Here is a 144179-nt window from a genome sequence, read left to right as displayed (position 1 = left end):
CAGATGTGCGACTTGCATTTCAGAATCAACAGCGTAACAGTCGCTGAGTCTGCTGCGTTCACCGTTTTACAGAGACCTCTTTCTACTACTACTAGGCTAGGCTAGATACAACAAATCCATGGTCCTTTACTGCCACCTACAGACGAATATTGGTAACTGCAGCATGAACATAAAAGAAGTCACAAGCACATCTGCAGTGAAAATCATAACACACATTACGAACACAGAAACGGGCAACAAAAAGACATAATATGGAAAATGGAGGGGCAACAAAAAGACGAAAAAAATGGGGGGTATACTACAAATGCAATACTAATGTAATCATAATCATGCTATAATAGGCAATCACTAAATTATATATCCAAATATCATTTTAACTAAATTTGAGCTTTATTACAGAATAAAAAAAATGCCACCAGTAGCACCTATTTATGAGTGTCTCAATAAGGCAGTCAGTGAGTTGAGACCCCCCCCCCCCATGTCAAACAATATAGATATTGAATTAAAAAAAAACAAACAATATTTAATGCTAAAAATGCTTAAAGTTTTTAATTCTTATTTTCATGTATTTCTGTGGAAGAGACAGAACGACTGCTTAAACACAAATTAGGAATTGTGTGGTGTAATAGTAAATCATCAGATTCTAGCAATGTTGGGTTAGGTGCCTTGCTCAGGGGCACTTCCTACATGGATGGAGATGTAAGGGTGGGATTTGAACCTGCAACCCTGGGATCCAAAGACCAACTCCCTAACCATTAGGCCATGGCTACCCTCGTTAACTTATAAGATCTGCATGACATGAAATTATGATTGCTAATGGGGAAAAAAAACACTTTTTGGAAGCTCTGCCTTGGATCACTTTTGTGTCCCCACCAATGTCAAAATCAAAGTTATTCCCTTGGTTTAATAGGTTGAGGTGGTATCTGTTCACCTCACCTCATAGTTGACATCCTCGATTCGGTGTGTAACCTTTAAAGGGCCTTTGCAACTTGGTGATTTTTTTTTTTTTTTTTTTTTTTTAATTTTGAGCTTGAAGTGGCAAATAATACAAGCACTTTGTCTCCCGGTGTGAACTTGCTCTGGTGCACACCTCTGTTGTACAGCCAAGCTTGATGTTCTTGCACCTGCCGTAAATTCTCTTGGGTTAAGTGAACATTGTGTCGCACTTTGCACAAGTCAAGAATGTACAGAATTTTTTTTTTTTTACTGTTTTGAAGGTCCCTCCTCCCATTTTTCCGGCAGTATGTCAAAAATGCCATGAGGCTTGTATCCATACAAGAATTCCAACAGGGAGAATCCTGTGGAGGCTTGCGGGACCTCTCGTACTGCAAATAACAAGGGCTTGAGCCATTTATCCCAGTTATGTGCGTCTTTGCTTACAAACTTCTGAATTAAGTTTTTAAGTGTTTTGTTTGAATTGTTCTACCAAACCATCTGTTTGTAGGTGATGCACACTAGTGCAGATGGATTTAATCCCCAGTAACCCATAAAACTTGTGAAGTGTGCTTGACAATGTAGTGCCTTGGTCAGTCAGGATTTTCTTGGGAATCCTGACTCGGGGAGAAATAATTTTAAACAGTGCCTCTGCCACATTGTGTGTGGAAATGTTATGCAGCGGGACTGTTTCCAGATATTGTGTTACATAGTCTGCTAGGACTAAAAGCAGGCTTTTAGATAGAGGGGCGTCTGGGCGTCTTTTCGACGCCCTGTACTGAAAAAAACAAGAAATTGGACGCCCTAATTTTTAGTACGACGCCCTAAAGACGCCCTAATATTTCCGCCCGTGTTATGTCTGGTAACTTAGCTGAATATGTTAAAAAATCGCCGAGTCTGAGCTTTCCGAGGATCTACAAGCTTTGTTGACACCGCCATTTTGGAAATTTCAGAAGTCTCGCTTTGACAGCTGTCTTTCCCGAAGACGCCCAGGGTTACCATAGCAACAGCACGAGCCCAGAGTACAAAATATAGGCACCCGCCGCAGAGCTACAGAAACACGCGTTTCTATGGCTGCACTAATTTCAAAGTTGTGAGAGCCCTCGTTATAAATAAATGGGTTATTAAATAAATTTGGTGTACAAAGCACTTGTAATATGCGTTCCCAGAGCAGAGGGGGAAAAGATGTATGCCTAGGAGACACTGGCATAAATATCCAGACAATATAGCCGTAGACTATATTGCCGCAGCTAAATGTGGAATGTAGTCTATAGAAAACCAGCCTTACCTGACATGTTATTTATCCTGAATAAATCCTTTTAACAGTAAATAACACATTTTCATGCAGATTTTCCCAACATTACAGGCTACGTAGTGGAGAGTGTGGTAGTCGAGCCGGCGGGTAGTATTTCTAGTAGGCTAAACAATAATCAAATACGACACGTTCTAAAGGATGCTGGGATTCCAAAGAACGCACGTGAAAAGGACGAACACGTGGGATATTTGGTAAGGAAGATAGAAGATAGATTTTTCTGAGTTTTTTGGGCATGACAGGAAGAAAATGAAGAAAAGAGGAAGGCAAACAACGATTTCCAACTTCTTTCAGAAGAGAACTCATGTAAGTTTTTTTTTTTGTTTTTTTTTTTTTTCTTCTGTAACTGTTGATAGGCTTGGAATGTCAAAAAACTATCACAATCCCATAACTAGACAGCCAGGTTTCTTGCATGAATAAATAGGGATGACCGGGGTTGGTTGTCACAAGTTATGGTTGTCACATTCGTCATATCTCAGCCACCATAGGGCGCTGCTCAATTCCACCAAGATAGAAATGTTTAGAATTAGTACTGGGGTCATTCTACCTGAAAAGTTATTGTGTGTTGCATGCATTTCAAAGGTGAGAACAATTTGAAGGTTTTTCATACCTAAATGTAAATTTTTAGTACCTTGGTTTTTACCTTCTAGCTTTGTAATTAATGGGTTTCTATTGAAAAAATGAATACCATTATAATGTTTGAAGACTTAGCCATATTTCCTGTGTGTTTTTTTCTTTGTTATACTAAATCTTTGGACGCTAGCGGCTTTGAAAGCAAAACTGGTCAGCCGGGGTTGGTTGTCACACTGTGTTCGGGGTTGGTTGTCACATGTAATGCAATTGCAATAGGTGCACTACTGACTGAGACAAACACAGCTACAACAAGCTTTATTTATGTAGTATTCTGCGATCAGAAAGCTTTATAGCTAATTTGTCATGCTTAATATGCAATCGGCTCATCAGGCTCAGCTATGCCCGAATTCCCATGCCGGAATTCGACTTCGCTGCCGCCAGAAAGTTGTACCTCAAGGCCCCCAGGCGGTTGTAAACATATTGTTGCCAGTGGACTGTTGCAGTGAAACCATTTTGTTTACATTAAGACATTAAAGAAAGTTGTTTTACCTAAAATGAATCTGGCTTGAATTTTTCCATGCACACATGCCTCCCCCCAGTCCAGCCTTACTATTGATACAAGAATGTTGTAACAAAGGCAAAAACACTTGGCTGTATTGCTCAAAATTTGCTGTCAAAATGAAGGAAATAGCATTTGAGAGCATTAGAAATTTCAAAATTTTCCGGGGGAGTACCCCCGGAACCCCCTAAAACACTCGTGCCAGCGGCGCTCAACGCGCCGCTACACCTCGCCACATACAGTGACACCTGCAAAAAAGTTAGACTCCCTAAAAAAAAATCCTGCCTAAAAGCCTGACTAAAAGTGATGTCCTCGTGCCAATCAATCTAATGGCCCAATGATCCATCCATTATCTGTAGCTGCTTATCCTGTCATACAGGGTCGCAGGCAAGCTGGAGCCTATCCCAGCTGACTATGGGCAAGAGGCGGGGTACACCCTGGACAAGTCACCAGGTTATCGCAGGGCTAACAGACACAGACAACCATTCATGCTCACATTCACACCTACGGTCAATTTAGAGCCACCAGTTAGCTTAACCTGCATGCCTTTTGGACTGTGGGGGAAACTGGAGCACCTGGAGGAAACCCACGGGGAGAGCATGCAAATTCCACACAGACAGGCCCTCGCTGGGCTTGAACCCAGGACCTTCTTGCTGTGAGGAGACAGTGCTAGCCACTACATCACTGTATGGCCCAATGAGATCCATGCAAATTCTTTCAAAGGTGGTCTCAATTAGAGGGTGAGGGCGCAAGGGGGCTTTTGGAGTGGCTGCTGGAGTCACCAGCTGGCATTCGCGGCACGCCGCATAATCACCTATGGACATCCCCACGAATCCTTGGCCAATAGAAGTGGGCCATTATTCGGGCTAGTATCTTATCTTGATCCAAGTGTCCGGCCATAGGGTTAAAGTGAGCCGCATGGAATGAGTTCCCTACGGTTCTTTGGGATTAACAGTTGGGTTATTTGTTCATGGGTTTGCGTGTCCTTTAGTATAACCCATTTTTAAAAGAAAAGAGAACCCATTTTTAAAATGCAGTTATGAAGAGAGCTTATGATATAAACTTATTAATAATAAATAAAATTATTCATGTGAATAATTGAAAATAAGGAGCTCCCACAACGAAGATATCCATCTCTGAAAGTCCGTTTCTATGCAGAATGGACGATTTCACAGAGGCCGCCATTGGAAGTGTTTTAACCAATCAGAAAAATCCCCCTGATCATTTCCGGCAATGCTCTGACGTCATTTGGGCGCAAGACATGGAAGCTCCGCATAGCGAGTAAGACTTGAAGCTGCCCCTGCCTGGAGATTTTCATTAAAAGTTTTATATGAAGAGAATTTTAAATTCCATTTCTCTAACAAAAAAATGGAGGGGGGGGGGGAAGATAATACTGATGTTGCTGATAAACAGTGAGGGAATAGTGAACAGCTGACTGAATGGGGGAGGCAACCTTTCATGTTTATATCCCCAGTACAAGTAGTGCTGCCGTGACACCCTCATTCTGCAGACTGTAACCTTGCTGGACAACCTACAAACAGATCTGTATACAATCTGACTTGCCTAAATCTGTTGAGGCAAGTGCCTGAGTTTTTACACGTTCCTGGCAGCAGAAGCACTCGTTAGCACGCTTGGCATGCTCTCAACTCATTCATGAAAAACTTCAAGATGTCATCAGGCTAGCCTACCGTAATTACCGTAGTAGACAGTCCAAGCCCTGCGGCAATGCTGAAAGAGGGTAAACAAACCCTGCTTCATGCAGCTCGTGTGCTCAGAACATTTTTGAAAATTTTCACTCAAACAACTCTGATGCACCAGCATTAGGAATACCGTACAAGCCAGCGCTGAATCCAGATGCGGTTCCCACCATCTTTGGCCATAAAGCGGACAAGGCAAATGATACAACAGTCAGTAGTCCGCAAAAGAGAAGCTCAAAGGGTAAGAAAACCCCTTTTAATGGCTTCTCTAACCTTTTTTTTTTTTTTTTTTTTTACAATACACTGCTGTATTTGACAGTGATGTTCATTTGGGCATAAATGTAATAATTTCTGATGCAGCTAAGCAGCTTGATGTTTGTTGGGTGTCTTGCTTTCATTTAGTGTTGTCAAAAAAGCCTCGGTAATGACTAAAACAACTCCTCCTGTAAATATTGTTCACTTGTGTGTAACCAAATGCTTGTTTTTCATGATCATTGTTATTCATGTCATTGTCCGAAATACTCAAGGAAATCAGTGAAATGTCACTGGCGCTATGGTCCATTTTGTCAAATACAGACATGTATTGTAAGTGACGTCACACTTTACGGAAACCATTCGAAGTTCTTTTAGGTATACAGGCATTTGTTTGTGGAATAGCCTACCTTGATCAGTGCAATCTAGCCAAACATGTGATCATTTTAAGAAACCGGTGAAAGTTTTTATGGAATAAATTCCAAACCTGGTTTTATGTGTACACAATTTTAAATCACTTTGGTGCCATTTCTGTAATCTAGTTGTACTCTGATAGTATATATTTTTTGTTTATGACTCATCATTGTTTATACAATTGTCAATTTATTATTGTCTCTTTATATTTTGTTTTCTGCTGTCAAGAGGACCATATTGGAAATGAGTGTATTTTATACTTTGTGTTGGTCCTCTGTGCTATTTATACTGTATCTCTTGCATGTATGAGTTTTACCAAATAAATCCACACCATACCAGCAGCTTGGGTGTTTCTGGCAATATTTCCACCTTTTTCTGTGCAAGTGCATTCTGCTGTAATGCTTACATGAATCCTGTATAGTAAAGCAGTATTAGTTTACCCTGTTTCCACGTTGCCGTGGGGGTTGGACTCTCTACCACGGTAATTACGGTAGGCTAGCCTGGTAACATCTTGATGAGGAAGGTTTTTCATGAATGAGTCCAGAGCATGCTAACGAGTAGTATAATGCATAGTTTCAGCCTCGTTTTACAGGTAAAGAGTTCAAGTTTGTCCATAAGTCAGGGTTGCAACTCATTAATACACTATTTCAGATGTATAGTGAAAAAATCAAGTCACCTTAGTAGACCTTTGCCCCTTCAGTACTGAAGAGTGAGACAACCTCATGCCCAAGTGACGTCATGCATCGCCCTTCCAACAGGCAACATGGCAGCCTCCTGGTGGCATTAGAGTAGCGATACAGAAATGCTCAACTTTTTTTTTTTTTTTTTTCTTCCCTCTTATAAATGGTCAAACATGCCTGAAACTTTTCTTACAAGCTACCAACCCATGCATGTATTTACTTTTGCAATTATTTAAAGAATAGAAAATGTAAAGTATGGGAAGGAGAATTTTTCCATTTGGCTGGAGAGTCTGACCATCGACTGCCATGAAATGAAATGAAAATGAAAGTGTTTGATTTTCTTACAGATGAAGCAGCTTCCTTATTCAACACAGAAAACCCAGTGCAGTTTCGAACAACTTGGGCATGAAAAATTAAACAAGGAACGACATGTGCGACAAATCCTGAAAGAACAGATTAAGAGCTGGAGCTTTGTTTCTGTTATCAGAGGAACACAGTCCTGTGAAATATTAATTAAAATTTTTTTTTTTTTTGGGGGGGGGGGGGGGGTTATCATCCACCTCCACGGTGGCGTAGTGGTTAGCGCTGTCGCCACTCAGCAAGAAGGTCCGGGTTCGAGCCCCGTGGCCGGCGAGGGCCTTTCTGTGTGGAGTTTGCATGTTCTCCCCGTGTCCGCGTGGGTTTCCTCCGGGTGCTCCGGTTTCCCCCACAGTCCAAAGACATGCAGGTTAGGTTAACTGGTGACTCTAAAGTGAATGTGAGTGTGAATGGTTGTCTGTGTCTATGTGTCAGCCCTGTGATGACCTGGCGACTTGTCCAGGGTGTACCCCGCCTTTCACCCGTAGTCAGCTGGGATAGGCTCCAGCTTGCCTGTGACCCTGTAGAACAGGATAAAGTGGCTAGAGATAATGAGATGAGATCATCCACCTCTAGGTTTTATTTAAAAAAAAAAAAAAAACATGCTGCATCATGACAGGGTTCAGTTACAGGTTGCCAGGTCTATATAAAACACTCAACAATTTTACACTCCGAGACAGCAATTTTAAACTCCGACAAGTGGAAATTAACTTGCCCTGGGGGGTAAATGTTGAGCCCTGCAGGTGACCACCTCTTCACACCACCCTTCTTTTCACTGCTGTCATTACTACAAAACAGAGACGCACGTGCGCACACAGCAATTAACAGGTGAGATCACTTTGCCACTCGCCTTCCCTTGCCCCACCCTCCATTCACAAACCGATGCTTGACCATGCCCTGTCTGCCACAGTGATATTGTCTCCTAAAGCCACTATAGTTGCTACAGTCCATTTAAAAGAAAAAAATCCAATCTGAACAACTTGCATATTAATCTTTATAATTAACGTGATCTTCAGTGGCATCCAAGACTTGCTTTGTAATGACCTTTTGAGTCAACGGCTTTCATCACCATGTTGCTCTGCTTTCACTTGCGTTAAAGGTAGATGGCCTTTCGATTTCATAAAATCTGTAAAATTTAGTTCCTTTTGAAAATTGGTTATTGTGATTTCTGTCATCTGTCAATATCAGGCTGTTCTGTCGCTGGGAAGTTGTTTAATTTGAGGGAATTCCTTCGCAAATAATATGCATGAAATTGCTCGCTTCGCACAGTCAAGCAGACCGAGGAAGTCCAGTGTGCGCTTGCAGGTTTACCGTTGTCTTCTTTTGGGTTTTATGCTGGCATGTTAGCTGCATGGATTAAAGTTTTCCGTCGTGTGACGGATTTCCGTCAACTGAACTCTCCCAAGGCCAAATGAGGTTGGTGCTGATCCGAGGAGAATTAAAATGACGGGTGGTTGGGTAGAGATTGAGTTATAACACTGTGTTGCAACACCATCAATTATCAGCAGGGTTTATTTAACTTTTTTTTGTTTTTGAGCCATGCTTTGTGTCGTTCATTTCCTATGTTTGATCATGTTTAAACGTTCGCCGTCTACGGTGTGGCATTAAAAAAACATGCACTGTCAAAATTGGCAAAATACATTCCCATGTGCTTGGCGTGCTTGTGTCTGACCATTTCTGTTTTGTATTAAATTAAATCTTGCCAAAATGACTTGGTTCAAACGTGGACATATAGAAATGGAGCATGTAAAAAAAAAACGAAAAAATAAACCCCGGAAAGCCCGCTCCTCTGCTTCAGCCAGACTTGAAGACCCGATGGTGCAATGCTTGCAGACTGTCAGAAGTAATTAGACCTAAATTTATAGCTAACAAATCAGCAGATGCCCCAACAATTATTATTTTCGTTAGGCCAATGTGTAAGGTATGTTAGAACCGTGCCTTATAGCCTACGTTATATCACAATTTAAAGGACGTTTGAGGAGTTGGAGGCTGCGAGCGCAATGATGTTCCAACATGCGCTAAACTTTATTCCCTGAAAATCATACACCAGCGTTCAATGCCCCAAACAGTCAAAATGTCTAGAAGACTACGGTTAAATAATAATCATAGCCTACTAAGTTAAATTACGTCAAAACATCTGTTTCTGGCCTATGAAATGATGGAGGAAAATGAGAACGAACGCAAAGTAGATAGCAGCCAACTTCACGCGATCTTTTAGGTAACTTAACACTCGTGTTGGCCACAATATTTCTCTTAATAAAATCTTGAATTGTTTTTGAAGTCGTATTCAACACAAAATAAGGTCAAATTTTAATGTAAGCGAAGATCCAAACTTTTTTCTATATTGATGTCGAGCACAGAGGAGCATATCATTCTGCTTTCGGTTTCGGCAGCATGGATGCGCTTTACATGAAAGAAGGCACTGATGTGTCTGCCATCGATAAAGGTGTAAAAGCAAGTGGAGGTGGGCTTGGCTGTACGAAATAGGTGAAGACGGAAAGCCATTTAGTTCATGGTGCAAAAAACTAAACATTCCAGGCGCTTGCATTTGTGTGGTTTGCGACAAAAAAATTAATATACGGAAGCAATAGAAAGAAAGGTGCAATAAATTGAATATATTAATCCATTAATTAATAATAATCAGTTCTAAGTTAATCATTCTCAGAATTTCATCGGAATCCACCCATAACCCCCCCACCCCCATAAATTTTCAGTCAATTTTTATTTTGCTTTAATCCATGTAGCTGGCATCCAGTGTTGCTGTCATCTACAGGTTTACCTTGACTGTGCACAGACCGTTGCATCGTTCTGTCACTAAATGAACAGCTGATCATACTGAAGTGCTCGCTGACCACCAATGTTTATTAGTTTGGTCCTGCGTTTCCTTTTCTTCACAACATTAACTTTTTTTTTCTTTTTGCTTTGTTACTGTAGCCGGTCTTTTCATGTTTCATTCGCATACTTGCGTCCTCCATTTTTCTCTCCTGTTTAAAATTTTTATCCCACAGTTCCTTGCATGAATGGGGGAAAGTCCACCACGATGTAGTATCTTGAATTGGGCCATGTTGAAGCAGGAAAAAATAGTGGAGAATTTAGGGCCACATGGCCCTATTCTATAAAAAAAAAAAGCTAATAAAATTGGAAGTCTGTGATTTCAAATTTAGTAGCTTTCGGTCCACTAAACAAAAATAATTGGATGTCAGAGAATTTTTTTTTTTTTTATGACCTACACTTGAAAAATCTGAAAGGCAGTCTACCTTGAAGTTTCCTACATTAATCACAATGCTGATAGTGTTAATCACCTACCTGCTGATTAGTGAATGTCCATGTATGTAAACTTTTTTTTTTTGGACTGCACCTGGTTGTTTGGTTTTTATTAAACCTCTCCTATATTTTAAACACCATCATAATCCTGAGTTTGGTCTGTGCAGAATTTCATATTTGAACATGTTCATGTGGGTTTCCTCTAGATGTGAATGCGTGTTAACGTTACCCTGCAATGGCCATGTGTACCATCCAGGGTGAATTCTCCAGTGTTCGTGGGGTTACTGAAGATGAATGAAAGAATTGATTATTCTTGTTGAATAGTTGCAGATTTGGGACACGGCAGGGCAGGAGAGGTTTCGGACCATCACACAGAGCTACTACCGCAGCACAAATGGTGCCATAATCACATATGACATCACCAAGAAAGCATCCTTCATGGCTGTGCCCAAATGGATGGAGGACGTCAAGAAATATGGTGGCTCAAACATTGCTACCCTTTTAGTAGGTAAGTGAAGGGCGGGGTGGATTTTTTTTTTTTAATAAATGTTGTTGGTATATCTTGGGGATCCAAGATAGCAAAATTAGTCATGATGTCTGGTTGGAAGGGATTGTCATACTCTGGTATAATTCTGTCTTCAAATTTTGGAGAGTTGGATCTAGAAGGTGGTGATATTGTGCTAAGGGAAAATGACTTCTCCGTAATGTTGCATTATTCAGATACAAGGTTAAAGTATGTAAGTTACATTAAACTGCATCAGCAAGCCTGTGTGACTTTACTAAAGAACAGGATGTGATTTGAAGCAGTTATTTGCATGTTCTCGGTGAAATTTCCATGACTTTTTTTTTTTTTGTTAAGCAACATTAGTCTCCGTTTTAATGCTAATGATTTGCCTCAACCAGAACTTCTTTCTGTTCAAACAGGTAATAAATCAGACTTAACTGAAGAGCGTGAGGTTTCTTTTGAGGAAGCTAGGGCATTGGCTCTCCAGCTGGACTTCATTAGTGCTATCGAAACATCTGCCAAAGACTCCAGCAATGTGGACGAAGCGTTTAATAAAATGGCAGCCGAGCTGATGCTGAGACATGGCGGGCCCGTGTTCAGAGACAGCATAACCGACAGCTTCAAACTCAACAGCAAGGACGTGAGTGGTGATGCCTGGAGCTGTGGCAGCTGTTGATGTTGGTTCTTAGTCCTGTTGGCCTGTAATTCATCACAAGGCACCTTTTGTGTGTATCACAGTTTGTCACTGTTGACTGAATTATCTATCATTAATTGATTAACTGATATACATCTCTGATTTTCAGGGAGCAGTAGTTGGCCATATCAGGCCCAAAAGTAACGGTGTTTTAAGAAAGACAAAGTAAAGGAAGTAGTGGGAAATGCACAGAAATGATTAAGGTAGCTGCTACTTGGATCTTATAGGAACTTTGACAATCCTACTATGATTATAATAAGGGAATAATCTGGTTTCAGCCAAGTTCGAACCAATTTTGGTTTGATCTGGTTTGACCTGTCTGAAATTCTCAAACTAGCTTCATGTTACCTGTAACGGAATGTGTTACGATTTTAAAATCGGTCCGTTCTTCTTGTTGCTTCAATCTGAAGAAAATGGTATAAGGTGAGAATAGTCTCCATATACCACTGTTCTCTCCAGGTGACCTTTAACTCCTGTTCGTTAGTAGTGAATCTGCTGCTGAGGTACTTTTTATTTAAATTTGTATTATTGCATCCCAGTGAGCACCAGCTAATCAAAGATGGTGGTGAATTTCCTTTATGGGGTCAACCAAATATTTAGCCAAGACGTGTATACAGTGTGCTCCTTACATGCACTGCACATATGAATGTATTCCAATCTTTATGCTTCTTTAGTTCAGCATTACATATATATCTCGCACACCTCAAGATACCGTCCAGCTCCATAACACCATTTGTACCTAAACCGCTTCATAAATTTATATATATATATATATATATATATATATATATATATATATATATATATATATATATATAAAAATTTTTTTTAAAAATAAAATCTGCTTTGGATGAGCAGAGAGGGTCTGTTGGGCATTAAAAGGAGGAGTCAATTGAGAACAATGTTTTTAATCTGACTCGCTTCTAATATAAAAGCCTGGAGTTATATTTCCTTCCTGAATCTGTTGTAACACCAAACTGTGTTGAGGAAGAAAAGTGATGTAGCCATGAAGATGGCAGATGCTAATGTCCTTTTATATCCATTTTGATAGATAACAATGTATAGAGTGAGTGGGGTGGCTTTTTTTTTTTTTTTTAAAACCAATATGTTTATTCGGACTTTATTACATCAAGGCTACATGTAGAAGAAAAGAAATTGAATATTAGAAGAAAATCCAGCAACTCTCCCTCCCCAGTGTTTTGAGATTTCTGATCAAATTAATGTTGAGACGGGTGTAGTTTACATAATGCTGAACTGATAGTTGTGAGAGTTGCAGACTGTTACATTTGCATGATGCCACCAACAAAAAAAAATCAGACACCAAACACATCTTGGCAGATGAAATACATTTGGGGTAAGTGGGACATTGTATAAGCTGAATTTCTGGCTCAGTTCTTACTTTGCTCATAAAATCTGGTTATTTGTCTATGGCCTGCTTTGGGGACCAATATTTCCAATGTTAAGATTTTTGTGTTTGTGGTCAACGCTGACCTAAAACACTGAATTGATATTGAATCACATTTGACAGATTCTCCAGTCCAATCTACTGTGGTACAAATCAATTTTATTTGTATAGCACTTTGGACAGTAGACATCGTCACACAGCAGCTTTACGGAAATCTGGGCTTGGATCAAAACCCTTAATGAGTAAGCCAGAGGCAACATGGAAGAGTGCCATGTTTATTGATTCAGCACTTGTTTTAAGATAAGCTGGCCTTTTATTATCCCACAAGGGGAAATTTACATTGTTACCACAGCAAAAAAGTAGCAAAATATAGAAAGAAAAGATAAGGCAGTGAAGGAGTAGTGCAAAAAGTACTAAGTATACAAAAAAGAGGTGTGTGTGAGCGAGAGGTATAAAAACAAAAGAAATAAACTACAAATTTGAAGATGAAATTAACAAATTAGCATAAATTAACAGGTAGTTTATAGCACATTGGCCTAGTGGTTAGCGTGTCCGCCTCTCAATCGGGAGATCGTGAGTTCTACTCACAGTCGGGTCATGCCACAGACCATCATAAAAATGGTACCTACTGCTGTCTGGCAAGGCACGCTGCAATACAGATGCGAGCGGGGAGTCAAACTCTTGCGGTTACCAGAGGACTATTCCCCACTGTAACCCTAGCTATGTAATAGGCGAGAGGCCGAGGGCTGCTGAAACGGAGATCGGCGCTGCCCTGTGCGCCACATGGTGTGGGAAGGACTTTGACTTTTATAGCATCACCAGAATCCCTCAGTAGTGTCGTGTGTTTTGTTTTGTTTTTTTTAAATAAATTGGCAACTGAAGCTTGCAGTGTCAACTAATTTTCTGAGAGGATTCACATCAGATACACTTTACTTGAACTCTGATATCAGTGTTGTACAAAACTGTGGTATCACTGTTACTGTGACACTTTTATTTTTTATATAATAAAAATTTAGTTTATTGGTTCATTTTCAGTTTGACGACCTGTTTATGACAAGTCAGCTTTTCTACATCCCTTGAAACACTTTTTCACTCGGGCCAAAAGCTAAACATCTGCCAAAATGTGTGTTCCATCTCTGAACCATGTTTGTGCTCACTGGGATAATTATACAAAAAAGACAATCCTAGTATTTTTTTTTTTTTTTTTTTAAATAGTATTAAACTGGCAACGTGTTGAGTTTATAGGGTTTACACACTGGTTATATTGTTAGCATTAAACATTTCACTTATGTATGATAGTTTATAATAATAAAATGGCATAAAAAGGGAAAGCTGAAATAAAATGAGGAAAAACATTTGCTTTTCACATAACTCTTTAGCAAATCATAATGTAGCAGATTTTGATAAGAATATGAAGGTAAAGTATTGTTTGAACATATTAGAAAGTGAATTTGCAAAGCAGTTTTATATATATATATATATATATATATATATATATATATATATATATATATATATATAAAATTTATTCCATACTTATTTAATAGGCTGGTTAGATGAAAGGGGCCATATAATTAAGTAATAAACTTTTATAAATCTTTTATTGAGCTCATGCAATAACTGAATAGAAGATTAAAGGACTAACTGCATCTCAAGCCACATATTTATACTATTTATATCCAAATTTGTCATGAACAAAGGTTTAAAAATCACTTTAATACTTGTTTTAATCTTTCTAGTACACATTTTATAAAATACATAATTTATACACCGTATATAAAGGACCTTTTTTTTTTCAGAGTATTTTTACAGTTTTGAAAAGATTACGTTTTGCATTTTTGTGCTAAACACTTTGTACTTGGTTTTGGATTTAGAGCCAGTGACTTGAAAGTGAATGATACAGCAACGTTCCTGATTCAGTGTGTTAAGTGCCTTTTAATACAATTTGGATATTGTTACAATGATGTAGTGTTTGTGGCTTTTTTTTTTTTTCCCCTTTTCCCTAGGTATATAAAATATACCTATGCAGTTTTCATGTTTGATCAAACAATTACAGGTTTGTCTCATGATGGAGGGTGTTTTTTTTTTTTTTTTTTTTTTTTGGGTGTCTCTCTTTTTTGGTATGCACAATAATTTAATGTTCTAAATGATAGCTGTTCGTATTTAATTCTAAATGCATTATTTTATGAATAAAACTGTTGGAGCATAAATGCTGTATTTGGTTTTAGTTGGAAGTTTATTTGATGCTTTGAGAACAAATACAGTGCATGGAAAATTGTTTGGTCCAAAAATATTTGTAGTGATGCAAGAAGAAGAAGCCTTTGTCACATGCACACTCAAGCACAGTGAAATTTGTCCTCTGCATTTAACTCCTCTGAAGCAGTAAGCACGCGTGCGCGCGCACACACCCAGAGTAGTGGTCAGCTATGCTACAGTGCCCAGGGGGCAGTTGGGGGTTCGGTGCCTTGCTAAGGGCACTTCAGCCCAAGGCCACCCCCACGTTAACCACATGGCTTGGAACTGTGGGGGAAACCGGACCACCCAGAGGAAACCCACACAGGCATGGGGGAGAACATGCAAACTCCACACAGAAAGGCCCCCATTGGCCATTAGGCTCAAACCCAAACTTTCTTGCTGTGAGGCAACAGTGCTAACCACTACACCACCGTGCTGCCCAAATTTTCAGAATTTTGCCTCTATACACCACAATAATGGATTTGAAGTGTAGACTTTCAGCTTTAATTCAAGGGGTTTAACAAAAAGTTAACCTATTAACTATTTAGGGATTACAACCATTTTTATAGTGTCAAAAATGATTGGACAATTGACTGATGAGCAGTTTCACAGCCAGGTGTGGCCTGTTTACTCATTATTTCATGACAGATTACGGAGATGAAAGGTCTGGTGCTGAATTTGCATTTGGCGGCTGTTCATGGGAACTCTCAATGAGCGTGCCAAAGAGGTGTCGCTACAAGTGATGAAGGCCATCATTAGGCTGAAAAAGCAAAACCGAGATAGCAGACACATTTGAAGTGGCCAATTCAACAATTTGGTATATCCTTAAAAAGAAGGAATACACTGGTGAGCTCTGCAACACTTAAAAGGCTTGGAAGACAAAATGGATGATCACAGAATTCTTTCCTTGGTGAAGAAACCAACCCAAGAGCTTCTTAAAGGTAGACTGCCTTTCAAAGTTTTCAAGTGCAAGTCATAAACATTTTCCCTGACACCCAGTTATTTTTGTTTAGTGGACCGAAAGCTACTGAATTCAAATCAGACTTCCAATTCTATTAGGTTTTTTTTTTTTTAAATAGCAGTTAATGAATTTAGGACCGTGTGGCCCTAAATTCTCAATTTTTTTTCCTGCTTTAGCATGACCTAATTCAAGATACTGTCGTGGTGAGTTTTCCCTGTTCGCGCAAGGCATTGTAGGATAGAAATTTGAAACGGGAGAGAAAAATGGAGGATGTGAGTGTGCAAATGAATCATAAAAGACTGACTACAGTAATGGAAAGCGAGAAGAAAAGAGGTTATGTTGCAAAAGAAAGGAAACACAGGACCAAACTAATAAATATCGGCGGTTAGCGAGCACCTCAGTGTGAACAGCTGTTTGTTTAGCAATAGAATGATGTAACTGTCAGTGCATGGTCAAGGTAAACCTATAGATGACAGTAATGCAACACTGTGGATGCCAGCTGATGTAAAACCCAAAAGAAGAAGAAGGTAAACCTGCACATGTGCACACAGACTTCCTCTGTCTGCTTGATTGCGCAAAGTGAGCGATTTCATGCACATTATTTGCTAGGGAATCCCCTCAAATAACTTTCCAGCCACAGAATGGCCTGATATTTTGTGAGATATTACAGAAATAAACATGCATCACAATGACCAAATTTTAGAGTGTGCTAAATTTCACCAATTTTATGAAATCGAAAGGCCATCTAGCTTTAAGGCAAAGAAATGGAATCCGTCAAATCGGTCACCTGACCTCAAGCTAATTGAGCATGCTTTTCACTTACTGAAGGCAGAAAGACTAACAAACAAAGCAGCAACTGAAGGTGGCTGCAGTAAAGGCCTGGCAAAGCAACTTAAGAGAGGAAAGTCCATGGGTTCCAGAATTCAGGTGGTCATTGACTGCAAAGGATTTGCATCCAAGTATTAAAAATAATCTTTATATTTATAATTGTTAGTTTGTCCAATATCTTTTGAGCCTGTGAAAATGGAGGAACTGTAAAAACATGGATGTAATAATTCCTAAATGTTTAATGCAATGATTTTGTTAAACCACTTGGATTAAAGCTGACAGTCTACACTTAAATGACATTTTGATGGCTTCATTTCAAATCCATTGTGGTGGTATACAGACAAAATTATGAAAATTCTCATTGTCCAAATACTTATGGACCTGACTGTAAGTACACGGACATTTTGCCTCACTATTTTTGTGTTTGTACTTATAAATATGAATAAAAATGTTTTTATTCAAAACATACATAATGTATAAAAAGAACTACAATGCCAAATCAGAAAACTTGGTAGGGTATAGAAAATGTAAATTAACCCTTTCACCACTGCATAACTTTTTTCCAGAAGAGGTTTCCCAACTACAGGATCGCGGTCTGCAGTGGTGAAAGGGTTAAAAAAGAAAGCAGTGATTTCTAAATTTACCTTAACGTGTATTTAATTGAAGACAGTATGAACCCAAGATATTTCATGTTTTGTCTGGTCAACTTCATTTCATTTGCTAATATACATCCATTCCTGTGTTTCAGGCCAACAACACATTACAAAAAAAAAGTTGGGATTGGGGCAATTTAGGACTAGTAATGAGGAAAAACAATTAAATAATGTGATTTGAAACAGGTGATGTCAACAGCTGACTGTAATCATGATTGGGTACAAAATCAGTATCCAGGAAAGGCCTAGTCTTTGAGGACCAAAGGTGGGTTGATCTCCAGTTTGTCAACATATGCATGAGAAAATAAGTGAAATGTTTAAAAACAATGTTCCTCAAAGAAAGATATGAAGGGCTTTGGATATTTCACCCTTTTTGGTGCATAACATCATTAAACATTTCAAGGACTCTGGAGGAATTTTGGTGCATAGGCAAGGGCACAAGTCTAAACTGAACACCCGTGATCTCCAATTACTCAGATGGCACTGCATCAAGAACTGTCATTTATCTTTAGCTGATATAACCACATGGGCTTGGGATTACTTTAGCAAACCTTTGCCAAGCACTACAGTACAGAGTTACATCCACAAATGCCAGTTAAATCTTTACTGTGCAACAAGGAAGCCTTATACAGTATTAAGTTTTTATCCCCTACTGGCTGAAAGACCCGAAGGGGGATTTTGTCCTGGCAATGGCCGTCCGTCCGTCCGTCCGTCCTGAGAAGGGTGCTCACCTTCTGAAATCAACTCCTCTCACTATTTTTGGAGGAATTTCACAAAACTTGGCAGGATTAATTATGTCTGTAATACGCATATTGTAATTTTGTTAAATTCGGTCACATTTTACCAGAGTTACAGCCCTTGATTAACAAAATTATAATCTGACAATTTCATGAGTGTCTTTTCCTTCTGAAATCAACTCTCACAATTTATGGAGGAATTTCACCAAACTTGGCAAAAGGCATTGTTATATGTGAAGCACCATATGCTGCCTTCAAGACGACATCTTTTCCAGGAATATTTCAACAAGACTACACATATTGTGATTTCGTTCAATTCAGTTCACATTTTACTAGAGTTACAGCCCTTGATTAACAAAATTATACTTTGACAATTTCATGAGTGTGTTTTCCTTCTAAAATCAACTCCTCTCAATTTTTGGATGAATTTCTCAAAACTTGGCAAAAGGCAATGTTGTATGTCGGTAGTAGTACACATGTTATTTTGTTCAATTCGGTCACATTTTACCAGAGTTGTGGCCCTTGATTAACAACCTTGTACTTTCACAATTTCAGGAAGGTGTGCTTGCCTTCTGACTGCAATTTTGACTCCTCTCACAATTTTTGGATGAATTTCTCAAAGCTTGGCAAAAAACCTTGTTATATGACGATAATATGCATATTGCGATTTAACTTCGTTTGTGAAAATTTTACCAGAGTTTTGGCCCGTCATTAAATAACTTGTACTGTCATGTTCTGTGCTTTTTGTGGCCACAACTCTGCCCAAACTTGAAAAACTGCCTGATCAACCGTTGAAGGATGAAATGGACAACTCAATTCTTCTTATTCCTTGTTTTTTATTTTCTTGAAGAGGGTTTTGGTTTCAGTGGACATAATCAAATGATGAAATTGAATAGGTTGATAACCAGTTGCGTTTTGAGGTTGATCTGGAGTTGTGGTCATTCCATATTTCCAGGAGCAGGTGAAAGGCTAACTGGGCTTTGTCCAAACATTTCCTGCCATGCTTTCCCAGTGGGTGTGCAGGTAAATATGGTCCCTCTAAAACACTTGCTGAGGGTTTGGGTTCCACCTCTATCTTGTGTGTGGTCCCCCCCCTGTTGGTTTGGAGTGCCTTGTGAGTGCTCATGAGAAATGAATTGAAATCTGACACAACATCTCATCTCATTATCTGTAGCTGCTTTATCCTTCTACAGGGTCGCAGGCAAGCTGGAGCCCATCCCAGCTGACTACGGGCAAAAGGCGGGGTACACCCTGGACAAGTCACCAGGTCATCACAGGGCCGACACATAGACACAGACAACCATTCACACTCACATTCACACCTACGGTCAATTTAGAGTCACCAGTTAACCTAACCTGCATGTCTTTGGACTGTGGGGGAAACCAGAGCACCCGGAGGAAACCCACGCGGACACGGGGAAAACATGCAAACTCCACACAGAAAGGCCCTCGCCGGCCCCGGTGCTCGAACCCAGGACCTTGTTGCTGTGAGGCGACAGCGCTAACCACTACACCACCACTGACACAACATGCACTTTGACAATTTCATGAGGGTATACATTCTTCTGAAATCAACTCCTCTCACAATTTGTGGAGGAATTTCACCAAACTTGGCAGAAGGCTTTGTTATATGACAGTTATACACATATTGAAATTTCCTTTAATTTGGGCAAATTTTTACCAGAGTTATGCGCTTGATTATTAACAAACTTGTACTTTTGCAGTTTCATCAAGGTGTGTTTGCTTTCTATAATCATCTTCCCTCACAATTTTTATCCCCGGCTGGCCAAAAAAGCCCGAAGGGGAATTATGTTGTGGCAATGGCCGTCTGTCTGTCCCGGGAAGAGTACTCACCTTGTGAAATCAACTCCTCTCACAATTTTTGGAGGAATTTCACAAAACTTGACACAGGATTCTTTGTTATATGTCGGTAATACGCATATTGCAATTTCATTCAATTCAGTCGCATTTTACCAGAGTTATGGCATAGTTGCCAGTGGGCGATATTGTGCACTCTTGTTCTAGAAATGCTGTTGGGCTCAGAGGCATCTGAGATGGAGCATCAGAGTGAAAACATGTATCATGGTCAGACAAATCAGTATTCCAGGTCTTTTTTTGTAAGAAATGGATGCAATGTACTCTGGACCAAAGATGAAAAGGACCATCCAGACTGTTACCAGCAACAAGTCCAAAAGCCAGGGTCAGTCATGGTATGGGGTTGTGTCACTGCCCTTGACAAAGGTAACTTGCACTTCTGTGATGGCAGCATTAATGCAGAAAAGTACACTGAGATTTTGAAGCACCATATGCTGCCTTCAAGGCAACATCTTTTCCAGGAATATTTCAACAAGACAATGAAAAACCACATTCTGCACACATTACAAAGGCATGCCTGTGGAAGAAGAGGGTGCCTTTCCCCTCTGTCCCCAATAGAGAATGTCAAGGGTGGATCCAGGAAAATGGGAGGGGGGAGGCATCAACCCAGTAAGGCCGGGGGTTCGGAAGCCGCCAGAGGCCCCTGGAAGCTCTGTAGTTTTTTAAATGCCCGGAGATGCATTTTGAACTGTCAGAGACATGTTGTAAATGAAATCTCTTAAAGAAAATTACAATATCAAAAATATGTTTTGAAAGTAGGAACTTTCAAAACCATTTTATTTGCCATTGAAAATGATGTCAGAGTTGCAGGTATATGCAGAGAACATAATTACAACTGATCTATGGTAATATTGATGAAAGTTGCATTGTCATATAATGCATTACCACATGACACACTACAGTGTAGTACACTGACCACAAAACACCTTATATCAATAAATTATGACTATTTTAGCAACTGCAATCTGAGCTCCTGCTCAGGACATTCATATACATACAGTGCTCAGCATGAGTGCACCCCCTGTGAAAAGTAGCATTTTAAACAATATCTCAATGAACACAATTTCCAAAATGTTGACAAGACAAAGTTTAATAGAACATCTGTTTAACTTATAATGTGAAAGTAAGGTTAATAATATAACTTAGATTACACATTTTTCAGTTTTACTCAAATTAGGCTGGTGCAAAAATGAGTACACCCCACAACAAAAACTACTACATCTAGTACTTTGTATGGCCTCCATGATTTTTAATGACAGCACCAAGTCTTCTAGCCATGGAATGAACAAGTTGGCGACATTTTGCAATATCAATCTTTTTCCATTCTTCAACAATGACCTCTTTTAGTGACTGGATGTTGGATGGAGAGTGATGCTCAACTTGTCTCTTCAGAATTCCCTGTAGGTGTTCGATTGGGTTCAGATCAGGAGACATACTTGGCCACTGAATCACTTTCACCCTGTTCTTCTTCAGAAATCCAACAGTGGCCTTAGATGTGTGTTTAGGATCATTGTCATGTTGGAAAAGTGCACGACAACCAAGGGCACGGAGTGATGGTATCATCTTCTCTTTCAGTATAGAGCAATACATCTGTGAATTCATGATGCCATCAATGAAATGCAGCTCCCCGACACCAGCAGCACTCATGCAGCCCCACATAAGGACACTGCCACCACCATGTTTCACTGTAGGCACCAGGCATTTTTCTTTGTATTCCTCACCTTTGCGATGCCATACAGTTTTGAAGCAATCAGTTCCAAAAACATTTATCTTGGTCTCATCACTCCAGAGTATAGAGTCCCAGTAGTCTTCATCTTTGTCAGCATGAGCCCTGGCAAACTCTATGCAGGCTTTTTTGTGCCTGGGCTTTAGGAGAGGCTTCTTTCGTGGATGGCATCCATGCATGCCATTCCTTTGCAGTGTATGCCGTATTGTGTCACAGGAAATAGTCACCCCAGTTTGGCTTTCTACTTCTTTAGATAACTGCAGTGAACTTGCATGCCGATTTTCTTCAACCCTTCTCATCAGAAGACGCTCCTGTCGAGGTGTTAACTTCCGTGGATGACCTGGACGTCTCTGTGAGATGGTTGCAGTTCCATCTTTCTTAAATTTTTGTACTACTTTTGCTACAGTATTCTGACTGATAAGTAAAGCTTTGCTGATCTTCTTGTAGCCTTCACCTTTGTAGTGTAAAGAAATTATTTTCTTTGTCAGGTCTTGTCATGGGCGGCACGGTGGTGCAGTGGTTAGCACGGTCGCCTCACAGCAAGAAGGTTCTGGATTCGAACCCAGCAGCCGTCGAGGGCCTTTCTGTGTGGAGTTTGCATGTTCTCCCCGTGTCCGCGTGGGTTTCCTCCGGGTGCTCCGGTTTCCCCCACAGTCCAAAGACATGCAGGTTAGGTTAACTGGTGACTCTAAATTGACCGTAGGTGTGAATGTGAGTGTGAATGGTTGTCTGTGTCTATGTGTCAGCCCTGTGATGACCTGGCGACTTGTCCAGGGTGTACCCCGCCTTTCGCCCGTAGTCAGCTGGGATAGGCTCCAGCTTGCCTGCGACCCTGTAGAACAGGATAAAGTGGCTAGAGATAATGAGATGAGATGAGGTCTTGTCATTTCTCTTCCATGTGGTGCCATTGCTGACAGCATGAAATGGGAAGGGGTTTTCTTTAAGTAACACCCTTTTATAGTCAACTGTCTGCTGGACACCTGTGTAATGACTAATTAGACTCACCTGTGATTTGTATTCTTGTTAAATTAGACAGTTGTAGTCTACAATTTAGCTTTGCTCCAGAGACTTTCAGTGGGGTGTACTCATTTTTTGCACCACCCTAATTTGAGTAAAACTGAAAAATGTGTAATCTAAGTTATATTATTAACCTTACTTTCACGTTATAATTTAAACAGATGTTATATTAAACTTTTGTCAACATTTTGGAAGTTTGTGTTCATTGAGATATTGTTTAAAATGTTACTTTTCAAAGGGGGTGTACTCATTTACACTGAGCACTGTATAAGACAGTGAATATACCCAGGTGAACTGAGGTAAGTGACCACTTAAAACAGAGCTTAATACCAAGATAACTATAAACAAAGACTGCAAGAGTTGCATGTCCATAATACAAAGTCAGTAACTGCAATCTGCTTAGTCTAACAGACAGAGATAACTGTACAATGATTGTGTGAGTTGCATGTGAACAAGTCCTATAATAAGTCTTAGTTCCCAAGACTCAGGGGATTTCAAGCAGATTTTCTTCAGAGCCGTTGCAAAAATCAGCATCTCTCACTGACCTATCCAGGCGCTGTCATAAAAATCAAAGTGAGGCTCAACCAAAATGGCATGTCTACCATGTACACACATGGTATAGTAAGTACAGGGATACCCTATTACTGAATACGAGCAGTAGCCAGACAGCCGATGTGTGTGTGTAAGCCTGCTGCAGCATCTTATCATTTTGGCTTTTGAACATGCGTGTAAAGCCTCATTCACAACCCGCCGGATGGGCTGCTACGGGCAGCCTACGGTAAAAAATTTGGCAAAGCCGTGCTTGAGACTTGCGTGACACTTGCGTGTGTTCAGTGCCATAGAAGGTCGCAGACTGCCCGTGGAGACTTTTGGTCCTGCACATGCAAATTCTACGGGTCTTGCGACAAATCAAGAATGCTTGCACTACGTATAGAACCCGTACTCCTTTTGTACACCTGAACCAATTCAGCAGCACGGCTAGTAGGGGCTTTTTGCAATGACAGTAAGGGTAGTATCATACTGGGCTGCGACAGCCTGCGACTAGTTGGAGACACAACAATTGCGATAAAATATACGAATTAGCAACAATTTTCACTTGGAATCACATTGAATTGATATTTGCATATTTTACCGCAATTGTTGTGTCTCCAACTAGTCGCAGGCTGTTGCAGCCCAGTGAGATAAGCCAGTATCTCACTGGACTGCGACAGCTTGCGACAAATTGCAAACGTCATTCGCGAGAGTGTTTCAAAAGTGTCTTGAAACATTCGCGGGGCTTCTCAATTTCCTCGCATGAGTCGCAAAGTGTCGCTCCTTCGTCGCTGAAATTTTGAACATGTTCAAAAAATTAGTGTGACAAAATTTCTCTCAAAATAGCCACAAATGCGTCGCTGGTGTCGCAAAGCCGTCGCGAACCCTTCTCAAGTCAGTTTCTGTGAGGCTTCCTCTACTTCCCTGCCTGCCGAGGGAAAGCCGGGCTACGACAGCCTGCGACTAGTTGGAGACACAACAATTGCAGTAAAATATGCAAATATCAATTCAGTGTGATTCCAAGTGAAAATTGTCGCTAATTTGCATATTTTATCGCAATTGTTGTGTCTCCAACTAGTCGCAGGCTGTCGCAGCCCAGTGAGATGCTACCCTTACTGTCATTGCAAAAAGCCCCTACTAACCATGCTGCTGACTTGGTTCAGGTGTACAAAAGGAGTACGGGTTCTGTACATAGTGTAAGCATTCTTGATTTGTCGCAAGACCCGTAGAATTTGCATGTGCAGGACCAAAAGTCTCCATGGGCAGTCTGCAACCTTCTACAGCGCTGAACACATCCAAGTGTCACGCAAGTCTCAAGCACAGTTTTGCCAAATTTTTTACCGTAGGCCGCCCGTAGCAGCCCGTACGGCGGGTTGTGAGTGAGGCTTTACACGCATGTTCAGAAGCCAAAATGATAAGATGCTGCAGCAGGCTTACACACACGTAAAGATTGATGTTGCAAAATGTCGCCAACTTGTTCATTCCATGCCTCGAAGACTTGGTGCTGTCATTAAAATTCATGGAGGCCATACAAAGTACTAGATGTAGTAGTTTTTGTTGTGGGGTGTACTCATTTTTGCACCACCCTAATTTGAGTAAAACTGAAAAATGTGTAATCTAAGTTTATATTATTAACCTTACTTTCACATTATAAGTTAAATAGATGCTATATTAAACTTTGTCTTGTCAACATTTTGGAAATTGTTTGTGTTCATTGAGATATTGTTTAAAATGTTACTTTTCACAGGGGGTGTACTCATTTACACTGAGCACTGTAGTCTACAGTGCAGTCTGGGAATACAGTACGTTATTATGGCAATGCACAAAGTTCCCATGCCCTGTTAAAATCCAGCAGGACTTGCCCAGCTCACTTTTCACTAAGCTAGCCTATGCTAGGACCTGTTAAATATAAATTTATACCATAAACTCTTCAGCTCAAAACCACATAATGATTTATTTTGTTTATTTTTTAAATCTTATTAATTGAAAAATGGTGGGGATATCTAGGTATCTGCAATACAATCAAGTCACAATTCCAAGTAGCTGTGTAGCCTACTATAACTTTTTATTTATTCTTTTTTTTGGGGGACCAGGGAGTGCCCCCCCTTAAATCCGCGCCAGAATGTGTGGTGAATTTTGAAACAAAAAAAATGATGCAAAGCCCTTGTACTGTTGCACAACTTTTGCAGGGGAAAATGGGAAAAATAACACCTGAAACACTTTATTACTTGGTGTCTTCAGTCCCTAAATGTCATTTACAGTAAGTGTTGTGAGAAGGAATGGCAACATTAAAGTGGTAAATGCTTTACTGTCCCAACTTTTTTTGAAATGAGTTGCAAGATTCAAAATTAACATACTGTACAGAGGTGCTTAAAAGTTTGTGAACCCTTTAGAATGTTCTATATTTCTGCATAAATATGACCTAAAACATCATCAGATTTTCACACAAGTCCTAAAAGTAGATAAAGAGAACCCAGTTAAACAAATGAGACAAAAATATTATACTTGGTCATTTGTTTATTGAGGAAAATGATCCAATATTACATATCTGTGAGTGGCAAAAGTATGTGAACCTCTAGGATTAGCAGTTAATTTGAAGGTGAAATTAGAGTCAGGTGTTTTCAATCAATGGGATGACAGTCAGGTGTGAGTGGACACCCTGTTTTATTTAAAGAACAGGGATCTATCAAAGTCTGATCTTCACAACACATGTTTGTGGAAGTGTATCATGGCACGAAACAAAGGAGATTTCTGAGGACCTCAGAAAAAGCGTTGTTGATGCTCATCAGGCTGGAAAAGGTTACAAAACCATCTCTAAAGAGTTTGGACTCCACCAATCCACAGTCAGACAGATTGTGTACAAATGGAGGGAATTCAATGAATTCTGAATTATACCAGTGAATTCTAAAGGAAAATGTCAGGACATCTGTCCATGAACTGAATCTCAAGAGAAGGTGGGTCATGCAGCAAGACAACGACCCTAAGCACACAAGTCGTTCTACCAAAGAATGGTTAAAGAAGAATAAAGTTAACGTTTTGGAACGGCCAAGTCAAAGTCCTGACCTTAATCCAATCGAAATGTTGTGGAAGGACCTGAAGCGAGCAGTTCATGTGAGGAAACCCACCAACATCCCAGAGTTGAAGCTGTTCTGTACGGAGGAATGGGCTAAAATTCCTCCAAGCCGGTGTGCAGGACTGATCAACAGTCACCGGAAACGTTTAGTTGCAGTTATTGCTGCACAAGGGGGTCACACCAGATACTGAAAGCAAAGGTTCACATACTTTTGCCACTCACAGATATGTAATATTGGATCATTTTCCTCAATAAATAAATGACCAAGTATAACATTTTTGTCTCATTTGTTTAACTGGGTTCTCTTTATCTACTTTTAGGACTTGTGTGAAAATCTGATGTTGTTTTAGGTCATATTTATGCAGAAATATAGAAAATTCTAAAGGGTTCACAAACTTTCAAGCACCACTGTAAGTATTTATTTTGCAAAAAACAAACTTCATCAGGTAAGACAGCAAATGATGTGCTATTGTATTGTTTTGAGTGCAATACAGATTATTTACAAATCCTTGTTTTCAGTTTTAATTTCAGTATACTGTCTAAACTTTTTCTGATTTGAGGTTGTAAATTGATCAAGTATTCAGGCACCATATTCAAATATATACAGTGTTTAAAAGTTACATAAAATAAATCAAGTTTTAGACCTAAATGCTGCAAAAAAAAAGTCCATGTACAAATTGCACCTGATGTCATGACAAAAGACGTTGACATTTTTGGGAAGATAAAATACAATATGCAGTAATCAAGTTGAAAGAGAGCTTCCTAAAGTTCTCAGATACACTATTCTTTAAGCAAATGTCTATCACCATCCTCATAGCTGAGGGGTCACTATCCATCCATCCATTATCTGTAGCCACTTATCCTGTTCTACAGGGTTGCAGGCAAGCTGGAGCCTATCCCAGCTGACTATGGGCAAGAGGCCATATTCGCCAGGTTATCGCAGGGCTGACGCATAGAGACAAACAACCATTCACACTCACGGTCAATTTAGAGTCAACAGTTAGCCTAACCTGCATGTCTTTGGACTGTGGGGGAAACCGGGGCACCCAAAGGAAACCCACAGGGAGAACAAGCAAACTCTACACAGAAAGGCCCTCGCCAGCCGCTGGGCTCAAACCCAGGACCTTCTTGCTGTGAGGCAACAGTGCTAACCACTACACCACCGTGCTGCCGCTGAGGGGCCACTAGCGTCCATGATTATAGGGTGATTATAGCACACCAGAGGGACCCAAACCCTCATCTGGTGGCAGGTACACATACACACCTATGGGCAATTTAGAATAGTCAGTCAACCTAATCTGCATGTCTTTGAAGTGGGGAAGGAAACTGGAGCACCCAGAGGAAACCCACACATGCACAAGAAGAACATACAAACTCCACACAGAAATGACCTAGTTGACCACTGGACTTGAACCCGGAACCTTCTTGCTATGAGGCAACAGCGCTAACCACTGTACCACCTGCCAGTGTGCCACCCGAGAGAAATCAGCAGTCACTTGAAAGGAGTTGCAGGACGACCTGTGAGGAAAACGTCACCAAAAAGCTTCCTGCAATTCTTTTCAAGTGACTGCTGGTTTCTCTCTGGTGGTGCAGTGGTTAGTGCTGTTGCCTCACAGCAAGAAGGTTCTGGGTTCAAGCCCAGTGGTTGACTGGGTCATTTCTGTGTGGAGTTTGTATGTTCTTCTTGTGCCTGCATGAGTTTTTATATATTGAAAGAACGGTTCTCTTGGGTTTTTAGATATCCATATAATAAATGTATCAATAAATCTTTCAGTTTATTATTACACAACCGACTTCAATTTAGGGGTGGCACAGTGGTGTAGTGGTTAGCGCTGTCGCCTCACAGCAAGAAGGTCCAGGTTTGAGCCCCGTGGCCGGCAAGGGCCTTTCTGTGTGGAGTTTGCATGTTGCCCATGTGGGTTTGCTCCGGTTTCCCCCACAGTCCAAAGACATGCAGGTTAGGTTAACTGGTGACTCTAAATTGACCGTAGGTATGAATGGTTGTCTGTGTCTATGTGTCAGCCCTGTGATGACCTGGCGACTTGTCCAGGGTGTACCCTGCCTTTCGCCCGTAGTCAGCTGGGATAGGCTCCAGCTTGCCTGTAGAACAGGATAAAGCAGCTAGAGATAATGAGATGAGATTTCAATTTATATTTCATGAGTTACTGAGACATTTAATGAAGGACATATTGAAAGATAAACTGGAGATTAGATTAAAGGGTTGAAGGATTCTAATATGCAAATCAGGGCTGTTCTGATTGGTCAGTAAAAGCACAGTGGCGTGGCCAAATTGTGGACCTGCAATCACAGACAAAATGGATTAGAGCCGCTATATGCTACAGGAAGCAGTAGATGGACTTAAAAGGAGAGCACAAAATGGTTAATATGCAAATTAACAATCCTAATAAATCCCTGTCTCATCATGTTATACAGTGTTTTGGTAATTAGAGTAAGGTTAAGTTTATTCCTTTTTCTGGTAGTACAAGAATAACCATAACTTCAGCAGACTGGGGTAGTGATGTCGTTCGTGAACGATTCGCTCATCTTTTGTATGACTTGGGAATAAGTTATCTAAATGAATGATTCGTTCACGGTGGTGTAGTGGTTAGCACTGTCACCTCACAGCAAGAAGGTCCTGGGTTCGAGCCCAGTGGCCCATGGGGGCCTTTCTGTGTGGAGTTTGCATGTTCTCCCCGTGTCTGCGTGGGTTTCCTCTGGGTGCTCCGGTTTCCCCCACAGATTAGGCTAATTGGTGGCTCTAAATTGACCGTAGGTGTGAATGTGAATGGTTGTTTGTCTCCGTGTCAGCCCTGCGATGACCTGGTGACTTGTCACCCTGGGGTGTACCCTGCCTCTCGCCCATAGTCAACTGGGATAGGCTCCAGCTCATCTGCAACCCTGTAGAACAGGATAAGCAGCTACAGATGATAGATGGACAGATGGTGGTACAGTGGTTAGCACTGTCATCTCACAGCAAGAAGGTTCTGGGTTCGAGCCCAGTGGCTGATGGGGGGCCTTTCTGTGTGGAGTTTGCATGTTCTCCCCGTGTCTGTGTGGGTTTCCCCCACAGTCCAAAGATATGCAGGTCAGGCTCTAAATTGACCATAGGTGTGAGTGGGAATGGTTATTTGTCTCTATGTGTTAGTCCTGCGCCGACCTGGTGACTTGTCCAGGGTGTACCCTGCCTCTCACCCAGAGTCAGCTCCAGCTTGCTTGCGACTCTGTACAGGATAAGCAGCTACAGATAATCGATGTGTTTATTGTAAATTATATTTTTGGATGTATTGATTTATAGAGTGACATATACTATTAATTAAAAATGTCACAAAAATCTTCCCTAGACCTGAAATCAGCAGGAACAACAGTTACACAGAGAACAATAACCAATTACATTTCATCACAATCATCTCCATTCCTACACCTCACTCATGCAAAACTCCTCTGTTAAAAAAGAAGTACAGAGGTACATGTTTAAAAACATTTAGACAAATCAGCTCTCTGTTGGAACAATATACTCTGGTCAGACGAAACAAAAAATAGTCTGGAGGTCAGATCACCACAAAGTGTTGCTGCTTCTCTGCAAACAGTACTGGGGCATTACACATCATCGAAAGAAACAAAAATGGAGCAAAGTAGCAGGAAATATTTGAGTAAAATAAGGCAGAAAACTGAATGTGGGGAAAAGATGTTCATTTAAAAAACAAACAAACAAACAAACAAACAAACAAACAAACAAACAAACCCAAAGGCCCCAAATATACAGCACAAATAAGTCAAGAAGGCCTTGCATGGCCTAGCCAATCCCCTGAGTTGAATCATACTGGAAATTTATGGATTTTTAAATTGTGACGAATTCTAGTCCAATTGATTTCATTATTTTAAACATACAGTATATTTGTTTATTAATTATAATACAACATACAGACTTACGTTTTTGCACTTTTTGCACTTTCCAGGCTCTGTTATGACAAGCTGCATGTATTATTATTATTATTAAATTCAAGAATGAGAATTAAAAAAATATGTCTGGTGAGGGGGCGGCACGGTGGTGTAGTGGTTAGCGCTGTCGCCTAACAGCAAGAAGGTCCGGGTTTGAGCCCCGTGGCCGGCGAGGGCCTTTCTGTGCGGAGTTTGCATGTTCTCCCCGTGTCCGCATGGGTTTCCTCCGGGTGCTCCGGTTTCCCCCACAGTCCAAAGACATGCAGGTTAGGTTAACTGGTGACTCTAAATTGACCGTAGGTGTGAATGTGAGTGTGAATGGTTGTCTGTGTCTGTGTCAGCCCTGTGATGACCTGGCGACTTGTCCAGGGTGTACCCCGCCTTTCGCCCGTGGTCAGCTGGGATAGGCTCCAGCTTGCCTGCGACCCTGTAGAACAGGATAAAGCGGCTAGAGATGATGAGATGAGATGTCTGGTGAGTGAACAACTGTGTAGCTGCTGTGTGATAACAGGAGCTAACTTGTTTCATGGACATTCCACAATATACTGTATGTAATCATAAATGGATAAAAAATATGATGCTATTAAAAAACATTTTGGGATGTGCAGTTATTGGAAAATAAGCCATGGCCTAATAGTTAGCAAAGCAGCTTTGGGACCAAAAGGTCACTTGTTTGATTCCCTGGACCAGCAGGAATGGCTGAAGTGCCCTTGAGCAAGGCACCTAACCCCAACTGCTCCGAGGTATGTTGTATAGCACTCTGGATACGAGCGTCTGCTAAATGTCATTAATGCAATTAACTTTGCTATGTCATACCACCACAACACTGATTATATTTACAAGTCTAGGTTTTTCCATTTGAAGTTACCCCACTACTGAGTATTGCTATGTGCAGTTTGGAAGCTTCCTCTCTGCCATGTCATTGGTCCACTGCTTAATAGATATGATTTAGGTGATGCGTCATCCTCAGTACAGTACAGTAATGACAGTGGTGACACGGACACAGCAATGTGATTAAATCAGATACAAGGTCAGACACATTTTATATGGCTATACAAGTTAAAAAAAAATAAGACGTGAAAAAAGCTTGGCAAATGTTGAGCTTAACACAAGGTTGCAGCTTTACAATGAATTGTATGCCTGAAACTTTATGCTTTGAGTGAAATCATTTTATTACCGTTTATTACCATTTCATTTTTCTTAATACCGTGAATAGTTTTGACCAGAAAAGAAATTCACTGCACATGCAGTTCTGTTCCAGTGGTAGTGCTTTCGTTCTGTGTGCCTTTAATATTTATCTATGGGTCAACTGCCTTGAGGTTTGATGTGAATCTATATTTTTAGGATTAAAATCATGTACAAGAAATAAAATGAAATTAATTAATAGTTTTCAGTCCGTTACAATATGCAAGAGATCAGAACTAATGATATCACAATTCTCTCAGTTGTGTAAGGCACTGTAAAAGAAAGTGAGACCATAAAAATGCAGTGGTGTGCTTGGACAGTTGACAAACAAAGCACATCTGGAATTCCAACTGACTAAACATTAGTTCAGAAATGTAACAATAAGTTAATAAATGAAGTGTAAATAAAGTAAAGCCCAGGGAGCTTAACAGTACATCAATATAAATCCCAGCTTAAAATGATTTTTTAAAAATGTACGTGATAAATTGTAATGGTAAATTTAAAACAGACATTTCTTAAACAAATGCTGGTTTAGTAGTAGTAGTAGTAGTAGTAGTAATAATAATAAAAATAATAATAATAATAATAAAACAACAACTGGATTAAAAAAAATTGGTACATTTTAAAAGTAAAATAAAAGGTAACAGTCAAAATAAATGCAAGGCCTGGCTTTGAGTTTTGGCTCTTTTAGGCGTTATACACTGCAACCCTGCTATAACGAACTCTTACTATGAACTTAGTTCATATACAATGAACCAAGTTATTGTCCCCTGCGTTTAGTGACAGAGTCTTTCCAAAAAATATATACATTACCGAGTCATTTGCACCTCTTCCCACCAGAGTCAAACAATAAGCAATCAAGTCTGTAGTCAAGGTAACAATGTGTTAATGCCATAAAACAAAGGCTTAACAAGCTTGCCTGAAGTGTCAATCACTAATAATTATCGGAAACAGTAATCAAAGGATTGATGAAAGGATGAAATGACTGCTGACATAATCAGCGATTTATAATATATGAATGAACTGATTGGTGAAGATTTAGAAAACATAGCAAGTCAGTGAGTGGACATTGACAACGATACACCAGCAACCTCAGTCATTTCCATAACAGACGAAATTATCGCCTCAGTTCGTGATCCTTTAGCTCAGTCAGTAAACTACGATAGTGATTCGAAGGAGAAATTCAAGATAAGGAGAATGCGCCTAAAATTAAAGCAGTCCAAGATTACAAGTTTCTTGAACAAGTAAATCTGATGGGACAGGAGTATCGGACTGTAACAGCTCGTATACTGAGGCAATGAGGAACTGAGAGACAGATGTGACAGGTCAAGGTGTGGTTTTTTTTTTTTATGTATCTTTAGTTTCATTTCTCATTGACCTCAGATTTCTCTCTCGTGACTGGCCATCTGAAAGACACACAAACACATTAATAGACAGCCAGTAATAAACACGGGTAAAACTCATCACATTATCCGCTGGTTCAACCTGACTCCTCGCTGTTCACAGCTGATGCTTGACCACGCTCTCGCAACTACATGTCAAGTCAAGTTTATTTGTATAGCGCTTTTAACAATAAACACTGTCACAAAGCAGCTTTACAGAATTTGAACAACTTAAAATATGAGCTCATTTTATCCCTACTCTATCCCCAATGAGCACGGCTGTGGCGACGGTGGCGAGGAAAAACTCCCTCAGACGATATGAGGAAGAAACCTCGAGAGGAACCCATCCTCATTTGGGCAACAACAGACAACAGGACTATAACATTAACAGTCCTAACAAAGTCAGCTTTGTTGATGCTATAAACCCCCCACCGACGGAAACCCGAGCGCAAAACCGTTCACGACAACCGCAGTCCCAAAGTCAGCAAGTCAACTGCAATCCCCAGCCACAAAAGCACCACTGCAAGAGTCCAGAGCATCCTCCACATGTACTTTTACTAACTGAAAGTTTACAATATTTGCATTATTTTTATAACATAGAAAAGAGGGACTCATTTCCTTTACTTCGCAAACATGTAAGTGAATTAGGTGTAAATATAAAATAAAAACACAATTGGTCTTGTGTTATGCAAGAGTGAATGTGTGGTCTATGTCAGTATTATGAACTTTTCGGTATAACAAACTATTTGGATGCCCCCCAAGGAATTTGTTATAACGGAGTTGCAGTGTAACAGAAATGATAAAGTTGGCCTCTGTTTATTTTTTTCCTCTGTCACTGCAAATTTGGACAAATCTTTTTCCAGAGATTACAGTAACATACTGTAAAATGGGAAAATGACCAATTTACGTGGAAAACTGTGATGAAAAACACACAACCAAAGGAAAATCTAATTACATGATCCTGAAGTGATATTACAGTCTTGTAAACCTATTATCATCTCTATTTTTCTGGTATACAGTATGTCTAAAATACCACAGTGTGTTCAGCATTGTGCTTTATGGACTTATTCACTGTCAACTATGATATATTTACTGAAAGTTCCCAAAAATGGCAAAGTAGTAGAAGCTTAAGCTTCTTATATTCAGTGGCTAAACCTCGATCATAAATTTTTCCATTTCGAAAATGATTTCGACAGCAGCGTGAACGTCCTGAACGACGTTTCCTGGCTCGATCAGTGCAGGCTCAAAGCGGAAGTCACGGTGTCCATGGAAAGCAGTCTCTTTGATGCATTGGTTTGTGTCTTTGAGCAGCTCTGTGTGCGGGTTATATACGCCTGTACACACCAGGATGGACTTGCAGGATGTGGCAGAAGGAGAGGCCAACTCGCTCTCCCAGTCGTTGTCTGTTTCCTCGTCCTGAGAGACAGATGTTCCTGTGCCAGTCACAGCTTGCTGCACGGCTTTGCCGCGTTTCCTAGCCAGCCGTTCCTCGAGGTAGCGGTTGTAGAGATTGGCACCATAGATGTCCGTCATAAGGTTGTCACTAATGTATTCAGAGGACATAAGAATTGTTTTGGTCATGTGAACAATAAACATTTTATATTCTATACAGGGCGGCACGGTGGTGTAGTGGTTAGCGCTGTCGCCTCACAGCAAGAAGGTCCTGGGTTCGAGCCCCGGGGCCGGCGAGGGCCTTTCTGTGTGGAGTTTGCATGTTCTCCCCGTGTCCGCGTGGGTTTCCTCCGGGTGCTCCGGTTTCCCCCACAGTCCAAAGACATGCAGGTTAGGTTAACTGGTGACTCTAAATTGACCGTAGGTGTGAATGTGAGTGTGAATGGTTGTCTGTGTCTATGTGTCAGCCCTGTGATGACCTGGCGACTTGTCCAGGGTGTACCCCGCCTTTCGCCCGTAGTCAGCTGGGATAGGCTCCAGCTTGCCTGCGACCCTGTAGAAGGATAAAGCGGCTAGAGATAATGAGATGAGATGAGATATTCTATACAAATAGAATAAGCGTGAAAAACAATGCTTTTAAAATCAATCACTTACACCACAGGGCTGTTGAAGGCTCAAATCTGATTACTTAATTTTCTAGAACAGTAGTTCTGGCACTAACGCAAGCCACAAGGTTTGTATTAATTTGCTCATTATAATACATTATTGTTTCTATAGTAATACCACCAGGAGTTGTATGGCAGACACGCCACACTGGAAGGAGTCTCCAGCGTCAGTGCCTTTTAACAATAAGGGGTAAAGCAGTTGATTTAATTTTTTCCGTGACCCAGGAAAGTCTTCAGGATAGAAGGCATTTCAGTTTCTTGGTAACGTGAGAAACTGCATTCTTCAAGAGCGAGTAAACAAGGAGAGACTGGCGAGGGAACTTCTGTTTGTAGCCGTTATAGTGCAAGTGATGCCCGTTTCACAGACATTCCAAAACACTGAAAGGGACTATAAACAACTGAAAAAGTACACCGTGCTGTTCTTTAATTGGCAAAATGTCAGGATGTGTTATTATTGGGAAATAAACAACTTCAGGGTTGGGCCACATTCATACCACCCCATCATTTATTATCATCAGCATGTCCTGTCCTGTTTCATGCTGTATATACACTACCCTCTGAAAGTGTTGGGCAATTATATTGTTTTTGCTCTACAAGGAATGGGGTGGTACGAATGAGTTTGAGATCAAAATACAAGATGACGGATCAGAATTTCAGCTTTCGTTTCCTGATATCTTCATCTAGATGTGTTAAACAACTCAGAACATGGCTCCTTTGGTGATAGTTTTATGTGAGCAAAACTATAGTTACAGAGAGTCTTATAAAGTAGATAACAGTTATTTTTTTTTTGCGGTCCAAATCCTGCGCTCTGATTGGCTGGTGAGCAGGTCTGTATCCTATGGTATGGACCCTGGTTACGGACCTCTGGCGACTCGCTCGTTCACAAAAACAACAAACATGGTAGCATTTTTTGTCAACATTTATCTTTTTTTTAATAAGATTTATTTATAATATCAAAAACCTTATAAATTTTTGCCAGCATTTCTCAGGAGAATAGCATTAATTTTACAGCATGGATAACGACAATCTTCACAGTGAAAGCGAGTTTTACTACCCTGAGGAAGAAGAAATAAAATAAAACATTTCAGGAGAAAGCTAAAAACCTCTAACTTGCTAACGCCGAGCAAAAACATGGCTGAATCCTGAATGACTCAATTTTGTATAAATAGGGGACTACATAGGTGGCAAAATGTAGTTTTTTGCCTGCCATGGAAGTGCACTTGTATACCGAGGAGGAAGCAATTTGCATTACAGCCGTGAATGAGGATTCAAAATGGCGGCTTGGTTCGGTTTTCCCTTTCGGGCACCCTCGTTTTCTGTTAGAATTTGGTAAAGAAAAAAATAAATATATTATTTACCAGCTTAAGGTCAGTCCGTATGGTGAAATACCGTGGCCTCGGCCTTGAATACTGACCTCAGCCCAGAGGGCCTCGGTCAGTACTTTCAAGACCTCGGTCACGGTACTTCACAATACGGACCTCCCAACTGGTAAATAACATTTATTATATCCACATTCAGTGGATATGAGCAATCGCACGCTCTGATTGGCTTGCTTGGCTATCAGCTCATATACCATGACTAGAGAAAAACAAAATGGCGGAACGTTTTGCTGAACCAACTGAGAACGAAATAAAAACTCTACTCAAAAATAAAACCCCTAAAAATACACAAAAAAAAGGAATGAAAGTATTTGATGGTAAGAACTTTTTTTTCAAGAATTATTATAGCATTTTTCACAAATTACTACTGTCGTTTTGCCAGTTTGTTAAGCGGAAATTATTGTCAGACGTTTTGTATGAAGTTTTCGTTTATCGAATTTGCAAAAACTAAAAATGCTTCATTTCTCAAAATCCAGAGAATGTGGATAGAATAAAACAATTATTCCACTCTATCTCGTCATATACCCAACTCAGTGTGTATCAGCTCATGTACTACTCGATTTCATGGAATAGCTGTTAAATATTTGGTTGAATATCCCTTGCTTGCAATAATTTCATCAATCCAGCGATCCACTGACATCACCCTGTTTCATTCTCCTTTTGAGATGCTTTTCCAGAATTGTACCACAACTTTTGTTGTTGCTGTTTGTTTTGGGGGTTTCTCCCTTCAGTCTCCTCTTCAGGAAGTGAAATGCATGCTTTTGGGATAAGGTCTGGTGATTGACTTTGCCATTCTTAAACCTTCTTCCACTTCCCCCCGATGAAGTCCTTTGCTGTGTTGGCAGTATGCTTTTGGCTCATTGTTTGCTGCATGATGAAGTTCCTCCCAATTAGAGGGGATGTATTTTTCTGTAATTTGACAGACAGTTTCTGTAGACTTCTGAATTCATTCTGCTGCTACCATCATGAGTTGCATCATCAACAAATGATTAGTGACCCTCTTCCAGAAGCAGCCATGACCATGCCCAAGCTATGACTACTTCCACTGTGTTTGATCAATGAGCTTGTACAGTATATTTTGGCCTTTGTATCACTTTGGCAGAGATTAATCTGGGTTCCAAACCTTTTGTGACTCAGCTTGTATTTTTTTTTTTTGCAAATTCCAATCTGGTCTTCCACAATTCTTATTGCTAATGAATGGTTTCTGATCTCCAAGTATTCTTTGAAAAATGGATTGAAATTATTTCACCCCTGCCCTGTGGAGCTTGTTGGTGACTGGCTGTTGTTTCCCCATTTTCTCAGCTTCAAAATGGCTTGCTTTTCTCCCATAGTCAGCTCTCTGGTCTTCCTGTTGGTTTATCCTTTTTAATAACAAATGCAGTCTTCATAGGTGAATCCCAGGACTCAAACCAACAATGGATGTTCAGAGCTATTAATTGTTTAAACAATCTAACAAGTGTGTTAAAGTCAAATAAAAGTATTAAAAGTGCCGGCTGTTTGTAAATCTGAACAAAAAGGTGATATTAATGGCTATACCATTATTTATGTACTCTTATTAACACCTTAACTGTGCAAACACACCTGTATAGAGCATGGGACTCCATTTGCACTAATATTTGTACTAATAATCGCACAAATGAAGTTTAGATATATTGTGTGTTCTTCACATCAACCTCATACCCCATCAATTCACAAATCACACTTTACAGCTGACATGAGATGGTGAAGTTGTGAGATCCTCTTACCCAACAGCGTAGAGCGAGGTGATTGGCGATCTCCAGCCTCTCTCTGCAGCCTGTGTTCTGATCAGATACTCAGCATAATGATATGTCAGCTCACTGGGCTTCCCCATCAGTGCTTCATACTTCAGCTCCCGGCCTGTGATTTTCTTGTAGATGTTCTCCAGGCACACCATGAATGTGCCGTGACCAAATCTGTCAACAGGAAAAAGACACTCAAATATTTAATAAAACAGCAGGCATTTGGTCACTCCAAATATCTCATGGGTGTATGGCAGATGCTATGAACTTTTGAACAGATCCACCAAGGACATTTTAGGCAGGGGTTATGTTTGATATAATATATTTGCTTTTGGATACGAGTTTTCTGCAAAACAATAAAAAGGTATATCTACAGTGCCTTGCATAAGTATTCACCTCCCTTGAACTTTTCAACATTTTTTAGTGTTACAACCTGGAACTGAAATGGACTTGACTGGGATTATATGAAATGTATCTCAACAAAATATCCCATAATATCAAAGAGGAGGAAAAAGTCTCAACATAATTTGCAAAATTTTATTGAAAATTGAAAAAATAAAAGTTAAAGTTGAGATTGTATAAATGTTCATCCCTTTTTGTTGTGAAATGGACACAAATTAGTTTTGGTGCAGCCAGTTGCCATTAGTAGTCACATATATAGTGGCATGTAGTCAATGTGTGTGCGTTATTAAAGTATCACATTGTAGGTATCATGCCGCCATCTTGTGTCAGAACTACAATTCCCAGGCAACTTCCGTGTGACCTACGTCACGCGTGGGCGGGATCACCTACGTCAGTCTGCCATGCACGCATAAATCCAAGCGGAAGCTCCACCATCCTGGTCTCCCTCGTCTGGCTTCCGATGAATCTGGACGTATAAAGAAGCGCTCTCCACTCAAAAAGACGTCTTCTTTCTTGCAAGATCCATCACTCAGCGCGATTTTTCTTTCTTACCCTTGGCAAAGAGACTTTTCCTCACGAACGCTGAGGTTCGGACCAAGAATCCTCTGCTTTCCACGGGAACCACCCAAGTGCTCCGCTGGACCCGAAAGTTTTCTACGCCTCCATCACGAGTGGCTCATGTGCTCCCACGGCGAGGCCCGAAACTACACCGGCGAATATTTCTTCATATCTTGCTAAAGGCAGGATTAAGTAAGATTTTGGCATTTGGGCATAATTAGGATAGTCTTAGGAATTTGCTTTTATTTGAAATAGTGTGAATTTAAACCCAGGTTTATTCATTACACTATTAGACACGCAGCGTGTTGATTTATTTTGTTCTATGTTCTCTCAATTGTTTTTTTAATAGATAGGCTGTGCATGCTTTTCTTTACTACTAACATATAGTTCTCTTATTATACATCTTGATCTCAAGATTTCAGTGGATTCAGTATGGTTATGAGCTAGTGGGTTAGCTACAGCTTCCCTTTTGTCTGCTTAGCAACACAAAGCTAATCAAGGCCTACCATGTGCTCAGCAGGCCATCAGGCCTGATAAACCACACCTCAGCTAGAAATCCACAAGCTAGCTTTTAGTTAGCTACGGCTAATACCCTTGTCTTTAGCAACACGTGCTCAGTAGGCCTCACCAGGCCTAACAAACACACTTTAGCTAGGCCATAGGGCCTTTAGCAAACTCACACTAGCAACACAAGGCTAAACACAGAGCTAATCCTTTGTTCTGTTTAGATAACATTCTTTTGTTTAGCTACCAACAAGCTAGGCCTCCACCACGTGTAGTTAGCTACACGAGGCTAAACACATGGTCAAGTCCTACACACACACACACACACACCTCACTGCTTGTATATATTGATTTATTATTTTATCTTTTTATCTTTGTATAATAAATTCATTTATTAAACAAACTGTTTTATTTGTGTGAACAACAATATCTGAAGTCCCCAATCTTCTCAAAGAATTCAAGAAGGGTGCATATGTTATGTAATATGGTAAGTGATCATAATAATTTGGAAATGTACCATAATCTAGCTGTTTGGTAATTTATCCAGGATTAATGGTATGATTCACTAAATGATTCATTGAACGATTCACTAAATGATTCACTTCAAATGAGTGATTCTATGGTATGATTCACTTCAAGTGAGTCAAATTAAATGATTCAATGGGATTGATTCATTTTAATTATTGACCTTCAAAATTTAATGAGACTGATTTAACGAGATTGATCACTTAATTTCGATAATTAACTGATTGCACCCACAGTTAAATTGGTGCCCCGTGTGAGGAAGATTGGTTTGTTGACTTCTGGGATATTGTTCAACAACAAATAAACTATCAGTTGATTCAGCAACTGCTAAGGTATATCCCCAGGTGTGTTAAAACGGTTAACAGTAGTGTGATAACCATATCACCAATACTCATAACCTATTTAACTTAGGATAAGAGAGCATTTCCAAATAAACCTTATTAATTACATAGTTAATTAATAATGATTAAATTAATAATTAACTTGATTAATTATCTAGTATCCAGCCTAAGTAAAATAGCATCCCCTCATGTCTCAAAAATGGAAGACAACGCTCAAGATGTGTCTCTCCTTGAGGTCATTGCAGACTTCATTCACTGCTCTGCCTCCGAAAAGGCAAACATTAAGTACACGAGTGAGAGTGAATGCCAAAACAACTTGGATAACTTGAACAAACGTATGAGAGATCCAAAAAGAACAACTTTTAGTGTCCAAGCGGCACTAGGTAAGCTATTCCTATCATACTTCCAAGATGCTGATTCAGAAATCAGATGCCTTCGCGGAGAGGTTGAAAGGCTGACCACCAGCAACGCCAAGCTGACAGCCGATAATAATGATTTACATAGGGAGCTTGAGCTCTTGAAGACCTCCCTTGATGATTGCACCGAACGGCTAGAGAAAGCCGAAATGGTTGCTAAGAGGGCTGCCCAGGAGCAGACCCCCCAAGAGCAGCGCGAGGGGCGTGAAAGACCCCCAACAATGCGCCAAAGCTCAGAGCGGGAAGAGGCGTCCGAACCGGACACCGTAAATGATCTGGTTGAGAACCAGACACCCCGCCAAACTCCATCAACTCGCTACACGACCCTGTCGTTGTGTAGCCAAGATGGAGCCATCCTGCGCTCATCCGGAGCCCAGGCCCGTAGCACACCTAGGTCAGTGCGCTTCAGTCTCCCTGATCCATCTTCAGATGAATCAGACCACGAATCTAGTGCGAAACGGGAACACCACCAGAGTAGCTTAGATAGTGAGTGCTCAGAAGAGCCAAGAAGGTCGCACAAGGACGTGCACCAAACCCTTCGCTTACGGCAAATTGACCTACTTGCCAAAGATGTCGAACAATTTGATCCCGACAATCAAAGAACAAACGTAAATGATTATTTACGAGGAATTGACCGATGCCTGATGGACCTGCCGAACGCCACAACACGTGAAAAACTTAGACTAATCTGGAAGACCTCCAGTAGTAGCGTTCGTGCCTTTTTAGAGACACTACCCCCAAACATTCGCGATAGTTATTCGAAACTTCGCAATTACATGAGGGAAGAATATGCGCCATACACGGACGAAACCTCCGCGATATTGTGTGCATTACAAATCAAACAAAAACGGTCTGAGGCGCCTCGTGAATATTACAGACGGCTACGTACTGCCTATTTCCAAGGTAGTAGCGCACCAGGGTTGGAAGAAGATAGGTTTCATATCTCTCTTCTTACATAACCTCCACCCAAGCGTGCGGACCCATGTCACACTGACGTGTCGACAAGGTCGCTATTCGATGAGGGAAACTAGGCGACTAGCCCAAATGACCTGGGAGACCATTGTCAAAACCGCAAACGGAAATGATGAACCCAGAGTCCTTAGTCTCCAGGGCGAGGACAAGCCCCCGCTAACCTTAGAAGGAGGTGAAGCACCGAAAGGGGGACCCACCTGGAAAAATTCCGGTCCAGCCCGATCCTTGCCGAGCCATCACAAGGGTGAGTGGAAAAATCGACAAGGTAAGGCCAGGAGGGACCGAGGGCGAGTCCACAGTGACTATGGCAATCGCCCATCACATGAAAAGGGTCATAGGGAACAAAACGGTTGGCAGCAAAACTGTCATCCCCGCTCTGACCAGAAACGGCAGAAGCGTTCCGACCGTAGCTCTAAAAGCAAGGGTAGAGACGACCAACACAGTGACTCAAACCAACCTGGTGAGTTCCACTCAGAGCTGGACTCTTTAAAAGCCCAGTTGGCTGAGATTAAAGAACTGTTACAGGAGATGTCAGACCCCTCAACAGATAAAACAAAAGAGCCCAAGAAAAATGACAGACCATTCGCTGGCATGACTAGGCCAGGAACCACGGGTATATCTCGTGAAAGGGGGAGGAGATCCCTCTGAAACAGCAGGCGAGGGTCAGGATGTAGGGCCCCCCCTGGTGGCAAAGGCAAACACACAACACACCTCTCATGTGCGCTAAAGTCTTCACCACCATTTCTCAGACACACGGCTCTCACAAGGCGACCCAATCCCAACCAAGCCCTGCAACATAAACTTAGTCAGCTTCACACAAAACAAAACCCCACAGTCGTTGGATCCCACAAAATATGCACAAAACCGTTGTGACGAGATTAGTGCGAACACCGATCAACCGAGTGCCACGCAAGATCAAATTTCTGATGAACTTCAGTTCATGTCTTTGCGCACCGAGTCCGGTGTCGAAACACCCGACATCGCGATTCCTCCTAGTGGCCACAACTCTTTGAAAAACCTCCCTCTATCCATCGACTCAGAAACAGACACCCATTTCACCACTGGTGTAATGGCTGCGCTGTGGAACATGTTAGGTGTCGAGGCGAAATTCCATATCGCGTACCACCCTCAATTCTCTGGTCAGGCTGAACGAGCCATTCAAACCATTGTGAGCATGCTGCGAAAGTATATCACAAACCATGGTAAAATTTGGGACGTGAAACTTCCCTTGGTGCTAAGGGCCATTTGGTCCACCCCTCATTGCGCCACTGAAGTCACACTCTTTGGGATGATGACTGGGCGAGAGTCGGTTCTTCCCCCGCATCTCCTATACAAACCAGAGGCCATGAGCGTCGCGATTGCATACACCGCACATCATGTCGCCGACCTAAGATGCCACTTACAGTCGACCTTTACAGGTGCCCAAAGGAATCTCAATTCGAGAGTAGAAGGACACAAAGCCTACTACGCCCGAATCTCAGAGAAGTTCCTACCACCCTGGTCGAGACCTTTCGATCGTGGGAAAACCGTTCCCCGTCGCGTATCACATTAGGACATCTAGGCCTAATCAAACGTTTTCATATCGATTTCCATGATAATCGAATCAAACCTTTTGAACAGTCCTCACTCCAAAAGGGGGTGGACGACAGCTAGGCCCATCATGTCCACCTAGCTTGTACGCATCACTCAAGCATAAGTGTACACTAACATTCCCAGTCAGACTTCACCAACCCAATGAAGTAATAACCCTTCAGTATAACATGGTAGATAAATACTAAAATCCACTATTATTACTAGTGTGTATTCATCACAAATACACCTGGCATATAGTCTTGGCAGTGCTATCCTCATTTTTTTTGTGAATCCACAAAACTTAGAGATGTGCACCTTCACTAAAGACATCCACTGGGTCTGCCCAGGCAACCCATACATAATACATGCCAAGCTAGATAAGATGGTCTGTGTCCCTGACAGCTTTAGCCGCAGTAGTGCACGCTCTCTGACCAGACCACCCACTGCTATCACCTTCCCAGAAGATTAGGTTTGCCAACCCAAACACTAATACTTCTTTCCTTCCTTCATTTCTTCTCTTTTCTTGTTTTTTTTTATGCATAAGAAATTAAACACTACATGTTTCATGTTCAATGTTTAATGTTTTTTTTTTAATGTGATTTTGATCTAGTTAGATAGTGATTGTATGCCCAAAATGCCCATAGTGATTTTATGCCCAAAATGCCTCTGTCTCCAACTGTCTTACTGGAACTCACAAGTTTACACAGTCTTCACAGGACACCATGGACTTTGCAGAACAAGTCTACCTCAAGGACTATGGACACGGCGACGATACGATACGGTGCTCTCAGTGCTACGACTCCGTCATACCCCTGAGACCAAAAGGGGGACTGTAGGTATCATGCTGCCATCTTGTGTCAGAACTACAATTCCCAGGCAACTTCCGTGTGACCTACGTCACGCGTGGGCGGGATCACCTACGTCAGTCTGCCATGCACGCATAAATCCAAGCGGAAGCTCCACCATCCTGGTCTCCCTCGTCTGGCTTCCGATGAATCTGGACGTATAAAGAGGCGCTCTCCACTCAAAAAGACGTCTTCTTTCTTGCAAGATCCATCACTCAGCGCGATTTTTCTTTCTTACCCTTGGCAAAGAGACTTTTCCTCACGAACGCTGAGGTTCGGACCAAGAATCCTCTGCTTTCCACGGGAACCACCCAAGTGCTCCGCTGGACCCGAAAGTTTTCTACGCCTCCATCACGAGCGGCTCACGTGCTCCCACGGCGAGGCCCGAAACTACACCGGCGAATATTTCTTCATATCTTGCTAAAGGCAGGATTAAGTAAGATTTTGGCATTTGGGCATAATTAGGATAGTCTTAGGAATTTGCTTTTATTTGAAATAGTGTGAATTTAAACCCAGGTTTATTCATTACACTATTAGACACGCAGCGTGTTGATTTATTTTGTTCTATGTTCTCTCAATTGTTTTTTTAATAGATAGGCTGTGCATGCTTTTCTTTACTACTAACATATAGTTCTCTTATTATACATCTTGATCTCAAGATTTCAGTGGATTCAGTATGGTTATGAGCTAGTGGGTTAGCTACAGCTTCCCTTTTGTCTGCTTAGCAACACAAAGCTAATCAAGGCCTACCATGTGCTCAGCAGGCCATCAGGCCTGATAAACCACACCTCAGCTAGAAATCCACAAGCTAGCTTTTAGTTAGCTACGGCTAATACCCTTGTCTTTAGCAACACGTGCTCAGTAGGCCTCACCAGGCCTAACAAACACACTAGCTAGGCCATAGGGCCTTTAGCAAACTCACACTAGCAACACAAGGCTAAACACAGAGCTAATCCTTTGTTCTGTTTAGATAACATTCTTTTGTTTAGCTACCAACAAGCTAGGCCTCCACCACGTGTAGTTAGCTACACGAGGCTAAATACATGGTCAAGTCCTACACACACACACACACACACACACACACACACACACACACCTCACTGCTTGTATATATTGATTTATTATTTTATCTTTTCATCTTTGTATAATAAATTCATTTATTAAACAAACTGTTTTATTTGTGTGAACAACAATATCTGAAGTCCCCAATCTTCTCAAAGAATTCAAAAAGGGTGCATATGTTATGTAATATGGTAAGTGATCATAATAATTTGGAAATGTACCATAATCTAGCTGTTTGGTAATTTATCCAGGATTAATGGTATGATTCACTAAATGATTCATTGAACGATTCACTAAATGATTCACTAAATGATTCACTTCGAATGAGTGATTCTATGGTATGATTCACTTCAAGTGAGTCAAAGTAAATGATTCAATGGGATTGATTCATTTTAATTATTCATCTCATCTCATCTCATTATCTCTAGCCGCTTTATCCTTCTACAGGGTCGCAGGCAAGCTGGAGCCTATCCCAGCTGACTACGGGCGAAAGGCGGGGTACACCCTGGACAAGTCGCCAGGTCATCACAGGGCTGACACATAGACACAGACAACCATTCATACTCACATTCACACCTACGGTCAATTTAGAGTCACCAGTTAACCTAACCTGCATGTCTTTGGACTGTGGGGGAAACCGGAGCACCCGGAGGAAACCCACGCGGACACGGGGAGAACATGCAAACTCCGCACAGAAAGGCCCTCGCCGGCCCCGGGGCTCGAACCCAGGACCTTCTTGCTGTGAGGCGACAGCGCTAACCACTACACCACCGTGCCGCCGCATTTTAATTATTGACCTTCAAAATTTAATGAGACTGATTTAATGAGATTGATCACTTAATTTCGATAATTAACTGATTGCACCCACAACATAATCTCAGTACAATTAATTACACCTATTCCTGGAAGCTTCCCAGGAGTTTGTTAGAACATACCTAAACAAACAGTATCACAAAGAACAATTATATTATGATAGTGTCCGGATATAATCTAGTCAGGCTTTAAGGTTAATTATATACACTATATTTACATTATGATTTTAATTGGTATTCTGTTTTTTTTTGTTTAATTCCATGTTTCTACATACATTTTATTGGGAAGCACTTTTGAACATGTTCAATGTATGAAAAGAGCGCTATATTAAATGTGGTATATAAACAAACAAGGGACTAGCAAAATATGCCTGGGACAAACATCTGCAAAAGTATCAAATCATGTTTCAGTTACGCAAGCCACTGTCTAATGTTTTCAACTAGTTTCATGCCAGGAAGCCTTCAGGGCCTTTATCAACCATGGAAAAACATGTAAGAAAACTGCAAGTTAATCAGGAAACAGCAAAGATAATGATCTAGCAGTTCTCATTTCCATCCATTATTGTTAATATTTTTTCTTAGCAAACAGGAAGTGCCATTCCTAAAATTATTTTACACTATTATTATCCAAACTCTCTCTTTATACAAATATATGGTTTGTGTTGCTACTGCACACGTAAATTGATAAAAAGTATCAGTTACCTTGGAGCCTGGGCTTCTGCCATCCACATGAGGTCCATGTTACATGCTAAGAGAGGCAGGTGGGAGGAGTGGGATGTTTCATACACATTACTCAGATTCCCACCAGTCAGTAAAACATCGATAATTAGCTGCAGGTTGGTCTCCCATCTAACTGGCTCTCCAAAGAGGATCACAGCTACAAAAGAGCAGAAGAGAAACATTTTTTATACAGAAATCTCAGTCATCTTAAACTGTACATTATGGTTCTAATTAAATTCTTTCTGCTTATTTGCAGATTATATCCCCCCAGTGGTGAACATGACTACAGCCAGTTATAGGACAGTATTATATTCTGAGTTTATTCTGTTACCCTGTAACCTGTACATAGGTTTTTATACCACATCACAATTTAATCACTCAATTAATTAATTAGTTTTCTATAAACAGACTGCAAGGAAAATCCCAGGTTTATTTTAATGCGCTTGTTCTAATACAGTAGATCATTATTTCTATGGGAACAACTAATTTACAGACACTTTCATGGCAGATGCTCCACATAATCTGAGACTAACAGCAGATTTCTTTGTTAACGTGATGTTAAACCTACAATTAGTAACATGGTGAAGCTTTCTGTAAAGAGATTAATATTTATGGAAGGAGTCTCAGCTATCAGGGCTTTGTAACATTTTGAATGTGAACATTTATTTAAGAGCAGCTGGTGAAGGAACGACTGTTTATATCTGTTATAACGTAAGTGCTAACAGGAAATAAATCGAGCATAGTGTAGTTCTGGCAGGCCACAAAGTCAAGCTCAACCATCAATCCCAGCTATATCAGCTGACTGCAGCTGATCTGAAGCCAGCCCATATTAGCAGTCAGCTCAGCTGATTCCCTTCTACGCATTCTACTGGCAAATCTCTCATAGAACACCTTATTTAAGCTGCTTTAACCTGCCTACCTTTGCTGCTTCCTCTACAAGCCATTTTGCAAGAGAGCACCATTTCCATTTGCCGGAGCTCTCGTCTGGCAAGTGAAAATCTTCTGCTCCCAGGATTAACGAATGACCTGCACCCAGCTGCCTGGAAATCATGTTAATAAATAACATCGTGGCTCCAGTCAGAGCTTCCCTCAAGGAGCTGTTTGTATTGTTGCAGGGGGACATTCGCATTGAGCCCCAGCTGCAGATATTCTCAGCTCCTCTGCTCCTGGGGAAGCCGGCAAAAACGAAAACCATGCATGCACCTCCACGCAGTCCCAGCTCCGGCCGCTCTGCCACCCAAATAAAGCACAAGCCTAAGCCCAGCAGCTGCACCTGCAGACCCAAATAACTTCTTGTCAGCCTTGTCCACCCCATCACTTGCCACCATGAACTTCAGAATCCAAGGCTTGGAGTCTGGTTGGCTCCCTCTACAAGTTCACATTTCCCAGCAACAGCATGTTTGTTTACATCCTCCATGCTCCCAATTAGCTGCGGAGCCAGCTCATGTGTTGCAGAACGATGACCTCACCACCCAACTACTCACTTTAATAACTCGCATTAACCCTATAGGCATAGCTCCCCATAAATATTTTGGGGGGAGAGGGAAAAAAAAAAAAAAAGCCTAATAATCGATTTATCTGCTCTTCGTAATGACGAAGCTCAAAGCATCAATGAACAGTTTATCACTTCAACAAAACAGACCTCATGTTAAAACTAATGATTTTCCTGGTTACATAGTTAGTGACCATTATAGAAGCAAATTATTTTTTATAAATCATGCTATCACCCAAATGAGGATGGGTTCCCTTTTGAGTCTGGTTCAAGGTTTCGTCCTCATTGTCAGAACGCAGGCACTTACGAATGCAATTGCAGGGGAGAGCAGGTGCGGCGCAAACTGCAAACAGAGCCAAATTGTAGAGCAGGAATCGTAGTCAGGAAATGGGCGGAGGTCAATCAATCAGCATCACAGGATTTGGATGCTGTGGTAAATGCTAACTTGAGCTGGTTGAAGGCCTGATCAGCTGTAGGGTTCTAGTGGAGGCGACGGGGTCCATTCTTCAGAAGTGAGGTGAGCGACGCTGCGATGGTACTGAACCCACAATAGAAATTCGCAAACTCCTTGCATTGCAACTCCTTGACAGAAGTAGGAGTGGGCCATGGTGTCACAGCTTTAACTTTGGCCTGGTCCATGCTCACCCACTCCGAGGTGATAATGTAACTTAGGAATGAGATCTGGCTGACATGGAATTCACATTTTTCTACCTTTACATATAGGTGGTTCTGGAACAGGCGAGAGAGCACTGACCTGACGTGCTCGTGGTGGATGTTCTCATCTGGGGAGTAAATTAGGATGTCGTTGATATATTTCGATAACAAACCTCCAACATGTCCCTGAGCACGTTGTTTATGAGACACTGGAAGACACTTGGCATGCAAGAAAGGCCATATGGCATGACCAGGTACTTGGAGTGGCCCACAGTGGTGCTAAACTCAGCCTTCCATTCGTCATCCTCATGAATCCTGACCAGGTTGTAGGCACTACGAAGGTCTAGTTTCAAAAAGATCTTGGCTGATCTGAGCTGTTCTAGGGCTGAAGACACCAGCGGGAATGGAGAAGGATTTCGCTGTGATCTGATTCAGGCCCAGATAGTCTACGCATGGCCGGAGACCCTCTCTCCTTCTCGATAAAGAACCCCCCTGCTGAGGCTGGAGACGTCGAGGGTCTAATGTACCCCTGCTGTAAGGCTTCCTGTATGTATTCCTCCATAGCAGCTTGTTCAGTTAAAAGACAAGGGATAAATGTGGTTAGGAGTTGTTGTAGTACCTAGAAGGAGGTCAATAGCACAGTCATAAGGACGGTGAGGAGGCAGATCACAGGCTTTCCTTTTACTGAAAAATTTCTCTAGGTTGAGGTAACAGGAGGGAATGTTGTTGAGGGAATCAGGCTGAGGGCTCTCTACAGAAGTGAATGAGAGCATTAGTTGGGGAAGTTTCAAACAGTTCTGAAAACAGGAAGGAGACCACTGAAGAATGTCCTGTTGTTGCCATGATCTCAGAAGATCCTGGATTTGGAGCCAAGGATATCCTAATATTAGATCGTGGTGTGCAGTTTGAGTGATAAGTAAGGATGTGTTTGGTGCGAATGGCTCCTTCTTGAATCTCGAGTGGAGTTGTGCACATAGAGACCAAACCTTCTATGAGACCCCCGTCGATGGCCTTGAACGTGATTGGTCTCAGAAGTTCATGGGTGGTCAGGTGGTACTTCTGGACAATCACGCTGTTTTTGAGGTTTCCTTCTGTCCCAAGTCAATGAATGCAGAAAGCACAATCTGGCAGCTTTAATAACACAGCCACTTGAGAGTAGTGTCTGAACTCACCGGGATAGGTGGGCTGGTAGCTTTGCTGGGCTGGCCGTCCCATGGGGGTCAAATGGGGCATTTAGAGATCTGATGGCTGGCGTCACCACAGTAAAAGCAGAGGTCCTGACATCATTTTCTCTCCCTTTCTGATCGGTGTAGTTGTGTACGTGAGATCTCCATAGGCGTTACAGGGTTCATGTTGGGACAGAGTGCAGAAGATAACTGTAGTGAGGGTCACTTACAAATGAGTTGATGCAATTGGATGGCCAGGTCAATAAAAGAGTCCAGAGAGAGATGTCCATCACAGCAGGGCAGCTCACTGGGCACTTCTGGATGCAAACCCTGGCGAAACGTGGATTTCACTGTTGGCTCATTCCAGCTGCTGCCGGTGACTAGAGTGCAGAAATCCAGCGCATACTTTGTGACACTCCTCTCTCCCTGTTGGATCATTAATAAACTCTTTCCAACCTCTATTCCCTCGGGCTGGTGGTCAAAAACTCTCGTGAAGAGCTCCAAAAACAGTCATAAGATGTGGTGTGTTCATCCCCATGCATCCACACCGTGCTTGCCCACTGGAGAGCTTTACCTGTGAGAAGGCTGATGAACTGAGAAATCTTGTATTCATCAGTCACCCCTGTGAGTGACAAAAAGTACAGTGAACATTGAAAGAGGAATCCCCTTGCAGTTGAAAACCTCTCCAGAAAACGTCTCTGGCAGAAGAATGCTTCGAGATGCACCAGTAGGTGATGAGGGGTGTGTGACGACAGCCTGCGACACTACAGCAGTGAGCTGCAACATCATGGTGTTGAGATCGCTGATCATCTGCTGGTGCTCTCCTAACAAATGCCCCTGTGCGTTGATCACAGTCTGCTTTGCCTTCTCTGCTACATCCATAGATGGCAAAGCATCCTATCAGAATGCAGGCACTTACGGATGCAATTGCCGGGGAGAGCAGGTGCGGCGCAAACTGAGCCAAATCGCAGATCAGGAATTGTAGTCAGGAAACGAGCAGAGGTCGATCAATCAGTAAACAGTGTAGTACAGAGCAGACATGAAGATGAGGTCAGGAATAAACGTAAATAGTGGTCTTAAACAGAAAGTCAGTCAGAAAACAAATGGCTTGGTAAAGTCCGCTACGGGACACAGAACAATACTTTGCACCAAGTGATTGATTGAACGGGGTTTAAGTAGGCGAGGTAATCAGCAGTTGAATATAATTAGTATTCTGGTGATGAGGGGCGCGGTGACTCATGGGGAGTGTAGTCCGGAGTGTCCATGTTTGGAGGCTACTCTGAACGCCAGCTTTCAGCATTGTTACTGACACTCATGTCGTCTGAGGGAGTTTTTGCCTTGCCACTGTCACAACAGACTTGCTTGTTGCGGATAAATTAGGGATAAAATTAACTCATGTTTAAAGTCTTTCATTTTTGGCAAAGCTGCTTTGCGACAATGTCTGTTGTTAAAAATGTTATACAAATAAACTTGACTATAGAATTTCTAGGCATCACCTTAGACAGCAACCAGATGAAAGCTTCTTTGCCTCTTGGAAAAATCAAATAGTTTCAGAGAGGTCATGAGAAATGTAGGAGGAAATTTCAAAAGGGAATTGTTTCTATATTTGGGCATCTTAATTATGCAATGCATGTTATTCCTCAGGGACGCTCCTTTGTATCCAGGCTTTTGACCTCTAAATCTGTAGAGAACTCCATGATAGGGTGAGCCTGGATACAGGCTGCAGATCTGAACGCCAGTTCTGGTCTCCTTCTGTTGGGTAAATGGAACGGTATCTCGTTCTTCTATAATGAAAATTGCTAACGTAAATTCTAGGTTAAAGTTGTTCACAGACGCAGCCCCTTCCGTTGGTGGGTGGTGGTTTCAATAATCAGCAGTTTGCTGATGCATGGCCAAAAGAACTGTCACCCATGTCAGCTGACACTTCTTCCACTGCTCTAATGGAATCTCCCCAATCATGTAGCTTGTCTTTTGTGGGGTAAACACTGGTCAAGAAGCAAATCTTGTTTTGTGACAAGGCAGCAGCTATAAACATTATTAACAAGGTGCTCCTCAGTTCCATTATTAATAGATTCGTGACGTGCCTCACATGGTCCTCTGCATTGGATAATTTCATCGTTTGAACAGCCCATATTCCAGGCTTGGACAACAATGGCTGATTTCTTGTCCCAATCTGAATTTCACCAACTGTGCCCAGAGGCAGTGTCATCCAGCCTGACCTACCCTGTTCATTCAAACTGCACTGGATTAAACAATAAAGGTTATTGCATAGCTGCTCAGGCTCTCTGTATAAACTTACTAGCCATGTTACCCCAAGTGGCAATCTGTGAAGCTTCAACTCGCCTCTCCACATTTCATCTTGGTTTAACTTGCTTCCTACTTAATAGTTCAGCAAGCCCCTCCTGCTAGCTCTTCCATAAAAGCATGGAAGGTCAGGGAGGTCTGTCTGGCGTGTTTTTTTTTTTTTTTTTTTTGGGGGGGGGGGGGGGGGGGGGGGGGTGCGGTCACTCTTCCTGCTTTAGCCTTTCCATGTAAGCACATGGTAGGGCAGGGAGGTCCCAGAACAGAGCGACCTGCCAAATACAACTTGTTGCAAATATTGCAATGTAAATAATGTTCCTTGGCAAAAGTGGTTCTGACAAATCAAGCATAGCGTAATTCTGGCAGGCCACAAAGTCAAGCTCAGCCCTCAAACCAAGCTACATCAGCTGACTGCAGCTAATCTCAAGCCAGCCCATATCAGCTGTCAGCTCAGCTGATTCCCTTCTACGCATTCAATTGGCAAATCTCTCATAGGAGTACCTTATTTAAGCTGCTTTAACCTGCCTACCTTTGCTGCTTTCTCTGCAAGCCATTTTGCAACCCACTTCCACCCCAACTCCTTCCCTTTCATGCTGTCTGACTTTTAATCAAAGTCATTTCTGCATCATTGATACCTGATCACAACCCAGTCCAGGCCACCACCTTCTGTTGCTTCATGATCCGGTTCTGATGCTCACATGCCTATAGGCGTTTTCTTGGCGGACAGGAGTTGGCATGGGCACCCTGACCAGTCTGCAGCTGCTCAGCCTATACAAGCAAGCTGTGATGCGCTGTGCGTTCTAACACCTATCATAGCCAGCATTAACTTTTTCAGCAGGTGTGGAGGTGTTCTTCTGTGGTTCACAGATTATCTTCTATCAGAAAGTGGTCCAAGGAAGAACAAAAATCACTGCATACTGGGAACACCCCCATGACCTACAATTCTGGAGATGTGCTGACCCAGTCATCTAACTATTGCATTTGGCCCTTGTCAAAGAGGCTAAGAACCCTAATCCATGCCATTTTCATTGCTGCCGCCTTCCCCGCCTTAGCCGTTCAATGCAGGCACATGGAAGGACAGGGAGGTGCTCTCCCTGCCTCAAAGCTTCTCATATAGGCATGTAGAAGGGCAGGGAGGTCCCCTAATTCATGCCATTTGTGTTGCTGCCACCCTCCCTACTTTAGCCATTCCATGCAGGCACATGGAAAGGCAGGGAGGTGCTCTCCCTGCCTCAAGACTTTCCACATAGGCACGTGGAGGGGCAGGTAGGTCCCATATTCTGACCTTAAATCAATGTCATCTCTGAATGTCATCTCTGTTGTCATTGATGCCTGCTCTGTTCTGTACCCTTTGGGGGGGGGGGGGGGGGGGGGGCGCACTGCTTTAGCCTTTCCATGTAGGCACATGGTAGGGCAGGGAGGTGTGCTCTCCCTGCCCCATGACTTTCCATGTACTGTATGCATGTGGAAGGGCAGGGAGGTCCCAGAACAAAGCCACCTGCCAAATACAATTTGTTGCAAATATTGCAATGCAAATAATGTTGCTTGACAAAAGTGGTTCTGACAGAATTGTTTTGCAGACATTTCAAAACATTAATTGTAACTATAAATGGATTAGTATGGGGCACTTTAAGTTAATAAAGCAATTGTTGGAGAATTGCTGTGGTATATGAAAAACACTTTGGGGAATGCTATTATAGCAAAGTAACCAACTTTGGGGTGGTATTTAGGATTGATTATCCTAGAACAGCACATCCTGTCAGGTTTTATTCCTTACATAAAATCATGCTACTGTATTCTACATTGTTTAATTGGCTTCTTGTTAATGTGGGAATATGTTGCAAAGAATGGAGTGCGCATAAACAAAATTAAAAGGATTGCTTAAGTTAAGAATGGTAAACAAGCCTGTAAATCTACTAACCCCATTTCCAGAAAAGTTAGGATATTTTCCAAAACGCATATTTGCCAACCCTCTCGATTTCAGCGGGAGCCTCCCGATTTCAGCGGGAGGCTCCCGATTTTAGCCTCCGTCTCCCGATCGTATTTGTTAAAAACTGGATAATCTCCCGGTTTTGGGAAATCCCTACCGCCAAGTTAAAAATACCCCTGATTATGTCCAATCAGAATCGTATGAGAAATAATGCTGATGTCAATTGACTTTTAACCAATCAACGAACAGAACGACAGGTCACTTCCGTAATGTAGGATTCACCCAGGCTGTCCGACATTTTTTTTTTTACAAGCAGTCATTCATCATGGCCACTAAACCCAATACCAAACAGCAAAAATATGAATGCAAATACTAGGTTGCATGGGAGAATGAATTTCCATGGATAAGCAAATGTTTGACCAGCCAGTTACACATTTTAAGGTAAAGATATCTTAAATCAGAATATAATGGACATTTGAGTGTGAAAATAAACTAGTCTTCCGTACCATTTCAGAAACAAACTGTACAACTTCTGAAGTGTTTAGTGAAATTTTGCATGACAGAGAATTTGTTTGGTGAGTGTATTTGAATAGTGTGGTCGTGTCTTAGTGCTATTTTGAATTTATGTTTGAAACTTTTAAGTGAAAGTTTACAAGTGAATTATCTGGAAAGTAATTGATTTTGGTAGTACTAAAATTTTGCATTCGAGTGAATTTCTTTGTGGAGTATATTTTGATAGTATGGTAGTATTTATAGTGCCATTTTTAAATTTTGTTTGAAAACTTGTCAAAGTTTGCAAATGAGCAAATTCCTTTGTTGCATTCCGATAGGATTTTGATAGGATTTCTAGTGCTTTTTAAAAATTCTGTTGGAAAGTGTTTAGTGAGAGATGCATTTTAGTAGTACTAAGACAGTGCAGTATTTATTTAATTGAGTTATTTTGGTTAAATCTTATTAAAATTTTATTTAATTTATATATGATATTTTAGTTCTCTGTATTTTTACATGAGCTTACAGAAGGAAAACACATTTGATGCAATCTAATAATACTTTCATTCACAGTGACCATTTTAAGAAATTATAAACATTCTTCTAAAGCATCACTTGTGTTATTTTCTGTGGGTCTCTGTATGTATACAATATTCAGGCATGAGATTTTTCAGCTCAAAATCTGATTTAAGACTTCCCTTTCATTGTTATTATATTAAAATTCAAGACAAGAGTATTATTTCAGATTTTCCACTCTGAGCTCTCTCATGCCTGATACATGAATCCCATAACCTATAGTAATTGATAGAACAATATCAACAATTCAAAAACTCTAATTGTATAAATTTCAAATGGTTTGCAATTAACTGAGATCCACTGTTTTTATCGTTTCCACCGCGCATCATACCCTCATCCACTTGAAAATGTCTTTCATGCACTTTTCTCCCCCATGAGAATTTTGAAAAGTTGGCAAGTATGAAAATGCAATAAAAACAAATCTAATTTCTTAATTCGCGTGAACCTGTATTTAACTGACAAAAGTAAAAATGAAAATATTTTCAGTAGTTTTCCTGACAAACTTGATTGTAATTTGTAAGTATAAAAGAAGTTAGAATTTGATACCTGCAACACACTCAAAAGCTGGGACAGAGGCAAAATAAGATTGAAAAAAGATTTTTATAGGATATTCAAGTAACACTGTTTTGGAAGATTCCACAATAAGGTGGTTAACTGGTAACAGGTGACGGTATCACAGTGTTCTCCCCATGATTGAAATAAAGCCCTACACTCTGGCAGTCAGCCCTGTGATGACCTGGCAACTTGTCCAGGGTGTACCCTGCCTTTCGCCCGTAGTCAGCTGGGATAGGCTCCAGCTTGCCTGCGACCCTGTAGAAGGATAAAGCGGCTAGAGATAATGAGATGAGACGAGACTCTGGCGGTCCACAGGGTTGCGTGGTATGCCAAAGGTGTGTGTGTGTGGGGGGGGGGGGGGGGGGGGGGGGGGGGGGGGGGTCCTCCCCCGGAAAATTTTGAAAAAGAGAGCCCATTTGGTGGCATCTTGTGACTTTTGGAACATTTTATGGTGGTACCTACACTGTCACTTTTTATTGTTAAGATGGTTTTGTTAAGATGGTATTGTTAAGATATCTGTCAACCCCAAAATGAAAAAAGAAGAAGTGAGAAAGCCAGGGTCCAGGGGCTGCAGGCCCCGGTCAGGTCCAGGGCAAAGTCCTGGTAGGGAGGTCTAGGGGGCTAAAGCCCCCCTAGCTGAAAACAATTTTGCCAACTTTAACAGGGGATTGGTGGCCTTAGGATGAATATTTACTCTTCACCTTCTTGTTACTATTAATGAAAAAAACAAACAAAAAATGGCTTCATGAGGACACCACATGTATTAACAAAACAATGCCAGGTAAACAATAACACCTTTCAACATGAACCTGAAATGAAAGATTTGCAATGATTACATTTCAATAAGCTTTCACCACAAAACTACATATGCAGGTCACGTCATAGGAAAACAGGAAACACAATTTGCTTTGCCACCAAATCATTTCTAAATCAAGGTTTTAACTCCATAAAAGTGCATGTGTTTGCAATTTATTGCAGCAGAGTTTGAGGTTTATTTTGCCCCTCATTAAATGAAAGTGTAAATAAATAATTCCATCATTACAAAAAATTCTGAATATAATGCTACAAGCTGAGTAAATTTAATATGCTGTCCTATGTATTATCATTTATAAAATATTTATTCATTTGGGTTTATAATGCTAAATAAATGATTAGAAAAATAATATTAACCTCCTGACCCAAGCTGTTTTTTTTACATACATTTTTTTATTTCTTTTTGCTATTTGGGCTTATTAGAACCTGATTAGAATAAAAACTAAGTATCATCTTTGATAAGATGTACTTTTTGAGAAAAAGTATGTCCACATATGTGGATTCTTGTTCTGAATTTCTAAAAAGTGCTGTCCACGTATGTGACCGCTAGGCCCTAGGAGGTTAAAGGAGGCGGCACGGTGGTGTAGTGGTTAGCATGGTCGCCTCACAGCAAGAAGGTCCGGGTTCGACCCCGGTGGCCGGCGAGGGCCTTTCTGTGCGGAGTTTGCATGTTCTCCCCGTGTCCGCGTGGGTTTCCTCCGGGTGCTCCGGTTTCCCCCACAGTCCAAAAACATGCAGGTTAGGTTAACTGGTGACTCTAAATTGACCGTAGGTGTGAATGGTTGTCTGTGTCTATGTGTCGGCCCTGTGATGACCTGGCGACTTGTCCAGGGTGTACCCCGCCTTTCGCCCGTAGTCAGCTGGGATAGGCTCCAGCTTGCCTGCGACCCTGTAGAACAGGATAAAGCGGCTAGAGATAATGAGATGAGATGAATATTAAAGGAACATAAAATTAGTGAAATACTCAAAGTAATACCATCACCAAAGAATCCCAAAACCATGGCGACAATGATATATTAACAACTTCCAATTATATAGTTATAGATTTACAGTGGGGCAAAAAAGTATTTAGTCAGCCACCAATTGTGCAAGTTCTCCCACTTAAAAAGATGAGAGAGGCCTGTAATTTTTCATCATAGGTATACCTCAACTATGAGAGACAGAATGGGGGGAAAGAATCCAGAAAATCACATTGTAGGATTTTTAATGAATTCATTGGTAAATTCCTTGGTAAAATAAGTATTTGGTCACCTACAAACAAGCAAGATTTCTGGCTCTCACAGACCTGTAACAACTTCTTTAAGAGGCTCCTCTGTCCTCCACTCGTTACCTGTATTAATGGCACCTGTTTGAACTCGTTATCAGTATAAAAGACACCTGTCCACAACCTCAAACAGTCACATTCCAAACTCCACTATGGCCAAGACCATAGACAAAGGACACCAGAAACAAAATTGTAGACCTGCACCAGGCTGGGAAGACTGAATCTGCAATAGGTAAGCAGCTTGGAGTGAAGAAATCAACTGTGGGAGCAATTATTAGAAAATGGAAGACATACAAGACCACTGATAATCTCCCTCGATCTGGGGCTCCACGCAAGATCTCACCCCGTGGGGTCAAAATGATCACAAGAACAGTGAGCAAAAATCCCAGAACCACATGGGGGGGACCTAGTGAATGACCTGCAGAGAGTTGGGACCAAAGTAACAAAGGCTACCATCAGTAACACACTACGCCGCCAGGGACTCAAATCCTGCAGTGCCAGACGTGTCCCCCTGCTTAAGCCAGTACATGTCCAGGCCCGTCTGAAGTTTGCTAGAGAGCATTTGGATGATCCAGAAGAGGATTGGGAGAATGTCATATGGTCAGATGAAACCAAAATAGAACTTTCTGGCAAAAACTCAACTTGTGTTTGGAGGAGAAAGAATGCTGAGTTGCATCCAAAGAACACCATACCTACTGTGAAGCATGGGGGTGGAAACATCATGCTTTGGGGCTGTTTTTCTGCAAAGGGACCAGGATGACTGATCCGTGTAAAGGAAAGAATGAATGAGGCCATGTATCGTGAGATTTTGAGTGAAAACCTCCTTCTATCAGCAAGGGCACTGAAGATGAAATGTGGCTGGGTCTTTCAGCATGACAATGATCCCAAACACACCGCCCGGGCAATGAAGGTGCTGGCTTCGTAAGAAGCATTTCAAGGTCCTGGAGTGGCCTAGCCAGTCTCCAGATCTCAACCCCGTAGAAAATCTTTGGAGGGAGTTGAAAGTCCGTGTTGCCCAGTGACAGCCCCAAAACATCACTGCTCTAGAGGAGATCTGCATGGAGGAATGGGCCAAAATACCAGCAACAGTGTGTGAAAACCTTGTGAAGACTTACAGAAAACGTTTGACCTCTGTCATTGCCAACAAAGGGTATATAACAAAGTATTGAGATGAACTTTTGTTATTGACCAAATACTTATTTTCCACCATAATTTGCAAATAAATTCTTTAAAAATCAGACAGTGTGATTTTCTGGATTTTTTTTCCCCCTCATTTTGTCTCTCATAGTTGAGGTATACCTACGATATAAATTACAGGCCTCTCTCATCTTTTTAAGTGGGAGAACTTGCACAATTGGTGACTGACTAAATACTTTTTTGCCCCACTGTATGTGCTTTTTTTTTTATTTCCCGTCGCCAACACAGACTAGCTAGGCTACTACTGTAACAATAACAAACATACCAAACAGCATGCAAATTTCCTGTTGAAAAAAATATTTGGCTATACATTTATGATCTGTGGGACAATTCAAAATAAGCTATTATTTTACTTTAACTTAGCAACTTTGTAAATAGATCTAGTTGAGCTTAGATTAACTGAAACAAGGCATGTTTAACTTTTTTCAAATACGATAAACCTTCTCCCTGACATAAGTCTAATGCTGCAAATACAGTCAAGAGTGATCCCGATGGCGATCTCACTTTTTCAAGATATTTGTGAGACTTTCTTTGCATGTGAAGTTCAACATCTCGAAGGACTTGGTGCTGATACTCCTGTTACAAACAGTGCATCAGAAATGGTGCTTGCTTGCTGAATCAGCGATAATGCATGGATAGATTTTGGTCCAGTTGGAATTAAACTTCGTACCATACTTACAGTGGTATGCAAAAGTTTGGGCGTCCCTAGTCAAAATTGCTATTACTGTGAACAGTTAAGCAAGTTGAAGATTAAATGATCTCCAAAAGGCATAAAGTTAAAGATGACCCATTCCCTTTATATTTTAAGCAAAAACAATTTATTTTCGTCTTTTATATTTTCAAAATGACAAAAAAAGGAAAAGGGCCCGAAGCAAAAGTTTGGGCACCCTGCATAGTTAGTACCTAGTAATACTAGGTACTTTGGCAAGTATCACAGCTTGTAAACACTTTTTGTAGCCAGCTAATAATCTTTCAGTTCTTACCTGGGGGATTTTCACACATTCGTCCTTGCAAAAGGCTTCCAGTTCTACAAGTTTCTTGGGCTGGCTTGCATGCACTTCTTCTGAGATCTATCCACAGATTTTCAATGATGTTTAGGTCAGGGACCAGGTGAGGGCCAGGGCAAAACCTTCAGCTTGTGCCTCTTGAGGTATTCCATTGTAGATTTTGAGGTGCGTTTTAGATCATCGTTTTATTGTAGGACCCATCCTCTTTTTAACTTCAACTTTTTTACAGACGGTGTGATGCTTACTTCCAGAATTTGCTGGTATTTATTCGAATCCATGCTTCCCTCGACCAATGAAATGTGCCCTGTGCCACTGGCTGCAACACAACCCCAAAGCATGATCGATCCACACCCATGCTTCAGAGTTGGAGAGGTGTTCTTTTCCTGGAATTTGGCACCCTTTTTCCTCCAAAAAACATACTTTTGCACATTGTGGCCAAAAAGTTCTATTTTGATTTCATCAGTCCACAGGACTTGTTTCCAAAATGCATCAGGCTTATTTAGATGTCCATTTGCAAACTTCAGATGCTGAATTTTGTGGCTAGGACGCAGGAAAAGGTTTTCTTCTGATGACTCTTCCATGAAGGTCATATTTGTTCAGGTGTGGCTGCATAGTAGAACAGTGCACCACCACTCCAGGGTCTGCTAAATCTTTCTGAAGGTCTTTTGCAGTCAAACAGGGTTTTTTTTTTTTAATTTGACTTTCTAGCAATCCAACGAGCAGTTCTTTTTTTTTTTCTGAAAAAGTTTTCTTCATCTTCCAGACCTCACCTTGATCTCCACCGTTTCTGTTAACTGCCATTTCTTAACATTACAATCTGAGGAAACCGCTACCTGAAAACACTTTGCTATGTTCTTGTAGCCTTCTCCTGCTTTGTCAGCATCAATTATTTTATTATTCAGAATGCGAGGGAGTTGCTTAGAGGAGCCCATGGCTGTTGATTTTAGGGACAAGTTTGAGGAGTCAGAGAATTTATACAGCTTGAAATCTGCATCATCTGACCTTTCCTAATGAAGAATTTGAACAAGCCACAGCTCAATAAGCCAATTAAGGTCTGGAACCTTGGTAAAAGTTACCGGAGAACTCAAATGTATTGGGGTGCCCAAACTTTCGCCTGGTGTTCCTTTTTTTTTTTTTCCCCACTCTCCAGTTGTACAAAACAAAAATAATACACAAATCTTGCAGAAAACGCTGAAAATAAATGTGTCGTCTTTACCTTTATGCCTTTTGGTGATCAGTTCATCTACTGCTCACTTAACTATTTACAGTAACAGACATTTTCAGTAAGGGTGCCCAAACTTTTGCATGCCACTGTAGTTGCATGTCGATACTTGGAAATGTAGTCATTTTTGCCAGGTGCGTCTTTCCCACCAGTAACGTGGAAATGATGACAAAGTAAGATACGATTTCATTGGTCGACTTCCTGCAGTCAACTAATCACGAACGTCCTTTCAAAAGCTCTTCCACTGAGCTTCTGGAAACATGATATCACATACATAGACATTGCACGCACTGGTGCATCAATAATGCTTTGTTTTCTATGAATGAATAAATTTTTTCTTCTTAAAAAATCATGAGAATTTGATAGAGGAAGCATGAGGGCGTAATTCAGTGCAAAAAATCATGAGTCTCACAGCAAAGTCATGAGAGTTGACAGGGCAGTTCTCAGTTATCAGGTTTAAAGCGTGTCAGCAGGTTTAAAGCGTGTCAGCCCTGACATGCAAAAGCGCTGGGGGGGAAGGAGACAACAACACACTATCATGATGGAGCATGCACCAAAGGCTTATTTTATACCTAGTCTTTGCAAGCAAGGATGGGTCATGGTTCACCCCTTTATGCCAAAATTCATGAGGGAATTGTTTGTCAATTCAAAAAGAACGTTTCTCAATGCAACATTGCAGAGAATTTAGGTCTCTCAAGATCTACAGTACATAATATTGTGAAAAGATTCAGGAAATTTGGAGATCTCAGTGCATAAAGGGTAATGTTGGAAACCACTGTTGAATGTGCATGATCTTTGAGCCCTCAGGTGGCAATGCCTGAGAAACTATCGTGATGTGACAAATATAGCCACATGGGCTCAGGAGTACTTTGAAAAACCATGGTCACTTAAAACTGTCTGCTGCATCCAGAAATGCAACCTGAAACTGTATTATGCAAAAAGGGAGCCATTCATCAATTCTATACAGAAACCTCACAGATTTCTCTGGGCCTGAACTCCTCTCAGATGGACCAAAAGACAGTGGGAATGTGTGTGTTGTGGTCTGAGGAGTCCACATTTCAGTTTGTTTTTAGGAAAACTGGACATCAAGTTCTCAGTACCAAAGGTGAACACAACCATCCAGTTTGTTATCAGAGAAAGGTGCAAAAAACAGCATCTGTGATGGTATAGGGAGCATCAGTGCCCACAGCATGGGTGAGTTGCCTGTGTGTGAAGGTGCCATTGACACGGAGGCATATATTGGGATTTTAGAGAGACAGATGTTGCCATCAAGGCGACGTCTCTTCCCAGGAAGTCCATGATTATTTCAGCACGACAATGCCAGGCTTCATTCTACACAGGCTACAACAACATGGCTTTGTAGACAGAGTGTGTGCTTGACTGGCCTGCTGCCAGTTCAGATCTGTCTCCTATTGTGAATGTATGGCACACCATGAAGAGGAGAATCAGACAATGGTGACCACAGACTGATAAGCAGCTTAAGTCTTGTGTCAAGTAAGAATGGACAAAAACTCCAAATGCAAAACTGCAACAATTAGTATCCTCAGATTCCATACTATTAAAAATTATTATGAAAAGGAAATGTAACAATGGTAATAATGCCTTGGTCCCAACTTTTTTTTTTGGATGTGTTGCAGGAATCAAATTCTACCTTCATTTATATTTATAAAATACAATCAAGTTTGTCAATAGTTTTCCTGACCATCTTTTCTTTGCACTTTTGTCAGTTAAATAAAAGGTTCACATGAATTAACATCAGATTTTTGTTTTTATTGCATTTTGAAAATATCCCAACTTTTAACACAAGCTGGATCAATGAAGTTATCGTATAATAACCATGTTGTCAAAGTTATGACATTTAATCCCGCAAACCAAAGCCTTTTAACAACAAAAGGTTCTTACCTTCAACTTTAGGGAGGTTCACAATAGGAGAGGACTGCAATAATAATAATAAAGAAAAATGGACTTGATATCTCTCCTGGTCTAACTCTGATCACAGAGAATCTGAATTTCACAATGATAAACGAAAAATACATTCGGTGCTATGTCTCCCTGCAAGGTTTAGGTCAAATTCTAAACACAATGAAAAACAAACCATGCTCCCCTGGCTAGATGACTAGCCAGCTTCAGGTTAAAATTAAGCTTTGCAGGAAGGTAGATTTAGACAGTTATATACACATGAGAACAATAAGAGTAAAATAACCCCTGGCTTCTCTTCCTGTTCAAACATTATAGGTGTAATTCATCACTAAATGTATGAGAAACTGATATGAGTATGAACAATATTGGAAACACAGCATCAGGGAACCAAGTATTGATACTTCCAGTATTTGGATAGCACAAATTACCAACATTTGTACTTTGGCAATTACAGCTTTGAGACATCTATGGCAAGAAGTAATTTTTGCAGCACTATGGTTCAATTCTGGCCCATTCCCCTTACATATCGTCTTTAGTTCCCTAAAACTCTGGAGAAGTCCTTCTGATGGTCTTGCAATTTCAAATCCTCAATAAATTTTCAATTGGATTCAAGGCCATCCAAGGCCTTCCTGAGTTATTCTGGCTATATTTTGGAGTTGTTGTCTTCTTGAAATCATCCATTCACCCTAAATTTAGCTTCTTGGTTGATGAGATTAAATCTTGTGCAATATGTTCCAGTACATCACCATATTCATGTTTCCTAAGATGTGTAATGCCCCAGTACTGTTTGCAGAGAAGCAGAAACATTTCATGATGCTCCCACCTCTAAAAGTCACTGTGGATATGATGCTCGAGCTCATATGTGCAATCCTTTTTTTCTTCAAAAATAACCAGCTGAAATACTGTCAGAGCTCTATTATTTTTCATCTGACCAGAGTACATTGTTCTTTTAGATGCATGTCTCTGTGCTTCTTTTTAAGTAGAGGAGTTTGGGTGTGTGAGGTATATGAACGGAGAGGATTGTGGTCAGGTTTATTGCTTAATGTTCTGTGTAACTGCTGGGCGGCATGGTGGTGCCTTGCAGCAAGAAGGTTCTGGGTTTGAGCCCAGTGGTCGACGGGGGCCTTTCTGTATGGAGTTTGCATGTTCTCCCGGTGTCCGAGTAGGTTTCCTCCGGGTGCTCTGGTTTCCCCCACAGTCCAAAAGACATGCAGTTATGTAACTGGCTACTCCAAATTGCCCATAGGTGTGAATAAGTGATGTGTGTGTGTGTGTGTGTGTGTGTGTGTGTGTGAGAGAGAGAGTGAGAGAATGGTTGGTTGTCTGGGAACCCAGCCACCATTTGGTGTCGGTCCCAAGCCCCCAAAAAATGGAAGGGTTGCGGCAGAGAGGGTTGCGGCAGGAAGGGCATCTGGCGTAAAACTATGCTCCAATTAATATGATGTGTGTCCACATGGCAACAACCCCACAAAAACAAGTGGGACAAGCTGGAAGTAGTAGAAGTTCTCTGTGTAACTGTTGTTCCTGCTGCTTTCAAGTTATCCTGCAATTCTTTTTGAGTGACTACCGGCTTCTCTCATCTTCCTCATTATTAGTCGGAGCGTGAAATCTTGCATGGTGCATGTGTCCAGGCATGATTAGTTGTGATTCCATGAAATGTCCCACCAGCATCTTATCAAACTAACCATATTGACGGGGATATTTAATGTAATTTCTATGGCTCTGTAGTTTCTGCTTGACTGCCGTTTAATACTGTTTGTCCTTGAGAACTTTAGGAAGCTCGTTCACCTTTATTGCTACCTTTATTTTTTTGCAAGATTTACATGTATGTAACCTTAATACCTTTTAATATTTACAGTACATATGTATGTCCTTTACCTAATCAACTTAGTTTTATAAACAGTTTCTTTTATACTTTTTTGCCCATATTTAACTACAAATTCAAAAGATATAATGTCAGAGGCTCCAACTTGGGGAAATTGCAAAGAGGGAGATCCTCCCTCTCTGCAAGTAGCTTGGAGGAAGACAAGTTTGAGTGCCGTAGGCACGAAATAAATAAATAAAAATGTGTGTATATATCAGGGCTGAACGATATGGACAAAATTTCATATCTTGATATTCATGCCAGATATCTCGATACGATATGACTACAGGTTTGGTGAAAACCAAGCATTTTTCAGAAAAATAAACACATCATAATACAAAAAAAATGTGGAAAGTGCAGTTTTATTTTTAAGAACTCACTGCCAGTCATTAACATTAACATAAATTACGAATAAATAAATTACAAATCAAACATTTTACTGCAGCTCTGCTTTAACAATAAATAACAAATGCATCCGTATTTGTTATTTATTGTATGCTCCCCGGGGAGGAAGGACGTCTGCAGACAGCGGGTCTAGAGTTCGAAGTTTGTTGTAATAAAATGGACTGTTAAACTGATGTAAGGTTCGGTTGTCCGGCATGACCACAGGTCCGTGGTTGTGGCGAAACGATCGATTTCACGGAGCTCAGATTCAACATTCATTTTACACTCATTATAGAGTTTCAGAATGGCCACTTGATTAAAATGTGTTCGGGATGGTATTTTATAATGCTTGTCCAGCGTCCGAACCATTTTTTTAAAAGCCCTCTTTCGAGACTGTGTACCCAGGTACAGTGGTGCTTGAAAGTTTGTGAACCCTTTAGAATTTTCTATATTTGTGCATAAATATGACTTTAAACATCAGATTTTCACACAAGTCCTAAAAGTAGATAGAGAACCCAGTTAAACAAATGAGACAAAAATATTATACTTGGTCGTCATTTATTTATTGAGGAAAATGATCCAATATTACATATCTGTTAGTGGCAAAAGTATGTGAATCTTTGCTTTCAGTATCTGGTGTGACCCCCTTGTGCAGCAATAACTGCAACTAAACGTTTCCAGTAACTGTTGATCAGTCCTGCACACCGGCTTGGAGGAATTTTAGCCCGTTCCTCCGTACAAAACAGCTTCAGCTCTGGGATGTTGGTGGTTTTCCTCACATGATCTGCTCGCTTCAGGTCCTTCCACAACATTTCGATTGGATTAAGGTCAGGACTTTGACTTGGCCTTTCCAAAACATTAACTTTATTCTTCTTTAACCATTCTTTGGTAGAACGACTTGTGCGGTTAGGGTCATTGTCTCGCTGCATGACCCACCTTCTCTTGAGATTCAGTTCATGGACAGATGTTCTGACATTTTCCTTTAGAATTCACTGGTATAATTCAGAATTCATTGTTCCATCAATGATGGCAAGCCGTCCCGGCCCAGATGCAGCAAAACAGGCCCAAACCATAATACTACCACCACCACCACCACCACCATGTTTCACAGATGGGATAAGGTTCTTATGCTGGAATGCAGGGTTTTCCTTTCTCCAAACATAATACTTCTCATTTAAACCAAAAAGTTCTGTTTTGGTCTCATCCGTCCACAAAACATTTTTCCAATAGCCTTCTGGCTTGTCCACGTGATCTTTAGCAAACTGCAGACGAGCAGCAACGTTCTTTTTGGAGAGCAGTGGCTTTCTCCTTGCAGCACTGCCATGCACACCATTGTTGTTCAGTGTTCTCCTGATGGTGGACTCATGAACATTAGCCAATGTGAGAGAGGCTTTCAGTTGCTTAGAAGTTACCCTGGGGTCCTTTGTGACCTCGCCGACTATTACACGCCTTGCTCCTGGAGTGATCTTTGTTGGTCGACCACTCCTGGGGAGGGTAACAATGGTCTTGAATTTCCTCCATTTGTACACAATCTGTCTGACTGTGGATTGGTGGAGTCCAAACTCTTTAGAGATGGTTTTGTAACCTTTTCCAGCCTGATATGCATCAACAACACTTTTTCTGAGGTCCTCCGAAATCTCCTTTGTTCGTGCCATGATACACTTCCACAAACATGTGATGTGAAGATCAGACTTTGATAGATCCCTGTTCTTTAAATAAAACAGGGTACCCACTCACACCTGATTGTCATCCCATTGATTGAAAACACCTGACTAATTTCACCTTCAAATTAACTGCTAATCCTAGAGGTTCACATACTTTTGCCACTCAGATATGTAATATTGGATCATTTTCCTCAATAAATAAATGACCAAGTATAATATTTTTGTCTCATTTGTTTAACTGGGTTCTCTTTATCTACTTTTAGGACTTGTGTGAAAATCTGATGATGTTTTAGGTCATATTTATGCAGAAATATAGAAAATTCTAAAGGGTTCACAAACTTTCAAGCACCACTGTACCATGTCTTTTGCAATGTGGTATGTTATAGCGTCTGTAATTTCTTTATGTCTGGTGGACGTCGACTCGTACGGTGCAACGCTACTGAATGCATTAGCAATCAAACTTTGCTTTGGCTTATTTTGGGATGACTGAGAAGTCCCCGGTGTTTCTCTCATTGTCATACACTCTTCGTGCAGCACGCGATGGTGTTGTTTCAGGTGGTGAAACATGTTTGTTGTGCTATCTTGCTTCGTCACAATTTTTGCTAAGCACGACCTGCACAACACACTTTGGTTAACATCGTCTTTTTGAATCCAAAATACCTCCAAATAATGGAGGATGATTTATGTTTTGGCACCAAGTCAGATTCTGCACCGCCACCGGCCGCATTATCTTCCGCACTCATTTTCTTTCTTTTTAATTTCCCCGCTGTGTCTGTAGTGTGCGCACGTCAGTCTCCGTCTCCCTCCCTCCCACCCTCATATGTTTATCATTGGTTGGCTTCAGCTGTCGATCCACAGCAAGCATGAAATAAGGGTTGTGGTTGGCTGGCCTTAGCGGTGCATTCAAGGGCAACTGTAAAAATTATGTTTGTTGTGACTGCCAGAGCTGTACATGCAGGGCGAGCGCGGGGAGGGGAAATCTATATCGTCTAGATCGTTGCTTTTTCGATATTAATATCTTGAATGTTCATATCTAGATATAGATACGATAATATATCGTTCAGCCCTAGTATATGATTCACTACATTTCGTGTCAATTTCGTGTCAATTAAATCTTAATAGTAACAGATCTAGATAAATCCAGTGACTATAGACCAAACTTTAACATTGACTTTAGGCATATTAAATGTCAATACTGACTATTATAAATTGCCAATGGTAGACCCTTTGATGATCATGTTCTTCTAATAATATTCTAAGTTAGTAAAAGTCAGACAAGTTTGTTAGAATCTAACATCTGGTCTGGTGATCTAACCTTGTCAGATATAGGGTTGTTTTGCTGCCGTCCAAAATAGTCCGCCATTCGTCCCTGGCCACCATCGCGACGGGCGATCCGAACTTTATCTTGGTGATTTTCTGATATTTTTTCTTCGTAGTTTGGCTTTCGCCATTTCCACCAACGGAACTTCGTTTCATTATCTCATTCAAGAGAACAAAGTTAAGACAAGCAGGCGATAAATGCAGACGCAAAAAAACAACAAAATGGTTGCGTGTCATGGGTTTTCTCATTCTCTCGCGCACATCATTAATAGTGCCATCTGTATGCTTTATCGGTAACTGCTCAGACATTGGGTGGCTCAGTGTGACCCCGTGGCGGACCAAATTCTGCTCGATTCATATGCGTGCTTGATCTGCATATACCGCGGGGTACACACTTGAATCCACCCATACAATGTCAGACACACGAAAAGTGGAAAGTCACCTATTAATTTTTGTCAACATAAAAAAAAAAAAAAAAAAAAACTTGATACGTTTAACTAAATCATGTATAGTAAGGGCGGGTGGGAGATTTTTAATGTTGTTATCAGCGGGAGGATTTTCTACATGTTCCCTAAAGCGGGAGATCTCCCGCCCATGGCGGGAGAGTTGGAGCCTCTAATGTATGCAAATTTGAACTGGATTATATTTACTGGAAGTATATTTAAAAATAAATAAATAAATAGATAAATAAATGTCTGAATAGTTATTTCCCCTCACTGTTTTTAAGGTGTGTGATGCGTACAAATTTATAATGGCTTTTCCAAGCTAACTCTGATGGAACATTGCAGTTACATGATAACTAAAGCTAAAGTTTCTTGTAAGCAACTGATTTGGATGAATACACAGAATAAAGACAAAATTACTCACCCGCAATTTTGGTCGTCGGTTATGGTCCACCATGTCCAGCAGGGGGAAGGATTCTCTTACCATATCAATACTGACCATTTTGGTAAAGCCCAAGCTGAGAGCACAGATTAAATTAAGGAAAATACTGAACTGTGTGAATCTGGTACAAATTATTTCTTACAATGTTTAGGTGGTGTAAAGGTTTGGGGTGCTGGTTTGTAGTACTGTGACAACACAAATAAGGATGCACTTGGCTGTAGCTCAACGCTCAAGTGCCCTCACAACAATACTTTAATACAGCATTATGGAAAGGGGGAAATTTTCAAATGGTAGATGACACCCCAAAACAGACACATGCCAAGACATCACACTACCTTAAAGTAGTATGCATATTTCCCCAGAGTATCTAGTTGCTTTTAAGCTCAGGAGTCCACTACATTTGCTTTCCCACGGTTAATACTTTTCTGAGAATATTATTTTTTTTTTTAGTTTTTAAAGAAAGCCCACACATCTTGGAGTTATTGTCACTTTTCCATATAACACATCACTACAGAGCACGTCATACTGTCAAGTTCAGCTTGACTTCATGGTGCCCATTTTGCTATATTAAATAATTCCACAGCTTTTCTATAGAATTGAGGTCTGGTAAATTTTCAGGTCAAAGTTACACAGTGTTCCATCAGACTTGAACAAGTAACAGAACTGGCCCTGTGCACTGTACAGCTTGTATCCTAGAACATGGGAACGTCAGGATTGTGTTTTGTTTAAGACAACCACCGTTTATGACTAGCAACTATCCAGTTTTGTTGATTTATTATTGAGTGGAACCTACTGACATTGCACAATAAGGCACTGGTCCAGGGAGCTTTATTTATATATAGCAAATGTTTATCCTATCCACCCGAAGTAGGTACTTGTTACGCAAGCAGCTCAATAACACAAAGGTCCTGTGAAGTTTCTTAAGTTACAACCCCGATTCCAAAAAAGTTGGGACAAAGTACAAATTGTACATAAAAACCGAATGCAATAAAATGTGGAAGTTTCAAAATTCCATATTTTATTCAGAATAGAACATAGATGACATATCAAATGTTTAAACTGAGAAAAATGTATCATTTAAAGAGAAAAAATTAGGTGATTTTAAATTTCATGACAACACCACATCTCAAAGTTGGGACAAGGCCATGTTTACCACTGCGAGACATCCCCTTTTCTCTTTACAACAGTCTGTAAACGTCTGGGGACTGAGGAGACAAGTTGCTCAAGTTTAGGGATAGGAATGTTAACCCATTCTTGTCTAATGTAGGATTCTAGTTGCTCAACTGTCTTAGGTCTTTTTTTGTTGTATCTTCCGTTTTACAATGCGCCAAATGTTTTCTATGGGTGAAAGATCTGGACTGCAGGCTGGCCAGTTCAGTACCTGGACCCTCCTTCTACGCAGCCATGATGCTGTAATTGATGCAGTATGTGGTTTGGTATTGTCATGTTGGAAAATGCAAGGTCTTCCCTGAAAGAGACGTCGTCTGGATGGGAGCATATGTTGCTCTAGAACCTGGATATACCTTTCAGCATTGATGGTGTCTTTCCAGATGTGTAAGCTGCCCATGCCACACACACTAATGCAACCCCATACCATCAGAGATGCAGGCTTCTGAACTGAGCGCTGATAACAACTTGGGTCGTCCTTCTCCTCTTTAGTCCGAATGACACGGCGTCCCTGATTTCCATAAAGAACTTCAAATTTTGACTCGTCTGACAACAGAACAGTTTTCCACTTTGCCACAGTCCATTTTAAATGAGCCTTGGCCCAGAGAAGACATCTGTGCTTCTGGATCACGTTTAGATACGGCTTCTTCTTTGAACTATAGAGTTTTAGCTGGCAACGGCGGATGGCACAGTGAATTGTGTTCACAGATAATATTCTCTGGAAATATTCCTGAGCCCATTTTGTGATTTCCAATACAGAAGCATGCCTGTATGTGATGCAGTGCCGTCTAAGGGCCCGAAGATCACGGGCACCCAGTATGGTTTTCCGGCCTTGACCCTTACACACAGAGATTCTTCCAGATTCTCTGAATCTTTTGATGATATTATGCACTGGAGATGATGATATGTTCAAACTCTTTGCAATTTTACACTGTCGAACTCCTTTCTGATATTGCTCCATTATTTGTCAGCGCAGAATTAGGGGGATTGGTGATCCTCTTCCCATCTTTACTTCTGAGAGCTGCTGCCACTCCAAGATGCTCTTTTTATACCCAGTCATGTTAATGATCTATTGCCAGTTGACCTAATGAGTTACAATTTGGTCCTCCAGCTGTTCCTTTTTTGTACCTTTAACTTTTCCAGCCTCTTATTGCCCCTGTCCCAACTTTGAGATGTGTTGCCGTCATGAAATTTCAAATGAGCCAATATTTGGCATGAAATTTCAAAATGTCTCACTTTTGACATTTGATATGTTGTCCATGTTTTATTGTGAATACAATATCAGTTTTTGAGATTTCTAAGTTATTGCATTCCATTTTTATTTACAATTTGTACTTTGTCCCAACTTTTTTGGAATTGGGGTTGTATAATTAGTATCATTATTACTGATAAAATTATGATTCATCAATAGGTAACATCACAAATCCTTCATTATACAAGTCAATTTCTTTTAACCTGTTTTAAAACCGGCACAAAGCAACAGTGAGATTATTACTGTAATTCCATAACAGACTACAGGTCACATCCTCACAAAAAGGTAGAATGGGGCCATAAAAAAGGTCCTAATGCTATGCAAAGTTACACAATTACACAAATCCTAAACCATGCTTAAGAAGGCTTCCAAAGTTTTTTTTTTAAAGGCATAAAAAAAACAAACAAAAAAACCCAGAAATGTCTAACACACTGCCTGCTCTACTGTGGTTAGCCAGTAGTGACACAGGAAAGCGGACTGACAGGGATTCAACTTGCTGCTGTGATGAGAACCAAACTAGCAAACATATTTGAAATTTTAGTTCGATTTTTTTTTTTTTTTTTTTTTTTCGTTTATTCCTAGTTCTTGACTCTCCATGACTGACCCTGTTTTCCATTTATCCCCGATTCTAAGGCCCAATCCCAATTCTAATTTCTACCCCTACCCCTCCGCCTTCCCCTTGGCCCTTCCCCTTGAAACTGAGCTACAAGGGATAGGGCTTGAAATTCAACCCTTACGTATTGGGATAGCCCTTCAACGATCGCATACGTCATCGCGTACCTCCGTCAGCGTTTATGTTAGCAAAACGCGACCAAATGCGTCATTGGCTGCGACCAGCCGCTACAGTCAGAGCCAGAACCAGAAATCTCTGCTGGCAGGGTGTGATTTGTTAACTAACACCACTGAATGGGATATCTTTGGCACTTCGTGCACCACATCCGACAGAATGAGGTGTCAGAACACTCATGTAAACAATAAAAGCGAGAATAACAGAACAAAACGTACGCAGTAAAGCAACCGAAAACAATACTCACTCTCAAAGCTTTTTAGCAGCAGCTTGGATTTCAGAAATCGCTGCTCATTCTCAGCTCGAAAGCAAATCAAGCGGCGTGTTTCCTCTGGATAACAACTTAAAACACGTAAATAATGGAGAAAATACATTTATGACAATCTTTCGCCGCGGGAACCGCCATCTTTATGAAATCCGCATGGCATTGTGGGAAATCACTCAAATCCCTTCGTTCGGCGTCTGCTCCAGGAAAATCTCCGTTTGGAGGGGTACAGAAGCCCTCCCCCTTCCCCTCCGCGTTAACTGGGATTGGGATACCCCTACCCCTTCACGTGAACGCGCAAAATGGAGGGGAAGGGCCAAGGGGTTGGTCCAAGGGGTGAAATGGGATTCGGCCTAAATTTTCACCTGATCTCCAACACAGTTTGTACGTTGACCGATCCCTTGCCCGACACTGACCTTGCTATTAGTCTCACGATTCGGATTTGGTTACCAGTTTGCAACGCACCCGCTCTCCGCTGCGACTGCATCCGTAAGTACCTGTGCATCTGACACTAATTTGTATCCCTAAAATAATACATGTTAAACGGGATGGAAATTATTACAGAAAAAAAAAAAACCCAAAAAACACCTCTCAGGCATTTGACCTTGAACCTGTTGGAACAATTCCAAAATCTAATCAGATCAACTGCGGTTTACACTGATAATTCCATATAAAATCCTAAAGACATTCAGCCACTCATTCTTGCGATATCATGCTAGCAAGACTCTCAGATGGACACACGGACAGACAGTCTGAGGCTACAGCCACACGACAACGAGATTAAAAAAAAAAATATCTATATAGCTCGCGTCCACATGGGCAACGGATCAGTAAAATATCAGGTACATATGGCAACACAACGCTTGCTGAAAACGATGCAATACACATGCCACACCTCTAGGTGCGCTGTAAGACGGTCCCATCGGAGACAACAGAATAATAGAAGTAAGGACGCACGCACAAACTATTATGCGTGAGACTTCATATTAGCCACAGTCAGAAAAATCTGTTCGTAAAGTTACGTTATAATGACCAAATACAATGAAAAGTATTTTCCAGTCTCACCTGTGAAAGGTAATCCCATGTGATCTCGTTTGGATGGCAAACCTGTTGGTACAGTTAAACGCAGCACATGAATGAGGCATCTTTATTCTCCGCTTTGCCCCATCCAATATGTCGGCGAGGATGACGTATGATTCTACGCGGAAGGCGGCGTCTTTAATGGTCCGGAATAAATTGAATGCTACACGTTGATGGATTAATTTGTTCTTCTACGCCCTTTTTGAGGAATGTATTGTAGGACTTAAACCAACATCTGAAGAGGTGAGATCGCTCCTTTTTTTTTTCCCCCCTATTTTTGCTGGCGGGATTGACTCTGCCCTAAGGGCTAGTCTCTCTCTCTCTCTCACTTTGCACCATTACACAATAAATATTCACAGTGAAAATATTTTGTAAGCGCGTTTCAAGTTATAGGATTTGTTGACAACTCGCATCAAGTTCGTTACACTTCTACCCGGCGTGAAGCACGTGTGGTTGTGACATCATCGTAAACAAATCCGTTCTACTCATCCAGACGACTTCGCAACGGTGCCGTTGCCAGATCTTTCCACTCTGGAACCCGTTCTCAAAAGATTTCGTTTTGGGGAACCCAAAACGCCGGTGTCGTGTGGATGCCAGGCCGAAACGATAAACAATTTTATCAGATTCACCTGAATCCGTTGCCATGTGGACAGGGCCTGATTCTGTACTGTCGTTAAAGGATCAGGTGATGCTAAAAAAAAACAACATCCTCTTAACAAGTGATTATTTTCAGCACACAACAAGACATGTGCTTTGTCCTGCAAATTGCTGTGCTCTCATGAATATTCCAAGCTCATTTTGGACCATTTGTGGAAATGCATCAGGAGATTAGAAAGATATTTTAAGGATCATATAAACTGTTGCACACTCATTTAAATAACTTAGGAGTTGACTTGTTAATTTTGGAAAGTGTAGTAACCGCTTTAACAATTATTCCATGAAATCAAGTCATACAGGAGCTGATAGCGGAGTTGGCTATAAGCCACATATGACGATATTGAGTGGAATAATTGTTTTATTCTAGCCACATTCACTGGATTTTGAGAAAAAGAGCATTTTTATTTTTTGCAAATTCGATAAATAAAAACTTTATACAAAACGTCAGACAAAATAATTTCCGCTTAGCAGACAAGTGACAAATTGCATACATGTGTAATTTTAATGCTTAAAAGATGAAGAATGTAAACAAACTGGCGAAATGACAGTAGCAATTATTGAAAAATGCTATAATAATTATTGAAAAATAAAAGATACGTTCTTACCATCTAATACTTTCATTCCTTATTTTGTTGCTTTTTTTTTTGGAGGTTTTGTTTTTGAGTAGAGTTATTTCGTCCTCGACTGGTTCAGCAAAACACTCCGCCATTTGTTTTTCTCTACTTATGGTATATGAGCTGATAGTCTGGTAGTAGAGTAGCCAATCAGAGTGCATGACTGCTCATATCCAGTTAATGTGGATAGAATAATTGTCAATCATGAGAATAATTTCTCCCTGTATGAGAACATCATGGCAGGGGAGCAGCTGGTATTTCTGTTGGCTTCGCCACAAATTCCAAAGTAGTAGACTGGGAAGTGTGTTTCAGTTTCACCATCAACACAGTCAGTCAGTCATTCACTACGTTTACATGCACATAGAGAGAATCGAATTTCTGCCGTTGCTCGACTGAAATCGAAGTTCAAAATGCCATGTATACACCTTAATTCGGCTGAAATTGAACCGAACTTGATTTCTCGGAATCGAGCTACACGACCTAGTTTATGCGATTTCTGCCGAGCTACTTTGTGCATGTAAACCCTATCGAGCTAGTTGTCGAGCTACTTCCGGAAGTGACGAGTGATGAGACCACAAGCGGGAAACACAACAGCCTCGGTCGGCATAACAATAGTAGCGAGCAGCAGAAGAGGTCAGGAGGAACAAACGAAGAAGAGAAAATGGCGATGTACAGCTCTCTGAAGTGTGGGTGGAGCACAGAGGACGGCAGGACAAAGCTTCTGGTACTAATAGGCTTTTTATTGTCAGACTTTTCAGTTTAACAGCCTACTTTTATTCTTGAGAGAAAAACACGCGCACACACACGCGCTGTGTTCTAGTCCCGGGATGAGCTGTCCCCTCTGCTCTCCCTCTGCCTCCTAAATAGCGCGCAGTTACTGGGAAGACACACAAACACAGGTTAATTACCGTCAGGTGTAGTTATTCTGCCACTCACCTTCCCTGGCTCCACCCTCCTGTCACAGACCGGCGCTTGACCACGCCCCCACTGCCACAGGCAAGCAGAAACGTGCACTTCTGGAGCAATGAGGAGACAGAGTTCATGCTCATTCAGCTTAAGGAGTTGAATATATTAAAATTCATGGACGGGAGAAAAACGCGCAATGGAGAAGACGGAACTGATAACTTTGTTTACACTCTTGAATAGCTCTTCTTCATGACGACAACCGGAAGTGTACCAACACGATGGGGCGTGTTGCGCCACCTGTGGCTCGGGTGCACAATGCACCTCACACAATAGCCCGATTTCAGTTGTGTGCATGTAGGATTGGATTTCTCTGGCACCCTGCTGGGACCTTCAGCTCGATTACCGATAGCAGCTCGATTTGGATGTGCATGTAAACGTAGTCACTGTGTGCATGTAGGATTGGATTTCTCTGGCACCCTGCTGGGACCTTCAGCTCGATTACCGACAGCAGCTCGATTTGGATGTGCATGTAAACGTAGTCATTGTCTGCACTAAATCAGAGAGCCATGACAAGATGGATTTACTGCCCATTTTTGATCATGAGGTTGATTTTCACTGAAAATATAAAATATCCAGGTGCACCACGGTGTGATGGTTATAAACAGGGTAATACCTGTGCACAATATACATAGAACAGAATGAAAAGATACTGTTTGGCAATGTCCAGCACTGGGCCTTGGCCTGATACCAGTACACACTTGTCGTGATATTTCCTGAACATTCTCAGAGGACTATGAGACATCATGACTTGATCTTGAGATATCTGTGGGAGCATAATAATGTTTATGACAGCATTAATACATACATGAGTAGTGTTCCAAATATGAAACAAAATCAATCTACCTCAATTTTACAATTTATTTACAAATAAAACCGAAGGCAAAATGAACAGAAATTGTTTTAAAAGAAACAAAAAAGAAGTAAATGATTTCCCATAATTCATTAACCGTGTTCACACATCACATTATCTCTAGCCACTTTATCCTTCTACAGGGTCGCAGGCAAGCTGGAGCCTATCCCAGCTGACTACGGGCGAAAGGCGGGGTACACCCTGGACAAGTCGCCAGGTCATCACAGGGCTGACACATAGACACAGACAACCATTCACACTCACACCTACGGTCAATTTAGAGTCACCAGTTAACCTAACCTGCATGTCTTTGGACTGTGGGGGAAACCGGAGCACCCGGAGGAAACCCACGCGGACACGGGGAGAACATGCAAACTCCGCACAGAAAGGCCCTCGCCGGCCCCGGGGCTCGAACCCAGGACCTTCTTGCTGTGAGGCGACAGCGCTAACCACTACACCACCGTGCCGCCTCATTAACCGTGTTACATGATGCAATTAAGGTAACCTTAAAGAAAAGCATATTCATATTAATCAAATATACTATGCACCAAGAGGCTCTGGTTGAAATTATGCATCTGAGGTTACTGGTATAGTACTATTTTGTGAGGCCCCGAAGAAAATAGTACTATGTCGGTCACCGAAGAAAATCCATAATTCCCGGTGGCTTTCAGTGCATGGTATATTTGATTTATATCCCTCATCAAAAAATTCAAACAAAAAAGCGTTAACTTTTAACTTTCATCTAGGAGATTGAATCTCGGCATAAACTCACTGGAGGCAACCATGTTTATTGTTTGTTGTAGCAACCTTTGAACTGCGCATGTGCAATGCTATCGCTTTTTAAAACTATTTATTTGCCATGCTATCACCTGCCTTGCCAAGTTTGATCATGATCTGTAGATCTACACACAGAAATGCTTGCAGAGCCACAGCTGTGACTCGAATGGGTTACTAAACCGTTATTTTTGGTATTTGAAAAAAAAAAAAAAAAAAGACCAAACAGTACATAAAAACAATTACTGACTCACAAAATCAGAAAACTGTTAAAACTATTGACTTGTGTGGTTATTTTAATGTGCTCAGTTAAGATTCCCCCTGGCTGAAATGTTAATGTTTCAATTGTATTACTGACGTGTAGTGGTTAGCACTGTCGTCTCACAGCAAGAAGGTCCGGGTTCGAGCCCTGTGGCCGGCGAGGGCCTTTCTGTGCGGAGTTTGCATGTTCTCCCTGTGGGTTTCCTCCGGGTGCTCCGGTTTCCCCCACAGTCCAAAGACATGCAGGTTAGGTTAACTGGTGACTCTAAATTGACCGTAGGTGTGAATGTGAGTGTGAATGGTTGTCTGTGTCTATGTGTCAGCCCTGTGATGACCTGGCGACTTGTCCAGGGTGTACCCCGCCTTTCGCCTGTAGTCAGCTGGGATAGGCTCCAGCTTGCCTGCGACCCTGTAGAACAGGATAAAGCGGCTAGAGATAATGAGATGAGACTTGAGTCGGCCATATAGCTTGAAATCATGACGTCAGTTCATGATACTGTATATACGTACCATGCCTGACTCACACCATATCCATTTTTTTTTTTGACATCACAAGATACATTGCTTAAATCAATGGTGGAACTATTTTATGTCACGTACGCCATCCTTGGCCAATCCCTGCATGGGAATTTTTTTGATGAGGGATATAATACATTATATTAAAAAAGGGAAATGAAAAATGTTCACCATTAGTTATTTACATACCATTACTCATGATAATTAAGGAATTTTGCAAACTAATATATTAAAATGTCTTGCTGACACATAATGTAATTCTTTGTCACCTTCATTTTGGATGCAAACTTCTGCATTTGACTGAAGTTAATCTGAACTTTTTACCATGCTAGAAAACCACTGGAACACTGTGCAAGAGTCAATGGTGAGTTCTGTTTCAGTTCTTCTAAACTGGATACAAGTACAGTGAAGGACAGTAAGGCTCTACAATAGAACAGCTTTTGCCCTGTTGTTGGGAGATTGCAAGTTCAAATCCTGATGATACCACACCAAATTGTAGCCAGGAGCCAAGAATGCAAACGGGCTGAGTGGGGAGGGATGGCATTACTCTCACCGGACTGTCAATCACAAACACTAGTCAATCATGGTCATGTGTGTGTAAGGAAGCAGACAGATGGCATTTTCTCCTGGATGTGTCATGTTTCACTTCGCCCTCCCTGGTTGGTAGCTTTCACACGATAAGGGAGAGGTAGCTGATGGGAATTGGCAGGTGACCAAATTGAGATGAAAATGGGTGGGAAATGATCTGGCCAGTATATCAGTGCTAAAATGACATTGTGTTGTCTGTGCTTTGTAGTGTGTTTCAGTGTTTTACTCACAGGAACTCCCAGTACGTGAGACAGCTGATCAGCTTTCGTTTGCCGCAGACAGTTCCCAGCATTTGTGACAAAAACCACAGGAACGATGAACTGACCGTTAGAGTCCACCAGCTTTTGAAAAGCCTTCTTGGCTGCTGGGATGGGCATCTTTCCCCGCACCAAAACCCCATCGATGTCGAACAGCAAACCAAAGCCTGGCTCGGACTGTTTAAACGGATGAAGAATGTTATAAAGAGTGCAGAGTTTCCAACATGGCATATTAAAGCACACTTCTAGCTAGACTCAATTCATGAGATTATACACTTACAAAAGCCCAAAGAAATATTCAAATCCTCAAAATAAAATAATTGCTATAGTTACAACTAAACTTATAATTTATCCCTTTAAAATTCTTCTCATGAATAACAAAATTTAGCCTATTTAAAATACTACTCAGGTTTATTTTCCATGTATTAGTTATCATTAATTACAGTTGCAGCGTCAAAATCAATAAAACTATTTTTAGTTCTAATACTTAATCCTGCTGTTAGACTGACAGTGTAAACCCTTTCCAATAAAATCCTTCGTCTATGCAAAGCTTACATGTTAGATATAACTGGGTATCATTATTTAAGAACTGTGCTGTCCTTTTTAAAATAATTTGTGCGAGCATGGACTTAATTGTTACAGCTTTCCCTACCAATCTGATAGCATATTTAAAAGAGCAGATGTTGATTACTGTAGCATCTGAGCTTTTCCCTAGGGACCAATTTGCTTATTTCCTGGAGAAAAGGGCCAATATGTCAGCGGATGTATCCTGTGTGACACAGCTAGTGTGTGTTGAGTTAACAAATGCATGTGTGTGGGGTACTTCATCGCATGAACTGCCTAATGTTTATGCTTTCAGTGATGATGCATGGAAGGAATGAAAAAGCAAAACACAACAGGACACTAAAGTTTAAAAATACATCCTTAGTACCAGTCTACTTTAGGAGTATGTAATAGATCTGTAGCAGTGTAGGAAGCTTCTTTTTAATTTTGTAGGTAGCGTGTTACAACATTAACTAGTCACCTTGTGTGAATTAGGCATAGCAGTATACAGTATCCTATATTCATGAGCTTATGTCTTGGAAATGGATACTGAAGTTACATAGTTTTATTACATAATTGCAATTATTTGAGCCAATGTGGATTTTTTTAGGTTATCATGATTAGATGATAGATTCTGCATATGTTTCATTATTCATTCACACACTTATGTTGCTTGATCTGATCTTTAAACCACATGTGATTCATATGTTCAGTGTTCTTAAACAGATACAGTATCTGTGCATTACTATTAAGTGTAGCTTACAAGTGGCATAAAGTCAACAGAAAAAAATTAAATCCACAATTGTTATTTGTATGAAAAAACAGCCAAAATTTCATAATTCATAAAATTCACACAGGCCTAAATTTTAGCACCATATCTACTTAAACATAAGACTTATATGAAGGTAAGTCAAAAAGTTCTAAGACAGATGTTTTAATTTCAAAAGGAATACAAAGAAGGAATTCTCCGATGGAAACATCGCTTGTAAAAGTATTTAGACTTAAATGGAGGATATGTAGAGAAATAGCTTTGTTATTTTCATAAATAAAGATTTTTTTTTTTCATTTGTCTTAGAACTTTCCAACTTACTCTCGTACACTATATGGCCACAAGTATATATAAAAATGGGTGGTGGTGGTGGTGGTGGTGGGGGGGGGGGGGGGGTTTACACCTGACTATCACACCCATATGTTCTTGTAGAACATCCCATTCCATGTTTAGTTCCTCTTTGCTGTTATAATAACCTCCACTCTTCTGAGAAGGCATTCCGCTACACTGTGGAGCATGGCTTTGGGGATTTGTGCCCATTCAGCCACAAGAGCATTACATAGGTTAGGTATTGATGTTGGGCGAGAAGGTCTGGGGTGCAGTTGGCATTCCAATTCATCCCACAGATGTTCAGTAGAATTGAGGTCAGGGTTCTGTACAGGCCATTTGAATTCTTCCACACCAACCTTGTCTTCAAAGAGAACACTTTGTGCCCAGGTGCATTGTCATGCTGGAACATGTTTGGGCCTCTTGGTTCCAGTGAAGAGAAAGTGTAAATGTTACAAAATACCAAAAAAAAAAAAAAAAAAAAAATCCTGTACAACTGTGCACTTCCAACTTTGTGGCAACAGTTTGGGGAAGAACCACATACAAGTGTGGTAATCAGGTGTCCATATACTTTTGGCCACATAGTGTAGCTTGTAGGCAGGTTATGACTGAAGGTCAGTTATGCAAAAATTTGAAATATGGTCATTTATAAATTTACATTAAGATTTATTAATTTGTTTCGTACTTTTATTCAAAATGACAGCGTTGAGATGGGATAAAATTGAGTAATGTACAAGTGCGCCCTGTTAGATTGTCTGTTTAAAACAATCAATAGACCCCTTTCACATGACGTCACTGCGCCGCGAGATTTTGTTAGGCGCCATATTGGAAGACCAAGTACATGCACTCACAATATAAAACAAAGTACGAGCGAGAGTAAAGTGACATGATGGATGATAATTCTGGTTATGTGAGTACATTACCAGCTGCAGAAAGGGCACGGTATGTGGAGAAACTGGCTGTGATTGATGGGTTTGACCCATATGATAAGACTCGCGGCAAGGGAGAATGGAAACATAAGGAGGACCGGACACCAATTCTGCCATCTGTTTGCTACCCAGACATTGTAAACTATTTGTTTACACCCAGTGCCTACACGCAGTGTTCGAACTATGCCGATATTTTCGGGGGGGTCCCTTTTTTCCCTTGGGGGGGGGGGGGGGGGGGGGGGGGGCTTGCGCTTGTCTCGGAGCGCGGCTCTCCAAACACACGAGAAGCCTTGCGCTTGTCTCGGAGCGCGGCTCTCCAAACACACGAGAAGCCTTGCGCTTGTCTCGGAGCGCGGCTCTCCAAACACACGAGAAGCCTTGCGCTTGTCTCGGAGCGCGGCTCTCCAAACACACGAGAAGCCTTGCGCTTGTCTCGGAGCGCGGCTCTCCAAACACACGAGAAGCCTTGCGCTTGTCTCGGAGCGCGGCTCTCCAAACACACGAGAAGCCTTGCGCTTGTCTCGGAGCGCGGCTCTCCAAACACACGAGAAGCCTTGCGCTTGTCTCGGAGCGCGGCTCTCCAAACACACGAGAAGCCTTGCGCTTGTCTCGGAGCGCGGCTCTCCAAACACACGAGAAGCCTTGCGCTTGTCTCGGAGCGCGGCTCTCCAAACACACGAGAAGCCTTGCGCTTGTCTCGGAGCGCGGCTCTCCAAACACACGAGAAGCCTTGCGCTTGTCTCGGAGCGCGGCTCTCCAAACACATGAGAAGCCTATCTTACGCACATATCACGTGGACGACACACACGCATCGCGTCTTAAGTCATAACTCATCAGGGGAAATCGTGTCCACATTGGCATGTTCAAAAAACAACCTCACGTCAACAATGATACCACACGCAAGAAAAAAAAAAAAAAAAGTCAGGCTACTCAACAACCAACCTGGCAGCAGCAAGCAAGCCCCAAACCATCCTAAAATCATTATTATTATTAAATTGTAGAAGTCTGGGAGGCTTGCTCCTCATACAGTTATCAACTTGGGGCCAATTTAGCATGTTAGCAAGTCTCACACAGGTTTCTTTCAAGTCTACTGTTGGGACAATAAATCATAAATAAAACAGCTCAGATTTGTTTGTTTAAGTCGTTTGCCACTCCACTTTATTCTCGTGGGTTCACATACCGCTGCCGTTATTTCCCCCTAATCACGAGTTTGTTGGTCTTCCAAAATGGCGCAGGGTCTGTTTACTTCCGGTTTCGGGTGACGTCAATGAAAGGGGTCTATAGCTCTGAATGTCAACTCTTGGTCTGAGCCCTGGGTTTCACCTGTGAAGACTGCATTTGTTGTTAAAAAGGATAAACCAACAGGAAGACCAGAGAGCTATCCATGGGAGAAAAGCAAGCCATTTTGAAACTAAATAAAAGGGGTAAAATCTATCAATCAGAGCCACTGCACAAGCTATGGGCATAGCCAATACAACACTTTGGAATATCCTGAAAAAGAAAGAAAACCACTGGTGTACCAACAACCAGACAGACAGTGAAGAGGTCAGTCAAGGAAAACAGCAATTTATGACAAACACATTGTGAGAACTGTGAAGAAAAACCCAAAACAGTCAGGGGAATCACCAACAACCTCTAAAGGGCAGGGGTGAGGGTGTCACAGTCCATCATTTGAAGAGCAGAAGTATAGAGGCCATACTACAAGATGCAAAACATTTCATCAGCAGTAAAAATCAGAAGGCCAGATTAGAATTCACAAAGAAATAGAGAGATTTGAGAAAGCGCTCAAACCAACAAATAACCTCTACCAAAATGATGGAAAGGCCAAAGTAAGGATCAGCTCATGATCCAAACATACGAGCTCATCAGTCAAGCACAGTGGAGGTAGTGTCATGGCTTGGACTTGCATGACTGCTTCTGGAATGGGCTCACTAATCTTCCCCCCAAGGTTTCTCCCTAGGGGCGGCATAGTGGTGTAGCAGTTAGCACTGTCGCCTCACAGCAAGAAGGTTCTGGGTTTGAGCCCAGCAGCCGATGGGGGCCTTTCTGTGTGGAGTTTGCATGTTCTCCCTGTGGGTTTCCTCCGGGTGCTCCGTTTTCCCCCCCATAGTCCAAAGACATGCAGGTTAGGCTAATTGGTGGCTCTAAATTGACCGTAGGTGTGAATGTGAATGGTTATTTGCATATCTATGTGTCAGCCCTGCGATGACCTGGCGACTTGTCCAGGGTGTACCCCGCCTCTCGCCCATAGTCAGCTGGGATAGGCTCCAGCTTGCCTGCGACCCTGCACAGGATAAGCGGTTACAGATAATGGATGGATTTCTCCCTAATTTAGCGTCACAGACAGCACAGGCCAATTTTGCTTTCTGGGCGTTCAAGTCATAGATGGCTGTGGATCACAGGGATTCAAACTAGAGATCTCCAGATGATAGGGCAAATGCTTTTCTGTTGCACCACTCAGGAGCTGGGCTCGCCAATTTTTATTGATGATGTAACTCATGATGGTAGCAGCAGAATGAATTCACAAGTCTACAGAAATTTTCTACTAATTTAGAGAAATTCATCCAATCACATCACATCCAATCAAATTGGGAAGAACTTCATCATGCAGCAAGACAATGATCTAAAATGCACCAACTACACAAAGGACTTCATCAGGAGAATAAAGGACCTTAAAGCAACTGCACATACATTTCACCTGCTGAAGAGGAGATTGACAAGGGAAATCCCCCCAAACCAACCACAACTGAAAGAAGTTGTGGTACGATCCTGAAAAAGCATTACAAAATAAGAATGAAACAGTTTGGCGGTGTCAGTGGATTGCTGGTTTGATGCAGTTATTGCAAGCAAAGAATGAAAGAGTTTGGTGGCAAATAAGCAACGGATATGCAAATAAACGTTATTTATTTTAAGATTATCTGCTCCTACACTTTTGCTCACTTACAAATTGGGTGGTCTGCCACCAAAGGTGCCATGTTCCAAGTTGTTTAACACACCTATATGTAAACATCAGGAAATGAAAGCTGAAATTCCGATCCATCGTCTCATATTCATCTTTTGATCTGAAACCCAAATATCTTCAGTGTATAGTAAATACAAAATAACTTGCCTTACCATTTCAATACTTTCAGAAGGGACGGTGTATATTTTATGCTGTGCGATTTTGACTACATTACAGGCATTTATCAGACACTAATATCCAGAGCAACATACAACGAGCACACACCCAGCGCCTGGAAAGCAGTTGGGGATTAGGTGCTTTGCTCAAGGGCACTTCAGCCATGGATTTTTCCTGCCAGTCCAGGGAATCAAACCAGCCACCCTTTAGGCCATGGTTGCCCCTAGCATTGTAATGACTAGCATTACACAGCTCATGCATGTGAACATGGGACACAAATTTTCTTAAAGGAAGCCACAACCACGCCTGTGCGGTTTTGCATAACTTGACTGCAGAAGCTTGCAGAAAAAGTCAACTCAGTCATAGTGAGGGCATCAGTATCAAATCAGTTGATACTCAGGGTTATGATTTACTCATCAGCCAAATGAGGAAATGTAATTAATGGAAAAGGGATCAGGACATACACACAAATTTTACACACACAACATTTGAAAATTCCTTAACTATATTTAGATATGACTGGGGCTAGAGTAGGATGACCATACGCCCCGTTTTCCAGGGACAGGCCACCAAAAACGGGGACTGGAGCTGTCCCTGGAAATTTCCCTGTTTTTAACCATGACCAATAGACCCCAAAAAAGACTGGAAAAACAAAAAAAAACCCTAGACTGAAACACCTATCAGATTTCAGCAGACACCTCATGTATTGTTTTGTGGATCACTTTAAGACGGGCTCAGGCTAATAGCAGAGATGTTCTAGAACACTGGCACGGATTTAAGGGGGAGTGGGCGGGCGTGCCCGGCACTGCCCCTCGTGTCTTTTTTTTTTTTTAAGTATTAGTATTGCAGATACAGAGATATGCCTGTTTAAATTTAATTAATAAGGTTTAAAAAATAAATCGTTATGTGGGATTGAGCTGAAGAGTTTATGGTATAAATTCATACCGTATTTAATAGTAGGTCCTAGCTTAGGTTTTTCGCTCATGACCTGAATGCAGTAAAAAGCAAGCTCGACGAATCCTGTTGGATTTTAACAGCACGTAGGAACTTTGTGCAGTGACATAACATACGGTATTCCTGAACTGCACTGTAGAATACATGTCAAGGGTGTGTACCATCCTTATGTTTACCTCTGCCAAGGAGGTTATGTTTCGGTAGTGTTGGTTTGTTTGTTGGTTTGCCTGTTAGCAACATTACGGAAAAAGTAATGAACGGCTTGCTCTGAAATTTTTTCCAGAGGTGTGACTGGGCACAAGTAACAATCCATTAAATTTTAGCGGTGATCCGGATCACCTTCTGGATCCCAGATTTTTTTTTTTAAAAGGATTCTTGGCGGAGGTCTGCGCTCTCCGAGTGCTTTTCTAGTTATGGTATGGTTAACACCAGTGGCGGCTGGTAGTCCTTCAAACAGGGGAGGCTGGTCGGTTACGATATTTCCAGATTTAAAAAGAAAAACACACAAATTTTGCCCATACTCTTGCCTCTGATCTGGCTGATTGTTGGCAGGGTCACAAACTGTGAAATAACAGGTTCTTTTGGCCCATTAGCCTACTGTCCAATATACATGATGGTGGTGTTGGGGGGGGGGGGGGGGGGGTATATTTTAACATTTTATATATTTTAAAATTGTGGCATGTTGTTTAAAAATTGATCATTGAAAGCAGCTCTTTGTCAGGAACCTCAGCAGTAACAGCAGAGTGTTCTGGAATAGGCACAAGCACTGACCTTGGGGAGCCAAACAGAGCTGGGTGCCACACATTTCATTCAATGACACTTTCCCTATATTTTACTTATTTTGACTGAGAAATGTTTTATTGACAATTTTGATAACCCTTCACTTTTAATCCAGGTCTGTAGTGTGAAATGTTCTCAGCAGTGTTTTTGTTTAAAAATGTTTTCCAAATTGTAGCTGTTTAATTCATATCCAGAAAAATATATATTCCAATATAATATACTCAGCATAAACATTTTAAATAGATTCTATATTTTTGGTCCATCCATGACATATTACTAAAGTAGCCTATTTACTGTTGTTGATGTGGGTCACTTGCTGTTAGCCAATTCACTTTCTCATACCAGGAGAGCTGAAAGGAACGAGTATTATCCCCTACCTTTTTCACCAAGTCAATTTGAGGCATTGGTCTACCCTGCTCTTTAATTTTATCCTTGAAAGGAAGACTGGCAAATGGCTTCGCCAAAATTAAATCAGCAATGCTTGGCATCCATGCGCAGCTTTCTTGCTAGCCGACTAGCCCCCTCAAGTTCAAGTCCAGTCACTCAAATAAATGAAATTTCTGGAACTAAGATAGCAAACTTGACAACACTATATTTACACTTTATTTACAATGAAAATATATACAAACTAAAAAAGCTGGTAGAAACCTTATGTAATGAATGAAATCGAAATGTAAGCTGATCTCTTACAATACACCACAGCACTTGCGAATCCGCATGGGACTGAACTGAAATTCACCGCTGCCTGTCTATATTTGAAACGAGCTGTCAATCAAAGAAAATATCCGGCCGCTTTCACCAATCACCAGTCTCCTCGCGGAAAGCTTTGCCATGTCCCTCCCACTGTGAGGCTGGGAGTCCGTGGGGCAGGCGTTTTCGCAGTATTTGTCCAATAATCGTCTTGCATTTTGATATTGAAAAGCGGATAGCTCCCAAATGCCATTGAAGTCCACTGAGGCTGGGCTGCATCGCGCTGTCACGAGGGGGAAAAACTCACGCACACATTAGGCAAACTGGGGAAAGTTATAACGGAATGATTTCGCACTGTAGTTGGGTTGAGCACATATTTCTATGATTCTGGATCTGAAATAGCAATGTTATAAGGTCGGCTATAACATAAGCCTAGCACAATTCATCCTACACGATGTTCGTCATTTTTAGAGGAGGCTGAGCCTCCCTCGTTGTCTTAGAGCAATCGCCCGTGGTTAACACGCATGTTCAGAAGCCAAAATGATAAGATGCTGCAGCAGGCTTACTGCGTACGCACGTCAGCTGTATGGCTACTGCTCGTATTCAGTAATAGTGTATCCTTGTACTTACTATATCCTGTGTGTGTACATGGGACACGTGCTGTTTTGTACCCATCCATCCATCACCTGTATCCTGTTCTACAGGGTCACAGGCAAGTTGGAGCCTATCCCAGGTCATATGGTAGTGTGTCATGTGGTAATGCATTATATGACAATGCAACTTTCATCAATATTACCATAGATCAGTTGTAATTATGTTCTATACATATACCTGCAACTCTGACAATATCATTTTCAGTGGCGAATAAAATGGCTTTGAAAATTCCTACTTTTAAAACATTTTTGATATTGTAATTTTCTTTAAGAGATTTCATTTACAACATGTCTCTGGCAGTTCAAAATGCATCTCTGGGCATTTAAAAAAATAAATAAATAAATAAATAAATAAATGCAGAGCTTCCGGGGGGCCTCTGGATCCACCCCTGGTGATATCCTTTCCAGTATTTTGATTGGTGGAGCTAGGTAACAGCTTTTTTTAGCGGCACACTAGAATTTTTGCCTAAACTAAAAAGTCATTCATTTAGCTTTGGCAGATCGCTTCATCCGCTCCTGGACAGGTGAACCATAGTCTTTTCTTGTAGGCCTAAGTGACATTGTCATCTGCTATTTAGCCTTTAAATGTGTACATCACCACAAAAATGTTGCTTATATGACATAACATTGCTTATCACACTGTATTGAGATGTAGCAGTTGACCTAACAAACCATGGCCAACTGCGGCCAATGCTAACAGGAGAAAGCTCAGTGCAGCGCCAGTCAGTCAGCTGAAGCTGTTACTAGATGTAGCGTTACTGTAACAGAAATCCAGCTGAGGTAAAATTGTAACAGTTCAACAGTATAGGCTAACTTGCACACAAATTGGTGTTATCCCACAGCCTAACTGGCTCTGTAAAGCTGTAGGCTTATGGTAATGTTACCAAAGTGTCAGTAACTTGTATAATTAGTTGTGACTTGTAGCAGACTACACGTTGATCAAGGCTACTCATTTAGGCTGGGTCGTCAATTCAGCTATGGCTACAATTAAGGCTATGGGAGATTGGAAATTATTTGTAGCCTCAATAATAATAATAATAATAATAATAATAATAACCACCATGCCTTGAAATTGCTTGGATTGAAGTAAACTGTTTATTTAAATTGTGTTTTGTATATTTTTTAAACACATTGTCCATTACGGGCGGCACGGTGGTGTAGTGGTTAGCGCTGTCGCCTCACAGCAAGAAGGTCCGGGTTCGAGCCCCATGGCAGACGAGGGCCTTTCTGTGCGGAGTTTGCATGTTCTCCCCGTGTCCGCGTGGGTTTCCTCCGGGTGCTCCAGTTTCCCCCACAGTCCAAAGACATGAAGGTTAGGTTAACTGGTGACTCTAAATTGACCGTAGGTGTGAATGGTGGTCTGTGTCAGCCCTGTGATGACCTGGCGATTTGTCCAGGGTGTACCCCGCCTTTCGCTGGTAGTGGCATATATGGTAATTAATATAATACATTTACTTTCATGGGTCTAAAACATCTATTTCAGCTAGTCTACAATTTAAGAGTCCATTCATCCATTATCTGTAGCCACTTATCCTGTGCAGGGTCACAGGCAAGCTGGAGCCTATCCCAGCTGACTATGGGCAACAGGCAGGGTACACCCTAGACAAGTCACCAGGTCATCGCAGGGCTGACACATAGAAGGCACAAACAATCATTCACACTCACGGTCAATTTAGAGCCACCAATTAGCCTGACCTGCATGTCTTTGGACTGTGAGGGAAACCAGAGCACCTAGAGGAAACCCATACAGACAGGGGACAGAACATGCAAACTCCACACAGAAAGGCCCTTGTCAGCCACTGGGCTCGAACCCAGAACCTTCGTGCTGTGAGGCAACAGCAAGCACAACACCACCGTGCCACCTCAATTTAAGAGTCTATAAATCTAAACTATGTACCCATCCATCCATCACCTGTATCCTGTTCTACAGGGTCACAGGCAAGTTGGAGCCTATCCCAGCTGACTATGGGCAAGAGGCAGGGTACACCCTGGACAAGTCGCCAGGTCATCACAGGGCTGACACACAGAAGACAAATCATTCACACCTATGGTCAATTTAGAGCCACCAATTAACCTAACCTGCATGTCTTTGGAGTGTGGGGGAAATCCACGTAGACATGGAAAAAACATGCAAACTCCACACAGAAAGGCCCTTGTCAGCCACTGGGCTTGAACCCAGAACCTTCTTGCCATGAGGCAACCACTACGCCACCCAATGTACCCATACCAGAGATTTTCACATCGTCTTTAATTAATGTGAACCTAAAGCAGTGCACTCAATGAGGAAAATCCCACTTTTTATACAATACATGATCGGGATACAAGGAAGTCAGAAAAAAAATGTTCCTCTTTTTTTATTACAAAGATGAAAGATATTTTCACCACCGAACTGAAGATGCTCCAGGTTTTCTTCTCAGATATCCGTCACCTTAGGCTAGATTCATTAGAGATGCAAATATTCTGTCACGTGACAAGACAACACTCCTGATTGGTGAAAATTAATTGGACAAGGTTTTTTTTTTTTTTTAGTTTATTCTGGCATAGCCTTACTGCCCCAACCTTCAGAACAAAACAATTAGGAATTATTTATTTAAACAAACACACAAATCTTCACATCTTTCCTATATATGTTTGCCATCATGAAACACCTTTCCCCCCCATCATCATCAGTCCCTGATGAAAGATTTTACCCTAAAGACTATGGAGCACATTGTGATATTAAAACACTTAAGTCCACACACAGCAAAGCAGCTGCGAAAAACATCCCATGGTACCACCACCACCACCATAAGTGCTAATGCTATGTTTAAAGCCTGTAGCATTGCCATGTTAGCCTATAGCACAAACGCGTACAAGAATGTGTTACCTTCCTAGTGGGCGATGCGGAAGCGCACATCGCCCTCCGGAACTGTTGCCGGGCAACCAGGCTGCTCGCGGACCTCAAACCCAACCCGAAAGCCCTCATTTCGCCAACACCCAGGACAACCGCCGCTGTTCGTGCCTGGCTGCTTCACTGTCTCCATGTAGCTTTTGTAGAGGAGTGAACGTGACGCCAGAGGAGGAGGAGGAGATACCCTCAAATTCATTCACTATGCTGTTTTTTTTTTTTTTTTAAACCAACTGTCACCCTTAGAGGCCGCTATGAATGTGTCAGCTTTGAGGAAGGCGCGTGGCGGTTTCAAAAAACGCGCATGCGCACTTCAGTCCCATCTTCCTGGTACAAATGAAGTAAAATAAATGACAGTATAATAAAGGTTATTATATAATACACACACACAGGTGATATGGCTATATATATTAGAATATATATATATATATATATATATATATATATATATACAGTGGGGCAAAAAAGTATTTAGTCAGCCACCAATTGTGCAAGTTCTCCCACTTAAAAAGATGAGAGAGGCCTGTAATTTTCATCATAGGTACACTTCAACTATGAGAGACAGAATGGGGGGGGGGGGGGGGGGGAAGACTCCAGAAAATCACATTGTAGGATTTTTAATGAATTAACTGGTAAATTCCTCGGTAAAATAAGTATTTGGTCACCTACAAACAAGCAAGATTTCTGGCTCTCACAGACCTGTAACTTCTTCTTTAAGAGGCTCCTCTGTCCTCCACTCATTACCTGTATTAATGGCACCTGTTTGAACTCGTTATCAGTATAAAAGACACCTGTCCACAACCTCAAAGAGTCACACTCCAAACTCCATTATGGCCAAGACCAAAGAGCTGTCAAAGGACACCAGAAACAAAACTGTAGACCTGCACCAGGCTGGGAAGACTGAATCTGCAATAGGTAAGCAGCTTGGTGTGAAGAAATCAACTGTGGGAGCAATTGTTAGAAAATGGAAGACATACAAGACCACTGATAATCTCCCTCGATCTGGGGCTCCACGAAAGATCTCACCCTGTGGGGTCAAAATGATCACAAGAACGGTGAGCAAAAATCCCAGAACCACACGGGGGGACCTAGTGAATGACCTGCAGAGAGCTGGGACACACTATGCCGCCAGGGACTCAAATCCTGCAGTGCCAGATGTGTCCCCCTGCTTAAGCCAGTACATGTCCAGGCCCATCTGAAGTTTGCTAGAGAGCATTTGGATGATCCAGAAGAGGATTGGGAGAATGTCATATGGTCAGATGAAACCAAAATAGAACTTTTTGGTAAAAACTCAACTTGTGGTGTTTGGAGGAGAAAGAATGCTGAGTTGCATCCAAAGAACACCATACCTACTGTGAAGCATGGGGGTGGAAACATCATGCTTTGGGGCTGTTTTTCTGCAAAGGGACCAGGACAACTGATCCGTGTAAAGGAAAGAATGAATGGGGCCATGTATCGTGAGATTTTGAGTGAAAACCTTCCATCAGCAAGGGCATTGAAGATGAAACGTGGCTGGGTCTTTTAGCATGATAATGATCCCAAACACACCGCCCGGGAAATGAAGGAGTGGCTTTGTAAGAAGCATTTCAAGGTCCTGGAGTGGCCTACCCAGTCTCCAGATCTCAACCCCATAGAAAATCTTTGGAGGGAGTTGAAAGTCCGTGTTGCCCAGCGACAACCCCAAAACATCACTGCTCTAGAGGAGATCTGCATGGAGGAATGGGCCAAAATACCAGCAACAGTGTGTGAAAACCTTGTGAAGACTTACAGAAAATGTTTGACCTCTGTCATTGCCAACAAAGGGTATATAACAAAGTATTGAGATGAACTTTTGTTATTGACCAAATACTTATTTTCCACCATAATTTGCAAATAAATTCTTTAAAAATCAGACAATGTGATTTTCTGGATTTTTTTTTTCTCATTTTGTCTCTCATAGTTGAAGTGTACCTATGATGAAAATTACAGGCCTCTCTCATCTTTTTAAGTGGGAGAACTTGCACAATTGGTGACTGACTAAATACTTTTTTGCCCCACTGTGTGTGTGTGTGTGTGTGTGTGTGTGTGTGTGTGTGATATATATATATATATATATATATATATATATATATATATATATATCCATCCTAAAATACCGTATAAATATAATTATTTAGGCAGCAGGTCAAAAAAAAAAATCCACAAACCTTATTAGAGGCAAAAATCTACTTCAGGTTTTTGTCATTTGTTTTATATACCCACACAAACAACCAATCAATAAATAGTGCTACATTTGATGACTTGGTTAGTTCTTTTCCTAAATAGTTTTTCTTCTTGGCAGCACAGTGGTGTAGTGGTTAGCGCTGTCGCCTCACAGCAAGAAGGTCCGGGTTCAAGCCCCGTGGCCGACGAGGGCCTTTCTGTGCGGAGTTTGCATGTTCTGCCCGTGTCCGCGTGGGTTTCCTCCGGGTGCTCTGGTTTCCCCCACAGTCCAAAGACATGCAGGTTAGGTTAACTGGTGACTCGAAATTGACCGTGAGTGTGAATGGTTGTCTGTGTCAGCCCTGTGATGACCTGGCGACTTGTCCAGGGTGTACCCCGCCTTTCGCCTGTACTCAGCTGGGATAGGCTCCAGCTTGCCTGCGACCCTGTAGAACAGGATAAAGCGGCTAGAGATAATGAGATGAGATGAATTTTTCTTCTTTCTTTAGTGTTCTGCCTGATGGTAGGTCCACTCTCAGCCATCAAAGTTTCTAGGGAAGAATTACAATAGTGGTTTCCCGTTGCCTTCTACTGGATTATTATAGAAGTTTTCTCCTCTCAACCATTCACACCTATGGAAACTGACCACTCTCAGTTGAACCTAACCACATGTCTTTGGACTGTGGGGGAAACCCATGCAGACACAGGGAGAACATGCAAACTCCACACAGAAAGGTCCCCATTGGCCACTGGGCTCAAACCCAGAACCTTCTTGCTGTGGGATGACAATGCCAACCACTGCACCACCATCCATTCATCCATCCATTATCTGTAGCTGCTTATCTTGTTCTACAGGGTCACAGGCGAGCTGGAGCCTATCCCAGCTGACTATAGGCGGGGTACACCCTGGACAAGTCACCAGGTTATCGCAGGGCTGACACAGAGACAACCAACCATTCACACTCAATTTAGAGCCACCAATTAACTTAACCTGCACGTCTTTGGACTGTGGGGGAAACCAGGGCACCCGGAGGAAACCCACGCAGACACGGGGAGAACATACAAACTCCACACAGAAAGGCCCCCATTGGCCACCGGGCTCGATCCCAGAACCTTTTTGCTGCGAGATGACAGTGCTAACCACTACACCACCATGCCGCCCAAATAGTTTTTACAACAAAGCAAATAAATACATGGATTACATAAAGAGCTGACAGTCATATGAACGGAGTCACTTCAAATGAAAACCAATTGCAATCTCTTAATTGAAGTACCACACACAGCTCCTGGTCTCTAAATTAACGGAGACGAAACCTCAATGTAAAACAGATGATGAAGCCAAGTAAATACAAAATCAATCACTTTTGTTGAAAATTTTTTACTGGTCCAAAAATGTGAGCATTTTATACAAAACATATTTACAAAAAACTGTTTGCGGTTGTTGATACCAAGCAACATATTTCCCCAAAACACACTATGTAGCCAAAAGCATGTGGACACCTGAACATCAAGAGCCATATGTGGTTCTTCCCCAAACGGTTGCCATCATATAGGATGTCCTTGTATTCTGAAGTGTTACAACTTGCCTTCACTGGAACTAAGAAGACCAAATGCCTCTGTTCCAGCATGATGTCCCTGTACACAAAGTAAGGTCCATAAAGACATTTGTCAAGATTCGAATGGTGTCCTGTACAGAGTCCTGACCTCAACCCCACTGAGCACCTTTGGGATGAACTGGACCGCTGACTGCGCACCAGGTCTCCTTGTTCAACATCAGTGCCTCACCTCAATAATGCTCTTGTAGCGGAATATACCTCAAGTGCCCTTTTATTTGCTTCTATCTATCTATCTATCTATCTATCTATCTATCTATCTATCTATCTATCTATCTATCTATCTATCTATCATTGCCTGTTTGCACCGTGGGTCAGAGAGGACTGTTATTTCATCTGTGCTGTATGTCGAGCATGTATAGCATATTTGACAAAGTTGACTTGACTTGAATGATCATAAATTCCCACAACCACATTCCAAAATTTAGTGGAAAGCCTTCCTAGAAAGGTGGAGGTTATTTTAACAGTAAAGGGGGATTAAATCTGGAATGGGATGTTCGACAAACACATATGGGTGTAATGGTCAGGTGTCCACAACCTTTTGACCATATATAGAGCATTTCAGGTTTGGAAATGGCTGGTCTCATCATAAAAAACACTCATATGGCAATATATACAACATCCATGAGCCACTGCAAGGCATTTTGCTGGTTTTGTGACGTTAAACAGTCACATGCACACCAAAATGGATTCAAGGAATCCAGTTTCAATTTGAACCCCTTCAAAACAAAATAATTAAAAAAATATGAGCTTTGACGTTGGAAATCCAGAGTCTGTACTTGGAGATGGGTATTGTTACAAGCCGAGCAAAGTTTTAGCTTCTTCACTTTGTGCCATCAAGCTCTCGCTGGCGTACTTCTGGAGCAGCTCCATCTTTTTTCTTCTGACCAAGGCTTCTTCGATCTGTGGTGAATCAATTTAATCATGAAAGTGCAGGTTAAATTTTTTTTTAGCTCAAATTAGAAGACATGGTGCATGAATAGTTGACAAAACAATTGTTCTGTATTTTTTCTAATTTTTTTAAATAAATATATATAAATAAACACACACACACGTGCTTGAAAGTTTGTGAACCCTTTAGAATTTTCTATATTTCTGCATAAATATGACCTAAAACATCATCAGATTTTCACACAAGTCCTAAAAGTAGATAAAGAGAACCCAGTTAAACAAATGAGACAATTATACTTGGTCATTTAGTTATTGAGGAAAATGATCCAATATTACATATCTGTGAGTGGCAAAAGTATGTGAACCATTGCTTTCAGTATCTGGTGTGACCCCCTTGTGCAGCAATAACTGCAACTAAACGTTTCCGGTAACTGTTGATCAGTCCTGCACACCGGCTTGGAGGAATTTTAGCCCATTCCTCCATACAGAACAGCTTCAACTCTGGGATGTTGGTGGGTTTCCTCACATGAACTGCTCGCTTCAGGTCCTTCCACAACATTTTGATTGGATTAAAGGTCAGGACTTTGATTTAGCCATTCCAAAACATTAACTTTATTCTTCTTTAACCATTCTTTGGTAGAACGATTTGTGTGCTTAGGATTGTTGTCTTGCTGCATGACCCACCTTCTATTGAGCTTCAGTTCATGGACAGATGTCTTGACATTTTCCTTTAGAATTTGCTGGTATAATTCAGAATTCATTGTTCCATCAATGATGGCAAGCCGTCCTGGCCCAGATGCAGCAAAACAGGCCCAAACCATGATACTACCACCACCATGTTTCACAGATGGGATAAGGTCCTTATGCTGGAACGGAGCGTTTTCCTTTCTCCATACATAACGCTTCTCATTTAAACCAAAAAGTTCTATTTTGGTCTCATCCATCCACAAAACATTTATCCAATAGCTTTCTGGCTTGTCCACGTGATCTTTAGCAAACTGCAGACAAGCAGCAGTGTTCTTTTTGGAGAGCAGTGGCTTTCTCCTTGCAACCCTGCCATGCACACCATTGTTGTTCAGTGTTCTCCTGATGGTGGACTCATGAACATTAGCCAATGTGAGCAAGGCCTTCAGTTGCTTAGAAGTTACCCTGGGGTCCTTTGTGACCTCGCCGACTATTACACGCCTTGCTCTTGGAGTGATCTTTGTTGGTCAACCACTCCTGGGAAGGGTAATAATGGTCTTGAATTTTCTCCATTTGTACACAATCTGACTGTGGATTGGTGGAGTCCAAACTCTTTAGAGATGGTTTTGTAACCTTTTCCAGCCTGATGAGCGTCAACAACACTTTTTCTGAGGTCCTCAGAAATCTCCTTTGCTCGTGCCATGATGCACTTCCACAAACACATGTTGTGAAGATCAGACTTTGATAGATCCCTGTTCTTTAAATAAAACAGGGTACCCACTCACACCTGATTGTCATCCCATTGATTGAAAACACTTGACTCTAATTTCACCTTCAAATTAACTGCTAATCCTAGAGGTTCACATACTTTTGCCACTCACAGATATGTAATATTGGATCATTTTCCTCAGTAAATAAATGACCAAGTATAATATTTTTGTCTCATTTGTTTAACTAGGTTCTCTTTATCTACTTTTAGGACTTGTGTGAAAATCTGATGTTTTAGGTCATATTTATGCAGAAACAGAGAAAATTCTAAAGGGTTCACAAACTTTCAAGCACCATTGTGTGTGTATTTTATATATAAAATTTTTTAACTTTATTACTGATGAGCTATGCAATTTCACTGAATGCTTGTGATGCACAAAGCATAAAACCACAATGAATTATGTTGCTCAAATTATTAAATATTTTATTATCAACTGTGCAGCCCTGACCAACACACGCCTAATTCAGTCTATAGCAATACTTTCTGTTTGACACAGTATGACATGCAGTTTCTCACCTCTTTCTGTGATGGCACAGGGACATGAGCAATAAAGCTTTGTGCTCCATCCTCCCCGTCCATCTGTCCCCTCATCTCATCATCAGACTGGGGGGGGAATAAAAATCATGTTAGAACAAAGAACACTCAATGATCAACATATTATCTAATAGCAACCAATTTATGAATGAAAATAATTTTGAAGAAATTGATTGGATAGTGAAATGTTAATAAGTATCGGGGGGGGGGCTACAACAGACCAAGCATTTTGGCTGCTACGCATTCTGATTGAAACCTAAAAACGTTGTACAGTGCATGGTCACAATCCAGTTTAGTAGTCATGACACACCCACAAGGGACAAACTGGATTTGCAGCTTCACAGTGTAAGGTATCAGAAGTGTAGCACTATACTTGTACCATTACCTCATCATTTTTAACAGCATATATATACTCTTCCTCTTCTTCCACTTCTTTTGCGCCGTCACCCCCAGCCAAACGAGCTTCTTTTTCTGCTTTCCACTTCTCAACAGCCTCTGCTATTGCTGTGAGAAAATGAAAAAACATACCAATGCATTAGAAGACATACATTTACTTTAAAAATGCAACACAAAAGAATTAACCACCCTTGAACATTTTTAAAAAAATTATTTTGTGGCACTGATATGGACTTTGGATTTGGGGTTATATATCATGACTACACAAAGGCCGAATCCCATTTCACCCCTTGGACCAACCCCTTGGCCCTTCCCCTCCATTTTGCGCGTTCATGTGAAGGGGTAGGGGTATCCCAATCCCAGTTAACGCGGAGGGGTAGGGGAAGGGGGAGGGCTTCTGTACCCCTCCAAACAGAGATTTTCCTGGAGCAGACTCCGAACGAAGGGGTTTGAGTGATTTCCCACAATGCCATGCGGATTTCAGCGAGATTTCATGCGGATTTCATAAAGATGGCGGTTCCCGCGGCGAAAGATTGTCATAAATGTATTTTCTCCATTATTTACGTGTTTTAAGTTGTTATCCAGAGGAAACACGCCGCTTGATTCGCTTTCAAGCTGAGAATGAGCAGCGATTTCTGAAATCCAAGCTGCTGCTTAAAAGCTTTGGGAGTGAGTATTGTTTTCGTTTGCTTGACTGCGTACGTTTTGTTCTGTTATTCTCGCTTTTATTGTTTACATGAGTGTTCTGACACCTCATTCTGTCGGATGTGGTGCACGAAGCGCCAAAGATATCCCATTCAGTGGTGTTAGTTAACAAATCACACCCTGCCAGCAGAGATTTCTGGCTCTGACTGTAGCGGCTGGTCGCAGCCAATGACGCATTTGGTTGCGTTTTGCTAACGTAAACGCTAACGGAGGTACGCGATGACGTATGCGATCGTTGAAGGGCTATCCCAATATGTAAGGGTTGAATTTCAAGCCCTATCCCTTGTAGCTCAGTTTCAAGGGGAAGGGCCAAGGGGAAGGCGGAGGGGAAGGCGGAGGGGTAGGGGTAGAAATTAGAATTGGGATTGGGCCAAAATAGCCCATAATATTGAAGTAGGGAGAAAAGGACAGCATTAGTTTTGCAACCAAGAGGCCAAGGGTAACCGTGAAGAAGTTTGAGAGATCCATAACTCCGATGGAAGAAGCTCTTCCCAGGACAACCACAGCTCAGACCCTCTACAAACCTGGGCATTACGGAACAACGGCAAGAACAGGGGGGAAAAAATCGTTATGAGTCTGCTAAAAGGCATGTTGGAGACTCAGCAAACATGGAAAAAGTTTTGCTGGTCTGACAAGACCTCAACTGAGCAGCTTTAGTGCAAACCCAACACGGCCCATCCCCCGATAGTGAAGCATGGTGGTGGTAGCATCATGCTGTAGTGATGCTCCTCATCAGCAGGTACTGGGAAATTACTCAGAATAAGAGCAAGATGGATGGAGAAATCTACAGGACAATCCAAGATGAAATCCTGTTCCATGTTACAAGAGACTTGAGAGGTGAGCAGCTGCTTAATAAGTTGCTTTAAATGACAGTCTAATATTTCCTGACCCGAATCCGTGCACAGCCATTTGGATGTTACATGTCAGTCAATGTTGTCTTCTTGGAACATGCAGAGTTGTGATGAGATACCTTGACTGAAAATCCTCAGGCCTTTCTAAGTGAGCCAAGAGCTTGTGACTGAAGGTCACATGGTATTGCAGAATAGCTGACTGGCTCACCAAACTTCAAGCTGCATGTCTGCCATTCAGATAATTAACCCAAATAGCAAACAGATGGCTAGGGATATGACTAGCGTGCAAGGCCACAAGTCTCTCAACATACATAAACAAAGACACCTTTTATATCCACATCATTATGAGGACAGCCTGGTGACTTTCTGTGAAACTGTGTGTGTGTAATATAATGAAGTGAAATCACGTTTTAGCAGTAGTACGAGTGCCTCGTGGTGAGATGCCTTTTCCAGAGGCACGAGGCAGTCAAACTGGGTTTGTTCCTCATTTAACTGATTGTGATTGTAACTAAACCACAAGCGAGATGCATCTTGTTTCATACTTTAGTCCAAGATGACTGCAATCCTCGATACGTCAGACAAATTATTTTGAACATATGCTTTTTGGTATTTTCATATTACATACAATATTTATATTCTGGAGAGACAAAAATCCACATTTTTACGCTCATCAATCCATGTTTCGCTTTTGGTTGCCTAATTAGTTGAAACTTGCAGGTTTCCTAAACATTTCTGAAAAACGACTCTTGATGAAAGAAAATCACTCTGTATAATAAATGCACAATTATGGCACATGTTAACAGTTTAGATATGGCCATGGCCAAATGGTTAGAGAAACAGCTTTAGGACCAAAAGCTCACTGGTTTGATTCCCTGAACCAGCAGGACTGGCTCAAGTGCCCTTGAGCATTCTGATGTTTGAGGCGAACATTAACTGATGCTCTTGATTTGTATCTGCATGATTTTATACATTGTGCTGCTGTCAAGGGATTGGCTGATTAGATAACTGCATAAAACAGCAGGTGGATGGGTGTACTTAATAAAATGGCCAGTGAGTGTCCAAATATGGTTGTAAATATTTAAATACATATTTACAGAGGGGAAGCAAACAGGATGAGAGCTATGTAAGGCTGTATGTACAACCATTTATACCACAGTGCTGCTGAATTCTCAGTTCTGAAGGTGCGGATTAATATTCTATAACAGCGACTCAGGCAGTAGTGAGTGTACATACAGGTTATAGTCTGATTTGAGCATTTAACTTTGAATACAGACCCATGCTGCAAAACAACAGACAAGCGTGTGATGATTTAGGCAGCTTGCACGATGCGAAACAGATAAATAACTTTCCCTTATGCTTTTGCCTCACAGTGCCAAAAACTAAAAAAAACTATCATCAGACATGTCCTGATTGCTCAACTACATTTAGAGTGAGGGGACATTTGTGTACATTTTTCGACTGGACTGTTCCAGCCAAAATTAACAGGTATAAATGTTGCTGATCATATTACAGCAATAATCAGGGAACATGTTCCTTGCAAAGCACTACATTTAAAAAAATAAAATAAAAGGGGGGGGGGGGGGGGGGGGGGGGTTAACATGCCCTACCTTGTTTCTCATATTCTTGTTCCAAGGGCACTAATACACCATCATCCTCATCTCGGTAGCCATAATACTCAGCATCAATGTCCTTCATGAGTTCACCCCTTGTTTTCCTGGGTGGTGCTATAGCTATAAAAGACAATTAGATATAAAATCACATGGTCCTGAGGCTTTACCATTCGGATTTTCTGTTGATGATGAAAATTTAACTCACGCTCTTTTTCAAATAGCTCTCTGACTCCAGGTAGGTCTTTTGCAGCACCAAAATATTTGTAACCTCTGTTTCCTGGCACTTCTTTGCCCTCATGATCCAGCATCTTTGGTCCGATTCTCTAATGAACGGGTAGACAAAATTCAGAAGATAGAATCAGCTCGAAAGCATTTGTAACTCTACGTACAAGTACACAGTTATAACTAGACCATACGGAAGTGCTCCAAAGTAATAACTAATCATTACTCAAGTAGCTGTAGCTATTGAGCTATACAGAATTGCACTAGAAATCCGTATATAGGGTGGATTTCAAATACGTACCGCGTAGTCAGGGCCTCCCAGCTCTTTGATTCGAACCTCCCAGTGTCCCTTCTCACGGAGAAGCTTGTTGATTTCATCATTCAAGTCACGGATCTTGAATTCCCCTAAACCAGCTTATTCATTTAAAAACAACAGATGATCATTACATAGTTCCAGCTGTAATGGTGAAATGTTATAGCTGTGACCAAACAATACACTACCCGGCCAAAAAAAAATAAGTCGAACGATAATATTTTGTTGGATCGCCTTTAGCTTTGATTATGGTGCACATTCACTGTGGCAATGTTTCAGCGACCTTATGCAACATGTCACAACATTTATTTCCACCCAGAGTTGCATTAATTTTTCGCAGCAATTTTGTATTGCCAACAGGCAAGTCGAACCACTCCATAAACTCTTCTACAGCAAGTCCCAAAGACTTTCAATGGAGTTAAGGTCAGGACTCTGGTGGCCAACTGATGTGTGAAAAATGATTCCTCATGCTTCCTGAATCACTCTTCCACAACCGGAGCCCTAATTTTATGCCCATACCACCAGGGAAGGGAAAAAAAAAATCCAATGATGTGATCACCTGGTCATTCAGTACATTCAGGTCGTCAGCTGGACTTAATTTTGTCGTCACATAACGTTGCTGAGTCTCAACCTGACTAACTGAAGCAACCACAGATCAGAACACTGCCTCCAGAGGCTTGTACAGTGGCCACCATCACTTCCATGTGCTTCTTTCAAATAGAGTAAATCTGGACTTCTCAAACCACATGACCTTTTTCCATTGCTCCAGAGTCAAATCTTTATGCTCCCTAGCAAACTGAAACATTTTCTCTGATTAGACTCACTAACAAGTGGTTTTCTTATGGCCACACAGCTGTTTAGTCCCAATCCTGAGAGTTCTCATCACACTGTGCGTGTGGAAATACTCTTAATTTCACTATTAAAAACATAGCTGAGAGTTCTACTGTCTTTTTTTTTTTTATATGATTCGACTTCAAGCATTTAAAGTGATCTCTGATCATGGTCAGTCAGGATCTTTTTCCAATCATGTTTTTTTTTCCATGAAGTTGACAGTTCACCCTCATCTTTCCAGGTTTTAATAATGTGTTGAACACTTCTTAACCCAATTCCAGTCATTTCAACAATCTCCTTAGTTGTTTTCTTTGCTTGATGCAGGACAATAATTTGATGATCTGAGAAACAGTCACATCTTTTCCACGACCACGTCTTCCAAAATGGTTGTTTAAGAAATGAGAAGCTACTCGTTGCATCAGTTAGGGTTAAAAGAATTGTTGCCAGCTGAAACACATTAATCACTGCAGTAATTATGCAGTCAAAGGCTCTTATGTATCTGCTCATTTAAATCCAAATGGTGACTTTTTTTTTTTTTTTGGGCCAGGCAGTGTACCATTAATATACAGTTTCAGATATGGGTCTCTAATCACTTTTATGCACGCAAGTGCTTTACTGGGAAATACACCACTTGTATCTTTCATATGAGCTACATCCAGGACATGGAGAATTAAAACCATGATATAATTCTCCATGTGTCACTCATAAGGATATCGATGAATTGTTTTGATAAATTTAGGTACTTTGTTTGTGAATGTGTCGATATAATAAAAAGAAAATTACACATTGGCTTGAAAATATGAAGTTTATCTTCTCTTTGAAAAACTTGCATTTTTCATATGAAATACATCGCGGATCTGAGTGAAGTATTTAAATAATATTGGCTGGCTTCGGGTGGTCTATCAGATATATTCCATTCAGCTAGCATGATACTGAACGAGTCGAAGACGAGCTCAATAATCATGCTAGCTGAATGGAATATCTCTGATATACCACAAAAAAAGCCATCATTATTATACATACACACACTCTTCATATCAGCATTCTTGAAAGCCAGTGTGAACTTATCCGCGACTTTGTGCTGTTAGTGCAACAGTCCAGTTACCTTCTAGCTGGTGTAGTGTTAGCGCAGGCCAATGCTAGTGCAGTCAAGCCGAATATTATTATTTTCCCTGTGTAATTTACTTAGTTACTTTTAAAATCAACAGACAACTACACATAATGGTGTGACCTAGCAGTCAAAATTCTCTGAAAATCTTCCACTTTTAATGAAGCAAACCTCGTGGCCATGTCTGTTTACAAACTCTCACATACCCCTTTTCCACCAAATCAGTTCCAGGGCTGGTTCGGGGCCAGTGCTGGTTCACAACTCGTTCAACTTGCGAGCCAGCTGAGAACCAGTTTGCTTTTCCATAGCTCGTGGTGCTAAGGGAAGCCATGTCATTACGTCGCTGTATACGTCAGTTACGTCGCTACGTTTGCATAAACCTTGGCGCGAATATCGAAGCAAAAACAACACGGAAGAAGCAGCAGCAACAACAATAATAATAATAATAAATGACTTCGCGTTTGTACAGCTGCTGCTTCTCGTCACTTAAAAATGGCAATCTTTCACGGTCTTAACAACTCCGCCCCCCCGCTGACATAAGCGGTTCTTTCCTCTGGCCCAGCAGAGTTGGTGCTAGCCTGGAACCGGTTTTTCTGGCCCCAGAGCCAGGTCTTTGTCAATGGAAACAGAAAACCCGGTTCCAAACTAAGCACTGGCCCCGAACCAGCCCTGGAACTGCTTTGGTGGAAAAGGGGCAACAGTCACTCGCTAGCGCAGAAGTTTTACATCTCCAACATATCTCTTTTCCAGTTTTTCGATGTCCATTGGTATGTTTTTCTCTTGTAAATATGTGTAAAGAATATATAACAAAGTTTTGGTAGCCTTTCGGGTGTTCAGCGCGTCTTCGGTTTCAGTTTATTTATTTAGTGTTTAAACCTAGGACTGGATTAGCCTCGTCTTCTCTCTTTCTGACAAAGAAATGATTTCTGCTGCACACGCGCACAAAGTTTTGTCATTGGATCTTTGCTTGAGCTCTAATGTGTGACATGTCTTGACAACGTGCAATATTCTAACAATATTGCACGCTTATTCTCCATAGGAGAGAGTGGCGTAATACATGGAGGATAAGCGATATGATACAACTCCAATTCCAAAAAAAGTTGGGACGCTGTGTAAACTGTAAATAAAAACAGAATGCGATAATTTGCAAATCATGGAAACCCTATATATTTCATTGAAAATAGTACAAAGGCAACATATCAAATGTTAAAACTGAGAAATTTTATTGTTTTTTTTGAAAAATGTATGCTCATTTTGAATTTGATGTCAGCAACACGTTTCAGATAAGTTGGAACAGGGGTAACAAAAGACTGGAAAGTGTAATACTAAACAAACAAACAAAAAAAACCTAATTTGTTTAATTGGCAACAGGCCAGTAACAAGATTGGGTATAAAAAGAGCATCCCAGAGAGGCGGAGTCTCTCAGAAGCAAAGATGAGGAGGGGTTCACTGCTCTGTGAAAGACTGCATGGGCAAACAGTGCAACAATTTAAGAATAACGTTCCTCAATATTAAATTGCAAAGAATTTGGGGATCACATCATCTATGGCATACATCATTAAAATATTCAGAGAATCTGGAGAAATCTCTGTATGCAAGAGACAAGGCTGAAAACTGACATTGGATGCCTGTGACCTTCAGGCGACACTGCATTAAAAGCAGACACGTGTCTGTAGTGGAAATCACTGTATGGCTCAGGAACACTTCAGAAAGCCATCATCTGTGAAAACAGTTCATTACTGCATCCAAAAATGCAAGTTAAAACCAGATATAAACAACATCCAGAAACACCGCCACCTTCTCGGGGCCGGACCTCTTTTATGATGGACTGAGGCGAAGTGGAAAATTGTCCCCAAGGTCTGACGAATCAAAGGTAGAAATTCTTTTCAGAAATGGACATCACATCCTCCAGGCTAAAGAGGAGAGAGACCATCTGACTTATCAGTGCACAGTTCGAGAGCCAGCATCTGTGATGGTATGAGGGTGCATTAGTGCACATGACATGGGTAGCTTGTACATCTGGGAAGGCATCATTAATGCTGAATGATGTATACACGTTTCAGAGCAATATGTTGCCATCCAGACAAAATATTTTTCAGGGAAGGCCTTCCTTCTTTCAGCAAAACAATGCCAAACCGCTTTCTGCACATATTAAAAGTGTCATAAAAGAGTCCAGGTGCTAAACTGGCCTGCTTGCAGTCCAGACCTGTCTCTCATTTAAAACATTTAGCACATTACGAAGTGCAAAATACAGCAAAAGAGACCCCGAACTGTGGAGCAACTGAAATTGCATATCAGGCAAGTATGGGACATTTCTCTTTCCAAACTATAGCAATTGGTCTCCTCAGTTCACAGACCAGGGCTTTACATTAACTTTTTTGCTCACCGGCCACTGTGGCTAGTGGTTTTCCCGAGTCACTAGCCATTCAGCCTTTTCACTAGCCACAATTTTGTTGCCAGGAAATCAAAGTTTTTTTCTTCACCATGATACGTTAAAGTTCGGAAGATCTAGACTTAATTATGAATGGCAGCCTATAATATCTCTCTACAGTAGCACTCAAGTATTCAGTGCTGTTAAGGTAGCTCCCTATATGAAAACATGCAACCAATTCAGACAAAAATATAAACAGAGTATTCTGTTTATTGAACTCAAATTCAAGCCCCTTACAATATGAAATATCGTATAATATGAAAAAATAACATTCAGTACAACTGAACTGAAGGCGGCACGGTGGTGTAGTGGTTAGCACTGTCGCCTCACAGCAAGAATGTCTGGGTTCGAGCCCCGTGGCCGGCGAGGGCCTTTCTGTGCGGAGTTTGCATGTTCTCCCCGTGTCCGCGTGGGTTTCCTCCGGGTGCTCCAGTTTCCCCCACAGTCCAAAGACATGCAGGTTAGGTTAACTGGTGACTAAATTGAGCGTAGGTGTGAATGTGAGTGTGAATGGTTGTCTGTGTCTATGTGTCAGCCCTGTGATGACCTGGCGACTTGTCCAGGGTGTACCCCGCCTTTCGCCTGTAGTCAGCTGGGATAGGCTCCAGCTTGCCTGCGACCCTGTAGAACAGGATAAAGCGGCTAGAGATAATGAGATGAGAATGAGATGAGACAACTGAACTGATTCTAATATTAAAAGTCCAATTCAAAGCATTTATCATTGAAAAACATTTGATGTTTTGATCTGCAAGTATTATGTGTATTATTATGCATATTATGTATTATCTATTAATAGTGTGTGTGTGTGTGTGTGTGTGTGTGTGTGAACATGTGTAGAGAGAGACATTAAATGTCCTCATTACATTCATCATCAGATGAGTCTGAATGGTCCATGAAAAATGGTCTTCGTGACCTGAGGCTTCCAGCAGGCCATAAGTTGATAGCTAGGGCGAGATCAACTTCTTTACAATCGCGTGAACGTTTCTAAACAGCAGCTCCATCCTCTCCAGCTCAGCCGACTTCACGACAGCCAGGGACTGAAAGCAATGCTGTCCTGTAGTGAACCAGCCGTCTTTGCCTGTTTTGATGTTATAGTACCGATGTGTGCATTTGACTTTTCATGGTCCTTTATAGTTTCGAGTTTAAAATTACTGGTGCCTGTCTTTGCCAGACTTTCTAGTCTTCGCAGTACATGGTATTTTCAGTTTTACTATGAACTAGCCAATCTCACCCGAACTTCTATTGGTCATTGAACTGTCTTATCTTCCTATTAGTGTCTTGTTCATCTCCATGGCCGCAGCCAGCTCTGAGGCCCCTGCGGTCCGGACCTTGGTCATTTTTAAGAGCTGAAAATACATTTGTACGCTAAATATTCAACTGGATAAAAAAAAAAAATAACATTAAAATGTCTCCGTAAAAAGTGCATTGTTAATGATGTTAAATGTTGATTCTGTCTCTGGTGCGCGCGGCTCTGAGACCAAGAACACAAAAGCGAATGAGCACACGCACGACTCGGGGGAGGAACGCAGTGCAGGAGACACGGGGTTTCCATGGTAACCATCAGCGCACTTTCATGAAGCACATTCATACAGGAACCTGTGGTGTAAAGTGAAAGTGGCCATGTTTTGCCTCTAGTGGCTTTCCATATAGGATGCGCCATCAAAACCCTATATTCAATATCTTGAAAGAGGCTAAAGAGGAGCTCATATGACTCTCTGAGCAGATCGGGTTTACTTTTCAGGTTTACTCCATACTACATGCGCAGCAGCGCAGTTGTAGCCTGCCTTGTTTGTGATTTTAAAAATAAATCATTTGATAAGCCAAAGCAATAGAGTGGAAAGTTTCAATTTATGTTTGCCTTGGATAACTTTGCCTAAAATATGGTGGTGTATACTGATTTTTTTTTTTCCCAGAATTTTTTTTTTTTTTGTGTAGGTGTAATGGATGCCAGATTGTTAATGTAGTTCTATAGGCTACATGGTTAGGGCAGCCTTTCTCAACCGGGGTGCCGTCAAAAAATTATATAGTCTAACATTGAAATAAATAAAATGATTTAAAATTCCAAAAAACGATAGTTACACTAATGCAGACCATCGCCGCCTCATGCATCATCAAAATTTCTCTCATGGCCCCCTTTCCCATGTCACAACGTCACTGCCGGGGTCAGCGTGACTGCGTATATTTTATATGGGGGTGCCTTGAGAATTTGCATACTTCTGAAGGGTGCCATGACTGAAAAAAGGTTGAGAAATGGTGGGTTAGGGTATCTTTTGTTCTCATTGCTTGGGCCAGATCAAACCATTAAACAAGCTTAAATTATTGTTACTCTTGCCACATACATGATTTTTTTTTTCAAAACTGATGATATTCAGTTCAAACACCATTAAAAGTAATTTCAGGAATAGATCTCTTGTGTGGAGTGTAATTCACCCCTCTCATTTAAATATGGCGAAAATTTTTCGGCGTGCGCTTTGTGCATCATGGACCTCGGTGATTTTAAAATGCTGCTCCGGCCCTGCTCATCTCTGCCCCTTTTTCCCTGAGCAGCAGGGTTTGAAACTCCAGCTATGTGCCGCCACATAGTGCGCTTGTCAGTCGTCAGAAACTTTGTTGCTTCGTTCATTAACCGCAGGTTACTGTATCACTGATTTTATCTGAGACGTTAACGAACGTTCTAAACAATTCTAACATGTTGTCAGAATGTTTATGCAGGTGCTCATGGGAGTTGTAGGCGCGTAATATTACATTGCAATGCGTTTATTATATCAGATGCCTCCAGAGAAAACTACAATTAAAATATATGGTCATACCACAGAATAAACCACCCGCCAAAGTGGCTAGTGAGACTAAAGTCATTACCCGCCAAAGCCGAATTTTACCCGCATTTGGCGGGTGGGTGGGTGCTAATGTAAAGCCCTGTCACAGACGTTTACAGAGTGTTGTTAATAGTAGAGGTGATGCAACACAGTGGTAAACATGCCCCTGTCCCAACTTTTTTGAAATGTGTTACTGACATCAAATTCAAAATAAGCATATATTTTCAAAGAACAATAAAGTATCTCAGTTTCAACATTTGATATGTTGTCTTTGTACTATTGTCAATGAAATATAGGGTTTCTGAGATTTGCAGATGATCACAATCTGTTTTTATTTACAATTTACACAGCATCCCAACTTTTTTGGTATTGGGGTTGTAGAAATATTGCATGCTATCAATAAACCCGCTAGAAGGGAACAGAATACATGTTTTTATTCCATGGAAAAAGTGGCCTGTGTGTATAATAATTCCCAATATTTCACTCCGATGATGTCACTCCTAGTGTTTTCCTGCAGACTAGATGCGTGTTGTCAAAATGGTGAACCGGTTCAAAATTAAACTTCATTTGATTAACTTGCATACATTTTTTTTGTGGATGTGTCCATATAATATAAACACTACATGATGGCACGAAGATATGGCGTTTATCTTCTCGTGTTGAAAAATATGCACATTTTATATATACACATTCACCACTTGAAGATAAACTTTATATCTTCACGCAACCATGTAATATCCTTTAGAGAGAGACACACACACGCCATGATTCTTAACATCCACAATAGTGTTTCTGTCGACACTAAAGTATGTCCAGGAGTCCTGTGTTCTGTTCAGGAAATGGCAACAATTCTTTTAACCCTATCTAATGCCGCTTTTCCACTACAAACGCGGCTGAGCCGTGCCGTGCTGAGTCGAGCTGAGCGGGGCTGTTGGAGTTGCATTTCGACTACAACCGCGCTGAACCGTGCTGGCTGGAAGTGGGTGGACACATTGGGTGGAGTTAGCGAAAGAGGGTGGACGTCACGTGATGTCGTTAAGCAGCGCAAACAGTGACATCAGTGACAGTGGCGGAACAAGTCAGAGCCGGGCCGGGGGCGGGGCAAATGACCGGGCCCTTTATTAAAGCTTATCATAACATCATTTTAGGCTACAAAATGTCCGCAACTGCGGTGTTTACCAATTTCAACACTACCGGGTGCAACTATGTTATTTAGTACATCAAGTCCTTCAAACGAACATGTAACTCAGAAACAAAAAACATTAGGATACTGTACATGGCTCATAATAAAACATCAATAGCCTATACTGCGCACATTATTTGAAGGGCATACGAATGAGCGCTCAGAGGTTGCAACAGTGACAGGAAGAGTCAGAAATAAAAGGAGGGCGGTGCAAACCTCACTGAATGCACTGTGTTTACCAATTTCAACACTCCGGGGTGCAACTATGTTATTTTGGACATTAAGTCCTTCAAACGAACATGTAACTCAGAAACAAAAAAACATTAGGCGACATACTGTACATGGCTCATAATAAAACATCAATAGCCTACTGCGCGCATTATTTGAAGGGCATACGACGAGCCTTGCGCTCCGCGAACTCGTCCACGATGCTCTGTATGTCACTGATTCAGTGAGCTTTTAAGCGGTAGTCTCACGACCCGGATAGTAAACAATAAACATGGAGGACATGGAGTCGTTAGTGTTGCTGGTCTTGGTGCTGTGGCTTGTTGTCACCGACAACGGCAAGAGCGTATAGATGAGGCGAGGCGCATAAGGCTTCAGAAATTCTCGTAATTCGTAATTCTTCTTCTTCCGGGTTTGCGGTGTTTACAGATCCCAGCGCGCTCGCGGGGCGTGTGTGGGCATGTGAGGACACTCCTCCTCACCAATCAGTGCACAGGGGAGTGTCTGCTCACGCCCCCAACCTCACTCGGCACGGCTTGGCTCGCTTCAGCCCCACTTCAAAACGGTGCGAGTTTTAGGGGCTAAGCAGGGCTGAAGCGAGCTGAGTCGTGCTGGTTTTTGGTAGTCGAAACGCGAGCCGTGTCGGGCTGAAGTGAGCTGAAGCGAGCTGAAGTGAGCTGAAAAAGGGTAGTGGAAAAGGGCCATAAATACGCACCATTTCTGGTGAGCAAGCCTGCCACATTCTGGTTGTCTTAAACTACTTCCCCAATTTGAATACACTGATATATTCAAAGATAAAATTATTCAGTCACAGAGAACATGTCCAACCTCTAAACATTCCTAAAAATTGTTTCCCCTAACTGACCCATGATGCATGGTGTGATGAAGAAAAAGAACACTGAATACCATTGAATGTGCCATGTAAGGCAGACTTAATTTTCACAAGTTATTAAAAGGTATGTACTAATTGCATAATTCAAGGATCCCAGCAGTAATTGAAAAAAATTGAGGAATGTAAGAAACTATCAGCAGGGGTCAAGGGGGCTGCAAGCCCCCTGAAGCTGTTGAGATTTTAACATTTAAAGATGCTGTAGAACACATTTTTTACATAGAAAAGCAACAGAATTTAACAATAATGTGTATCTATTTGATGCCATATTTTGTAATCAATGACATAAGTGGCAAAAAAAAAAAATCGTTATTTATAAAAATTAGATGAAAATGTAGCTTTGAAGAATATACTTCTTCTAACCCGGACACTGTTCCGCTATCTCTTTTATGGACGATGTCTTTTTTCCACGACATATTCAGGGCTGTGAAATTGTAAATAAGAAATCCGAGGAAAAGGGGGGGTCTGGGGGGCACAGCCCCCCCATCATAAGCCGGGGGTCTGGGGCCCACAGGGTCCCAGACACCAAGCCATTTTAGGTGTTATATGGTGTATTCTAGGGCTGAATGATTTTAAGAAAAAAAATTGAATTGCGATTTTTCTGGCAGATATTGCGATTTCGATTTCAACCACGATTTTTTTTTCTTTAAACCGAGTTTCAGTGCAAATTAATTAATACAATGAATTCCATAAAGCTAATGCAAGAACGAAAACTGAGGTCAACAGATTTCAAATGTAGGCCTGTTTATTAACATTGAGTGCCTGAGGAACAAGTTATAATAACTTAAAATAAAAATAAAAAGAGAGCCATCTTTCTTAAGTAAACTTTTGCTTCTTTTACTTTTCCCATCTACAACATATCAGACATAAAAATAAAGGTTGATCAATGGCTCAGCAGCATCAAAATATTGCACTTTTGTAAAAGAATGTACATAAGCATTATAAATTATAACTAGAGCCAACAATTCCCCTGTGGGAAATAATGGCCCTTTTCCACTACCCTTTTTCAGCTCGCTTCAGCCCGACACGGCTCGCATTTCGACTACCAAAAAACAGCACGACTCAGCTCGCTTCAGCCCTGCTTAGCCCCTAAAACTCGCACCGTTTTGGAGTAGGGCTGAAGCGAGCCAAAGCGAGCCGAGTGAGGCTGGGGGCGTGAGCAGACACTCCCCTGTGCACTGATTGGTGAGGAGGAGTGTCCTCACATGCCCACACACGCCCCGCGAGCACGCTGGGATCTGTAAACACCGTAAACCCGGAAGAAGAAGAATTACGAAAATTTCTGAAGCCTTATGTGCCTCGCCTCATCTATACGCTCTTGCCAGTATCTGTTGGCGTTGTCGGTGACAACAAGCCACAGCACCAAGACCAGCAACACTAACGACTCCATGTCCATGTTTATTGTTTACTATCCGGGTCTTGAGACTACCGCTTAAAAGCTCACTGATGTCACTGTTTGCGCTGCTTAACGACATCACGTGATGTCCACCCACTTTCGCTAACTCCACCCAATGTGTCCACCCACTTCCAGCCAGCACGGTTCAGCGCGGTTGTAGTTGAAATGCGACTCCAATAGCCTCACTCAGCTCAACTCAGCACAGCACGGCTCAGCCCGACTCAGCCGCGTTTGTAGCGGAAAAGTGGCATAAGAGTGATGCAGTGGCTGTAGCAGTCGCTATTGCAGGGCCCCTCCCTCCTGTGTGTGTGAGAGTGAGCGAGCAGCCCCTCCCCCACCCGCGCGCTCAGACACAGAGACAGAGAAAGCGCAGTTTCTCCTCACAGTGCTCCCTCCAAACAACGGGGATTTACACAAAAACGGAAGGAGATATTCACAAAATTCTTTCACACTGAGCGCCACAAGGCTTTCCTGAACGTAATTTTTTTTTGTCTGTAGTGTAAAAAATGAGGACAATTTATTGACGAAACAAAACATGGGTCAGTTTAGGAGCACTGAGAAAAACCGCGGCTTTGACGATCCCAAAATCGTGTTGTCCGAGATCGCGATTTTCGGTCGAAAACGATAGATCGTTCAGCCCTAGTGTATTCTGAGCATTTCCTGCAAGTAAAACATTGATCTCAACAAGTAAATATTTGACTAGTCTTGGTCTTCATTTTGCCATATAAAATACCTATCAACAGTTTTCTCTTTTAAAATGAAAGATCCATGTAAAATACCTTGAAATATCTAATAAGTGCCTATGTATTTTATCTCTTAAATCAAAATAAAAGTAAAAAAAAAAAGTGTAAATAATTTAAAGAAATGTTAATAAAAGAAAAAACTGATAGGCCTTTCAAAATGACTTTGTGAAAAATCATGCTCAATATTTAAGTGAGAGATACCTGTTGTCTTCCAAATTACACTTAATTCTTGTATTATGTCCTGGCTTTTTCCAAGAATCTGTCACATTTCTCTTGTCTACAGAGCAAAAGTTTAAAAAAAACCCTAATGTTTCTTATCTAATATATTATTTACATCTTTTCCTTTTACTTCTGGCTCCTTCTATTCCTCTTTGCATCACTCCCAGCTATTTCTTTCAATTCATCTTTCAGTAAGGCTATTAGTTATTAGTTCTATAGTGTTTGCATTCCTCTATTAAAGCTATTTACAAAATGTTCATAGTCTGTCAAACAGCATCTAATGAAAGTCTTTTAATTTTCTTTTCTTTAACACCATCTCTTTCAGTTTTGTAAACTTGTTCTTTTTCATCTTTTCCTTCAGTCTGTCTGTGTGTTCTTTTTTAGCCCTCTTTGCATCTCTCTCAAACACCTCCTTAGCTTTCCTTTTTGATGGCATCTTAACTATGTCTGATCTTACACCCTGTACGTACAAAATTCACGTACGCGGTGCCAGGTCACGCAATAGCTATTTTTAGCTCTGTCATGCACTCCTGAGCAGTGTTGCCAGATACTGCTGACGTTTTCCAGCCCAAAATATATTCAAAACCCACCAAAATGCACTTGAAACCACCCAATCTGGCAACACTGCTCCTGAGTCACAGTCAAGACGTGTTCCATGCTCAGCTGGCATAAAACTCCGCGAGTCCGGCTGTATTGAGCCGCCGGTCTCGTGCAAGGCGATTAAAACCGACTAGACCCCCCCATGATTTTTAATGCAAAAATAGACGTTTTGTGAAGATGATATTTTTCGCGACAGAATCCGCGGAAATTTCACAGCCCTGCATATTGAATTAAGTTCAACGCATTAGAAACAAAAGCACGAACGGAGTTAAAACACATTTTCTAGCAAATGGGCGCAGCCATATTGTTTTCTCGTTCTATCGCGTACAGTCTCGCGGTATTTACATCAATTTAACTTCCGAGTGTTCCCGAATGTCAACGAGAACAAACAAAGCTGACAAAAACATCGCTAAACAAGCAAACCAAATCAGAACGTATTCTGCTGGTCATTTTACTTAAACATATTTTTAACGGATATACAAGAGATTAAAAAAAAAAAAAAAAAAAAACCACCACCACTTTGGCTAGAAAAATAGCGGAATTCCGCTAAATAGCGGACGTCTGGGATCCCTGATAATTAAATCTAAAACAAGTTACTAACAATAACAGCACATACACTGAGTATCTGTGAATGGATTTCTGAGCTGCTGTATGACAAAGTACATACCATTCTGAATTTGTGCCACCTTCTTTGAAATTTCACTGATGATCTATAAGAAAAGTTCAGAGTAAAAAAGGAAAACATTCATGAGCAAGAATATTTATATGAGTTTATAAAAACTTAATTTCTGAGATACACTGAAATAAAAAAAAAATTGACTAATTACAAAGAAAACGATAATCAGCCATATAAATTTTTGTTTCAACTTTTACAATTGGTATTTTTGTGTATGTTCTACACAAACTTGTATGATAATGCATGCTGGCCAACATGGCAGCTGCAACAAGATAAAGTTCTTGTTGCAAATTAAAAACTGTTTTTTTTTTTTTTTAAATAATTCCAAGGATAGATGGGCATGCAACTAGCATTTTGAAGTACAATGTTGCAGAACAGGAATTACTCTTCTGGCCTTTTGTTTTGTAGGGGTATTCAAAGAACATTTTGCTAAGATATAATCCAAAAACCCAATTATTAATGCTTCTCAACAACAAATACACTTACTTTGGATTACATGATGTAAAATAGAGATTTTCAACAAACCGCTGAGTTTACAATAAAAACGTTAACTAGATATTCTGAATCTGCAATAAAACATTTGGCTTTGCAGAATTCTCTGTGCCTGAACATGGCCACTGTCTAGAGACACATCATAGATTCATAATTAAATAAATTTCTCTTACCTGCCGTCTCCATTTCTCTGCTTTAGGCAACTCGTTGCATTCTGAGGCGAGATATGGCCGTCTTTCCTGGAAGTTACACAAAGTAGAAAAAAAAATAGTTACCAATATGATTAGTACAATAATCTGATCCAATTACAGTATTTTAATAACAATAGATATGATCAGAAAACAGGTGTATAGAAAAGACACAGATTATGATCTGTAATGAGCAAGCCAGAGGTGACAGTGTTAAACTCTCCGAGATAACATCTCAAGAAGAATCAAGCCAAAAAGGGAGCACAATCTCTTCTGGTATTATACCGGGATAATAAATCATTACAGTATAATGCTTAAATCCACATATAACACAAAATTAAAGGGCTGATAACACGAACATGACTCTACGCATTTTCTTAAATAAACTATACAACATGGCAAACATGTTAGATTTCTGTTATAATTACGTGAAAAGAAGCTGTTGTTACGCAAATATCCAACTTTTAATTGCACAGCGCAAGAAAACTGGGTCCGTGGCTCGCGGCCATGTTGTGACGTCAGCGGAAGAACATGCTGCGGTTCACTGGCTGTTCTACTCTGGTTCTACTCAATGGAAATGGCGCATAAAAACACCGGTGAACTCTCTAGTGCTAGCTCTTCCTCTTCTGGGAGTCTAGAATTGTGTTGATCTCTTCCAAATAGAATCTATGATAGCCTACCCTCTTTACCCTTTGCCTCTCGTTGCTAGGCGGCAGTTACATGAAAGCTGCAAGTTTTCACAAGCAAATACATGACTGATATCATGCCGACTTTATGATTACATTTATGATTGTCATGTAGAATCTATAGCTCTACGTACCTTTATCTTATGTCATTTCACAACACATGTTCTGACAGGAGGACTGTCTTTGGATCCGGCATAGCTACTAGTAGACCCCCTCCGGAATACTGGCAGTGTTGCCAGATTGGGAGGTTTCCCGCCCAGTTGGGCGGTTTCAAGTGCATTTTGGTGGGTTTTGAACATATTTTGGGCTGGAAAACTTCAGCAGTATCTGGCAACAGATACTGCTGACGTTTTCCAGCCCAAAATATGTTCAAAACCCACCAAAATGCACTTGAAACCGCCCAACTGGGCGGGAAACCTCCCAATCCGGCAACACTGTGTAGGCACTGCTGATGGTAGTAACACACGTTTGCGCTGAACTGAACACCCAAGAGATTCTTTTAAGCTGGGAAGGGTGTCAAAACAATCCAAATCGAAGTGTTCAGAGCACAGGACGGATGTTGGTGAGGGCTCCCACTTGTCACGAGTGCGCCTGACTTGCTTCACCCACTTCGCATGCAGCTTGGAATCTCTGGGAAACTTGAATAAACTTACCCCATCCTTGTGGGTTTTGGAGCAAAAGCCGGCAACACAACGCGAAGGCATAATAACTATATATATATATATATATATATATATATATATATATATATATATATATATATATATAATGTATAATAAAAATACTAATAATGATAAACTGAACACCTGTCGCATCAACAACAAACTGGCAAGTTAGGAGGAAGGTTCTTTCGCTGACGTCATATAGCTCCTCATCCTCTTTCGTCTCCTGGGTGCTGCAGCCCCGTCAAATTTGCCCAAATAGCCGCGTTTATCATCATAACTTGTAAAATAGGCGCCTTCGTGAATTAATATATGGATCATCGGGAATTACTTTTTATGTTATAAAACATCGCCAAAGATGTCAAAAACGTGTCATCAGCACTTTAAGCAATAATCTTACCTTCACTTTCCCTTCTTCTAGCTGGGCTTGACGAAACCTGGCTAAGGCCGTCCTGCAGAGGAAACAGGGAAGATTAAGTGCTCAACTAATAATGAATAGATTCTTCAGCTTCAGCAACATAACTGAACTTTCATTTTATTACTGTGCAAAAGCCTTTGGCACATGTAAAGAAGTGCTGCAGACTAAAATGGCTTAAAAATAATGAAATTAAATGTTTCAACATAAAAAACACCTATAAACAGTAAGGATATTGTAATAAATAAAGTAAATATCTGGTTTGAGATGACCCTTTGCTTTAAAAAATAGATAAATAAATAAATAAATAAATAAAGTTGTCTCAGATACAGTTAGTGCAGTTTTATAAGGAAATGAGGAGCTGTAGGCTTTACTGAGCATTTTGCTATGCAAAAAGATCAATAGTTCTAACTCTGGATAACAAAAAAGTTCTTCCGGACACGGTCACATTTGCTTCTTAATTTTGCAGCAAAACCCAGTAGCCTTCATTATGTTTTCTCTTTTAATCTGAAAATTAGTCTCTTATGTAATATGCTGCTCAGATACAAACTTTTTCCCTCTAACATTTAATTTTGTGCTGGAAAATGAATGTTTGGAACTTTAAAATGTTTTTGTACTGACTCGATAATGTAAAAAAGTCATAAAATAGAAATCCATAGCAAAAGTTTGTATGAAAAAATAGGGTGCCTAAGACTTTTGCACAATACTGTGTTTTTATATAAAACACACACATTATATATGTTTATATAAAAACACAGTACTGTGCAAAAGTATTGTGCAGAAGCAGAATAAGAAGATATAATTGAGCACTGCACAGTACACATTCACAAAATTTGGAAACCACCAGAAGAAGGTGGTTCAGAACTGGTTAGATGACGACCTAGTATTATTGGATTTGTCGAGATGAAAACAAATAACTATATATTATATATAAATAAAACCACACAGCCACACACAAAAGATATACAAACACTACACAAGTCAATACTTACATGGCCTTTTCGGCGTTTCGAGCCTGTTTTATAAAACACATTGATTTGCATGTTAAAACACATGATAAAACACATTGTTAGGATTATAGATAAAGTTTCAAACATACACATTCTAGTGAATTAAGAATATACAGAGTGCCAAAACGTAACATTAACCAACAACATGTAGCCGTTGTTGAGACAGATAGATTTATTTAACTAACTAATTTATCAGTTATACATAAATGTATGCTTACCATCGCCGGTTTTCAAAGCAGACACCTTCACGTATGAGCACGACGACGCAAAAATATGACGTACAGCCAAGAACTTCCGTGACGCTGAAATATGACGCAAACAGAAAAGAAAAAGACAAGGCTGTTTAATTTACTCACTCGTATAACAGTTTGTCACCAAATTAAGTACATTTAAGGAGAGCCTCAGGGTTGTGAATCTCCCGTCATATAGATTTTTTAAATAGATATTCTTTTTTTATTTTAATTTTTCCCCAATATTGCATCGCCATCCTGTGGCACAGGACTGCCAGTACAACTTATAATACAAGTCTACAGTTTCTATACCCAGTTGGAAGATTATCGCTCTCAATACCTATTTATTTAAGGACATTTAATAATAATTTAATAAAAATTATTTTTTAATTAAAAAATGCTGCATTTATATATATATATATATATATATAGCGTGTGTGTCTCATCATTATCTTCCGCTTTATCCTGTTCTACAGGGTCGCAGGCAAGCTGGAGCCTATCTCAGCTGACTACGGGTGAAAGGCGGGGTACACCCTGGACAAGTTGCCAGGTCATCACAGGGCTGACACATAGACACAGACAACCATTCACACTCACATTCACGGTCAATTTAGAGTCACCAGTTAACCTAACCTGCATGTCTTTGGACTGTGGGGGAAACCCACTTGGACACGGGGAGAACATGCAAGCTCCGCACAGAAAGGCCCTCGCCGGCCACGGGGCTCGAACCCGGACCTTCTTGCTGTGAGGCGACAGCGCTAACCACTACACCACCATGCCGCCTCCCCTCTCTCTCTCCACACACACATAAACAGCATATATACTGTATGTGTGTATGTGGGCGGCACGGTGGTGTAGTGGTTAGCGCTGTCGCCTCACAGCAAGAAGGTCCTGGGTTCGAGCCCCGGGGCCGGCGAGGGCCTTTCTGTGTGGAGTTTGCATGTTCTCCCCGTGTCCGCGTGGGTTTCCTCCGGGTGCTCCGGTTTCCCCCACAGTCCAAAGACATGCAGGTTAGGTTAACTGGTGACTCTAAATTGACCGTAGGTGTGAATGTGAGTGTGAATGGTTGTCTGTGTCTATGTGTCAGCCCTGTGATGACCTGGCGACTTGTCCAGGGTGTACCCCGCCTTTCGCCCGTAGTCAGCTGGGATAGGCTCCAGCTTGCCTGCGACCCTGTAGAAGGATAAAGCGGCTAGAGATAATGAGATGAGATGAGATGTGTGTATGTATATACGTATGTGTGCATATATACACACATATATAATGTGTGTATGTACACACACATATACACACGCTAATGCTGTAAAATTAATGCTAATTTTTAGCATATATATTTTTGCTAAAAATGCAATTTTTTAGCATATTTATTTTAGTGTATGTGTACACACACACACACACACATACATTTAATGCTGTAAAATTAATGCTATTCTCCTGAGAAATGCATATATTTGCATTTCTCAGGAGAATAGCATTAATTTTACAGCATGGATAGTGATAAGGACAGTGTTCACAGTGAAAGCAAGTTTTACTACCCTGAGGAAGAAGAAATTAAAGAAAACATTTCAGGAGAAAGCTAAAAACCTCTAACTTGCTAACGCCGAGCAAAAACATGGCTGAATCCTGAATGACTCACATTTGTATAAATAGGGGACTACATAGGTGGCAAAATGTAGTTTTTTTCCTGCCATGGAAGTGCACTTGTATACCGAGGAGGAAGCAATTTGCATTACAGCCGTGAATGAGGATTCAAAATGGCGGCTCGGCTCGGTTTTCCCTTTCGGGCGCTCTCGTATTCTGTTAGAATTTGGTAAAGAAAAAAAAATGTATATCATTTACCAGCTTAAGGTCGGTCCGTATGGTGAAATACTGTGACCTCGGCCTTGAATACTGACCTCGGCCCTGAGGGCCTCGCTCAGTACTTTCAAGACCTCGGTCACGGTATTTCACGATACAGACCTCCCAGCTGGTAAATATGCCTTGAATTTTAATATAATAACAATGAAAGGGAAGTCTTAAATCAGACTTTTAGCTGAAAAATCTCATGCCTGAATATTGTATACATACAGAGACCCACAGAAAATAACACAAGTGATGCTTTAGAAGAATGTTTATAATTTCTTAAAATAGTCACAGTGAATGAAAGTATTATTAGATTGCATCAAATGTGTTTTCCTTCTGTAAGCTCATGTAAAAATACAGAGAACTATAATATCATATATAAATTAAATCAAATTTTAATAAGATTTAACCAAAATAGTAACAACTCAATTAAATAAATACTGCACTGTCTTAGTACTACTAAAATGCGTCTCTCTCACTAAACACTTTCCAACAGAATTTTTAAAAAGCACTAGAAATCCTATCAAAATCCTATCAGAATGCATCAAAGGAATTTGCTCATTTGCAAACTTTGACTGAACGTTTTCAAACAAAATTTAAAAATGGCACTATAAATACTACCATACTATCAAAATATACTCCACAAAGAAATTCACTCGAATGCAAAATTTTAGTACTACCAAAATACAATCACTAGTAATCTTTCACTTAAAACCTCAAAACTCGATCAAAATCAATCACTTTCCAGATAATTCACTTGTAAACTTTCACTTAAAACTCAAACATAAATTCAAAATAGCACTAAGACACGACCACACTATTCAAATACACTCACCAAACAAATTCCCTGTCATGCAAAATTTCACTAAACACTTCAGAAGTTGTACAGTTTGTTTCTGAAATGGTATAGAAAACTAGTTGATTTTCACACTCAAATGTCCATTATATTCTGATTTAAGGTATCTTTACCTTAAAATGTGTAACTGGGTGGTCAAACATTTGCTTATCCATGGAAATTCATTCTCCCATGCAACCTGGTATTTGCATTCATATTTTTGCTGTTTGGTATTGGGTTTAGTGGCCATGATGGATGACTGCTTGTAAAAAATGTCGGACAGCCTGGGTGAATCCTACATTACGGAAGTGACTGTCGTTCTGTTTGTTGATTGGTTAAAAATCAGTTGACGTCAGCAGTGTTTCTCATACAATTCTGATTGGACAGAATCGAGAGTATTTTTAACTTGGCGGTAGGGATTTCCCAAAACTGGGAGATTATCCAGTTTTTAACAAGTACGATCGGGAGACGGAGGCTAAAATTGGGAGCATCCCGCCGAAATCGGGAGGGTTGGCAAGTATGGGGGCCTAAACTACTGAGTGGGATCAGTTCGAACCTCAGAGGTGGTCTGGTGTGCTGCTCAGTCTATTCAACTGACATAACTTTTTGCTTTTCGGAGTTTGTTACTCTATAGATTCTTTATCTAAAAATATGTTTGTTTCAAGATTGATGAAAAAAGTGTTTAACAAGGTGACTGGTTTTCTGTTGGGGTCCCATAACTCTGTTGCAAAAATATTTCAGCAAGTTAGTCACTTCTTTGTGTGTCTATCTTTGCCTATCTGTTTGTTTGCATGCTTGTCTCAGACGTCTGCCATAATTAAGAATATAACTCTTTCTTACAAATTGTAGATAACTAGTGAACCTGTTAGTTATAGAGTTTCTGATGTCTGATGCTTGTCTGTCTATGCACTCTCCATACACAACCACATACCACAACAGATTCCTCATCCATGCACCTATCCTGTAAATATGCTTTGTGCTAATATGCTAATGCTTAATAACAATGTGTCCATATATCAACTCTTCAGTAAAAAGCTGGGATAAGTGATTCTTTATTTGAATAAAAGATTTTATAAGACAAAATTTGAAACCTGCACATATCAAATATAATATTTCGAATTTTTTACTTATTCATTAATATGGAATATCAAATGAAGAGTTCATTGCATCATAAACATGTGGACACATTTGAAGGTAGCTTAATATGCATGCTCTTAGAAAATGCTCATTCTGCTTTATTTCAGAATGAAGGTCTGTAGATGCTAACACATAATATCATGTAAATATATGATTTCTATTCACATAAAGTTAGTAAACGGGTAATTTTTTAAAAAACATGTTATAATGGGGACGGCACGGTGGTGTAGTGGTTAGTGCTGTTGCCTCCCAGCAAGAAGGTCCGGGTTCGTGGCCAGCGAGGGCCTTTCTGTGCAGAGTTTGCATGTTCTCCCCGTGTCCGCGTGGGTTTCCTCCAGGTGCTCCGGTTTCCCCCACAGTCCAAAGACATGCAGGTTAGGTTAACTGGTGACTCTAAATTGACCGTAGGTGTGAGTGTGAATGGTTGTCTGTGTCTATGTGTCAGCCCTGTGATGACCTGGCGACTTGTCCAGGGTGTACCCCGCCTTTCGCCCGTAGTCAGCTGGGATAGGCTCCAGCTTGCCTGCGACCCTGTAGAACAGGATAAAGCAGCTAGAGATAATGAGATGAGAGAGATGAGATGTTATAATGGACTTAAGTGATACGAATATATGTATGGATTGCTTTTTTTTTTTTACGTTTTTACATGCAATATTTAGCATTTCCTTTTTTTGGTGAAAATGGTGATTGCTGACATTACAAGAAGTAAAAAATTATGTGTTTGGGATGTAAATAAAGGGTTAATACTGAGAAACCAGACTTGGCAAATTTTGCAAAGTAGGTTACATATGTGGGGTGGCATGGTGGTGTAGTACAGGATAAGAGCTAATGGATGGATGGATGGGTTTCCCTACAACCCAAAGACATGCAGGTTAGGCTAATTGGTGCCATGAATGGTTGTTTGTCTCTATTTGTCAGCCCTGCGATGACCTAGTGACTTGTCCAGGGTGTACCCCGCCTCTCAAGAGGATCCAAGATGGCGGAGTGAACAGAAGCACATTGCAGGCTACGGTGAAACTAGTTTGTCTTTAGTCCTTGAAAGTGATTTTTACGCAGTTTACCATTCAGAACGAACCAAGAAAACCCTGCCTCTCACCCATAGTCAGCTGGGATAGGCTCCAGCTTGCCTGCAACCAGAGGTGGACAGTAACAAAATACATTTACTTGAGTACTGTACTTAAGTACACTTTTTGAGTATCTGTACTTTGCTTAAGTATTATTTTTTTCTGGAAACTTATGACTTTATCTTCACTACATTTGAAAGACAAATATCGTACTTTTTACTCCACTACATTTCTAACAAGGTCCTCGTTACTTGTTACTATGAAGCAGCTTTGAAAGTGGATGTTTTTTCTTTTTTTTTCTAAAACGTGATTGATTTTTCTGCAGGTGACATTGAGACAGCTGATCAGTAATCACTAGGGTCACGTCACATCCATAGACTGTATAAAATCAAGTTCAATGATTTCTCAGCAGCATTATTTGAACACGATCAGTTGATGGCAGAATGGAAGGAGGCAGTTCTTCTGGAGAATGCATGCCCCCATGGTCCATGAACCCATGTTTCAGTTTTCTGAAAAGAATAGAGTTGTTTAATTTTAAATTTTTGCTTTGTTTGCTTAAAATGAGCCATGTCACAGCCTACAAAAACTTGTAGGCATATTGAGGTATAGAAACGTTTTATTCCAAGAGAAAGCTTGCAGTTAAGTTGTCTGTGCTTTTAGAGCTAGCGATAACATTGCAATAGCTATGCAGTCTGGTTAGTCAAATGACTTTCTATGGATTTGCCCACCAAGTTGCCATAGCCTTGTCCACGGCTAACAATAACACATAGCTAGTTAACTTGGACACTGTTAATTTGTTTGTACAAACGAAGTTACGCTAACATGAATAACGTTAACTTATCTGAAGTCCTTTCAGAAATATGTTTTAGCATAAGCTTGCCAAATAAACAAAATGTAGAAATCTGCATTCTAGAATTTGAGATAAGTGATGAAATGCTGTCAGTAATAGATATAAATAAAGATATTGAAAGCTTATGCAAAGATATTAGTGTTGGCATTATTAGTGCAGCAAGTTTAGCCATTCCTAAGTCTAAACCTAAGCATTTAAGTAAGATAGTTCCATGGTGGTCTAATGAATGCAAAAAAGCAATAAAAGATTGGAACAAAGCATTTAGAGTTTTGAAAAGAACGCACAATTTACAAAATTGAATTGAATTTAAGAAATCTCAAGCGGTCGTAAGGAAAACCATAAGGGAGGCTAAGAATGGTTACTGGAGAAAGTTTTGTAACTCTGTAGGAAGAACTACTCCAGTGGAGAGAGTCTGGGGCATGATAAAGAAAATGAAAGGAAGTGGGAAAGAATATGGTTATCCTGTGTTGATTGACGGTCAAAATACAGTCATTAGTAGTATTGACAAAGCAGAGATAATGGCAAAGACATTAAGTAAGGTACACAGCACTGAAAATCTTAGCCATCAAGAAAAGAGAGCAAGGGCAGAAACAGTTAAAAATTATCAGCATGACTTTGAGAGTGAAGAGGTGATAGGTGAGGTGTTGAATGAACTACTCACAATAACTGAACTTAATAATGCACTAAGAAAGTTAGGTAAGTCTTCTCCGGGGGGGATGGGATTTGTTATTTTATGTTAGAGAACCTAACTGATAAAGGAAAGGAAGTTCTTTTGGGTCTTTACAATAGGGTCTGGACAGAGGGAATAATACCAAAAGTATGGAAAGAATCTATAATTATCCCTATTAAAAAGCCTAGGAAAGACCCAAAGATCCCTAGCAACTACAGACCAATAGCACTAACATCTCAGATGGGGAAAACAATGGAAAGAATAATAAATGACAGGCTAATATATACAGTTGAGACTAAAGGATTGATACAAAATTATCAGAATGGTTTTAGAGGAGGCAGAGGCACCATGGATCCTTTAGTATATTTAGAGGATACCATAAGAAGAGCCCATGTGAATAAGGAATCAGTTGTGGCTGTCTTTTTTGATATTGAGAAGGCGTATGACATGATGTGGAAGGAGGGCCTTTTGATTAAGTTAAATCATATGGGAGTCAAGGGAAGAGTTTTCACATGGGTTAAGGAATTCTTATCAGATAGAACAATAATGGTGAGGATTAATGGGGTGACAAGTGAGCGGTATCAGGTGGAAAATGGTATCCCACAAGGGAGCATTATCAGTCCTTTATTGTTCTCCATTATGATAAATGACATTTTTAAGGAAGTGGAGAATTTTGTGGATGTAGCATTGTTTGCAGATGATGGTGCTTTTTGGAAAAGAGGGAGAAATGTCGAATTTGTGGTGAGTAAGATACAGCAAGCAGTTGACGTAATGGATAAATGGTCCATTAGATGGGGTTTTAGGATCTCTACTGACAAAACCAAAATAATGTTTTTCTTAAGAAAGAAAATGGCTAAGGATATAAAAGTGAATCTCTCTGCTAATGAATTGGAAAGGGTTGACTCCTTTAAATATCTGGGCATATGGTTTGACCAAAGATTAACGTAGGCAGTGCATATACAAAAAATGATTGATAAATGCAAGAAAGTAATAAATGTAATGAAATGTCTATGCGGAGTGGAGTGGGGAGCAAGCAGACATGCTCTAAGAACAATTTATACAGGTTTGATTAGGTCTGTGCTTGACTGTGGAAGCATAATATATGGGTCTGCAGCCAAAACACTGCGGAATAAGTTGGATGTGATCCAAAATCAAGCATTAAGGTTATGCTGTGGTGCTGTTAAAACTACTCCAGTGACAGCTATCCAGGTGGAGATGGGAGAAATGCCTCTTCATCTTAGAAGAGAACAGTTAGCCATTGTGTATTGGGCAAATTTGAAGGGTCATTATGAAAACCATATAAGTCAACCAGTCCTGAGGCAATGTCAAGAGCGTGGAAATGCCCAAGTCAGAAGTTTTGGTTGGGTGATTAATGATAAAGTTAATGAGATGGGGCTTAGTGAATTAAAGATAAGTCCTACTGTGCCTATCCCAGCTGTTCCACCATGGCTTTTTAAAGAGGTGTCCATTGATTTGGAGTTATTAGAGGAGATGCAAGAGAGTAACATGGACAAATTTAGGGTTCAGAGCTATCTAATGGAGACGCATAGAGAGGATATAACTCTATATACAGATGCCTCTAAAATGGCTGGTAAAAGAGTTGGGGTTGCTTTTGTTATCCCAAAGTTAAAAGTTAAAGTAGGAAAAAGAATCAATGATGATCTAGCAGTTTATACAGTGGAGTTGGTTGCTGTGTGGCTAGCTCTGCTATGGGTGGAAGTTAATAGGCCAAGGAAGGCAGTACTTGCTTCAGACTCCAGCTCAGCTTTGATCAGCATCAGAACGTTCCAGTCAAAATCAAGGCAGGACATTTTGTTTGAAATATTACAAGTTGCAAATAATCTGTTAAAGGCAGGAGTTAAGATAACTCTTGTATGGGTACCAGCTCATATAGGAGTTGTAGGGAATGAGATGGCAGATAAATGTGCTAAACAAGCAGCTGGAAATTCCAGCATAGATATTGAAGTCGCTTACAGCAAGGCAGAAATTAAAAGTATGGTTAAAAACATATTTAAAGGAAAATGGCAAACATTATGGGACAATGGCCAGACTGGGAGACAGTTCTATAATATCCAGAACAAAGTGGGAAAGAGTACCATAGAAATACCAATAGAAGCAAGGAAGAGGAGGATGCTTTTTCAAGAATGAGGTTTGGACACACAAGACTAAATAGTTCTTTGTTGATAATAAAGAAGCATACAGATGGAAACTGTGAATTCTGTGGCAGCCCAGAGTCTATAGAGCATGTTATTTTGCAATGTCCTAAATATCAGGAAGAAAAAGACTAATTTTACAGTTCCAAGAGAAACAATTAATGTTAAACTTGGAGGACATTCTGCAAAGAAGTTCAGGTGAAATCCGCTTCAACTATGTATTTAGCCTCTTAAGGAACACGTCTAATTAAAATAATTTTTGTTTGTTTGTTTGTTTGTTTTTGTTTTGCCTCATACTTGGAAAGGTTAAACTCAAGTACCACACCCCAGTCCAGTTGGTAGTGGTAATGCACCACTTTAGCTAGTTGCCAACCGCCATAAAACCGAAAGAAGAAGAAGCAGGGAAGGATGGCTACAAGAAGCAGAAGGAGAAGCGGAAGCAGGGAAGGATGTATAATTGAGCGCTGCACAGTACACGTTCACAAAATTTGGAAACCACCAAGAGAAGAAGGTTCAGAACTGGTTAGAAGATGATCCAGTATTATTGGATTTGTCAAGATGAAAACAAATAACCATATTCCATCAATGACGAAAGGAGATTAAAGGTTGCAAACAAACTTCTACTGTCTCCTTCACCCTTGACCAGGGATGCCCCTTGACCGGGGATGCCCCTTGACCGGATGCCCCGATGGCTGTAATTCTGCATTAAAGAACTTCGCGAGTTCAAACCTTTGGAATAAAAAGTTTTAATCCTTTGTTATGCTGCTGCAAGAAACACATTCAAAAATATTACATACCTTTCTTTATTTGTTAGTTGTGGTTTTGTACTGTGTTTGTTACGTAATCCTTTCATACATAATTTTTTGAAATTATTGAACTTGATTGTAAATTTGGAAAATATTGAAGATCTTCTAAACCCTATTATTGTTATTTTATTGAATGGTATAATGTTACTTAGGCCAACATCTTAATGCCTAGACAATTTTACTAAGTTTACTGTTTTTGTAGAATATTATAATGTCAATAATAATGAATTTGGATATGATTTTTAAAAACACTGTGATTGAAATGGGATTTATTGATGCCATTAACTTATATGCTACCAATAAATTACATTTTAAACATGTGGATGAAAGTTAAAGGCCTAACCAAAGAGGTGTATGTGTGTGTCAGTCTTTACAAAGGCTTATGCCATGCTTATTCAGAATAGGATACAAATATTTTTCTTTCATATGTAGATAGGTAACACTGAGGATTTCAGAAATATATAATGTGTTGGAGTATTGGTTTTAGTTATGGCAAGAAAACATATACACATATATCTAAATATATATGGGTCTGTCTCAGAAACTGGTCTCTCATTTGGGACATTATGGTCAAAAAATACATTTTCTAATTTAAAAATTTTTTTTGCATTTACCTAACACTCAATGTTTCTTTTGTCATGTTTAATAAGAATAAAGATAGTATCTTGCTTTATCTGGCCTCCACTGTGGAAATTTTTTTTATTACAATTCAAATGCTTTTGTAAAATTGATTTACATATAAAATAACTACAACCCCGATTCCAAAAAAGTTGGAACAAAGTACAAATTGTAAATAAAAACGGAATGCAATAATTTACAAATCTCAAAAACTGATATTATATTCACAATAGAACATAGACAACATATCAAATGTCGAAAGTAAGACATTTTGAAATTTCATGCCAAATATTGGCTCATTTGAAATTTCATGACAGCAACACATCTCAAAAAAGTTGGGACGGGGCAATAAGAGGTTGGAAAAGTTAAAGGTACAAAAAAGGAACAGCTGGAGGACCAAATTGTAACTCATTAGGTCAATTGGCAATAGGTCATTAACATGACTGGGTATAAAAAGAGCATCTTGGAGTGGCAGCAGCTCTCAGAAGTAAAGATGGGAAGAGGATCACCAATCCCCCTAATTCTGCACCGACAAATAGTGGAGCAATATCAGAAAGGAGTTCGACAGTGTAAAATTGCAAAGAGTTTGAACATATCATCATCTGCAGTGCTGTGGCAGCGGGGGCGTGGTCAAGCATCGGTCTGTGACCGGAGGGCGAAGTCAGGAAAGGTAAGTGGCAGAATCACTACACCTGTCGTTAATTAATGTGTTTGTGTGTCTTCCCAGTGACCGTGCCCTATTTAAGGAGAGAGAGCGAGAGCAGAGGGAGCTCTCTCCCCACCCAGACGACTGATGTGTGTGCGTGTGTCTGAGTGTATGAGAGAGTAAACATAGAAGCTGAAAAGCTAAATAAAAAGAGTTTTGTGAACTCAGTTCTGGCCTGCCGTCCTTCTGTGCTCCACCCACCTATACAAACTGTTACAGTGGTGCCGAAACCCGGGAATGAGCACAGAAGAGAACAGCCCCATGGAGTCCTCCCCCTTCGCAGACCTGATCCACGCCCTCACCACGGCCCAACAGAGCCAGCACCAGGCGCTGCTCGCCCTCCGGAAGGAGCAAGAACAATGGTTCGAGGCCCTAGTGCTGGCGGAACAGGAAGATCGCGGGCGTTCCGGCACCTCCTAGCGTCGGCGGGGTCTACCAACACTCCCACCGTGGGCCCGTCCCCCCTCACCCTAACAAAGATGGGCCCGCAGGATGACCCCGAGGCATTCATCACGCTCTTTGAGCACGTCGCGGAGACCTCGGGGTGGCCAGCGCGCGGCACGCCTCCTCCCCCTGCTAACGGGAGAGGCGCAGCTGGCTGCGCTACAGCTCCCTGCCGACCGCCGGCTGGCCTACGTGGACCTTCGCCGGGCCGTCCTCCAGCGTGTGGGACGCACCCCCGAGCAGCAGCATCAGTGCTTCCGCGCTTTGCGCTTGGAGGAAGTCGGCTGGCCATTCGCGTTTGGCCAGCAACTCCGGGACACCTGCTGGCAGTGGTTGAGGGCCGACAACCGCGACGCCGAGGGACTCATCGACCAGGTGGCACTGGAGCAGTTCATCGCACGTTTACCAGCAGGAACTGCAGAGTGGGTCCAGTGCCACCGCCCGGCGTCGCTGGATCAGGCAATCGAGCTGGCGGAGGACCATTTGGCAGCTGTCCCAACGGCAGGACAGCAGACGACCTCTTCTCTTATCTCTCTCTCTCTCTCTCTCTCTCCCCTCCTCCTGTGTCTCCTCCTCGCCCCATTCCCCCACCGCGGAGACGGGGGCCGGCACCACCCCAGCCGGCCCACCGCACCCATGGTGCCCTCCTGTTTTCTCCCTTCTGTGTCTGTCTCTTCCCCCCCCCCAGGTGAGTGAGCCTCAGAGCACTAGTGCAGAGAGGAAGCCCGGGCTGGTTTGCTGGCGCTGCGGGGAGCTGGGCCACCTCCAACAGCGGTGCTCGGTAATGGAGGTGGGCACGGTGGTTCGGATCCCTGACGCGCCAGGAGCCGCCCTTGATCGGGCCGGAACATATCGCATACCGGTGAGTATCCAAGGGGATACATATCAGACGTTGGTGGATTCTGGCTGTAATCAGACCTCAATCCACCAAAGCCTGGTGCAAGACGAGGCATTGGGGGGAGCACAATTGGTGAAGGTGTTGTGTGTGCACGGGGATGTTCACAACTACCCTTTAGTGTCGGTCCACATTTTTTTCGAGGGGAAAAATTTATAGTGAAGGCGGCGGTTAATCCTCGCCTTACCCACTCTATAATTTTGGGGACTGATTGGCCGGGATTTCGGGATTTAATGACACACTTAGTGAAGAGTGGGTCCTGCCATTTAACAAGGGGAGGTCCCAGTGTCGCTTTGGTGGGAGCAGCTGTCACAGAGCCATCTCTGCGTCAGAGTGAGGAGCCGCCGGCCCCTCCTCTCTCTGTTGGGAAATCCCTCGCGGATTTCCCATTAGAGCAATCGCGAGACAAGACTCTGCGGCATGCGTTTGACCAAGTGAGAGTAATCGATGGTCAAACGCTCCAGCCAGACGCCACCCCGTCCTTCCCCTACTTCGCGATTATGAAGGATAGATTATACCGAGTGACGCAGGACACTCAAACTAAAGAGCGAGTCATGCAGCTTTTAATTCAGAAGAGCCGCCAGGAATTGGTATTCCAGGCGGCTCACTTTAATCCCATGGCTGGACACTTAGGGCAGGATAAAACACTAGCCCGAATAATGGCCCGGTTCTATTGGCCAGGGATTCGCGGCGATGTCCGTAGGTGGTGTACGGCATGCCGTGAATGCCAGTTAGTAAATCCAGTGGCCATTCCAAAAGCGCCTTTGCGCCCTCTACCGTTAATTGAGACCCCGTTCGAAAGAATTGGGATGGATCTCGTCGGGCCATTAGATCGGTGAGCACGAGGGTACCGCTTTATATTAGTTCTGGTGGACTATGCAACACGATACCCGGAAGCAGTGCCTCTTCGCAATATCTCAGCACGCAGTATTGCGGAGGCACTCTTCCGCGTTATCTTCCGAGTTGGAATCCCAAAAGAGATTCTGACTGACCAAGGCACCTCGTTTATATCACGTACACTGAACGAACTGTATGGGTTGTTGGGTATTAAGCCGATCCGCACCAGCGTATATCACCCACAAACGGACGGTTTAGTTGAACGGTTCAACCGCACCCTCAAGAATATAATTAAAAAATTCGTAAGTGAGGACGCACGTGATTGGGATAAATGGCTCGAACCCTTGCTATTTGCAGTGCAAGAGGTCCCCCAAGCCTCCACGGGGTTCTCCCCATTTGAATTATTATACGGGCGTAAGCCACGCGGCATTCTAGATGTGCTGCGGGAAAATTGGGAGGAGGGACCTTCACCAAGTAAAAATGAAATCCAGTACGTTATTGACCGGGGTGGCACGGTGGTGTAGTGGTTAGCGCTGTCGCCTCACAGCAAGAAGGTCCAGGTTCGAGCCCCATGGCCGGCGAGGGCCTTTCTGTGTGGAGTTTGCATGTTCTGTCCGTGTGGGCTTCCTCCAGGTGCTCCGGTTTCCCCCACAGTCCAAAGATATGCAGGTTAGGTTAACTGGTGACTCTAATGGCGTATTCACACCTACTTTGTTTGGTCCGGACCAAACGAACCAAATTTCCCTTGGTCCGGATCTTTTGGGTTGGTCTGAATACAAACCACCGAACTCTGGTCCAGACCAAACAAGCGGACCGAGACCGAGCTGCAAGGTCGGACTCGGTCCGGACCAAAGGAACCCTGGTGCGGATCTTTTGGAGGTGTGAAAGCAGACCAGACCTAATCCGACATTTTGCTTTTTTGTACCTCGGGAGCTTCCGTCGTTTGTCGAGCATTATGGGAAACAGAGTCTTGACACTCCACCGCAAAGTGCAAACACTGTTTCGGTTGTCAAGGGAACCTTACAACAGTCGTTCAGTCATTCAGACCAGTGGTAGGCTAGACTACAGAGTACAAAAAATGAGTAGGGGGCAAACGTGGGCCGAGGAAGAAACGCGTTCCCTTGTGGATATATGGGCAGATGTCCACATATCTGAGCTTTTGGAGAGAACACACAAAAATGCTGACGTATTTGCTGTATTCAGTGAGAAAATGAAGGAGAAGGGGTTCACGCGCTCCCCAGAACTATGTCGGCTAAAAGTGAAGAAACTCCGTCAGACCTACATTAAAATCAGGGACATTCTTTCAAAAAGTGGCAGTACTAGCAACGCAAAAAAGAAATTCATCTATTGCGTGAAGAGCCAGAACTGTCACAACATGATGTGCGCTCATCAGCGCTATCCTCCGTAGCCGCCTTGCCCTTTGTTGTTGTCGTTGATAAATTACTTGTACAACAGCATAGTAATCGCACAATTATGAAAACAGTAAAAACTGGAAAAAACATATAGCTTTGATGACATTAAAAAGAATAACAGCACAGAAAGCCTCCATGACTACTTTTGAACTTAACGCTTTGTGCGCGTGTCGTCTCTGACCAATAGCTGAACGACCTCAGGGCGCGTGGCTTTGTTGACAGATTCTGGTCCGCTTACTAAAATGTACAGTGTGAAAGCGAACCGCACCAAAATGAAAAAATAAAAAAAACATTTGGTTCAGACCAAAGCAAGTGAACTATTGAACTATCCTGGTCTGAATACACCCTAAATTGACCGTAGGTGTGAATGTGAGTGTGAATGGTTGTCTGTGTCTATGTGTCAGCCCTGTGATGACCTGGCGACTTGTCCAGGGTGTACCCCACCTTTTGCCCATAGTCAGCTGGGATAGGCTCCAGCTTGCCTGCGACCCTGTAGAACAGGATAAAGCGGCTAGAGATAATGAGATGAGATGAGACGTTATTGACCTGCATGCAAAACTCCACACACTCACGCACCTAACTCAGGAGAATTTGCGGCAGGCCCAAGAACGACAAACCCGCCTGTACGACAAGGGTACGCGCCTTAGGGAGTTCGCACCGGGAGATAAGGTACTCGTACTGTTGCCCACATCGAGCTCCAAATTGGTCGCCAAGTGGCAAGGACCCTTTGAGGTCACACGGCGAGTCGGGGACGTTGACTATGAGGTGAGGCGAACGGATGGGGTGGGGCGCTACAGATTTACCACCTCAACCTGCTCAAACTCTGGAACGAGGAGGTCCCCGTGGCATTGGTGTCGGTGGTTCTGGAGAAGGCGGAGCTGGGGCTGGAGGTTCAAAAGGGAACATTGGCATCACGTACCTCTCCGGTCCCTTGTGGAGACCACCTCTCCCCGACCCAACTCGTGGAGGTTGCCCAGTTGCAGACGGAGTTTTCGGACGTGTTCTCGCCCCTGCCCGGCCGCACCAACCTCATAGAGCACCACATTGAGATGCCCCCGGGGGTGGTAGTGCGTAGCCGCCCTTACAGGTTACCCGAGCACAAGAAAAAAGTGGTTCGGGAAGAACTCGAGGCCATACTCGAAATGGGCATCGTCGAGGAGTCCCACAGTGACTGGAGCAGCCCGGTGGTCTTGGTACCCAAGGCCGACGGGTCGGTCCGGTTCTGTGTAGACTATAGAAAAGTCAACGCGGTGTCTAAATTCGACGCGTACCCAATGCCTCGTATTGATGAGTTGCTCGATCGGCTAGGCACGGCTCGTTTTTACTCGACACTGGATTTAACAAAGGGTTATTGGCAGATCCCCTTGACTCCATTATCCTGAGAAAAAAACGGCCTTTTCCACACCGTTCGGCTTACACCAATTTGTCACACTTCCTTTTGGGCTGTTTGGGGTGCCCGCTACGTTTCAGCGGCTGATGGATAGGGTCCTCCGCCCCCACGCCACCTATGCGGCATTATAATAACGACATTATTATCTATAGTAATGATTGGCCGAGGCACCTCGAACACCTGAGGGCCGTCCTTAGGTCGCTGAGGCAAGCGGGTCTCACAGCCAACCCGAAGAAGTGTGCGATTGGGCGGGTGGAAGTACGGTATCTGGGCTTCCACTTGGGCAACGGGCAGGTGCATCCCCAAATTAACAAGACAGCGGCAATTGCGGCCTGCCCGAGGCCCAAGACTAAAAAGGGGTGAGACAGTTCCTGGGGCTGGCTGGCTATTATTGTAGTTTTATTCCTAATTATTCGGATGTCACCAGCCCGCTGACTGATCTCACTAAAAAGGGGGCACCAGATCTGGTCCAGTGGATGGAGCAATGCCAGCGGGCTTTTTCTAAGGTAAAGGTTGCACTGTGTGGGGAGCCACTTTTACACTCTCCTTACTTTTCTCTCCCCTTTATGTTACAGACAGATGCGTCGGACAGAGGGCTGGGGGCCGTTTTGTCCCAGGAGGTGGAGGGGGAGGATCGCCCAGTACTGTATATCAGTCGTAAGCTGTCGGTGCGTGAGGGGCGCTACAGCACGATTGAGAAGGAGTGCCTGGCGATCAAGTGGGCAGTCCTCGCCCTCCGTTACTACCTGTTGGGACGCCCTTTCACCCTCTGTTCGGACCAAGCGTCCCTCCAGTGGCTCCACCGCATGAAGGATGCCAACGCACGGATCACCCGTTGGTATCTGGCACTCCAACCCTTTAACTTCAAGGTGATCCACAGGCCGGGGGCGCAGATGGTCGTGGCGGACTTCCTCTCCCGTCAAGGGGGGGGAGTCGGCTGCCGGCCGGACGGCCGCCCGGCCTGAGTCGGGCGGTGGGGGTATGTGGCAGCGGGGGCGTGGTCAAGCATCGGTCTGTGACTGGAGGGCGGAGTCAGGGAAGGTAAGTGGCAGAATCACTACACCTGTCGTTAATTAATGTGTTTGTGTGTCTTCCCAGTGACCGCGCCCTATTTAAGGAGAGAGAGCGAGAGCAGAGGGATCTCTCTCCCCACCCAGATGACTGATGTGTGTGCGTGTGTCTGAGTGTATGAGAGAGTAAACATAGAAGCTGAAAAGCTAAATAAAAAGAGTTTTGTGAACTCAGTTCTGGCCTGCCGTCCTTCTGTGCTCCACCCACCTATACGAACTGTTACAAGTGCATAATATCATGAGAAGATTCAGAGAATCTGGAAGAATCTCTGTGCGTAAGGGTCAAGGCCGGAAAACCATACTGGGTGCCCATGATCTTCGGGCCCTTAGACGGCACTGCATCACATACAGGCATGCTTCTGTATTGGAAATCACAAAATGGGCTCAGGAATATTTCCAGAGAACATTATCTGTGAACACAATTCACTCTGCCATCCGCTGTTGCCAGCTAAAACTCTATAGTTCAAAGAAGAAGCCGTATCTAAACATGATCCAGAAGCGCAGACGTCTTCTCTGGGTCAAGGCTCATTTAAAATGGACTGTGGCAAAGTAGAAAACTGTTCTGTGGTCAGACGAATCAAAATTTAAAGTTCTTTATGGAAATCAGGGACGCCGTGTCATTCAGACTAAAGAGGAGAAGGACGACCCAAGTTGTTATCAGCGCTCAGTTCAGAAGCCTGCATCTCTGATGGTATGGGGTTGCATTAGTGCGTGTGGCATGGGCAGCTTACACATCTGGAAAGACACCATCAATGCTGAAAGGTATATCCAGGTTCTAGAGCAACATATGCTCCCATCCAGATGACGTCTCTTTCAGGGAAGACCTTGCATTTTCCAACATGACAATGCCAAACCACATACTGCATCAATTACAGCATCATGGCTGCGTAGAAGAAGGGTCCGGGTACTGAACTGGCCAGCCTGCAGTCCAGATCTTTCACCCATAGAAACATTTGGCGCATCATAAAACAGAAGATACGACAAAAAAGACCTAAGACAGTTGAGCAACTAGAATCCTACATTAGACAAGAATGGGTTAACATTCCTATCCCTAAACTTGAGCAACTTGTCCCCTCAGTCCCCAGATGTTTACAGACTGTTGTAAAGAGAAAAGGGGATGTCTCACAGTGGCAAACATGGCCTTGTCCCAACTTTTTTGCGATGTGTTGTTGTCATGAAATTTAAAATCACCTAATTTTTCTCTTTAAATGATACATTTTCTCAGTTTAAACATTTGATATGTCATCTATGTTCTATTCTGAATAAAATATGGAATTTTGAAACTTCCACATCATTGCATTTCATTTTTATTTACAATTTGTAAATAAAACACGAGGGCGAGGGCCTTTCTGTGCAGAGTTTGCATGTTCTCCCCATGTCCACGTGGGTTTCCTCTGGGTGCTCCGGTTTCCCTCACAGTCCAAAGACATGCAGGTTAGGTTAACTGGTGACTCTGAATTGACCGTAGGTGTGAATGTGAGTGTGAATGGTTGTCTGTGTCTATGTGTCAGCCCTGTGATGACCTGGCAACTTGTCCAGGGTGTACCCCGCCTTTCGCCCGTAGTCAGCTGGGATAGGCTCCAGCTTGCCTGCGACCCTGTAGAACAGGATAAAGCGGCTAGAGATAATGAGAAGAGATGAGATATGGCGAAATAGGACACAATGGAAAAATCAAGAACACGCTGGAAAGATGAGAATAACGGCGCTGGTAAAAGAACAGCGACTGTACCGGCTGAAGGTCGCGCAGGTCTCTGCTGTGGCGCGCGAGCAACGGGACATCACTACTGCACCAGATGGAGCGGGGGCAGGGCAAAATGACTGGCCGTAGATTCTATCAAAAGTTCGATCTAAATTGACCATGGTTGCAAAATATTGGCCAAAAATATGCAAACACTATGAAATATGAAAGTAAGATGAAAAATAAAACTGTCAAAACTCATCTTTTCAGTGATAACATCCGAACAGATCACTCACGTAACAGAAAGACCGCAAATGGAAGCACAATCAACTTCTAACTGTTGGAGTGAAAAATTCCATTCTACACATGCAAATTGTTAATGTGTGTCCTTCTCCACACACAAACAACATGCTACGGTAAAAAATAGACCACAACTCATTTTATAGCTCAGAAATTCATACAAGACCAGCTACCATCATAACATATTCTGTAAGAAACATATTCTATCCCTAACTTTCAGCTTTCGTTTTAAAAAACAAAATCGCAGATTTATAACTAAATTTTTATATGGTGTAGTGATTTTAAGTTACTACTTTTGGTGAGGTAGTGACCTTGACCCTGAGGCTTTCCGTTTAGATCAAAACACACGATCGTATTGGTTTTGGGTAGGCGGAAAATGGAGTTACAACGGTGATCAAATATTTTGCATGATATTTTATTACGGTTATGATTATTCTGTGAGCGCACCAATCCTTAGGTGTATAAAGTTACAACTTAAAATACAATTAGTGATAACTGTAGACTTTTCAGTGGACTACAACCTTTTTAAGGGAATGCGATGTAGTCAACCATTTATCATGTCCCAGATCAAGCCGCCATTTTTCCACAAATTTGCAGAATTTTTGCCAAATTCTGAATAGAGTATTCACATCAAAGATTTAGTTTTATCTGTATTATTTCTTTCATCATTTTATTTCAAATTAAAACCAACATCACCATTCAAAACCGTATAGTTTATTGACTGTGAGTATATTTGGTGGGGTACCCCCACAGTACCCAGTTTCTGAGACAGACCCATATATATAGGTGAGTATTGCAAGGGTGTGAATATTTATGCAAGGTGCTGTATCAACCATATTTGAACTGACCTTAATAGGACTAATTATTCTCATGAAATTCAATTCAATAAACTATTCACCAAGTATATTGTAGATACCTGAACCAAGAATAAGTGGTGTCTTGAAACCACGACTCCTTTAATGTAAACCATTAGGCCAGTTTGCTTTAAATGAAACAATATTTTTAATAGTTTGGTTTTTTTTTGGGTGGTGGGGTGGGTAGGTGTCATATCTCTGGATTTGACACCTAAAATAATTCAAACCACATATTTTACTTACTGATCATTATTCCTAGCATGCTGGGATTGATCTCATTCTATATACACGAACACAAGACTCTTCTTGCAGTGTAATTGAGCCAGAATGAATAATTTATGTATGTGGTGCATGAACTAAACAAAGGGCTTTCTAAAGAAGAGAAAGTGTTGACAAGAGAAAGGCCCACTTGCAGGTGCGGAGAATGGGCCTTCAGGCTCTGGGAGGGCGGACAAGACATTGACCCCTAAAGGCTACTAATGTTCCAGCTTTTAATTTTAATGAAGGACAGCAACACAGTCAGTCTTTATACAGACAAAAAAAAGCTGAGAGGGGTTTCTGGCAGAGCTTCAGTTTCACTCTGATCATCATCAGTAAGCACACTGTGTAAAAAGTATGTCATGTGACATTGTTTGGGTGGGCATTATGGAAAGAGGAAAGAAAAGTATTTTAATATGTATTATCTGAATTTAAAAACCAATGACACAACAAATCCAAGTCCTTGTACATTCATTCATAAACAAACATGTATGTAAAACATTTTACTCTTACTGTACATAAAGGAAAAGGATGTATCTAATCTGATTACAGAACCATGTTATTTTTTGCTGTCGTTTAAGTGCTTTGTATTTGAAATTTGGACTTGAAATAAAACACTCACTGTGAGATTGCTGTGATTTTTTCCCCCCATAAGGATATACACATCTAAAAATATTGGTACTGCTCTTGAACTCTTGAATCAGGTCAGAGAATCTCTTGGGCTGGTAGACAACATTTGTAGCATTTTCATGAACTAAATTCAGTCTACTTTGTAAGCTGGCATTGAGACGACTGTCTGAAAAGTTCCTTATTTTGTCTCATTATCTCTAGCCGCTTTATCCTGTTCTACAGGGTCACAGGCAAGCTGGAGCCTATCCCAGCTGACTACGGGCGAAAGGCGGGGTACACCCTGGGCAAGTCGCCAGGTCATCACAGGGCTGACACATAGACACAGACAACCATTCACACTCACATTCACACCTACGCTCAATTTAGAACCATCAGTTAACCTAACCTGCATGTCTTTGGACTGTGGGGGAAACCGGAGCACCCGGAGGAAACCCACGCGGACACGGGGAGAACATGCAAACTCCGCACAGAAAGGCCCTCTTCGGCCACGGGGCTCGAACCCGGACATTCTTGCTGTGAGGCGACAGCGCTAACCACTACACCACCGTGCCGCCCCTCCTTATTTTGTATAAATTTAAATTTAAAGAAACATGTCATGTGGACCCTTTTCAGACAAGGAACCATAATTCTGTTCACTAGCCAAGATAACGATTAAAATTTAGTTATCAAAGTAAAACATATTGGATAAAAGTGTGTCTTCTATTCAGGCATAATATTGCAGTTATATCATGACAATTTTGCAGACTTTTGTGGCCAAATTTAAGTGGATAATCAGCAAGTGGATTTCAGCTAGGAACAGGAATCTGAGGCTGCAGTGTGCACACGCTCGCCGAAACTCCGTGGAAACTCTAGAGACTGTTGTGTAAGAAAATCTCAAGTTTCTGAAACACTTAAACCAGCCCAACTGGAGGCAAACAACCATACCTCAGCTGAAGTCAATGAGATCACTGAAATTTTCCCCCATTTTGGTTTGATGTGAAGGCTCTTGACATGAATGATTTTATGCATCACACTGCTGATTGCATGAACAACAGGTATACAGCTGCTCCTAATAAAGAGAATGGTAATTCTACTATACAGATCAAGAATGAACATTTATTTTGTTCTTAAAGTAGTGTGCACACTTTGGAGCTGCCATTGCGCTGGTGTGCGTTTGGACCGAGCTGCCCATTGGCACTGACTGTCCTGTCAGTTGCAGCTGTTTTCTTCTGCACTTCCAGTTCAAGGTGAAGTCGGTGGAGCTCCTCAGTGACTGCAGCCATTTCTGAATTCCTTGCTTGTAGAGCTTCACTCGTCTTCTCAAGGTGGACTGTCAGATCATGGAGCTCCTTGTCTTTCAGATGACATTCATGTTCCAGGTTAAGCACTTTCTGATGCAGCCTGGCAGCCAGAACCCGGGCAGATTGCAACTAAGGGATGGAAAGATTGAATAAAAATTACAGCAAGATATTGCTAGAAATTCATCTCATCTCATCATCTCTAGCCGCTTTATCCTGTTCTACAGGGTCGCAGGCAAGCTGGAGCCTATCCCAGCTGACTACGGGCGAAAGGCGGGGTACACCCTGGACAAGTCGCCAGGTCTTGCTAGAAATTGATCCCCTCAATTTCTTGTTAAGGCGGCACGGTGGTGTAGTGGTTAGCGCTGTCGCCTCACAGCAAGAAGGTCCAGGTTCGAGCCCCGTGGCCGGCGAGGGCCTTTCTGTGTGGAGTTTGCATGTTCTCCCCGTGTCCGCGTGGGTTTCCTCCGGGTGCTCCGGTTTCCCCCACAGTCCAAAGACATGCAGGTTAGGTTAACTGGTGATTCTAAATTGACCATAGGTGTGAATGTGAGTGTGAATGGTTGTCTGTGTCTATGTGTCAGCCCTGTGATGACCTGGCGACTTGTCCAGGGTGTACCCCGCCTTTCGCCCGTAGTCAGCTGGGATAGGCTCCAGCTTGCCTGCGACCCTGTAGAACAGGATAAAGCGGCTAGAGATAATGAGATAATAATGAATGAATTTCTTGTTAAGAGACTGTAATTTAAAAGATTGTTAAAGATGGAAGCTTTTCAATCCAGCCCTTTATATTTCAAAACAGCTGCCAGAAAACAGGAGCATGGTATTTTTCAAAGAAAACTAACTATAACTTTATAATGTTTACAGTTAGCAACATTCACCCTATCATGTCATACTACAATACTTTTAAACACAATATGTTTTACGATTTCGATCACTATATTTATTTCTATTGAGGTTTGCTAAATAAATGCTGGCAAAGATGGAGGTTTCACATTTTTAAAAACCTGCATTATTTATATAGATTTTATAAAACATTAACAAAACAACTTAACAGATGAAATCAATATAAATTTTGACGACGTGATCAGTCATGTCATAGTATTCTCCATACGCACAATACTGTGTTGTGATGTAATTATCGCAACATGTACAGAATTGTATCATATCTCTGACCTCAAGTGTCATGGTGCATCTGTTTTAGGTGGCTGAGTTTTTAGCAAAATGGTACAACCTACATCTGTATCATCTGTATAGTAGATATCAGAATATACTGTATATGAGAGTACAGAGAGCAGTTTAAGATAATTTGGAGATTGTTCTAATCAAAAAATATTAAGGGGGGGGGGGGGGGGGGGAAATCACTTTTCATGCCCTGGAGCACTGCTGAAAATCTTGATATTATCCATCAAGAAAATCTTGAATCTATGAGATTATAATAAATGAAATATAAGCGTATTCAGGCTGTTTTTAGAGGCTTTTACTCATTTCAAGCATATAAAACATTCTCAGTGCATCAGTGACACTGACATAGTAGTGTACGTCTTGCTGGTTTGAGTGCATCAGTCACTGCCTTAGTGCCTTATATATATAATATACGTACTCCCTATAACATTGTACCTGAGCAGACATCTCAATCGAAGACGATTTAAGCTCCTCAAGCTGTTCCACTCTGGATTCACATGTTGTGAGAACCTCAATTAGGGTCTGGTTAGCCACACTGTCTTCCTTTTCACAGATCGGCCCATAAACTTCCTCCAGGTTGGAATTATTATCCTCTGCCTCATCAGTGATTGTATTAACCTTTACATCAATTTGGGGATGAAAGGAGTCCTGTTGATGGTTTTGCAATGGTGTGATGGTAAACTGATGGTCCAGTTGGACCTCTAAAATGTCAGAACTGGTGTGGGACGATGTCAACTGGTACCCTGCCATCTCCTTCTGGTTATCAGACACAGTGGAAGAACACCACTCCAGGTGTCCAGGAATCAATGCAATGTATGAGGTATCTTCTGGAGGACATGATCCAACTGGGACATCCTCCATGGAGCTGTAAGTATCCACCAAATCAAGTTGCGTGTTGGAATTTTGTCCCAAAGCGGTCCTTTCTAATACATCATGGTTCTTTGGGCATGGTTCTTTGCATGCGTCCTTAATTCGAACTGCTCCATCACATGGACTTCGACCTTCACTGGTTTCTTCCATTTCTGCTAGTTCTCTGATTGACTCCAGAGGTGATGTATGATGTAGGTGTGTCAGGATTCCTGGTTTGTCCAAAGGCTGGCCTGAGAGCATGTCAGACTGTTCATCGTCTTTGGTTTTACTGTTAGCTTGAGCATCCTTGATCGGACATGGACTTCCTGAAGTAACACTGAATATATCCTCCACCTCCTGTTGGGATTGTAAGGTATCCTTTTCACATGGTCTCAGATCTGATTGACTTTCTTCATTATCTAGAAAGTTGCAATTTTCTTCTAGGTTTCTAGTTGACATCGCAGCAAGGAAAACAAGAACCTGATGACAATCATAGCCACAATTGTTTACACAATAATATACAAAATTGGGAAATTTAAGCATTAGGTATTCATGCCAAAAGCCTTTGGTAATATCTACCAAACTAGATTATCTTGTTTTTAATATATTTCAATTTTCATTTATTATTTCACAATCCAACCCAATGCAAAAAAGACAACACCTGACATTCACTTACCTTCAAATGGAGCAAAGAGGATCATGAACCTAATGGCTCTTTAGCAACACTCATCTCATTCAACGTTTGGCCAAGAGAGTGACCTTGGTGTTGAAAAGCTGAATACCGGCCCATCAGACTCAGGTTACACTGAGTTATACCTCAATCCCTAACTACGGCTGTTATCAAATTCATGGCAACATTATGCCATTTTGGCCATTTTATCATTTCAAATCCCAAAAATATAAAACAAGAATATATATTACATTTTTCATTTATTAAAAGTTCAATCCTAGGCACGGTATGACATTGTTCATATGAAGACTGACACTTTTTGTCATGTTTCTTTCTTTAAACTTGCAGGTTTGAGTTTATTTTTATTTGAAACGTGCATTATATGTTAAACCATACTGAACATTATCTACAGTATGCATTAATCTACATATTGAATTATTCACTGATGAAATGGAAAACCTTGAAAATAATGCTCTCTCAAATATCCTGAGTGTCATTTGTTAAGTGGAATGATTTCCTTATGCTCACAGCCAAATGCATAATCATGCTGTATCTTTTAAATGACTAAATCACCACTGCAGTGAAGGTCAAATCATAATTTATGTATCATATGTCTTTTTTTCCACTGCTTAAGAAAAAAAATTATGATGAGATAATACAAGACAAGTGGGGCAACACATTATAAACTGTATGCTGTAGTATGCTCTGGCCCCATCCCAATGCGGCGTGGCAATGCAGCTTACAGCAGGTTATGGTTGCTGAACTGCTGGTTGTCCAGGTGGTGCTCTGAAAACAGTGTGGGCTTTATAGATAATTGGGCTAATTTTGAGGGCATTGCTGGCCTGTTAGGGCGGGACGGTATCCATCCCACTCGGGAAGGTGCTGCGCTCATTTCCTGTGGCATAGGTCATAGTCTCAGAACAGGCCTAGTTAATTTCTGACAATCCAGAGCCAAGGCCAGGGAGCAGACGAACAGGCTAAACCGACTGTCTGATAGCTGCACAGAGTCAGGGTCCACTACATCGAGACTGTGTCTGTTCCCCGAGCTCAACAAAAAAGTAGAAATACTCAGAGTTTGTTCCAG

General features: G+C 41.5%; 4 protein-coding genes across 6 annotated transcripts in view; 1 reads left to right on the top strand and 3 right to left on the bottom strand.

Moving 5' to 3' along the window:
- rab43 (RAB43, member RAS oncogene family) overlaps window positions 1–12340 on the top strand; it is a 22583-nt gene extending 10243 nt beyond the window's left edge. The window contains exons 2-3 of one of the 2 annotated variants that reach the window (XM_060910904.1): window positions 10366–10549; window positions 10966–12340. In XM_060910904.1, coding sequence (XP_060766887.1) covers window positions 10366–10549; window positions 10966–11222 — 441 coding nt within the window. In that variant the 3' untranslated portion in view covers window positions 11223–12340. The remainder of the gene's footprint in view (window positions 1–10365; window positions 10550–10965) is intronic. The other variant, XM_060910903.1, reaches the window with a different exon arrangement.
- Window positions 12341–31367: 19027 nt separating this feature from the next.
- Window positions 31368–91354, bottom strand: zgc:77375 (uncharacterized protein LOC402927 homolog). Of its 2 annotated transcripts, XM_060910359.1 has the most exons (9): window positions 91079–91354; window positions 79423–79626; window positions 76854–76966; window positions 69398–69491; window positions 68526–68675; window positions 63281–63314; window positions 46695–46869; window positions 37969–38157; window positions 31368–34330 (listed from the first exon to the last, which is right to left on the bottom strand). In XM_060910359.1, exons 1-9 carry the CDS (start codon window positions 91175–91177, stop codon window positions 33937–33939), a joined length of 1452 nt encoding a protein of 483 aa, XP_060766342.1. In that variant the 5' UTR covers window positions 91178–91354; the 3' UTR covers window positions 31368–33936. The 2 variants fall into 2 exon arrangements, with proteins under 2 accessions (XP_060766342.1, XP_060766343.1); XM_060910360.1 differs by lacking the exon at window positions 68526–68675 and having other exon boundaries at window positions 91079–91353.
- Window positions 91355–94642: 3288 nt separating this feature from the next.
- isy1 (ISY1 splicing factor homolog) lies at window positions 94643–118699 on the bottom strand. Its single transcript, XM_060910781.1, has 11 exons — window positions 118657–118699; window positions 118421–118443; window positions 117414–117465; window positions 115651–115716; window positions 114977–115019; window positions 101857–101969; window positions 101539–101656; window positions 101331–101453; window positions 98157–98275; window positions 97754–97840; window positions 94643–95796 (listed from the first exon to the last, which is right to left on the bottom strand). Exons 1-11 carry the CDS (start codon window positions 118657–118659, stop codon window positions 95689–95691), a joined length of 855 nt encoding a protein of 284 aa, XP_060766764.1. The 5' UTR covers window positions 118660–118699; the 3' UTR covers window positions 94643–95688.
- A 21163-nt stretch (window positions 118700–139862) lies between these two features.
- On the bottom strand, window positions 139863–142908 carry LOC132874116 (uncharacterized). Its single transcript, XM_060910045.1, has 2 exons — window positions 142012–142908; window positions 139863–140526 (listed from the first exon to the last, which is right to left on the bottom strand). The coding sequence occupies exons 1-2, from the start codon at window positions 142882–142884 to the stop codon at window positions 140224–140226; spliced, it is 1176 nt and encodes a 391-aa protein (XP_060766028.1). The 5' UTR covers window positions 142885–142908; the 3' UTR covers window positions 139863–140223.
- Between the last annotated feature and the right edge of the window lie 1271 nt (window positions 142909–144179).

Source organism: Neoarius graeffei, chromosome 26 (assembly GCF_027579695.1).
Source record: "Neoarius graeffei isolate fNeoGra1 chromosome 26, fNeoGra1.pri, whole genome shotgun sequence".
In the NCBI taxonomy this organism is placed as follows: Eukaryota; Metazoa; Chordata; class Actinopteri; order Siluriformes; family Ariidae; genus Neoarius; species Neoarius graeffei.
Note: the sequence above shows the minus strand (reverse complement) of the source record. Positions and strands in the feature narration are given on the sequence as shown.

Bases quoted from the DNA above. Each gene is read 5' to 3' on its own strand.
- LOC132874116 (XM_060910045.1), bottom strand. From the start codon at position 142,884: ATGTCAACTAGAAACCTAGAAGAAAATTGCAACTTTCTAGATAATGAA. The intron at 140,527-142,011 runs GTACAATGTTAT...TCCATCCCTTAG, and splicing joins CGATTGAGATGTCTGCTCAG to TTGCAATCTGCCCGGGTTCT.
- isy1 (XM_060910781.1), bottom strand. The intron at 101,970-114,976 runs GTATGTACTTTG...TAAATGAATAAG, and splicing joins GGTGGCACAAATTCAGAATG to CTGGTTTAGGGGAATTCAAG. The intron at 101,657-101,856 runs GTACGTATTTGA...CCCGTTCATTAG, and splicing joins TGGGAGGCCCTGACTACGCG to AGAATCGGACCAAAGATGCT.
- zgc:77375 (XM_060910359.1), bottom strand. From the start codon at position 91,177: ATGAGGGCTTTCGGGTTGGGTTTGAGGTCCGCGAGCAGCCTGGTTGCC. The intron at 69,492-76,853 runs GTATCTTTTCAT...CTGTGCTCTCAG, and splicing joins GTGCTGGACATTGCCAAACA to CTTGGGCTTTACCAAAATGG. The intron at 68,676-69,397 runs GTGAGTAATTTT...AATGAAACGAAG, and splicing joins ACCGACGACCAAAATTGCGG to TTCCGTTGGTGGAAATGGCG.